The following is a 144,179-nucleotide window of genomic DNA, read 5'->3' as shown; positions in this document are numbered from 1 at the left end:
ATGGAAAGAAGACGACAATAAAAGACCAGGGATGTAATTCTGAGGTTGTAAAAGGCTCTGATCAGACCCCATTTGGACAATTGTGAGCAGTTGTGGGACCCGTATCGAAGGAAGGATGTGCCGGCCTTGGAAATTGTGCAGAGGTGAGTACAGGAGCAGAGTGACCTCGGGGTACAATTGCATAAATCTCTGAAGGTGGCCAGAAAAGTTGAGCGTGTTCGATGTGGAACGATTGAGGACTCTGGGTCTGTACTGGTTTGAGTTTGGAAAGATGAGGGGTGATCTTATTGAAACTAACAGGATACTGCGAGGTCTGGATAAAGTGGATGTGGAGAGCATGTTTCCATTTATAGGAAAGAATTGAACCAGAGGACACCATCGCAGACTAAAAGGACGATCCTTCAAATCAGCTGTGAGGAGGAATTTCTTCGGCCACAAAATGGTGAATCTGAGGAACTCATTGCCACAGAAGACTGTGGAGGCCAAATCAATGTGCGTCTTTAAGACAGAGGTAGATATGTTCTTGACTAAAAGGAAGGGAGCAGGGGTTATGGAGAGAAGGCAGGAGAATGGGGATCAGAAAATATCAGCCATCATTGAATAGTGGAACAGACTCGATGGGCCAAGTGGCAGAATTTTGCTCCTATGCGTTATGGTTTTATTTTGTCAAATTTGTTCAGCATTTTGAAAACCTCAATATTCGCCTCTAATCGTGTCTGATCCGAGGAGAACAAGCCCAATTACTCCAATCTTTTATTGTACATAAATTCCTCACATTTGTAATTTCGAAAATGCCTAAAAACCTTTATTCCTGGTATGATATCATCTGCACTGTCTCCAAGGCCTTAACATTCATACTTAAATAAGGTGCCCAGAACTCAATACAGTACTCCAAATGTGGTCTGACCAATCAATTTTTAAAAATGAATTCAGAGTGACCAATCATTGTTTTTCCAATTGAGGGGCAACCCTGAGTGGCCAATCCGCCTAACCTACACATCTTTGGGTTGTGGGGGTGAAACCTACGCAGGCACCGTGCTAATGTGCAAACTCCACACATATACTCATTCCGCGCCGGGATTCGAACCTGGGATATCAGCGCCATAGGCAACAGTGCTGACCACGGTGCTACGAGACGCCCTTTGAACAATCTTTTGCAGAGGTGCAGCATCACTTGCTTGCTTTTATACTCTATGCCTCTATTTCTTAACACAAGGATGGGCTAAGCTTCTTAAAATCTGTTTCAACTTTTCTGGCCACCTTAAGAGATTTATGCAATTGTACCCCGAGGTCCCTCGGCTCCTGTACTCACCTCAAAGTTGTGCCATTGAGCCTGTATTGATATTAAGAAGGAGGATGTGCTGTAATTTTTAAAAAAAGTTTCTGGATAGATTGGTCGCCTGGGCATGACGAGATATAACGAAGAATACTACAGAAACTAGAGTGGAGATTGCTGCACCAGTGGCGGTGATCTTTGTGTCCTGAATTTCCACTTGAGTAGTACCGGTTGATTGGAGGGAGGCGAATGTGATTCCCAGGTTCAAAAAAGGGAATGGGAACTCCCATGGAATTATAGACCAGTGTCTTACGTGTGTGGTGATTAAAGTATTGGAAAGGATCCAAAGAGGGAGAATTTATGATTATTCAGAAAAACATAGTTTTATTAAAGATAGTCATCGTGGCTTTGTGAAGGAATGTCATGCCTCATAAGCCTCCTTCAATTCTTTGAGGATGTCACGGGACACATTGATGAATATCGGGCAGTGGATGTGGTGTGTATGAATTTTAGTAAGGTTTTGATAAGGTTCCCCATGGTCGACTCATTCACAAAGTTAGGAGGCATGGGCCACAGGTCAATTTGGCTGTCTGGATACATACATAATTGGCTGGCCGAAGGAAGACAGCAAGTGATCGTGGATTGTATGTATTCCGCCTGCAGGCCGGTGACCAGTAGTGCCCACAAGGATCTGTTCCGAGGCCTCAGCTCTTTGTGGTTTTTTAAAATGACTTGGATGAGGAAGTGGCATGGTTGGTTTGTAAATTTGCCGATGGCACGCAGGTTGGTGGAGTTGTAGTGTCTCGGGCTGATGGAGGTTACAACAAGGCATTTACAGGATGCAGAGCTGGGCAGAGAAGTGGAAGGCTGCGTTCAACCTTGTTAAATGAGATGTGATTAATTTTGGAAGGTAGAATTTTAATGCTGTATACAGTGTTAAAGGCAGAATTCTTGGAAACGACGAGGAACAGATGGATCTTCGGCTCAACGTACATGTATGCCTCAAAGTTTCCACCCAGATTAATAGGGTTGTTTAGAATGCGTATGTTGTGTTGGCTTTCATTAACAGAGGTATTGAGTTTCAGAGCCGTGAGATTTGCTGCAGCTTTATAAAACCCTGATTAGACCGCACGTGGTGCATTGTGTCCAGTTCTGGTCGCCTCCTTATGGGAAGGATGTGGATGCTTTGGAGCGGGTGCAAAAGAGATTTATCACGGTGCTCCGTGGATGGCGGGTATATCTTATGAAGAAATGTTGAGAGAGCTCGGCTTTTTTCACGGGAGCGAAGAAAGTAATTGGGGACTCAATAGTCTGGGGCACAGATAGGAGATTTTGTGAGAGCGAGAGAGACTCACGTTTGGTATGTTGCCTCCCAGGTGCAAGAGTACGTGATGTCTCGGATCGTGTTTTCCGGGTCCTTAAGAGGGAGGGGGAGCAGCCCAAAGTCGTTGTCCACATTGGCACTAACAACAGAGGTAGGAAAGGGGGCAAGGATGTCAGGCAGGCCTTTAGGGATCTAGGATGGAAGGTCAGTGCAAGAAGAAACAGAGTTGTTGTCTCTGGGTTGTTGCACGCACCATGTGATAGTGAGACGAGGAATAGGGAGAGAGAGCAATTGGACACGTGGCTACAGGGGTGATTCAGGCTGGAGTGATTCAGATTTCTGGTTAACTGGGACTCTTTCTGGGGAAGGTGGGACCTTTATAGACAGGTTGGTCTTCATCTCAACCTGAGGGGCCCCAATATCGTGGGTGGGGGGGGGGGAGATTCGATAGTGCTCTTCGGGGTGGGGGGTTAAACTAAGTCAGCAGGGGTAGTTCGAGTACATTAGATGGGTCGTTTTTGTACAATGTGTGCAGGAGGGTTTCCTGACACAATATGTTGACAGACCAACAAGAAGCGAGGCCACATTGGATTTGGTTTTGGGAAATGAACCAGGTGTTAGATCTGGAGGTTGGTGAGCACTTTGGAGACAGTGACCACAATTCGGTGACCTTTACGTTAGTGATGGAAAGGGGTAAGTATACCCCGCAGGGCAAGAGTTATAGCTGGGGGAAGGGCAATTATGATGCCATCAGACATGACTTAGGATGTGTAGGTCGGATAAGTAGGCTGCAAGGGTTGGACACACTGGATATGTGGAGCTTGTTCAAGGAACAGCTATTGTGTGTTCTTGATAAGTACGTACCAGTCAGGCAGTGAGGAAGGGATCGAGTGAGGGAACCGTGGCTTACCAAAGAAGTGGAATCTCTTGTTAAGAGGAAGAAGGACGCCTATGTGAAGATGAGGCGTGAAGTTTCAGTTGGGACGCTTGATAGTTACAAGGAAGCGAGCAAGGATCTAAAGAGAGAGCTAAGACGAGCAAGGAGGGGACATGAGAATACTTTGGCAGGTAAGATCAATGAAAACCCAAAAGCTTACTATAGGTATGTCAGGAATAAAAGAATGACGAGGGTAAGAGTAGGGCAAGTCAAGGACAGTGGTGGGAAGTTGTGTGTGGAGGCTGAGGAGATAAGCGAGATACGAAATAAATACCTTTCGTCAGTATTCACTCAGGAAAAATGTAATGTTGTGGAGGAGAATGCTGAAACCCAGGCTATTAGAATCGATGGCATTGAGGTGCGTAGGGAAGAAGTATTGGCAATTCTGGACAATGTGGAAATAGATAAGTCCCCGTGGCCTGATGGGATTTAGAAGGGGAGTAAAAATACCCCCGGTAACTATAGGCCGGTGAGCCTCACGTCTGTTGTGGGTAAAGTCCTGGAGAGGATTATAAGGGATATGATTCATAATCATCGAGATAGGAATAATATGATTAGGGATAGTCGGCATGGCTTTGTGAAGCGTAGGTCACGCCTCACAAACCTTATCGAGATCTTTGAGAAGGTGACTGAACAGGTAGACGAGGGTAGAGTAGTTGATGTAGTGTACATGGATTTCAGTAAAGCGTTTGATAAGGTTCCCTACGGTCGTTCTATTGCAGAAAATACGGAGGCTGGGGATTGAGGGTGATTTAGAGACGTGGATCAGAAATTGACTAGTTGAAAGAAGACAGAGGATGGTGGTTGATTGTAAATGTTTTGAATAAAGTTCTGTTACGAGTGGCGTACCACAAGGACCTGTTCTGGGGCCGTTGCTGTTTGTCATTTTTATAAATGTCCAAGAGGATGGTGCAGAAGGCTGGGTGATTAAATTTGCAGACAACACTAAAGTCGGTGGAGTTGTAGACAGTGCGGAAGGATGTTGCAGGTTACAGAGGGACATAGATAAGCTGCAGAGTTGGGCTGACAGGTGGCAAATGGAGTTTAATGTGGAGAAGTGTGAGGTGATTCACTTTGGAAAGAATAACAGGAATGCGGAATATTTTGCTTATGGTAAAATTCTTTGTAGTGTGGATGAGCAGAGGGATCTCGGTGTCCATGTCCATAGATCCCTGAAAGTTGCCACCCAGGTTGATAGGGTTATGAAAAAGGCCTATGGTGTGTTGGCCTTTTTTCGTAGAGGGATTGAGTTCCTGAGCCATGAGGTTATGTTGCATCTGTACAAAACTTAGGTACGGCCGCATTTGCAGTATTGAGTACATTTCTGATCGCCTCATTATAGGAAGGACGTGGAAGTTTTGGAACGGGTGCAGAGGAGATTTACCAGGATGTTGCCTGGTATGGAGGGAAAATCTTATGAGGAATGTCTGATGGACTTGAGGTTGTTTTCGTTAGAGAGAAGAAGGTTAAGAGGTGACTTAATAGAGGCAGACAAAATGATCAGAGGGTTAGATAGGGTGGACAGTGAGAGCCTTCTCTCGCGGATGGAGGTGGCTAGCACGAGGGGACATAGCCTTAAATTGAGCGGTACTATATATAGGACAGAAGTCAGAGGTAGGTTTTTTACGCAAAGAGTGGTGAGGCCGTAGAATGCCCTACTTGCAACAGTCGTGATCTCGCCAACATTGAGGGCATTTAAAAGTTTATTGGATCAGCATATGGATGATAATGCCAATGTGTAGTTTAGGTGGCCTTTAGTTTTTGACCCCATGTCGGTGCAACATCGTGGGCCGAAGGGCCTGTACTGCGCTGTATCGTTTTATGTTCTATGTTCTAAAGAAGAGAGGTGACATGATAGCGGTGTACAAGCTGATCAGAAGTATAGATAGAGTAGATAGCCAGAGGCTTTTCCCAAGGTCGGGAATGGCTGTCACGAGGGGACATAATTTTAAGGTGATTGGAGGAAGACACAGGGGATATCTCAGAGGTCGGGTCTTATAAAGAGAGTGGTGGGTGTTTGGAATGCACTGTCTGCGGAGTCAGTCATTCGGGACATATAAGCGATAATTAGCCACGCACATGGAGAGCAGTAAATTGAAGGGGTGTTGGTCATGTTGATGAAAGATTTGGATAAATGGTCGGCACAACATCGTGGGCCAAAGGGCCTGTCCTGTGCTGCACTGTTCTATTTACCATATTCTATCTTCTATATTGTACACACATGTTCCTTCTACCAAAAAGCATGACCTCATATTTCGCTGCATTTATGAAAAGGTTTCATATGTGACAGAAAACCTTTCACCAGCAGTGTAACACAGGGATCTGTGCTGGGACCATTGCTGTCTTTTATATAAATCAACGATTTGGATGTGAATCCAGCAGGTATAGATAGTAAGTTTGCAGTCAACAAGTACATGGGAATGTTCCCGATAGTGAGATGGAAAGCCTTGGTCTGCAGAATGATATTGTTCAGCTCGGCGTCGGGTACAGCCATTACAGTTGTAATTTACTCAGGATCGGTGGGAGCTGATGCATTTTGCGACGGCTAATAAAGATAGGATAGAACCAAAGCATGGTAAGTAGCGAGGTAGTATTGAGGAACAAGGCGACTCTGTTTGACAAGTCGATGGCTCCCTGAAAGTGGCAGCACAGGTAGATAAATTAGTGAAGAATACACACTGAACATTCCCTGGAACATAGAATAAAGGAGCAGGGAGCTATTTGTACAAATTTAGTACATTGCTTTTCAACCGATGGAATATTGTGTGTAGTTCTGATCGCTACACCATCGGAAGGACGTGATTACACTGGAGAGAGTGCAGAGAAAATTCACAAGGATGCTGCCTTGGGTAGAAAGTTTCAGCTATGGAGACAGTCTGGATAGGCTGTGTTTGTTTTCTCTGTAACAGAGGAGGAAGGGGAAAAGATCTGACAGAGATAAACAGAGGCATAGAGAGGGAAAACCGTGATAATTATTGTCCCACGACAGACCAAAATGGGTATGCTTCAGGTGATGAATGAACTGGTGAGAGGGGAGCTGAATAAACATTATTTCACCCAAAGGGTGGTGGGAGAATGGGTAAAAGCAATTTTTCTGAATAATCTGGACAAGCACTTAAATCGCCAAGCTGTCGCTTATGAACCACGAGCTGGTTTATAGCATTGGTATCGAATTATAATTCATGCGCTGAGAACCAGCGTTCGATTCCGGCCATGGATCACTGTCCGTGCGGTGCTTGCAGATTCACTCCATGTCTACTTGGGTTTCACCAGCTCAACACAAATATGTGGAGGTTAGGTGGATTGGCCACTCTAAATTCCCCCTTAATTTGGAAACAAAATAATTGGGTACTCCATATTTAAAAAGCATCCGATTTTCGAAAGAATGTTTATCACCTTAATAAAGAGGGTTTTTGTGTTCTTATCCATAAACATTAATCGTGGTTGGACCGCCTGACCGATTACTGCCAGCAGGATGACATCGTCTACCACTTAAAACAATTGTCCCTTCATTTATTTTCAATCGTTCAGAGGATATGGGCGTCGCTGATTGGGCCAACATTCATTGCCCTCCCTCATTGCCCTTGAACTGAGTGGCTTCCCATGTCAGTAGATAGTTCGGAGTGATGCAAATTGATGTGGAACTGGATTTCCATGTATGTCAAACTTTTATTTGTAAATTTAGTGTACCCAATTCATTTTTATTCCAAATAAGGGGAATTTAGCGTGGCCAATCTACCCACCCGGCACATCTTTGGGTTGTGTGGGCGAAACACAAAAACGGGGAGATTGGGAAAACCCCACACTGACAATGACCCAGAGCCTGGATTGAACCTGGAACCTCAGAGCCGTGATATAGCAGGGATAACCCAATACGCCACCGTGCTGCCCATGTATGTCGGACCTCGTAAGGCTGTCAGATTATCTTCCCTGAATTTTATGAGCGAGATAGCTGAGGTTTTCGTGGTCATCATTCGGTGTTAATTGAATTCAAACCTTACTATCTGCTGGGTGGAATTCGAACACGTGTTCGTAGAGCATTACACTGGGGCACTAGAATACTCATCCAGCAACAATACCACTGTGAGGGCTGCTTGGCTGGACGGGAATCTTTTGGTTAATTGAAAACAAAGCATCCAAGGCATTAGTTTTTCTTTAATTAACTGGTAATTAAATATAATTCCACTGCTAATTAAAAGTAAAATTATTGATTTGATCATGTAAGTAAAAGCTGCCCGTTTTGATTGGGTGTAATTTAGTTGCGCTTCTGAATCAGGAGTCAGCAGTGCGCATCTGTGCTGAAGCGGGTTAACTACACAGCTGGCTTGGTCCAGTTATCAAAATACCTGTATTGCGGGACGAAATATGGCGGAAGGCAGCATGCGAGTTGCTGCCCTGCACTGAGTGCTATTTGGATAAACGGGAGTGTATTGTGGTGAGTAAAATCAATGTTGATTCAATCAGGGAAAAGGTTAAGCTAAAACGTTATGGATTGCACATTGGTACAGTGGTTAGCACTGCTGTCCCACAGCGCCAGGGACCCGGGTTCAATCTGTGTGGAGTTTTCACGTTCTCCCCGTGTCTGCGTGGGTTTCCTCCGGGCGCCCCGATTTCCTCCGCCAGTGCAATGATGTGCAGATTAGGTGGATTGGCGATCCGAAATTTCACTTAGGATCCAAACCTCTTGGTGGTGTTCGCGGGTGATGGTCATAAGGTGGGATCCTTTCAGAAGGCGATTCAGACTCAGTGTTCCAAAAGGGCTCCCTCTGCACTGTATGGAGTCGAAGATGAAAACTCCTGAGTGCGGAGTTCCTTCTCTGTCCGGGCATCAGAAACGCCGAGTTAGAGCTGGTCTGATCATTTTGGGTCAGGTTGGGTTGGGTACTTGTTACCAGATGCGCTGCTTCTAATTAGTAAAATCGTATTTGATAAATGACTGCAGAGTACTCCAGAACGAGAACAGCCGGTGAGCCGGGGGCAGAGGCCAATAACATGTGCCTATCCAGAAAGTGAGATGCAGCAATGCAGTTCGCTGATTGGTGACTTTCATTTCAGGTGTGAATTTCTTCCACTTACCTCTTTCCGGGATGATAGTTTTGGAGTTTCTAGTGGTTAAAGTAGAAGAAGTTCCGTTGTGTAAGTAGTACACTGAATTTAATGGAATCTAAGAATTCTTTAAAAGGATCTTGAAAGAGAAGTCAGCGTCGCCGAACGATCCTCCTGAAATATGTGGGAAATCAGGGACATTCCTAATGTTTCTGATCACCATTGTGCAGGAACTGTGTCCAACTGTAGCTCCTGATTGTCCGCTATACATGACGGGAGCTGCACATAAACTAATTATTGTGCATCCGTGAAGGCGATGCCGTTGTTGATATCACTTTTAGCAAACATGTCGAACCACAAGTAATGTTTGACCAGGCGGAGAAGCATTGACAGACCGCATTGGTAGCCGGAGGCAGGTAGTGTACATGTTACATGTGGTCATGCCCGTTTCAGATAAGTATATGGTCTTGTATAGTATTGAAAAGGTGGCCTTTCAGGCTAAATAAATAAAATATATGTTAGTGGCAGCGCGGGTGCACAGCATAGGAGAAAAATATTGGGAGATTGTCACTGCTCTCGAACTCGATTGTAAAGGAAGCCGGATTGGGTTTCTGTGGCCAGTAAAAGGCCCTATAATTTATTATTTCCTTTTTTGTGCCAAGGTAACGGCTGTCTCAGGGGGCAGAAAGGGAATTTTGATGTGGGAGTGGAGCAGCCAGTGATCGTGGTGCATGCCGTTTCCGCTAACATAGACAGACAAAGGGATGAGATCCTTTCAACAGGAATTTAGGGAGTATAGTACGGTATTACAGGTGGAATGAATCGTATTGGTTGAGGACTGATATCTGTGATGCTGGGGACCTGCAGAGTAGATGGAGATGGATCATCCACTCGGCACCTCTGGCTGCAGATTGTTGTGAATGTCTCAGCCGTGTCTTTTGCATATCTGTCCCGGGCTGCTACATCATTAACACCATGGATATTTTCTGCGTTGTGATTCAAGGGAGGAGATTTTAGGGGGCCCTGACAGAGATATTTATATATTTGCTGGCCTCAGGTGAATTGCCAGATGGAGGATAGCTTAGAGGTACCTTTATTCAAGAAGCGCGGCAGTGATAAGCCTGGTACTGACAGGGCTGTAAGAAATTGGTAGGGACATATTTTGGGGGAAAATCCTGTGGCTCAGGAGTAATGAACACTTGGACAGACAACGATTGATTACGGATAGTCATCTCGGATTGGTGATGGAACATCCTGTCGAAATAATTTAGGTTAGTTTTATATAAATGTTAATAAATGCATTGTTGAGGCTAGTTTATGTGGTTAACATGAATATAAAGGAGTGATTTGACAAGAACGCACATGGAAAGCTGCCCCAAAGTTTTACAGCCATTGGATTCAAGTTGGCAAAATGTATTCAAATTACTGTTGTTAACAGGAGGCAAGGCGCGATGGGAGAGGGTTGCTATTGTGACTGGAAGTCTGTGGCCAGCGGTGTACGACAGTGATCAGTGCTGCGACCCTTGATGAGTATATTCAAGAAATTATGTATATGCCGAAGGTATACAGTATACAGATGACACGGAATTTAGTGGTGATGATAGTAAAAATGATAGTCATTAGACACAGACTGATATTGATCATCTGGGGATTTGGCAGAGCAAAGACAAATGCAATTTAATCCTGATAAGTGTGAGGCGAAGCATTTTGGGAGTTCGAAAAAGGGTAGGATCTGCAAAACGAACGTCAGATCCCGAGGGAGTATTGCAGGAATAAAAAGCTTTGGTCTACAAGTCCATGAATCACTGGAGGTGGAAGCACAAGCAGACAGGGCGGTTAAGAAGGCATAAGGAAAGCTTGAATTCATTATCCGATTCTAAAAATATAGGAACAGGGAAGCTTTGGTACAACATTATATATCAATTGTTATGCCACAGAAGGAATGTCGTGGGCAGTTCTGATCAGTACAGTATCGGAAGGAAGTTGTTGCACTGAAGGGTGTGAAGAAGAGATTCTCCACGATGTTGCCATGTATCGAACGTTTCAGCGCTGAGGAGAGACTGTGTTTGTTTTCATCGCAGAAGCGGATGCTGAGGGGAGAATTGAGAGAGGTGCACACAATTTAGAGAGATAGATAGTGTAGATGGTCCGAATCTTTACCCCAATGAAGTGGTGTCAAAGTCAAGAGGGTAAAATATAAATGTGAGGGGTACATGGCGTAGATGGGGACTTGAGGATACTTTACTTTATTCCTAGAGTTTGATAGACATATCAAACGCGCTGGCTGAGTGGGTGGTGTGCACAGGTACACTTGCAACATCTAAGAAGCATTTGAACGAACACCTAAATCGCCGAGGCACAGTCGGCTGTGCACCAAGAGCTGTTAAATGGGATTAGTATAGATTGGTGCTTGATCGGCATAGACATGGTGGGACGGCGGGTTGTTTCTGTGCTGTGCAACTTGCTGACACTATGATAACTCTTCCACCGTCTTCCCAATTAGTTTATCAAAACAGGTAATTTATTTCATTACTTGCCATGAAATGTCGCCTGAATCGTCCTTGCACTGTGAAGGAAAATCCCAGATCTTCCATTTACTATTCCTAACTCATGTCCATCATCCCTGGAGTCAATGACTAGATTGAGTCAATGACCTCCAAAGCTCTTTCAAAGACCTGGTCATTATTTATAGAGTTTCATGCTCGGAATTGGATGCAAGATGTTGCTATTATTTTATGAATCTTTTGTATAACTTCCATTTTGTTATGAGAGACATAGAAAATAGGAGAAGGTGTGGCCATTCAGCCCTTCGAGCCTACTCCGCCACTTACAATAATCATGGTTGATTAACCAACTAAAACTACTAATTCTGCCCCCCCCCCACCATGTTCTCCTATGTCCCCCACCCTAAGTTATATGTCTAACTGGTTTTTAAATGATACAATATTTTGGCCTCAACTTGCTTCCTGTGGTAACGAATTCCACAGAATATCCACTTCTGCGGGGAAAAAGCTTCCTTATATGTGTCCCAAATTGCCCGCCAGTATCCTCAGATAGATACTCATGGTTATGGACACCCCCACCATCGGGAACCCCCACCTTCCAGCAACCACCCCGTCTGGCCTTATTAGAATTTTATATGTGTCTATGAGAACCCCCTCATTCTTCTGAACTCCAGCGAATGCAATCTTAACCGATTCAATATTTTCTCAGTCGTTATTCCCGCCGTCCCATTAATCAGTCTGGTAAGTGTTCGATTCACTCCCTCCAGAGCAACGACTCGGTTCTCAGATCAGGAGACCAAAACCGCAAACAATGTTCCAGTTGTTGCTTCACCAAGTCCCTGTATAATTGTAAAAGGATATATCTGCTCCTGTACCAGAATCTTCTTGCAAGATTACGATTCCCCTACCTTCTTAAAAAATTAATTCAGTGTACCCAATTATATTTTTCCAATTAAGGGACAATTTAGCGTGTTCAATACACCTACCCTGCACATATTTGGGTTGCGGGGGCGAAAAAACACCCAAACACGGGGAGAATGCACAAAATCCACACGGACAGTGACCCAGAGCCGGGAAAGAACCTGGTACCCAGGTGAGGAAACAGTGCTAATCCACTGAGCCGCAGTGCCGCTCTAGATTTCCCACTTCACCGCGTGCTGTATCTTGCTGCTGATCTTCAGTGAAAGGACACTCAGATTTCATTGCACATTACACTCTCCTAATTTATGAACATTTATACAATAGTATCCCCTCTTGTTTTTCCCCAACAAAAAGGATTCTCTCGCTTTTATCAAAATTATACTGCACCTACCATTCATTTGCTCACTTATTCAATTTTTCAAATCCAGCGACGTCTCTCTGCATCCTGCTCAGTTCACCATCCCACCGAACTTGGAGTCATCTGCAAAATTGGCGATATTAATTGGCCGGTTTGATTTGTCCTATTTCTATGTAATGAACATAACTTCATTGCTTGATTTATTGTCACATGTACCGAAGTACAGTGAAAACTAGTTTTCTGCGACAAAGGGAAAGTACACAGTACGTACAAAGTAGACAAAATATAATCAGCAGAGTACATCCACCTGTAGTGTATCGACAAATAGTGATTGGTAACAGTGCGGAACATGGGTCGAACAAAGTATACATGAGCAAGATCAGCATAGGGCGTCGTGAACAGAGTTCTTAGAGGGAACAGATCAGTTCGAGGGGGAGTCGTTAAGGAGTTCATTAGCCGTGGGGAAGAAGCTGTACCTATGTCTGGATGTGCTGGAAGGGTCTGGAAGAAGGCAATGCCTGGGTGGGAGGGGTCTCTTATAATGCTGTCTGCCTTCCTGAGGCAGCGAGAGGTGTATACAGAATCAATGTGAGGGTGGTGTGATGCCTTGCGCTGAGTTCACCGCCCTCTGCAGTCCCTTCTGATATTGGGTCTAACAGTTGCCACACCGGGCTGTGATGCAGCCGGATAAGATGCTCTCCATGGCGCATCTGTAGAAGTTAGTAAGGTGAGGGAGACATGCCGATTTGTTTTAGCTTCGGCGGGAAGAACAGACGTATCGGACTTTCTTGACTGTTGCGTCAAAGTGAAGGGACCTGGACAGACTGCTGGTGATGGTGGTGCCCAGGATATTGAAGCCAGCGACCGTATTCCCTTCGGTACGATTGATGTAGATGGATGGGAGGGGGTGATGTCGTGCTCCATATCCTATGGTGGTCGTGAACAGAGCGTGACAAATTGTAGTGCACTGTACTTTGGTGCACGCCTTCAGTACAAGTACAAGTCTGCAGCAATATACTCAGGTCCTCTAACCTTTACCATGTCCAATTCCTTTTCCCGTTTCTTGAGATCACGTTCGCTGTTTCGAATTAGCTGAGGACTGGCACACACCATGCGAATGCACTACCGATAACGACAATCCGACCCGACCCCTGGAACCCCACCGAACCTCTTGAATACTAAAGGCAATTTATAACGGCCATTCCAACTAACCTGCAAATCATTGTATTGTGCACCCGGGGGAACCCCATGCAGACACGGGTAGAATGTGCAAACTACACAGTGACATTCAGCCAAGCCCGAAATTGAACCTGGGTCTCGTGCTGTGAGGCACCAGTTCTAACGATTGTGGCACCGTGCCGCCCCAATCTATGCGCTGCGTCTCTGGACCACAAACCATTGACAATACCACTACTCCACGGCCTCCCTGACTGACCAGTCCTCATCACATTCTACAGCGTCCTGTTACGTCTTTCAACTTTTTATTCAGGCAAGTCGACTAAATTTCAGAATATTAATAACCTGCTTCAGTATTGAATATGTAATGACCGTCATTATTTATTTCTGCCAACTGCAGGTCTGAATAAACCACGTTTCTCAGTGGATACTCATGTTGCTGCGAACGGTGAAAGTGGCACGTTCAACTGCACCAGCCCCCAGGACAGCCCTGTGATTGTATTTTACTTCTACAGGCAAGGAGAATTGAATTATGTCAACGTCAAGTCTCCTGCTGCAGGAATGCATTCTGTCACCTTCACCATCCATAAAATCGATCACACCAAAGCAGGAAATTATACCTGTCGATATGAAGCGGATGTGAACGGAACCAGGCTATCGTCGGCGCACAGTGAGCCTGCAAACATTAGTGTCAGAAGTGAGTGATATGCACAGTCAATCTATCCACACTTTTATGGAATATGTGTACCTGTGTTAATTCAGACATTAGGTGTGTCCTGGTAAAATAACCGGCACCAATCACAATTGAAGCTGAAATGAAAATAGAAACACGGTTCTCCCTCCACTGGTGGTAAATCTTGGCACGAAGCACATTGATAATCAAATGTGTACTCAATCCAAGGTCTTTCAGCAATAAATCATCTGCCTGCTAGTTGGTATAGGGAAGTGTCTCATGGGGAATTCCATGCTTTAAAGCCAAAAATAAGGATATTTCCAAATGTAAATTGCGAGTCCTGCTGCATATTTGGTTTAGGGGCTGGTTTATCACACTGGGCTGTCGCTGGCTTTTAAAGCAGAACAAGGAAAGCCAGCAGCGCGGTTCAATTCCCGTACTGGCCTCCCCGAATAGGCGCTGGAATATGACGACTAGGGGATTCTCACAGTAACTTAATTGAAGCCTACTTGTGACAATATGCGCTTTACATTTTTTTTACATTTGTTTTCATTTTTCATAATACCAGCAGGTTCATTGTTACCATCCACATCCCAACCCGTTTTCCAACTCCATTCCTGATTGGCTCTCGTTGAAGGACAGTTTCCATGGAGCACCATTCATAGGGAGGAGGATAGATAGACTGGGGTAAATTTTCCTAATTGGAGAAAGATGGAAAAAAATTTATGAAATGTACCACAAGTTTAGAAATTTTTAAAATTCGTACATGGCGAGGGAAGCATGTTGCTCGAGACAGACCTCCTGATTTCCCTTTGCTACATTTAGTTAATGTGATTATTTTTGGTCCGTGGACCCATAATGGAAATAAGCAGGGGACGGAAGCTGAAGTAGCCGGAGCATCATGGCAGGCCAGTTTGACACAGCTTTTGTAGTTGTACAAATTAACATTTGTATTTTGTATTTAGGAGGTGGAAATGCAGATTTCTCGGCGCTGATTAAATCTATTGGTTTCAAATGAAGGACAATTTAGCGTGGCCAATCCACGCACTCTGCACATTTATGACATCTAGTGGGGAAACTCACTCAAACACGGGGAGAGTACGTGCTCCACACGGGCACTTACCCGAGGCAGCTTTAGAACCCAGGTCATTGGCGCTACCACTGCGCCACAGTGCCTAATGGGCGCCGGATGAATCTTCAGCTCTGCATTGGTGGAAGTCGGTTCGATTGGCTTGTTGGCAACCTATGGATTGGCTAGATACATTGTTGTCACTGACAAGAGTTAGTGATTATTTCATGCGGGATGTTTGTGGGAGAGCTGGATGGAAAGTGATGGAGACACGGGTTGGAACGTTTCAGTTACAATTAAATCCGTGACAAAAGAAGTAGACGCCATTTCGAAAGCGGATTGCTACTGAACCTTCATCATATTGAGATATGCTTCCGGAATGGAAATAAACACAGCCTTGTCTATAAGAACCATAATGTGCCCTGGTTTATGAAACAAGTAAAGCACAGAGTGCAAGATTGCTCCTTTGGAATTTATTGATGCTACTTTTCAACATTCCGTTTGTACATATTACTGACAATACCAGGTTATGATGCATAGATTCTCAACGGATTACAGTTGATAATTGGCAGATATTAGAATTCGGGCAACACAGGAAGAGGGAACGGAAAGACGAATAGATACGTGCGCTTTGTGTTTTGCGTCACCTTGCTTGGTTTGATTCGTCCTTCCAATAAAGTTCCATCCCTTCATGGCGGACGGTGGACGGGATGGGGGGAGTAATGTTCGATTTCCTCATTTTGAATTCCCTACGATACCATTTAATTAATTTCATTATTTTGGTCTTTGGATCCATAATTAAAATGTGCCTGAAGCAGTGACACAAGCGGAAAAGCCTGCTCACCATGCCAGTGTTCACCATGTTTCGTACATCGGAAAGACACCAAGACAATCGTAAGAACTAATTTAGGAGGAAGTAATTTCGTTTGGCTGCCCGTCAACCTGTGGGGTGGCCAGTGACATTATTCTGCCTGACAACAGTGTGGAGTGATTCTGAGAGAGCTGAGCAGAAGTGATTCGACCTTGAAAGGGGAAGGATCTCTTATTCTGTTTCTCCTAGTTGACTTAGAAAAAACTAGTTTCATGTTCAAAAACTAGTGAGCACCTGGCATTTCATTACTGCTAATTTAAAATGATCGTGATTCTGCAAAGTAGGCAACCTTCGCAGATAAGATCCACGCCAACAAGGAAGAAGTGTGTGTGAGTCTGTGTGTGTGTCAATATATTTGGGGGGGGGGTTGTGTTGTATGTTTGTATGTCTGTTTGTGTGTATGTAGAGGGGGGGGGGCTGTTGCTGTATGTCGCGCTCTGTGTCCAGTGGAGCAAGTTGGAAAGCGGCGGCTGAGTTAAGAAAAGGGGTATTCGCTAGACAGTTATATTGTTGTAATGTTACTTACTGTTAAATACAACTTTGTTGGTGTTACATTTACAATCCTGATGACTTCAATGTTTTGAGCTGAGCCAATGTCGCCACGTATTTTAAAATTACATCTAATTTCCCTTGTGTCACGTCATTGGGACGCGTGGGGCTGGATTGGTCTACGCACGCGCCCATCGGGTTTTGGGATTGTTAACCGGTGATTGAATCGAATTGCTCAGAATAATGAAGGATGTTTATTGGATAGATAGGGAGTGAATCTATTTACTTGTACAAGCGGTGGCGCAGTGACACGTTCACTAGACAAGTCATCCAGAGAACCAGGGAAATGCCCTGGAGTCACGGATTTCAGTCATGCGACGCGAACTGATGAAATTTCAGTTCAAGTAAAATCTAAAAATTAAATTCAAATGCAAAAACGCATCCAGTTCACTACTGGCCTATGACGCACTGAAATGGTCATTCATTTTCTCCTCATAATCTTTTAGGTTCCAGTTCAATCCCAATTCGTTTAATTCTCTCTGCGCTGATCTTGTCAGGGATCGTGATTATCCTGGGAACAGAGTATTTTCCGATCAAGAGAAATCCAGTTCCTACAGGTATGTTTGAAAACCTACCAGACAGATTGATAAAGTCATGATCCGTATAATAATAATATATCAATACAAACTGCGACTCATACAGTATCATGTCTTCGTTATTAGGGCAGCACGGTGGCCTAGTGCTTAGCATAGCTGCCTCACGGCGCTGAGTTCCCATGTTCGATCCCGGATCTGGGTCCTTTCCGTGTGGAGTTTGCACATTCTCCCCGTGTCTGCGTGGGTTTCGCCCCCACAACCCAAAAATGTGCAGGATAGGTGGATTGCCCACACTAATTTACGCCTTAATTGGAGAAAATAATTGCGTAATCTAAATTTATTTTTAAAAAAGTCTTCGTTATTGATTGCTGTCAATTTAAATAAGGCCTTCCAGAGCCTGAAACAAACAAACAATATGTCCTCAGTCATTGCCAAGTAAAAAGAGGTGAAATACATATATTTATTGCAGTATTATATATTCACACAGGATATATATATATATTATTACAGTAGTGTATTTACATGCATATACTTTCTTGGTATTGAGAAAACCAGTTGAAATTGCTCCTTGTAACTGAACTCTGAACATTTATACATCAGTCACATTTCCATTAAGTGGATATGTTCTTAGTTCACTCTGACATGTATCAACAATATCATCTACAATTCTACAACTGCTGGGTCTACATTTATGCAAAACACACCGCTGAACTCAGGATAAACATCTGACCCTGACCAGGAATACCAATATGGTAAGATTAACTAAATTGATCACCATGTCTCAAATACAAAGAGTAACATCAAATTCAGCCACCGACCCGTATCGATGCTAATGAACCGTGAAAGAAAACTGAATTATAAAGAGAAGGGATCGGGGGTATCAATTTTATGTACGAAAATTTCCACTTAAATTCAGCGGCAGATAAGTTGATTGTCGAAATTTCTTGCTGTGTTCTTTAATTGGTTAAATAACATATGTTGCTTCGAGAAGCAGAAAAATGACGATATTCACAGGGGTGAAATTTTAGAGTGTACTCTTAAAGGCGGCAACCAAGAAAACTGTAATCATATTATAATTAAAAAGGAAATGGTCAGGTGAGAAATTGCCACAGCTAATCGTCACACCGTGCTATTGCTGAAAGGCATTGAAGCAAACGATTGGTTTTCACAATGGAAATATTGCGCCTCGGGAAGATTGTGTAGCATTAATATGTGACTCCATAGGTGATTACGACGGGATGCTATCAGAGAGAGTACATTATTTACTTGAGATGTGTTACTCACGATTATTGACCTTTAATTTGACAGGTGACGATGCTGATGCAGTTTATTGTGAAGCAAACTACAATGAAGAGACCACAATGTGAAAACTCTCTATTTAAGATGTCACACAAGTCTGGGACTTTTAAACACAGTTAAATTTGACTTTGCGCAAAAATGAAACAAAAGATGTAATTCAGCTTAGTCAATTAGCAGTGCTGTGTCTCTGACTGTTATATCTCCGCATATGTGTGCACGTTTCAATGTGTTAGTGTGGGCTCAAGCGTGTGTATTTTTTGTGTATCTGTGTGCTACTTTATTAGAAACGTATTCATTTAAATTTAAGATAATTATAACTGAATTACATATGTGAGGTAAACAATTAATTTCAAATGGAATATTTTGAAATGAAAGAATAAACATAAAAATAAACAACATGAATCAAAAAAATCAGTTCAATGTATTTTTGCTGTAGTTCTCATGTTCTGAAACACATTTAACAACTTCAGCAAACGGCAGAAACCTTATGCCCTGAGTTATTATCCTTTACGCTACTTACGATAAGATTAGAATCATCTTCAAGATCTCCTAAAATTAGCAAAGAAATCCTAACGAGTCATCAGGTTCTATGGCAAAGTTCGGATTATTTGTGCGGGGGAATTGTTTTTTTTTATATAGAGGGTAGTTGATGCCTGGAATTCGCTGCCAGAGGACATGGTGGAAGAAGGTACAGTAGCGATGATTAAGGGGTGTCTTTACGAACACATAATTGGATGAGAATAGAGGGATGCCGACCCCGGAAGTTGAGAAGTGTTTAGGTTGCACAAGCATGGTCGGCGGACACTTGGAGACCCGATGGGCCTACTCTTGTGCTGTACCTTGCTTTGTTCTTCCTTCTTTATATAACGTTAACAACATATTTCAACAGGACATCGGAAATTGAATGAATAAAGGAACGAATAAAAAATACGAACACAGTATAATCAGGTGTATGAAATTTAAATGTTTTGCCCTTGTGTCCTGAAACACACCTTCCAGAAATAGCTGGATTGTTCTTTTGAGGACATTTTTCATTATGACATGTCAAGGAGAGACTATCTCCAAGTTAACAGCATTTCCTGACACTTCAGGAAGTTCGCAAAGAGTCATCAGAGATATCACTGCATGTTGTCAAAATTTAGTTTGACACTTCAAAAAATGAGCAGGCAGAACACGCATGATTCCTTTTTTTTTAGCTTTTAATGCCTGAATTTTATGTCCTATTTTAAATTAAAGCATTCAACAACTTTTAAAGCACGTCACAGGGCAAGTTATATAACATTACATACTCATATGGTAATGTCACAGGAAAACATCGGAAACCAATGGCACAGTCATACGGATTGAACAATAATCGTCTTCAATCATAAAAAATTAAAAGAAAATAACTGGAATGAGTCAATGACAAAATTGTATAAAGGAAAATGAATAAAAGCATAAAAATGTTTCAAAATACCTTCATAATCGGAAGGAACATTCTGAAGCTGAAATTGAAATCTCCACTTGGAAATGTTAGGTTTGATCAGGCAAAGTCACCATGGCTTTGTCAGAGAGAGGACACGCCTAAGGAATTTAATTGCATTTCTCGATGAGATAATCGGTTGTGTGGATGAGCGCAGTGAAGTACTTAATGCATCACAGGTCATAGGCAGCACGGTAGCACAGTGGATAGAATTGTGGCTTCAGAGCGCCAGGGTTAAAAGTTCGGTTCCCTGCTGGGTCATTGTCTGTGCGGAATCTTCAAGTTCTCCCGTGTCTGCGTAGGTTTCCTCCGGGTGCTCTGGTTTCCGACCACAGTCCAAGGATGTGCACGTTAGGTGGATTGCCGTTCTAAATTGTCCTTCGTGTCCAAAACGTTTAAGTGCAGTTACTGGGTACGGGGATAAAGCTTAAGTAGGATGCTATTTCCAAGGGCTGGTGATGGTTCGATGGGCCGTGTGGCCTTCTGCACTGTAAAACCTATGAAATATATATATTTACCAGAGCAATAGTTGTGTATATATTCAGATACTTTCTGAAAAATTAAGAAAGCCATTAGAAATTGCTATTTGCGAAAGAACAGTTGCACATCAGACACATTTTCACGAAATGCTGTGTGCAGTTCTGGTCGTCTCTACTATGGTGTGGCCGAGCAGTTACACCAGGATGTTGCCTGGGATGGAGAATTCTCTCTACGAAGAGAGGCTGGGTTGGATCCGATCCTTTCATTTCGAACACTGAAGTCTAACGAGCAACCAGATTGCACTGTTTACGAAAGGCACGGACAGGAAAGGTAGGAACCATCAGTTATCCTTCGTTGCATGAATAGTACCGAGCGGCAATTGTTTAATACTGGATCGGAGGACAACATCTTCACCCAGAGAGTTTGGGTCTCTGGCATGTGCTGACTGCGAGGGTAGGAGAGGCGGAGAACCTCATCCCATTTAAAAAAGAAGTGGTTGCGCTTTTGAAAGATCATAACATATAAGATTGAGGGCCAGTGGTAGGAAGCGGAATTCAATACCTGAAACATGACAAACCATTGCCCTCTCACATCAAACATCCTAGAGCTATCACGTGTTATAGTGTAAATGACAACCTGCCATTATTGATATGTATCAAAATAGATTTTTGTGAATCTCATCCATTCGCTGGCAAATCCTCGAAATCTCTCCCGAACAGCGCGGTGCAGGGTGTACCGACAGCTGATCAAGAACACAGTTTACCGCCAGAAACCTCAGGGCAATTCGGGGTGGGTCATAAATGTTGATGTGGACAGCATCTCCCTCAAAATATTAATGAAGAAAACAGACTGTTCGGAACTCGCAAAAAGTAACATCTGCATTCAGAAACAGTTAAATTCCATTATACTTCCACACATGCGTAGCTCAACCGTTTTCTAAGCTGAAACGGCTGGTCATTGAAGCAGCAAGTTTCCGATTGCATTGCGAATTGTTGATAACAGTATTGCCCGATTTTTTGGCAAGGCTTTTCACATAAAGATTAAATGTCAGGTTTCGCTCTTCACCGTGACACGTATTTATCAACACTGCAGAGTAAATGTATTTTTACCCTTTGTAAAATACATGTAGAACAGAGATGTGCCTGTGCCGGCCTGATCCAAAACATAATGTCTTCCCCAAAGATTCGGGCCAAAATTACCAATTATTCTCAATGCAATACTTAGACCCTTTTGACATTTCACCATTTCTCACCACTAAGTTTCAGTTTAATTTCCGTGTCTGGAAATGCTGAATAAATCCTCTCACAAGCGAGCACATGTTTCGCAACGGAAATGATAGCGTTGGAGACACGTCTCTGATAGTCAACGGCAACACATAAAGCAGAACAACCTCTGACTGCAAACATGTTGTCAAGAAATTGTGGGTTAAAGATGCTGCCGACCTAATTAACACGGAAAAGGTAACTATTAGTCCACCAAACCAAACACCAAGAAATTGGAAATTGATCAACTTTTTTTAAAAATGCATTGTCTGTATGGACTTCGTGACCTGTGAGTCCTGATCAACTGTGGTGAACAGGGACATTGCAAATAAATCTCATGGGCATTGATATCGCATTCACTCCCGATACTGGATGCGGAAGTGTTGGCGTGGGCACTGTGGGCAGCGCTCAAATTGATCACAAACTGTGGCCAGGTTCAGTTTCTTAGTCACAATAAACATGCCCGTGAGCATTGACAGGAACAAAGCAATGCGGGATTATGCCGAGTCTTTTTCATTGATTTATCTTGTCCTTAGGTACAATGAACAAAACGAAAGTGCAGCAGAGGAACTCGCCCTCCGGCCCTCCAAGCCTGTGCCGAAAATGCTTCCTGTCTAAACTAAAATCTTCTGCACTTCCGGAGTCCGTACCCATCTATTCCCATCCAATTCATGTATTTGTCAAGATGCCCCTTAAAAGTCACGATCGTCCCTAAATCCACCAACTCCTCCGACAGCGAGTTCCAGGCATCCACTACCCTCCGTATAAAAAAATTGCCTCGCCCAACTCCTCGAAACCTTACCCCTCCAGCTTAATCCTATGCCCCCTAATAATTGACCCTCTACCCTGGGGAAAACGCCTCTGACTATCCACTCTCTCCATGCCCCTTATAATTCCGTAGACCTCTATCAGGTCGCCATGAACCCCCTTCGTTCCAGTGAGAACAAGCCAAGTTTATTCAACCTCTCCTCCATACCCGACGACATCCAGGTAAATCTCTTCTGCACCCTCTCTAAAGCGTTCACAACCTTCTGGTGGTGCGGTGACCAGAATTGAACACAATACTCAAAGTATGGCCTAATTAAGGTTCTACGCAAATGCAATATGACTTGCCAATTATTATACTCAATTTCCCAGTCAATGAAGCCAAGCATGCCGTAAGCCTTCTTGACTACATCGACTGTCCTATTTCATCAATCATCTTTGTGACCTCCTCGAAAACCTCTATCGGCCTGATGTTCCCTCGCTGATCCTTGCTACCCTTCTTAAAAAAAGGAACAACATTGGCTATTGTCCAGTCCTGCGGGACATCACCTGAAGACAACGAGGATCCAAATATTTCTGTCAAGGCCGCAGAAATGTCCTCTCTTGCATCCTTCACTATTCTGGGGGAGATCCCATCAGGCCCTGTGGACTTATTCACCTTAATATTTTGCAAGAACCCGTCTCTTTGGATCTCAATGTGACGCAGGCTATCTACACATCCTTCTCCAGGCTCAACATCCAGTATTTCCTACTCTTTAGTGAATACTGATGCAAAGTATTCATTTAGTATCTCGCCCATTTCCTGAGGCTCTGCACATAGATTCACTCCCCTGTCCTTCAGTGGGTCAACCCTTTCCCTGGCTGCCCTCTTGTTTTTTATGTACGTGTAAAAAGCCTTCGGATTGTCCTTAACCCTTTTTGTCAATGACTTTTCTTTGCCCCTTTTAGCTCTCCTGACTCCACGCTTAGGTTCCTTCCTGCTTTCCTTCTATTCCACAAAGTCTTCTTCTGTTCCCAGCATTGTAGCCCTGACAAATGCCCCCATTCTCTTTTTGACGAGTCCTACAATACCTCTCGTTATCCAAGGTTCCTGAAATATGCCATATTTATCCTTCTTCCTCACAGGAGCATGCCGGTCCTGAATTCCTTTCAACTGACATTGCAAAGCCTCCCACATGTCAGATGTTGATTTACCCTCAAACATCCGCCCCCAATCTCGGTTCTTCTGTTCCCGCCTAATATTGTTTTAATGAGCCTTCCCCCAATTTAGCACATTCACCCGAGGACCACTCTTACCCTTCTCTACCAGCTCTTTAAAACTTACTGAACTGTGGTCACTTTTCCCGAAATGTCCCCTACTTAAACTTCTACCAGGTGCCGGGCTCATTCCCCAATACCATGTCCAGTACAGACCCTTCGCTAGTTGGACTATCTACATAATGTTTTAAGAAGCCCTCCTGGATGCTCCTTGCAAACTGTGCCCCGTCAATGCCCCTAGCCCTAAGTGAGTGCCAGTCAATATTGGGGAAGTTGAAGTCTCCCATCACAACAACCCTGTTCCTTTTACTCCTTTCCAAAATCTGTCCACCTATCTGCTCCTCTATCTTCAGCTGGCTGTTGGGAGGCCTATAGTAAACTCCGAACATTGTGACTGCACCCTTCTTATTTCTGATCTCTAACCATATAGCCTCGCTGCCCTCTGAGGTGAGATTTAATAATGGGAGATGAGGAAATGGTGGAGGAACTGAACAGATTTTCTGGGTCGGTCTTCACAGTGGAAGACTCAAATAACATGCCAGTGACTGACGGAAATGAGTCTATGACAGGTGAAGACCTTGAGATGATTATTGTCACTAAGGAGGTAGTGATGTGTAAGCTAATGGGGCTAAAAGTAGACAAATCTCCTGGCCCTGATGGAATGTACCCCAGACTGCTCAAAGAGATGGCTAGGGAAATTGCAACTGCACTAGTGATAATTTACCAGCTATCACTAGTTTCAGGGGTGGTCCCGGCGGATTGGAAATGAGCAAACGTGACACCACTGTTTAAAAAAGGATGTCGACAGAAAGCCGGAAATTATAGGCCAGTTAGCTTATCTTCGGTACTAGGGAAGATGCTGCAATATATCATCAAGGAAGAAATAGCGAGGCATCTGGATGGAAATTATCCCATTGGGCAGCCGCAGCGTGGCTTCATAAAGGGCAGGTCGTGCCTAACTAATTTATTGTAATTTTTACAGGACATTCCCAGTGCGGTAGATAACGGGGAACCAATGGACGTGGTATACCTGGATTTCCACAAATGTTTTGACAAGTTGCCACACAAAAGATTGCAGCATAAGATAAAGATGCATGGAATTAAGGGTAAAGGAGTAGCATGAATAGAGGATTTGTTAACTAATAGAAAACAAAGGTAGGGGATTCATGGGTGTTTCTATGGTTGGCAATCAGTAGCGAGTGGTGTCCCTCAGGGATCTGTGTTGCGCAAACAATTGTTCAGAATTTACATAGATAATTTGGATCTGAGGAGCAAGTCTAATGTGTCCAAGATATGCGACAACGCAGAATTGCTGAGGAAAAACTTTTAGCTAAGTTCCGCATCATGAGTGCGGCATCAACCAGGATCATGAATTAATGTCTCATTACATTCACCCCTCAACATCTGGCCTGGACTTTCAAAATTCTACCAACTGTTCTGGCTTGAGACAATTCACACCTCTTTAACCTGGGATCATCCCCTATTTCTGGATCTGTAATGATTTGATAACCCGCAACTGCTCGCATTCCAAGCATTGTCTGGCATCTCTGCCTATGTCTTTTTAAATGTTTCTGGACCATACCTCTCCATTCACCTGAAGATGGAGAAGTACTCCGAAAGCTCATGTTTGAAACATACCTGATGGACTTTAACATGGTGTTGTTGTTAATTCCTTGTTAATTCGCAGTCAGTCTAGATTCAATTAAATCGAGATGGATTTGCAGGTATAATATCATTTAATCGACTCACTTGCAAGGCTGCATTAATCCATAGAGCTGCAGGACCCACATGCTGTCTCCTGCAGCACTCCGGACCAAAGAGACAGAATACAAAAGAGCTTTAGCTGATATATTCAAAAATCACAGTAAGATTCACATATAAGCTTCCCATTGGTCATTCTATACACCTCCTGACCTGGCTCTATATCTTAATTGGTCGCTTTGCCTTTGTAATCCCATCATCCTTTGCCCCCTGCTTACCACGAGGCAAAAGCTCCCCTTCCCCCGATGGTTTCAAACAGGCTTTTGGCTGAATCCTTTTGTCCTGTCTGTGAACACTCAATCCGCATGGTCCTAAAGTACACCTTGTTCGTTTGTTCACTTCCTCATTCCCTCCTTTTATCATTTCATGATAACCCATCATTCCTACCTGCAGTTATGGCCCCTCAACTAAGAAAACGTGTTGCTGCACTTCTAAATCCTACTGCAGCACCTCATCGGCCGCTGCATGCTCGTAGATCCTAACAGTCAAGACTCTAGGGGCGGCTATCTGTTCCACGGCACCCTGCATTTTACCCATCATGCATTTAAGGATGATCATGCCCACAAAGATGCAGGCGAGATAGTCAAGAACATAACGGTTCTGCATGACAACCAACCTGAGTTAAGATAATTCCCTGTTTAGTGCCCCAAGGGCCCCTAAGGTCTCGTTTCCCAGGATGGTAAGGCCACAAATAAAATACTTTCTATCGTTGACCGCCAAGGAACCCCCAGTAGCCCATTTCATCCAGCTTTGGAAAGCCCATTCGGGCCTCATAGCAATGCAGAACGCCCTAGACTCAACAGTGATATGAGAGACATTCAAAGGAGCTGGATGCCTAGCGTCAACGGAACACAAGTGGCATTGCAACAGGCACATTGACCTGATGTCAGGGTTATGCAACACTTTGGATCAGTACAAGTGGAGGACAGACATGTTATATTCATTTTCATCTCTACCAGCAAATAGCCGTACCTCTCACTGCTGAAACAATTCTCATATGACCGGGAATCTCTATTGGGAGTGAAGGGGCTAGATATATATGCCCTCCACCGTTGAAGCTTATCCTAGTGAGAGTGGGAATTATCCCCAGGAAGGGGAAGGCGAATAGCCGGTGGGCCGAACCTGGATCGGAAGGAAGAGTAACTTGCGCGGACGGTGGCTCGGAACTCTGACAATGAACCACAGTTGGGGGAGTGCCCCAAAGCGGTGAAACAGAACATAACCTAGACACCGATGTGGGGTTTGGGTAGCAGACAACCCTCCCCTGGCCATACAAGCGGTGGTAAATCTAGAAGAGATTCATACCGTCCAGGTTTCCCTCATTCCGGATCCTAAATAAATTAAGTACATCTCCTGATAATCTACGTCTGGTTGTACCTCCCCTCTTACACAGCTCTTCCTCTGTCTAGTCCCTCTTTTTCTCTCACAACCTCTTCCTACCCCCTCCTCATAGTCTGATTTTACCTGTAAGGCATCAAGGTTAACACATCCAAAATCAAATTTACATATGCTCCAAAAACAAGGCAATGTCCATGCAGTCTTCCCTTCCCATCGTTGGGACCGGTGCCATTGCGTCATAAGTCCTGCATAGTCCGTTAACCGGATGACCTTCCATGTGTCGATACCACGTCCTCGTATATGGGGGCAGCGAAGAACGTCACCTTTGCAGAGGTGGAATGTCCTTGTAGTTTGGTTGGTGTTGCAGATGTAGATGATATTCCCCTGTTCCATGTCCGCCGCCAATGTCACTCCAAGCAAGGCGTTGCCGAAGATCACACAGGCGGTGTGTAGCCACCCCATCATGCTTCACACCTGTAAAATAGCGCTGGGGAAGGGAGGCAGGTTAGTGACCGACCTTTTACAGTAGTGGAGGTGGACACAAACACTCCGCCCCTCCACTTTAACTGCAGTGGGGGTGGTAAGGAGAACTTGGAAAGGCCCCTCCCATCGTGGCTCTGACCCTTTCCGAGTCCAATGTTTTTGACCATGACATAACGACCAGGCTGCACTGAGAGCGAGCTGTGTAATAGGGATGGTGACGAGTGAGCTGCACGGACCTGGCCATGGAGCTCCTTGAGGGCGTTAGTGAGGGCTAGAACATAGTTAGTCCTTTCTTTAGTCAGATGGTGAAACTGGACCAATCTGGGAACAGGCAGGTTCCCGGGAGTTCTAATGGGCCTGCCGGAAAAGACTCGGCAGGAGAGAGCCAGGCCGATCCTGCAGGTGTGACCTACAGCTGAATGAGGGCAACGGGGAGCAACTTAAGCCATGTCGGCCCCGTGTCCGTTCTTAATTTAGCCAATTTAGTTTTGAGGGTCTGATCGTGTCTCTCAAACAACCCGGCTGCCTGCGGTCTGTACGCACAGTCTAGCTGCTGGCGTCTGCCCCAACTGGGAGCAGAACTCCTTGTTAATCTGTCCAATAAAATATGAGGCCCGTTAACAGAACTTAACTGAGCCGGTATTCCGTACATAAACACCTCATCACATTTTTACAGCCTTTGGCTCTCCGTCCTCTTCCGTCTGGTGTGATGGTCACCAGTGACGAGATGTCATCTTTGGTGAATAATGATGGGCCAAGCCTATCGGCAGCATCCAATGATTGTGCAGTCTACAATTATAATAACAAGTATTATCAATCCATGCAGCAGGTAAATCCCCTTGACCAAGCTATGAGAGATTACCCCGAACTGAATCTGACTAGATAGATAGCCATCCTCAATACTACTGTGTTTCCCTTAGGATTTATATCCTTCTTATAGTTATACTGACTAGCAACTATCCCTCAGCCTTGTCATTCGTGTTTACATGTCATAATTTGTAAACTGTGCAGGAAAATCAATGGTAAATGCATCCATCTCGCAGACCAGTGTCAATAGACCCTTTGTGAGGTGCTTTCCTCAAGTCCAATCACCGTGAACCGTAGCTGGCACCACTCAGGAAGGTAACACAATAGCCATTCCGGTGTCCCACTACCTCCAAGGCATCTGACTACCTCGGGGCAGTAGCACCATAAAAGCGTCCTCATGTCCCTTAGAAGCAGCCCACAGCTCAGTCCATCAGCGACCAAAAGGTCCTTATCCCTCACTGGGATTTTTTTTGTAGGAAGTGCTTTCCGTTTCCCATAGGAATGGTAATTGCTGATATTTTATATCATGCACTGATTATCTTGCTTTATTAATTGCAGGAGCGTCAACCAATCATGTTTCTCTCCTTCTGACTTCCTGACTCTGACGTCAAACATTGTACTGAATCATGTAGCCCGCCAGCCCTGGCTTACTTGAGACAATAGCTCCGTTTTCTTCAACCCCCTGTTGTCTATTCTCATTTTCCTTACCGCATGGAGTGTATACTTGCCATTATTTGTTTTTTCTTAAACACCACTCACGCACTTAGTACAGGTAACTTCTTGTGGTTACAGCCCATTTGAATTTATACATAACAGTCCCTAACAACTTACAGGACATTTAGTCTGTAACAACTGTTATACTCTCCAATGCTATATTGGTTACAAATTTCCCCTCGCGGCAGCAAGCTGCTAATATTCTAGACCAGTGCCTCTCAAAGTGTGGTACGTGTACGCACCGGTACGTGGAGTGTTTACAGAAAAGAAAGAGACAGTAATCCTGGATTGGCTTGTTTCGCTCACCGGTCCCTGGCACATTGGAAAAACTGCCGGTACGCCACATCAGATAGTTTGAGATGCACTGTTCCAGACTACTGTCATTTAAAATATGGGGGTTCCTCGTCAGTCACTGCTGTCTGCCGAGACCCTTAATAACTCCTCCGCGTAATACGTCCCTCCTGGAGACCACAGATCACCCATCAGCTAACGTCCCGTTAGAGATATCTGACCGGAGGTTTCAGTATTCAGTAATAATTTGATATTTTGATTTGTTGCTAACCCGTAAGATTTTTCTTCCGGGCTCTATCATTCAATTCCCTCAAACATGTAGCCAATTGTATCATTAGTTTTTTCCCATACTGTCTGAAACATTCTTCTGCAGAGTGTTGTTCAGGTTCTTCATCGGTATGATCGTTGCTTCATCTGAAACTAAAACGAACAGGTCAAAGGCGGAGAGGGTCCTATTTCTTAATTTGTATCTTCCTATCCGTGCTTGGATATCCCAGAAGTACCATCTAGCATAGCCCATGTACTGCCTCACAAATCGATACCATAAGTCTGTCACTTGTCTACAAGATTGCACAGCCTTTTAAAGTCACATTGTTGTCGGCCAAATTATCCTTGCAGTAATTGCACGTTGTCATTAATCTATCCCACTTACACTGACACTTATGTAGCATGGTGGTTAGCCCAAATACTCCACAGCTCCAGGATCCCAGGCTCGACTCCCGGCTGGGTCACCGCCCGTGCGGAGTCCGCACGTTCCCCCTTCCCGGTGTGCGTGGGTTTCCTCCCACAGTCCAAAGATGTGCAGGGTTATGTGGATTGGCCATGCTAAATTGCCCTTGGGTGTCCAAAAAGGTTAAGAGGGATTATTGGGTTACGGGGATAGGGTGGAGGTGAGGGCTTAAGTGGGTCAGTGCAGACTCGATGGTCCAAATGGCCTTCTTCTGCACTGTATGTTCTATACCAGGGGTGGGCAAACTACGGCCCGCGGGCCATTTCTGCGGCCCACCAAGTCATTAAAAAAAATTTCTTTTTAAATTTTGTTTTAAGGTTAGTGGGGGGGCTGTTGGGTTACTTACTGGTATAGGGTGGATACGTTGACTTGAGTAGGGTGCTCATTGCTCGGCACAACGTCGAGGGCCGAAGGGCCTGTTCTGTGCTGTACTGTTCTATGTTCTATATGAGGCGCCCAGAATCATAACCGGGTGAAGTAATTATTTTACTTAATATACTATGCGGCCCTTTGTGAATTGTGAATTTCTGAATCTGGCCCTTGCACGGAAAAGTTTGCCCACTCCTGTTCTATACAGTACTTTTAACCCAATTCACACTGATCCTACAGCTCAGAAATGCTCTATTCTCAGGGGCCACATCCTCCTTGACCATAGCATTTTTAAACCAGCTCACATTTTAATTCAATTGTTCACTGGATGGGGGTGTCACTGATAAGGCCAGCATTTATTGTCCATCCTTTATTGTCCTTGAGCAAATCATTGTGAGCCATTTTCTTGAACACCACCATGATATTTCAGTTAGGAATCAACCATAATGTCATGGGTCTGGTGTCCTATATAGGGGAAGGTCAACAGATTTCCTTCCTTCAAGGACATTAGTGAACCAGATCAGGTAGTTTCATGGTAATCATTACTTTAATTGAATTCAAATCCCCGGCTGCTGTGATCGGATTTGCATGTGTGGGGATCATTTGTCCACTCCTCTGGATTTCTAGTCCAGCAACATAGCCACTATTACAACATACACCATTAGGTGTGTGCTGATAGTAAATCAGCATACCAGCGCCAAACTCCAGAAAGGTGTCAAATAAATCAATCTTCAATTAATCAGAAATGTTGTAATATAATTACTGGAACTGTTAATTCCTCTGTATTTGATCAATATGACCAGATTTTTAAATTCTGACATAACTTCTTTTTGAACCTTTTTTATTTAAATTCTGACATAACTTCTTTTTGAACCTTTTTATTTCCTTACCCTTGATGTACATCATACAATTAAGGCCTGTTAAGCCTCCTCCTTCTGTTATTGCACCCCTGAGTGAGATGCGAAGAATCTCAAACTCCTCCCCTTTTGCTCACCTAGTGATCCCGTCTGGTCAAAACCTTCCCTTGATACATTCCTGATAGTGTTACTGCATTTACTTTAATTACTTTATGTTGATGACGACCGGATTTGTATGAAAGTAAGATCCAAACATGACATTTGAACTTTATCAGCTGTCCAATCAATGCTGCTAACAGGTTTTAATTCACTGTCTTCTCCCCCATTGGATCATTTGTTTTAAATGTGATACAATTTCATTTGCTCCAGACACCATGCTGCCCTAATTCAACTGTATGTGTACCCAGAATCTGAACTAATCTTGTCTTCACATCTTACAGCTTCAGGATGATGTTCCCTGCAGTCTTTGTTGGTATGGTCACTCAAACTTCCTCTAAATTAGCAATTGTTTTAATATCTAAATTTTTCTGCATCCATTTTTTTTTTTTTTTTTTAAATCTTTCCCTGCAATCAGATTCTCATTTCCTGATACTGCAATTAATTCTTTTAATCTAACTTCTGGTCCAATATCTTTATTCTCCAAATCTCCTTCTTCAATGTCTATAACATGCTAAACATCATTCTTTCTGCAAGAAACTTTTCTTTCTCGTCGGGCACTGGGACCCTGCGGAGCCATGCAGTACAGCTTGCACAAAGCTGTCTGCTTGAAATCTTTGTCCCAAGCACATTGCTGTGCCGGCCATTTATTTTACTTCTAATTGATTTGAAACTTTTGTATTTATTTCCCTCATTTTATTTATTATTTTTTTTTTTAGCCAAGACTATGCCGAGTTGCAACTAATCATTTACAAATCCCAATTTATACAGTTTGATTTCAATTTTTGTTTTTTTTCTTGAGAATTATGTTTAATTAACATCATTATTGCTAAGGTTCTGAAGAAATTTCAAATACTTACTCCGTTTTAACTCTCACTTTAATACCTCCTAAAACACAACATTTCACAAAACTAGGAACAGAGGTTATCACATTCTTATCAAACAGACTCATTCATTCATTGGAGATCTCCATTCAGACAAAGGAATTCACATCCGTACACATGCATTCATCAACACACAAGTCATTTATAACCCAATTCTGTTTCATTCAAACAACCCATATCTTCGCGAAGCTATAGTTGAACGGCATTGAACTGTCCGCAAACATCCCATCAGCGGTCCTTCACTGAACTGTTTCGCGACATCACATCAACCCGGTACAGACCTTAACCAATTTTTTAATCAAATTAGAATAGAACGGAATTGAACTGTGCGCCAACATCCCATCAGCGGTCTTTTACTGAACTGTTGCGCGACATCACATCAATCCGTTAAAGACCTTAACCGAATTAAAGTATAATTTAATAGAGCCAATTTTTAATTTGCTACTCACATGCAACGGAGTAACCAGGCAACATCCCATCAGACACCAACTGAACTGTTCGCCTCATGCAACTGAGTAACCAGGCAACATCCCATCAGACACCAACTGAACTGTTCGCCTCATTCCAAAACTTAACCAAACCTGCAATGACTGAAATAAAATCTTTAAATCCATCAGACTGACCTTTGATTTCGTCGAGACAGTCACTCCGTGTCAGCCGCGATTGACCAGGCCAATCAGTCCATGGGAAAGGGGAGATCAACGTGGCAATTTTAAGCTACTCACGTTGTGGGCCCATTTCCACCCTCCCAGTCCAGACCGGCCTAATTCTGAGTTCGCAGCTGGCCGGTATGTCCGTCTTGAGAAATCCCGGGTTTCGTGCACCAAATGTTAATTCCTTGTTAATTCGCAGTCAGTCTAGATTCAATTAAATCGAGATGGATTTGCAGGTATAATATCATTTAATCGACTCACTTGCAAGGCTGCATTAATCCATAGAGCTGCAGGACCCACATGCTGTCTCCTGCAGCACTCCGGACCAAAGAGACAGAATACAAAAGAGCTTTAGCTGATATATTCAAAAATCACAGTAAGATTCACATATAAGCTTCCCATTGGTCATTCTATACACCTCCTGACCTGGCTCTATATCTTAATTGGTCGCTTTGCCTTTGTAATCCCATCATCCTTTGCCCCCTGCTTACCACGAGGCAAAAGCTCCCCTTCCCCCGATGGTTTCAAACAGGCTTTTGGCTGAATCCTTTTGTCCTGTCTGTGAACACTCAATCCGCATGGTCCTAAAGTACACCTTGTTCGTTTGTTCACTTCCTCATTGTAAGACTTCTTACGACAATAAGATCAGTGGTAACGCAAAAAGAGCAGAGGGTACCGGAAGTCTGCAGAGGGATTTCGATAGGTTAAGTTAATGGTCTAGGGTGTGGCAGATGGAATACAAAGTTGAAAAATGTGAGGATATCCATTTTGGAAGGAATAACAGCAAAGGGGATTATTATATAAATAATAAAATATGAAAACATGCAGTTGTGCACAGAGACCTATGTGTGGTATTGCATGAGTCGCAAAAAGTTGGTTCACAGGTGCAACGGGTGATTAAGAAGGCAAATGTAGTTTTGTCCTCCATTGCTAGAGAGATGGAGTTTAAGACTTGGGAGGTTATGCTGCAATTGTACAAAATTTTAGTGAGGCCACAACTGGAGCATTGTGTTCAGTATTGGCCTCGTGACCCGAGGCAGGACGTACTGGCGCTGGAGGGTGTGCAGAAGATGTGCAGAAGGGTTAGGTGGATTGGCCATGCTAAATTGTCCATAGTGTCCTAAATAGTAAGGTTAAGGGGGGCGGTTGTTGGGTTACGGGTATAGGGTGGATACGTGGGTTTGAGTGGGGTGATCATTGCTCGGCACAACATCGAGGGCCGAAGGGCCTGTTCTGTGCTGTACTGTTTTATGTTCTAGAAGAGATACACTAGGTTAATCCCAGAGCTGAAGGGGTTGCTTTCCGAGGAGAGGATGAGTAGACTGGGACTGCACCGGTTGGTATTTTATAAAATATTAATTACCCAATTATTTTATATATATATATTTTTTACAATTAAGGGGCAATTTAGCGTGGCAAATGCACCTAACCTGCACATCTTTTGGGTTGTGGGGGCGAAACCCACGCAGACACGGGGAGAACGTGCAATCTCCACACAGAGTGATCCAGGGCCGGGATTCGAACCCGGGTCCGTTGGCCGTAGGCCGCAATGCTAACCACTGTGCCACCGTGCTGCCCAGCTCGTTGGTATTTTGATGGATGCAGGAGGGGGGGGGGATCTTATAGAAACATGTATACTTATGAAGGGAATTAATAGGACGGATGCAGGCAGGCTGTTTCCACTGGCAGGTGAAAGCAGAACTATGGGGCATAGCCTCAAAATAAGAAGTAGATTTAGGACTGAGATTAGGAGGAACTTCTTCACCTAAAGGGTTGTGAATCTATGGAATTCCTTGCGCGGTGATGGAGCAGACTCGATGAGCAGAATGGCCGAATGATAAAGCTCTGTCTCATGGACACAAATATTGGCCGAGTTTTGGTTAGTGTGCAAAATATCCATACCTTCCACAATTATAGTTGGATTGGTGGAGTGGGTGATCAAGTGTCAGATGTAATTTAACACAGAGAACAGTGAGGTCAGTATTTATTGAGGACGAACAGTTATCTTGAGCACGCAATACATAGCAATGTACTGAGAGGGTTAATAATTTGAGAGATCTTGGTGTACATGTACACATATTGCTAAATGTATCAGTTCAATTGTACAAGTTTGGATAACAAATACATGTAACGTTCTCCTTCATTGGTGGAAGTCTGAATTATAAAGTAAAGTTCTAATCGTGAAATCAATCAAAAACTGGTAAGGCTACAACTGGAGTATTGTGTGCAGTCCTGGTCGCCACATTACTGGAAGGGCACAATTAATCTGGAGAGCGTGCAGAGGAGGTTTGTAAGAATGCAGCCAGTGCTGGACAGGTGTAGCTGCGATGAGAGATTGGATTGGTTGGCGTTATTTTCCTTCATGCAAAGAACGCTGAGGGGTGACTTAATTGAGTGTACAAAATTATGAATGGAAGAGATAGTGTGGACAGAATAAAGTGGGTTCATTGGTCGAGAATCGAGAGCCTGTGGACATTGCCAGAAAATAACTGGCAGGTGGTGTAGAGGAGGCTTAAGGAGAAACATTCTCACGCAGAGAATAGTGGGCGTCTCGAATTCTCTGCCCGGGTTTTGAGTCAGAGTCCCGAAACCCTTTTGAAAAGTACGTTATCTGCACATGAAGTGTTTGGAATCGACAGGATTGTGAATCGCTGGAAGACGGCGGGATTCGAATTGGCACCTGGTGCTCCCCGGGTAGGCATAGACAAGATTCGCTGAATTGCCTCTGACAATGCTGTAGCATATACATGGTACTAACAGACAACACCTGGTCGTATTTTTCACAGCTGGTGGAGAAATGTCCATTTCTCACTGCTTTACAAATGGAAAATTGTTTGAAAATTGCGGTCTACTTAAGTATCCCAACAAAGATTGACTTGAAGAGAGGTCCTTCACAGAACCAGAATGTCTGACTATGACGAAGGTCAATCATCATCCAAACAAAAATGTGTAAAGTTGTTACTTATGTTTCATTTATTCACGTTGGCCAATCAACACAGGACCGTTGTGTAATTTACACATGTTAACATCTTCGAACATGAAATTATCTTATCAACGCTTCAATAGATGTTGTGCAAAATTTAGCGCTGTTGCTTTATCTCTGACGTTAACTGTCATGTTTTCTAGTACATGTAACCTCTCTAATTTAACATTTCCTGGTTTGAATTTCTGAGAATTGGAGGTGGGACTCAGACGACGTCCTTCCATCTCACATGTCCTCAAGTCACTCAGAATGAACATGGAGAGTGGTGTACTCGTACTGCTCTTTGGTGAGTAGTACAGCATTCACTTATTGATCCAAGTGGGTTTTTTGTGTTCTGCTTACAGTGTGTGCTTGAACTCTGGCAGCCTATAGGGTTAAAACAATACTTGTGGTGGAGATCATAGTTTGAAGTATCGGACCAGGAACTTAACTGTGTTTAATTATGTGTGAGCTGCAATGAAGGAGCGAAGCTGACCTTAGTTTTGGGGAACGTTGAGTGATATGGCTGACAGCATCAAGCCAAAAGAGTCTGCTGCTTCGACTGATCTTCAGGCCCTGTTACAATGCCTTGATCAGTGGATGTACGCAGAGGATATTATCAGCTGCATTAGACGGTGGTTAAATAGTATGTTTCACCGCCAGGAACTGCTGAGCTCAAACACTTTGGAGGTCCTTACAATCAATTTTGAGGCAGAGAAGCACTTGCCCTAGAATCGTGTTCAAGGCCAAGTCTTGTTAAAGAGTTCAGTTAAAGAGAGGGGAATTAATTGATAAAGCAAACATTAACGTTCTGTATGTGACTGATTGTATCTACTTGTTGAATTAATATCGCAGCACGGTAGCACAGTGGTTAGCACTGTTGCTTCACAGTACCTGAGTCCTCGGTTCGCTTCCTGACTTGGGTCACTGTCTGGTTGGAGTCTGCACGTTCTCCCCGTGTCTGCGTGGTTCCCTCCGGGTGCTCTGCTTTCCTCCCACAGTCCAAAGATGTGCTGGTTAAGTGTATTGGCCATGATAAATTGCCCTTAGTGACCAAGAAGTTTAGCTGCGGTTGATACGCTACTGGGATAAGTGAACGGATGGGCTTAATGCGTGTGCTCTTTCCAAGAGCCGGTACAGAGTCGATGGGCCAACTGGCCTCATTCTGCACTGTAAATTCTATAAAATTAAACTGGCCTGCATGCAGGGTTTTCTGAGGCCTTAAGTTGAATTAAACCCTCTTCCATCAGTCGTTGGACAAACTGAAATTTTATCAGAGGTGGAACACTTGAATGGTGATTGGAGAATGTAGTAATTTTCTTGTCTTGCCATGGTCAAGAACAGAGTCTCTCACGGATACATGATCCATTAATTCACAATTGCCTTGATATTTCACAGTAAAGGCGTAGATATTCTGTCATCTGACAAATGCGTTTGGAACCATTTATAGAATGATAAAGGAAATAGTCAGGGTCAACGTTGTTAAAACCTTCAAGAACCTTCAATTGCTTATTTAGAATTACACGTTGCCATTATGAGGATTATAATCGCAGCAGGGCATGTCTAGTTGAACGAGATCGTACCTTACATGAAGGTAGAATATGGAATTCGGCTATAATTTCATAACAATTTAAGCAGAAACAGAAATTAGATTCAGATTGAGTTGACTTCTCAGAATTTGAATTTTATCCACTTCCCTGTCCCTATTGCTGGAGCTGAGCATATAACTGATATGATCTCAAACGTGAACACACACTGATGCCCTTCAATCCATGTTTCAGCTAACTCTTGTGCTCAACATGTATCTCTCAAACTCCTCACACCCTGCACTTACTTTTATCCTCCAATGTCCTTGAACTATTTGTGGAATTGTTCTTCCCTCTTTGCCTGTTAGGGGTCATTAGTGGAATATTAAGACCTTCATGCTATTGAATGATTAGCTTTCATATTTTCTTGAGCAAATAGCAAATAATCGCGGTCCTTATCCTGTAACAGGTACGGTGTACAAAGCATTATTCGTTTTGAGCTCAGATTGGAATCAAGAAAGGCAGATTATTATGTAATAATTTAATTGGATTTTGATTCTCCGACACTGCGTCTCCGAATTCCCCAATTTGTGTTGATTGAATTTCTGGCGCAACCAATCAGCCCAGAGCTTCGGCAGCTTTGAAGGAATCATACACAAAAAGCATTGACAGAGCCACTTCATTTGTGCGGCACTCTGGGGAAGAAACATGCGCGGTAGGACGGTGTAGTTGCCAGTGTTTCCACTGACCACAGGTCAACCAGCCCACTCAGTGTCTGCAGAAACAGGGACATATTGAGCAGAAGGGTGTTGCATTTGTGAATACACATCCTGGCAAGATATTCACAAAGCTGGTGAGAATGTTTTTATTCACGGTATTGCGACATTTTCTACTACATAGATTATAGCTGGTCCTTTATCTTTGAGTCAATTTCCTTTCTCACAGTTGCTAAGTTCCTCTTTCTTTGTAGTGAATCTATTTTGAGCTGAGACCACAGTCCTGCACTCTGATGCTCAGTGCTCTTTCTCCCATTTGTAACAATGGCAATTGTCAGCATGTTTGTTGTGCTCTCTGGGTCTTTTCCACCCCCTTCTAATTTCAGGCGCTGTGTGCGAATTTTCCGCGTATGTGTTGCTGTCTGCATACCTGAATTGACCGCACTGATACTTCAGTCAGTGATCAGCTCTTTAAACTTGTCTTGAAACCTTTTCCCCATTCTCCATTCTGCAAATGAGCAAACAACAGAGCTTTGTGTCTGCAGAGGGGGCGGAGTCAAATGCCCTTCATTAAAACAGCTATCACCCCTCCTCAGAATTTGTCTCCCCATCTACATCTTTCAGAATATACATGATCACTTTTCACAGATACATCCATTCCATAATGGAACTCCGCCAGTTGTACTGCACAGTCTGTTTGGTAGTTTGTGAAGAAATCCCCTATCCCGACAGTGTACATTCCTGCTCTCATCTATTTTTCGGTCAGTCCCATTATTATTTATCCCTGAACTGTTGGAGCATGGGACCTCATTAACTAATATTTAATATTTGGGTTCATTTGAGACAGCACGGTAGCATGGTGGCAGAAATGCTTCACAGCACCAGAGTCCCAGGTTCGGTTCCCGGCTGGGTCACTGTCTGTGCGGAGTCTGCACGTCCTCCCCGTGTGTGCGTGGGTTTCCTCCGGGTGCTCCGGCTTCCTCCCACAGTCCAAAGATGTGCGGGTTAGGTGGATTGGCCATGCTAAATTACCCGTAGTGTCCTAAGATGTAAGGTTGGGGGGGGGGGGGTTGTTGGCTTACGGGTATAGGGTGGATACGTGGGTTTGAGTAGGGTGATCATTGCTCGGCACAACATCGAGGGCCGATGGGCCGGTTCTGTGCTGTACTGTTCCATGTTCTATGTTCTATATGTCAAAGTCCCAGTGTGGAGATGCAGTCCATTGGAATACAGGAACATGACATTCAACGCCTGGTTACTGCTCCGTCACTCAACAGGATCGTAGCTGATCGTTCGTTCACTATCTAGTTATCGGTTGATGTATTTTATCACTCGAAATTTATCGAAATATGTCTTCAACATGCCATAGATGTAGCCCAGATTTCTCTATCGGAGCAAATGCTGAAGGGTCAGGAGAGTTTGAGTGACGAATGTCCTCCTCATCTATGTCTAATATGGTCTCCTTGTAATTTAGATACAGTCTCCCCAGGCTGCTGGGAAACATGCATTCTCCATCCAACAGTCGAGTCTTAGAGAATAATGCTTGGTTGAATTGGATAATGTGCCATTATTCGCGACACTACTCTAGAGAACACAAACACATTTTTATCAATGTCTCCTAAGGGGACACCTACGCAATCCCTGGGAAGGGTGGCGAAAAGCGACTCCCTTACTTATGTCGCAGGTATATTTGTTCTTAGGCCAGGACGCCACAATTATAGGGAAAGCTGCGGATTTTACTTCACCATGGTTCTCTCTAAATGCAATAAAACATTTATAATCCTGTTCTGAAAACCTCTTGCAATTAAGGACAATGTATATTTTACCATCCGAGTTGTTTGCTGAAATTCCATGCCAGCTTTTCGTGAGGTATGGACAGTGATATCCATGTTCCTGAGAATGAAATAACTGAGCATTTGGAAAGTGGGGACAGTATCGGTCCAAATCGGCATGAATCATGCTTGACAAATCTTCCGGTATTATTGAGTTTGTAACCAGTAGAGTGGACAATAGTGAATCAGTGGATGTTTTTTATCTGAACTTTCAAAAGGCTTGGGACAAAATCCCACACAAGACATTGCTGAACAATATTGTAGCCCATGATGTTGTGTGTAATAGTTTGAAGTGGATAGAGAGCTTGTTGGCAAACAGGAAGCAGAGAGTGGGCATAGACCGGTCATTTCAGAGAGACAGGAAGCAGAGGGTGGGAATAGACTGGTCATTTTTGAGCGGCAGGCAGTGACTAATATGATTCAGGGTACAGCAATTCACATTATTCATCCGTGTTTTGAAAGAAGCAATTGCTTGCAGTATTTGCAAATTTACAAACGGCACTAAGCTAGCTGGCAATGTGTGCTATGAGGAGGATGCAAAGAGGCGGCAGGGTGATATGGACAATCTGGCAGAATGGGTACATACTTGTCAATTGCAACACGATGTGGATAAATGTGAGGTATCCACTTTAGTGGCAAAACAAGAAGGATGATTAACATCTTAACAGTGGCAGTTTAGGAAAAGTGGAAGTGCAACGAGACAGGGCTGAATGTTGCCATGCAGGTACAGCAGGTGGTGACGCAAACGAATGGCAGTCTGGCCTTCATAACGAGAAGATTTGAGGATAAAAGTAAGGATGTCTTGCTGCAGTTATACAGGGCCTTGGTGAGGCCACGCCTTGAGTACTGCGTGAAGATTTGGTCTCCATGTTGGAGGAGAAATATTCTTGCTATTGAGGGTGTCGAGCAAAGGTTCAGCAGACTGATTCCCGGGATGGCAGGACTGACATATGTAGAACAACTGGATAAACTAGGCTTGTATTCAGTTGGAGTTTAGATGAATTGGAGGTGATTTCAGAGACGCTTATAAAACCCTGATGGGAGTGGACAGGCTGGATGAGGGAAGAATGTTCCCGATTTTGGAGACATCCAGAAGTAGGGATCACAGCCTAAGGATCAGGGGCAAGCCAATTAGGACTGACATGATGAAGAACCTTTTCTCTCAGAGAGTCGTGAACTTGTGGAATTCTCTACCACAGAAAGCAGTTGGGGCCAGTTCGTTGGATATATTCAAGAGGGATCTGGACTTGGCCCTTGCGGCTAAAGGGATCTAGTGGTGCTGAGAGCAATAGGGAGTGGGTTACTGAATTTGCATGATCAGCCATGATCATATTGAATGGTAGTGCAGGCTCGATGGCCCGAATGGCCTAATCATGTACCTATTTTCTTCGTTTCCATGTTAATATCATGTCTTCGCAATCTCTGACTATTTCGTAAATAGTCTGACTTTCTGCTTTTCCATCCAAAGATGAAAATGTAACATATTTCCACGTTACGATCCATCCACCGGGTTCATCTCCACTCACCTGTCCTCTCTGACTTCCATGACGCCTTCTTCCACCGTCCATCACTCAACTGACTTCTCCACCGGGCTGCGTATTGACAGCATATTTAACCTCTGAACAGCAGAGTGGCCGGATTAGCATAGGGCAAAGGAGCTGGCCTTTAAAGCAGACCAAGGCGGTCCAGCAGCGCGGGTTAAATTCCCGCACCACCCTCCCCGAACAGACGCCGCAATGTGGCGACTAGTAACTCCACAGTAACTCCATTTGAAGCTTACTTGTGACAATAATCGATTTTCATTTCATTTTTCATTTCTCATTTCTCATTTGCCTTTGCCCCGTCACCAACTTTCTTGATAGAAATTGTGAATAGCTGGATCCCAGTCACTGATCCTTGTCGTTCCCCTATTTAAATCTTGCAGGGGAGCATGAAATTATCTTCTTTATAGCTATAATCCTTCCGTAATGAAAACACTTTTGAGTTCATGGACGAAAATCATTGCTATTCACATCCTACTTTTGCCCACTAATTTTGTGTATCAGACATTCCTGATTACCGTCTATAAATTCAAACGCGTCACGCCCACTTCTCACACAGGAATGTCCTTCGTGGGATTAGATTTTCAGGTATACCCATTACCCACTTCTTGACCCTAATCTCTTTCTCAGTGCTTGAAGTAGTCGAAGTTGAAACATGTTACTCTGTTCAGGTACAGACAAATATTGCACCGTGTCTGATAACATGCTTCGACCTAACCCATTTAGTATGTGTGATGCCCGCAAATGCATCCATCCATGTTTAGAGGAGAAGGTTTTACATAGAATTTACAGTGCAGAAGGAGGCCATTTGGCCCATCGAGTCTGCAGCGGCTCCTGGAAAGAGCACCCTACCCTACCTCCAACCTATCCCCATACCCTGTAGCCCCACCCAGCACTAAGGGCAATTTTGGACACGAAGGGCAATTTATCATGGCCTATCCACCTAACCTGCATACCTTTGGACTGTGGGAGGAAACCGGAGCACCCGGAGTTAACCCACGCACACACGTGGAGGATGTGAGACTCCGCACAGACAGTGACCCAAGCCGTAATCGAACCTGGGATCCTGGAGCTGTGAAGCAATTGTGCTATCCACAATGCTACCGTGCTGCCCAGGTAGTGGTAGTGCAAGGAAGTGGTGCAATTTTAAATGTATTTATTTATTTGTCTGGAGTTCAGATTATCTTTAATAAATAAAAACCTGTGAACCTACCTGCTGCTGCTCTAATAGGTGTGATACACTTTGGAAGAACAATATTATTCAAAACTGAAGTAGTGCCAACAATATATCCAAGAAAGGTTATAATTCTCTTGCCCTTAATCAAACTTCCCACTCGGATGAGACAGTGTTGTACCAACCGTTCAATTACATTTGATCATATGTGAAGGGTTGTTAAACTGCAGACAGGATTGTCCCTTCATGCATTCTCTATCAATTCACGACTCAATACAATTGAAATTATTTGCATTTATAGTAGAGAAAGAGGTAGAACATAGAACATAGAACGGTACAGCGCAGTACAGGCCCTTCGGCCCACGATGTTGCACCGACATGGGAAGCCAAAAACTAAAGGCCATCTAACCTACACTATGCCATTATCATCCATATGCTTATCCAATAAACTTTTAAATGGCTTCAATGTTGGCGAGGTCACTACTGTTGCAGGTAGGGCATTCCACGGCCTCACCACTCTTTGCGTAAAAAACCTACCTCTGACGTCTGTCCAATATCTATTACCCCTCAATTTAAGGCTATGTCCCCTCGTGCTAGCCACCTCCATCCGCGGGAGAAGGATCTCACTGTCCAACCTATCTAACCCTCTGATCATTTTGTATGCCTCTATTAAGTCAAATCTTAACCTTCATCTCTCTAACGAGAACAACCTCAAGGCCATCAGCCTTTCCTCATAAGATTTTCCCTACATACCATGCAACATCCTGGTAATCTGTGCCCGTTCCAAAGATTCCACGTCCTTCCTATAATGAGGCGACCAGAACTGTACGCAATACTCCAAATGCGGCCGTACCAGAGTTTTGTACAGCTGCAACATGACCTCATGGCTCCGGAACTCAATCCCTCTACCAATAAAGGCCAACACACCATAGGCCTTCTTCACAACCCTATCAGCCTGGGTGGCAACTTTCAGGGATCTATGTACATGGACACCGAGATCCCTCTGCTCATCCACACTGCCAAGAATTTATCCATTAGCCAAATATTCCGCATTCCTGTTTTTCTTTCCAAAGTGAATCACCTCACACTTCTCTACATTAAACGCCATTTGCCACCTCTCAGCCCAGCTCTGCAGCTTATCTATGTCCCGCTGTAACCTGCAACATCCTTCCACACTGTCTACAACTCCACCGACTTTAGTGTCGTCTGCAAATTTACTCACCCAACCTTCTGTGCCCTCCTCTAGGTCATTTATAAAAATGACAAACAGCAACGGCCCCTGAACAGATCCTTGTGGTACGCCACTCATAACTGTACTCCATTCTGAACATTTGCCATCAACCACCACCCTCTCTCTTCTTTCAACTAACTCTCTACATCTCCACATCTCTAAATCACCCTCAATCCCCAGCCTCCGTATTTTCTGCAATAGCCGACCGTGTGGAACCTTATCAAACGCTTTACTGAAATCCATATACGCCACATGAACTGCTCTACCCTCGTCTACCTGTTCAGTCACCTTCTCAAAGAACTCGATAAGGTTTGTGAGGCATGACCTACCCTTCATAAAACCATGCTGACTATCCCTAATCATATTATTCCTATCTAGATGATTATAAATCGTATCTTTTATAATCCTCTCCAAGACCTTCCCCACAACAGACGTGAGGCTCACCGGCCTATAGTAACCGGGGTTATCTCTACTCCCCTTCTTGAACAAAGGGACCACATTTGCTACACTCCAATCCTCTGGCACTATTCCTGTAGCCAATGATGACATAAAAATCAAAGCCAAAGGCTCAGCAATCTCTTCCCTGGCTTCCCAGAGAATCCTAGGACAAATCCCATCATGCCCCGGCGACTTATCTATTTTCACCTTGTCCAGAATTGCCAACACTTCTTCCCTGCGCACCTCAATGCCATCTATTCTAATAGCCTGGGTCTCAGCATTCTCCTCCACAACATTATCTTTTTCCTGAGTGAATACTGACGAAACGTATTCATTTAGTATCTCGCTTATCTCCTCAGCCTCCACACATAACTTCCCACCACTGTCCTTGACTGGCCCTACTCTTACACTAGTCATTCTTTTAATCCTGACATACCTATAGAAAGCTTTTGTGTTTTCCTTGATCCTACCTGCCAAAGACTTCTCATGTCCCCTCCTTGCTCGTCTTAGCTCTCTCTTTAGATCCTTCCTCGCTTCATTGTAACTATCAAGTGCCCCAACTGAAACTTCACGCATCATCTTCACATAGGCCTCATTCTTCCTCTTAACAAGAGATTCCACTTCTTTGGAAAACCACGGTGCCCTGGCTCTACCCATTCCTCCCTGCCTGACTGGTACGTACTCATCAAGAACACGCAATAGCTGTTCCTTGAACAAGCTCCACATATCCAGTGTGCCCAACCCTTGCAGCCTACTTCTCCAACCTACACATCCTAAGTCATGTCTAATGGCATCATAATTGCCCTTCCCCCAGCTATAACTATTGCCCTGCGGGGTATACTTATCCATTTCCATCACTAATGTAAAGGTTACCGAATTATGGTCACTGTTTCCAAACTGCTCACCTACCTCCAGATCTAACACCTGGCCTGGTTCATTACCCAAAACCAAATCCAATGTGGCCTCGCCTCTTGTTGGCCTGTCAACATATTGTGTCAGGAAACCCTCCTGCACACATTGCACAAAGAACGACCCATCTAAAGTACTCGAACTATATCTTTTCCAGTCAATATTTGGAAAGTTAAAGTTTCCCATAACAACTACCCTGTTACTTTCGCTCTTTTCCAGAATCATGTTCGCCATCCTTTCCTCTACATCCCTCGAACTATTAGGTGGCCTATAGAAAACTCCCAACAGGGTGACCTCTCCTTTCCTGTTTCTAACCTCAGCCCATACTACCTCGGAAGAAGAGTCGCCATCTAGCATCCTTTCCGCCACTGTAATACTATCCTTGACTAGCAGCGCCACACCTCCCCCTCTTTTGCCCCCTTCTCTGAGCTTACTAAAACACCTGAACCCCGCAACCTGCAACAACCATTCCTGTCCCTGCTCTATCCATATCTCTGAAATGGCCACAACATCGAAGTCCCAGGTACCAACCCATGCTGCCAGTTCCCCTACCTTATTTCGTATACTCCTGGCATTGAAGTAGACACACTTCAAACCACCTACTTGAACACTGGCACCCTCCTGCAAAGTCAAATCTGTGCTCCTGACCTCTATACTCTCAATCTCCCGTACCCCACAACTACAATCCAGGTTCCCATGCCCCTGCTGAATTAGTTTAACCACCCCCCCCCAAAGAGCACTAACAAGTCTTCCCCCCCCCCCAGGATATTGGTGCCCCTCAGGTTCAGATGTAGACCATCCTGTCTATAGAGGTCCCACCTTCCCCAGAAAGAGCCCCAGTTATCCTGAAATCTGAATCCCTCCCGCCTGCACCATCCCTGTAGTGTTTAATTGCTCTCTCTCCCTATTCCTCGTCTCACTATCACGTGGCACGGGCAACAACCCAGAGATAACAACTCTGTTTGTTCTCGCTCTGAGCTTCCATCCTAGCTCCCTAAAGGCCTGCCTGGCATCTTTGTCCCCTTTCCTACCTATGTCGTTCGTGCCAATGTGGACTACGACTTGGGGCTGCTCTCGCTCCCCCTTAAGGACCCGAAAAACACGATCCGAGACATCACGTACCCTTGCACCTGGGAGCCAACATACCAGGTCATTCGGACGAAGAGCTCAGGTGCTGTAATTGGCACTCCACACCATCCTCCTCTTATACTGGTTCATACAACCTTATCCGCACTTCCTCTAACTCATTTGGAGCAGCCAAATGTTTAGAAATAAAATTCCCCTGAATGGCATGAATGTTCCCACCATCAGCTAATCTGAAAATTATCAATTTATGTATCCCGTGCACTCCCTATGCGGGAAAACATCTCCTCAATTGCACATTTCATACATTGATATAAAGGACGACCTCCCAGTTTTATAGCTGGATGCTGACCCGATCACAAGATTATAAAGACAGTGATAAACAGGTTCAGCACGTCCAGCAGCATCTGTTGTGAGTAGCAGTTAACAGTTCAGATCAAAATGATGATTCCACAGACTATGAGACTAGTTTGAGCGTAGGGAAGCCATCAATTGGAAATAAGACTCTGGGTTTCATGTGTCGTGGCCTGGACAGAGCAGAGAGTCTTGTTATCCATGGATGTCCTGTGTGATGGCCAGTCAGCTCAGTGTCCCAATGCTGTATAAATGAAGCACTGGCGAAGTGTGGCGAAAACACTGCTGAATCATTATCCAATGCAGCGAAGTGTGAGCATGCGTGGAATGGGCGGGGAATTCGTAAAGATAGAAACAGAGCTACGGCAGCACGGTAGCATTGTGGATAGCACAATCGGTTCACAGCTCCAGGGTCCCAGGTTCGATTCCGGCTTGGGTCACTGTCTGTGTGGAGTCTGCACATTTTCCCCGTGTGTGCGTAGGTTTCCACCGGGTACTCCGGGTTCCTCCCACAGTACAAAGATGTGCAGGTTAGGTGGATTGGCCATGATAAATTGCTTACTTGGGTTACTCGGTTATGGGGATAGGGCGGAGGTGTTGACCTTCGGTAGAATGCTCTTTCCAAGAGCCGGTCCAGACTCGATGGTCCGAATGGCCTCCTTCTGCACTGAAAATTCTATGTAAAAAAAAAAAGGCCTTTTGTTTAGTATTACAACCGATCAAGTTCATTCCAACTTTCATGATTTATATGGCTGTGCGTTCGAACGTTGACCAATTACATGATTCAGTCATGAAGGAGGGTCTTCAAGAGACATGGGAAGTTCAGTAAAACGGCACCCCCAGTGATGGACTGTTCTGGAATGTCTAATTTGCTTCTTCTGTTAGTTATGAGTCATGGTCCTTCCTGGAAACAGCTAAGCTCCTCTTTTCTCAATTGAAGTCTCTGCGAGGTGAAAAATTATCATTCCACTCTGACACTTAAGTGCTATTCCTGTTATCTTAATTACTGACCACATTCAAAACGGTGGCTTAGTTTTTCTGTCCTTGCTGTAGGAGTTAGTTCCTGGAAGACTCTGTGTCTGTTCGGAGCTGCTGCCTTTTTTAGTTCGACAGTCAAAGGCTCCTCTTTAGAATACCAGGCGGCATTTTACATCTGACAACCTGTATTAACTCCACTTCGTCATTCAGTCTGCTGGATTTAAGCACATCATTGATTCAGAGATCTGTAGAGTGGGAGGAGACTATTGGGGGGACAATGCTCTTTGTGCACAGAATGTCCTTCTAATTTCACATATACATACTGAGAAACGTAGAAGTTGGGGGCAGGAGGAGGCCTTTTGGCCCTTCGAGCCTATTCCACCATTCATCACGATTATGGCTCATCGTCCAACTCAATACACTAATCCTGCTTTGTCCCCATAACCTTTGATCCCATTCTCCCCAACTGGTATATCTAGCCGCCTCTTGAATATGTTCAGTATTTTAGCATCAATTACATCCTGTGTTAATGAATTCCGCAGGCTCACCTCTCCTTGTGTGAACAAATGTCTCTTTATATCTGTCCGAAATGGTTCAGCCTGAATCCACAGACTGTGAGCTTTGGTTCTGGACACACACTTCATTGGTGTCATCTTCCTTTCATCTACCCTGTCCAGTCCTGTGAGAATTTGATGAGTCTCTATGAGATCCCCGCTCATTTTTCTGAACACCAGCGAGATCAATTCCAACCTAGTCAACCTCTCCTCATATGACAGTGCAAACATCCCTGAAATAGAACATAGAACAGTACAGCACAGAACAGGCCCTTCGGCCCTCAATGTTGTGCCGAGCCATGATCACCCTACTCAAACCCACGTCTGCACCCTATACCCGTAACCCAAAAAAAACCCCTAACCTTACTTTTTTTAGGACACTACGGGCAATTTAGCATGGCCAATCCACCTAACCCGCACATCTTTGGACTGTGGGAGGAAACCGGAGCACCCGGAGGAAACCCACGCACACAGGGGGAGGACGTGCAGACTCCACACAGACAGTGAAGCAGCCGGGAATCGAACCTGGGACCCTGGAGCTGTGAAGCATTTATGCTAACCACCATGCTACCCTGCTGCCAAATCGATCTGGTAAAACTTCGCTGCACTCCCTCGAGATCAAGGACATCTTTCCTCAAAGAAGGAGACCAAAACAGCACACAGTACTCCAGGTGTGGCCTCACCAAGCCTTTGTATAATTGCAACAACACATCCATTCTTCTGTAATCGAAATCTCTCGCAATGAAGGCCAACATACCATGAGCCTCATTTACCACCTGCTGCACTTGCATGCTTACCTTTAGCGAATGGTGCACAAGGACACCCAGGTCCCTCTGCACACCCCCTCTGCCCATTTACAACCATGCATGTAGTAATCTGCCTTCCCATTTTTGCTTCCAAAGTGAATAACCTCACACTTCTCCAAATTATACTCCATCTTCAATTGATTTGCCTGCTCGCCCAATCTGTCCAGATCTTGCTGGAGGATCCCTGATTCCGCGTCACAGTTCACCCTCCCACTCAAATTGGTATCTTCTGCAAACGTTGAGATGTTACATTTTGTTACCTCATCCAAATCATTAATAAATATTGTGAATAGCTGGGGTCCCAGCACCCATCCCAGTGGCACCCCACTAGTTGCTGCCTGCCAATTTGAAAAGGACCCATTTATCACTACACTTTGTTTCCTCTCTGCCAACCAGTTTTCTATCCACCTCAATACATTTCCCCCAATGCCATGTGCTTTAAATTTGCACAAAACCTCTTATGCGGGACTTTATCAAACGCCTTCTGAAGTTCCAAAGATATCACATCGTCTGACTGCCCCTTGTCGACTGTACTGGTTACGTGTTTCAAGAATTCCAACAGTTTTGTCAAGCATGATGTTTCCTTCATAAATCCATGCTGACTCTGATTGATCCTACCACTGCTTTCTAAATGTTCTGCTTTCAATTCCATGATAATGAATTCAAGCAGTTCCCCCACTACCGATGTTAGCCTTACTGGTCTATAATTTCCTGCTTTCTCGCTACCTCCGTTTTTCAATTTTGGAGTGACGTGGTTAACCTCCAATCTGCAGGGACAGTTCCAGAGTCTATAGAATCCCGGAAGATGACCACTAATACATCCATTATTTCTAGAGCCACCTCCTTATGCTCTCTGCGATGCAGATTCGCAGGCCCTCGGGAATTATCCACCTTCAATCCCACCAATTTCCTAGCACCATTTTTCTATTAATGTTGACCTACCTCAGTTCTTCCCTCCCACTAAACCTTTCATTCTCCAACTTTTCAGGTATCTGATTTGTGTCCTCATTTGTGAAGACAGAACCAGCAAGCGTAATCAGTTGCTCAGACATTTCTTTGTCCCTTTTTATGCATCCCCTGTTTTGTCTGTCGGCATATACTGTGGCAATGGAGACTGTTTCTCACAGTCTCAGTTGCCACAGTCCATACCTCCGCCTTTTCCACATTGTATCCAGGGCAATGACATTCATACGATTTGTCTTTTCCTGGACACGATTGAATCCGTAAACATCTGTACCGTTTACACTTACACACTCCACGCAGCTACACAACTTCGTCTTTATGAAGATAACACTCAGTCAGCAAATCGAGCTTATGTGTTACTTAAAACTGATTTAATGCGAGGCCTTCCCTGTAGATAAAATGATGTTATTGATCCTTGCAATGGAATATTAGTAGCTTGCACAAATGGAGTACCCAGGATAACAAATATATTTATATTCAGGGGTGTGTGTAACCAAACGTTATCTTGCCCTGCTGCCCTCTGAGGAGAATAATCTTCAATTATCCTTTCACAGCAAATAAACTAAGTGTTATCATCCCTGATACAATTGGATCATAGATCATAGAATTTACAGTGCAGAAGGAGGCCATCGGCGCATCGAGTCTGCACCAGCTCTTGGAAAGAGCACCCCACCAAAGTTCAACACCTCCACCCTATCCCAATAATCCCACCCAACACTAAGGGAAATTTTGGACACTAAGGGCAATTTATCATGGCCAATCCACCTAACCTGCACATCTTTGGACTGTGGGAGGAAACCGGAGCACCCGGAGGAAACCCACGCACACACGGGGAGGATGTGCAGACTACGCACAGACAGTGACCCAAGCCGGAATCGAATCTGGGACCCTGGAGCTGTGAAGCCATTGTGCTATCCACAATGCTACCGTGCTGCCCTAAGGATCAATCGCCTTTCAGCCCTATCAAGTTGTTGGTTACCCTCCCGAAAGTGGCGTGTTGAAAATTGGAAATGGTGACATGTTCAGGCCTGACCGGTGACTTATTTCAGAATCATTTATTTCATAAAACCATAGAGGGAAGGAATACTGCCTGAGGCATATCATGTCGAATTGGAAATGCAATGAAATGATATCCAATCTGTTCTGATAATCAATATCTCCCACTTTTCTGGCTTATCCCCATAACCATCGGTTGCCTCATTGATTGAAAGTCTGTCTATATCAACCTCGCAACGGCCAACATCTATAGCCATCTGAAATAAGGAATTCCACAGATTAACTGCCCCGATAGAGAATAAATCCCTCCTCACGTATCTCTGAAATGAGCGATCCTGGATCTGGGATTTCTCCCTCTTGTCGTAGACCCTCCCACAAGGAGAAACAACCGCTCTCCATTTAGCCAGCGCTTTCTTGGCAATTCTGTCTTTCTCAGTAACGTTCTCATCTGATCTTTGTATGCTTGGAGAACCTGTCATCTTTGCTATTTCACAGACCTTCCGCATTACCAGTAGATTGAGTATTTTGTGTTTGTGGACTCACTTCTCGATGTCAGATATTGGGTAATCAATCAGAAGGGCAATGCTTAATGTCTCCCTCCTTCCTGGAATATCGGTATAATATAAGTAAGATTTCAAGCGGCTGCATTCATTCAGGTTCGCGGGAATTTGAGAATATTACACCGAATGCATTTGTTATCGCTGCTGTTCACTTTCACTGAGACCGGAGATTCAACGCCTTGATTTGCCGGAACCTTGTCAGTATTCCCTTCTACAAATGTGTCCCGTATCTGTTGTACACTGACTTTCTTGGTTTTAGCTCCCTCCCACTGTTGACCACCAATCCCTGGGTGGTTGCTCACTTATTTACTTTAAACACAATGTTTGTCTCCGTATTATTCCCTCTGGCCCTCTCTCTGTCTGTCTGCGTCTCTCTGTTTTTCCATGTGAGGGCCTCTGTATCTGTCACCGTTAGACTGTGCGCATTTCTCCCTGACGGTAACTCTCTCTCTTTCTTTCGCATTCCTCTCTATCTCTCTCCATTTCATTCTATCTCTGTGTCTTACATTTTTGTCTGTATGGTTCCTGTCTGTCGGCCTCTATGCCTGCTAATATGTCTCTCTTTCGGACTGTCAGTCAGTTGGTCCATCTCGCTGTCACCCATTCATTCTTTATCTCTCTCACTCTCTCTCTCTCTTTCTCTCTTTCTCGCTCTCTCTCACTCACTCTCTCTTACTTTATTTCACTATGTGGCAGCCTCTGTCTGTCCGCCATTATGCCTCTGTCTCCCACTGCCTGTCTGTCTCTCTCTTTCTATTTCCCTGTCCCTCAATCATTCTCTCTCTATCTCTCTCTCTTTCTCTATCTCCCTCTCTCTCTCGTTCTTTCTCTGTGTGGCTGTATCTATCTGTCTGCCTATATGTCGGTCTGTGTGTCTCTCTCGTTCTGTCTGTCACTATCTATCTCTCCCTCATTCATACTCTTTCTCTCTCTCTCCCGCTCTCTCTCTCTTTCTCTCGCTCTCTCTCTCTCTTTGTTTCTTTGTCTGTGCGTCTGTATCTGCCTGTCTGCCTCTCTGTCTGTCTGACTGCCTATGTCTATCTCTCTATCACTCATTTATATTATCTCTCTCTCTCTCTCTCTGCCCCCTCTCTCTCTTTCTTTCTTTCTTCGTCTATTGCTGCATCTGTCTGTCTGCCTCTATGTCTGTGTGTGCGTCTCTCTCTGTCTGTCTGTTTCTCTCGGTCTCTCTCTCTCTTCCTCATTCATGCTCTCTATATTTTCTCTCTCTTTCTTTGTCCGTCACTATATCTCCCTGTCTCTGTCGCAGTCTCTGTCCGTCTCTTCCGCTCTCGCTCTCTCTCCCCTCTCTCTCGCTCTCTGTCTCTTTCTTTGTCTGTGTGGCTGTATCTGCCTGTCTACCTCTATGTCTGTATGTGTGTATTTCTCTGTCTGTCTTTCTATCTCTCTGTCCCTCATTCTTCCTCCCTCCCTCTCTCCCCCTCTCTCTCACTCTCTTTCCCCCTCTCTCTCTCTCCCTCCCTCGCTCTATCTCTATATGTCTGGCTGTCTCTCTCTCTCTCTTTCTCTCACTGACACATTCTCTCTCTCTCTCTCTTTCTGTCTCTATGTGGCTGTATCTGGCTCTACGGCTCTATGTCTGCCTCTGTGCCTCTCGCTGTCTGTCTCTCTGTCTATCTTTCTGTCCCTCATTCGTTCTCGCTCTGTCCCTTTGTTTCTTTGTCTGTGTGGCTGTATCTGTCTGCCTGCCTGTCTGTTTTGTTATGGGCCAGGGTTTAGAGAACCCTAAACTGTATCATGGAGTTCACCTGACCCACAACTGTTAATAGATTGTGGTATGGGGAGCACACGATCCACTCCACAGTAGTGGTACAGCGGACATGGGAAAGTATTTTAAAGGAAAACAATGTTTATTCAATGAACTCAAGATAACCTTTTTAAAACATGGAAGAAACACCTTAGCAACCATTAATTCAAACACAACCCAAATGCTAAAACACTAAATAATCATTTAATCTTTCCTTTTCACATGCAAAAGACTTAAAAACAGCTTTTTTCAGAAAGACATCAGGCTTAACCTCACTACTGAGAACAGTTCCCACGTTGAAAACTGCAAATGGACATCCTGCTGTGATTGCAGCTTCTCCAAAACTAAAATGTAATGAAACCCACCGTGCAGCAAAAAATCCTAAAGCTAAAGTAAAAAGCAGACAAACAGCCGACCTCCAACCACTAACTGACAACACTGCAGTAACAAACACCCAATTGTTAAAGATACACCCACGGCAGTTACAGTATAAAACACCGATTTATCTAAGGGACTCTCACATGACAGTCTCTGTCTTTCTGTTTCTGTCAATCTCTCCGTCCGTCAATCATTATCTCTCTCTTTCTCCCTCTTTCTCTCTCTTTCTCTTTCTTTCTTTGTCTATGTAGCTTTATCTGTCTGTCTCCCTATCTGTCTGCTTGTGTGTGTGTCTCTGTCTGTCGGTCTCTCTGTCTCTCTCTTTCTGTATCTCCCTGCTCTCTCTCTCTCTCTTTGTTTGTCTATGTGACTGTATCTGTCTGTCTGCCTCTATCCCAGTCTCTCTGTCTATCTCAGTCCGTCATTCAGTATGTCTCTCTCTCTCCGTCTCCCCCCTCTGTCTCTCTTTGTCGGTGCAGTTGTATCTGTTTGCCTGCCTCTATGTCTGTTTGCGTGTCTCTCTCTGTCTGTCTACCTCTCTTTGTCTATTTCTCTGTCCCTCATCATTATCTCTCTATCACCCTCTCTCTATCTCTCTCTCTCTCTCTCTCTCTCTCTCTCTCTCTCTCTCTCTCTCTCTCTCTCTCTCTCTATCTTTGTCTCTTTCTTTCTCTCTTTCTCATTCTTTCTCGGTGTGGCTGCATCTGTCTGTCTGCCTCCATGTCTGTTTGTGTATCTCTGCCTTTCTGTATGTCGCTCGGTCCCTCATTCATTCCTCATATCTCTCCCTCACTATCGCTCGCTCTCTCTCTCTCTCTCTCTCTCGCTCTCACTCTATCTGTCACGCTTTAACTTTGTCTGTCTCTGTCTGCCTCTCTGTCCCTCATTCAATTAATCTCTCTCTATCTCGCTCGCTCTCTCTCTCTCTCACACACTCTCAATCCCTGTCTCTTACCCTCTCGCTCACTCTCATTCTCTCTCCCTCCCTGCCTTCAAGTAACGATTCGTCACTCCAGCTGAACGATTCCTTTTTTATTTAGTTACTGAATGATAATCAGTTTTTACAGTGTTAACAGTTATTTTTGCAGGTTGAATCCTCGCCACTTTGGTATAATGTAGTGTGTTTGGTTGTGAACATATGAGATTTGTGTGGAACATTTTGTAACCAAATTGTCTTTAAAGTAGCTTAAAGTAACTGTGTGGAAAAGTGAGTGCAAGCGGATTCAATCTGACAGTTTGCCACTCTTGGTGATGCTCTGTCCAGTAATTAAATACTTAATTTATTCGAAGTATTTCATCAAGATTCTCAGAATGTATCTTCTACCGGCTTATATAGAACATCTCACCCTGACCCATTGTTTTCCAGTAAAGTGTTAATATGATGTTTATTTGTGTCTGAGAAGAAGTATTTCTTATCTGAGACCACAGATTTCCGCTTTAACACTTTAACTGTAAAGTTTAGCCAGATACATTTCCAAATGTTTAAGCTTTTGTTAATCATCATCGAGGGGCATTTATGTTAATGCACCAAGTTTGAAATTTTGACAGTTCGAAAACTATAGTTGTAAAATGAATTGAAACACTAAACAGCTCTAATAATATAAACTGCACTTCCCCATTTATTCTGCGAAATCTGGTAACAGTATTGAGATAGAGATCTGTACATAGGGTGGAAACAAATTCCTTTCGTATACACTGTGCAGCGGCTGCTGTTTGTGGTCACCATTTATCAGGCAACCATCACAAGTTTAATTTAAAAAACGATATGGTGAATGTAGCCAGCCGTTTAACGATGGTGGACACAGATACAGGCAGACAGAAACTGACACACAGACAGAGACACAGACTGGGACAGACAGACCCAGAGAGCGGCAGACAGAAGCCCAGATTAATACAGACAAACAGACACAGACAGTAAAACAGAATGTGACAAATGCATGGAGAAACACGGACAAACAGAATGAGACAGAGATATAGATTAGTTCAGATGTACAGGCACATAGATCTAAACAGAACGAGACAAATGCATACAGACAACCGGACAAACAGGGACAGACAAACAGATAGTGACAGATACACAGAAAGGCACCGACAAACAGTGGTAAGCAGACAGAGACAGGCACACAGATGCTGACAGACACACAGAAAGGCAGAGACAAACAGAGCTAAGTACACAGGGACAGACATATAGAAAGAGACTGTCTCATACACAGAGAATGACAGACAAGTGACGCAGACAAAGACACGGCGAACACAGAGAAACATTCACCAAGAAAGGCATAGAGACAAAGATAAACACAGACGGACAAATGGAGGTGGACAAACACAATGGCAGAAACTAAAACACAGACTCAAACATACACATCTATGAGCATACAAAATAAACACAGACACATACTGTCACTAAGACTCAATTATAAGAACACATCAGCGCACACATAGACTGATACACAGAAAGACGTATAACAAAGAAAAAATAACCAATAAAGTGTAGCACAGGAACGGGCCCTTCTGCCCTCCAAGCCTATGCCGACCATGCTGCCCGTCTAAACTGAAATCATCTACACTTCCAGCGTCCGTATTCCTCTAATTCCATCCTATTCATGTATTTGTCAATATGCCCCTTACACATCACTATCGCACCTGTTTCCACCACCTCATCCAACAGTGAGTTCCAGGCACACATAACCCTTTTCTAAAAAAACTTGCCTCGTACAATTCGTCTAAACATTACCCATCGAACCTTAAACCTATACCCCCTCGTCATTGACCCATCCACCCTTGGAAAATGTCTCTGACCCTCCACTCTGTCTGTGCCCCTCATTATTTTGTAGACATCTATCAGGTCTCCCCTCAACCTCCTTCGGTCCAGTGAGAACAACCCGAGTTTATTCAACCGCTCCTCAAAGCTAATGCCCTCCATACCAGGACAAAGCCTGGTAAATCGTCTCTGCACCATCTCCAAAGCCTCAACATCCTTCTGTAGTGTGGCGATCAGAATTGAACGCTATACTCCAAGTACGGCATAACCAAGGTTCCACACAACTGCAACATGATCCCCAATCTTTACACTCAATTCCTCGGCTAATGATGGCATGCATGCCGCATGCTTTCTTGACTACCTGTTTCATCTGTGTTTCCCCTTTCAGTGACCTGTGGACACGTACACCAAGATCTCTCTGACTGGCAAAACTCGAGGGTTCTACCATTCACTTTATACGCTGTTAGAACTTCCAAAATGCATTACCTCACATCTGTTATGACTAAACTGCAGATGCCTTCTCTCCACCCAAGTAGGCAAACGATCTAAATCCTACTGTATCGTCTGACTGTCCTTATCGCTATCCGCAATTCCACAAATCTTTGTGTCATCCGCAAACTTACTGATTAGACCAGTTACAATTTCCTCCAAATCTTTATACTATGAACAGCAAAGGTCCCAGCACTGATACCTGCGGAACACCACTGATCACAATCCTCCAATCAGAAAAGCACCCTTCCATTGCTACCCTCTGCCTTCGATGACCCAGCTAGATCTGTATCCAACCCTCTTGGTTTTTCTGAACTCATAGAGCTATATGCACAGAACAAGAGCGAGACAACAACCTCATCTTCACAAAACCTTGCTGCCGATCGCTAATACGACCCCTTGCTTCCAAATGGGAGTAGATCCTGTCTCGAAGAATTCTCTCCAGTAATTTCCCTACCACTCACGTTAGGTTGACCGGCCTGTAATTCCCTGGATTATCAGTGCTACCCTTCTTAAACAAAGGAACAACATTGGCTATTCTCCATTCCTCCACGATATAACCGGAAGATAGTGAGGAGCCAAAGATTTCTGTTATGGGCTCAGCATTGTCCTTTCTTGCCTCGTTCGGTATTCTTGGGTAGTTACAATCAGACCATTGGAACGTATCCACATTAATATTGTTCAAGACGCCCAACACCTCGTCTTTTTTGACCTCAATATGACCCAGGCTATCTACTCATCCTTCTCCAGACTGGATAACCGCTAATTCCTTCTCTTATGATGCAAAGTATTAATTTTGCACCGCGCCCGTTTCCTCTGTCTCCACAAATGGCTTCCCTCCCCTGCCCTTCAATGGGCCAACCCATTCCCTGGCTAGCCTCTTGTGTTTCTGAACTAATAGAGCTATATGCACAGAACGAGAGCGAGACAACAACAGTCACACAGACCAGCAGAGAAGGACAGATACGCAGAAAGAGATAAACGCACAAAAACGCACAGACAGATCTGAAGCTGGAACCATTTCTCCAGAAAAAATTGTGCTCGAAGGTTGGACCAGGTAGCTGAACATTGGAAGTGTTCCACGATTAATTATTAATTCGAAATCTCACATTGTGAGACGCACAGACACAAACACACAAAGACAGTCTCATACTCAGAGACTGCGACAAAGGCAGAGACAGAGAGACGTTACAGAAAATGACCAAGCCCAACATTATTAGCGACATGGAGAGAGTATACAGAAAGGAACTTTCCCCACGGTTAGTGGGACACATATAAGAACATAAGAACTAGGAGCAGAGGTCGGCCATCTGGCCCCTCGATCCTGCTCCGCCATTCAATGAGATCATGGCTGATCTTTTGTGGACTCAGCTCCACTTTCCAACCCGAACACCTGCACCCATATTCCCTTTATTTTTCAAAAATCTAGCTATATTTATCTTAAAAACATTTAATAAAGGAGCTTCTACTGCTTCACTGGGCAAGGAATTCCATAGAATCACAACGCTTTGGGTGAAGACGTTCCACATAAACACAGTCCTAAATCTTCTTCCCCTTATTTTGAGGTTATGCCCCCGAGTTCTGCTTTTAGCTGCCAATGGAAACAACCTGCCCGCATTTATCCTATCTATTCGCTTCATACTTTTCTATTTTTCCATAAGATCCCCCCCCCCCCCTCCCCCCGCCATCCTTCCAAATTTCAACGAGCACAGTCCAAGACTACTGAACCTCTCCTCTTAATCCAACATCTTCAGTTCTGGGATTAACCTAGTGAATATCCTCTGCGCACCCTCCCGTGCCAGTACGCCCTTTCTCAAGTAAGGAGACCAAAAGTAAACAGAATATTCTACGTGTCACCTCACGAACACTTTGTGCATTTGCTGCGTAACCTCCCTCGTCTTAAACTCCATCACTCTAGCAATGAAGGACAACAATCCATTTGCCTTCTTAATCACCTGTTGCACCTGTGAACCACCTTTGTGCGACTCATGCACTAGTACGCCCATGTCTCTATGGACGGCAGCATGTTTTAATATTTTATAATTTAAATAATAATCCCGTATGCTGTTAATCCTACCAAAATGGATAACCTCACATTTGTCAACATTGTATTCCATCTGCCAGACCTTAGCCCATTCACTTAATTTATCCAAATCCCTCTGCTGCCTTCCAGTTTCCTATGCACTTTTTGATTTACCGCTCATCTTGGTGTCGCCTGAAAACTTGTACACATTGCCCATGGTCCCTAACCCCAAATCATCCATGTAAATTGTGAACAATTGTGGGTCCAATACTTCTTCCAGAGGGACACTAGTGGCTACTTATTGCCAACCAGAGAAACAGCAATTAAACCCCACTCTTTGCTTTCTATTAATTAACCAATCCTCAATCCATGCTACGACTTTATCCTGAATGCCATGCATCTTTATCTCATGCAGCATCGTTTTGTGTGGCACCTTGTCAAAGGCTTTCTGGAAATCCAGATATACCACATTCATTTGTTCCCCTTTATCTACTGCATTGGTTATGTCCTCAAATAATTCCACTAAATTAGTGAGGCACAACCTGCCTTTTATGAACCCATGCTGCGTCTGCCCAATGGGACAATTTCTATCCGGATGCCTCGGTTTTTCTTCCTTAATGATAGATTCCAGCATCTTCCCTTCTACCTAAGTCATGCTGACTGGCCTATAATTACCCGCTTTCTTTTTACCTTCTTTTTTAAACAGCGGTGTGACGCTTGCTAATTTCCAATCCGCCGGCACCACCCCAGATTCTAGTGCATTTTGGTAAATTATCACTAGTGCATTTGCAATTTCCCTAGACATCTCTTTTTGCACACTGGGATGCATTCCACAAGTTCCTGGAGACTTGTCTACCTTTACCCCCATGAGCTCATACATCACTACCTGCTTAGTGATAACAATCCTCTCAAGGCCATCACCTGTCATAGCTTAATTTCTATCAGTCGCTGCCATGTTATTTGTGACTTCCACAATGTAGACCGACCTAAAAATCCTGTTCAGTTGCTCAGCCATGTCCTCATCTCCCATTATTAAAACTCCCTTCACATCGTCTGAAGGACCAATATTTACATTACAATTGTTTTTTGTTTTTATCTATTTGTGGAAACTTTTACTATCTGTTTTTATATTCTGAGCAAGTTTATTCTCATAATCTATTTTAGTCTCCTTTACCGAATGTTGGTAGCTTTCTGTTGCCCACTAAATATTTCCCAGACCTCTGTTCTCCCAATTAATGGTTGCCACTTTGTTTGCTCTTTCCTTCAATTTAACACTCTCCCTTATTTCTTTAGATATCCACTGTCGATTTTCTCTCTTTCTACCGTCCTCCGTTTTTGTTGGTATAAACCTTTGCTGAGCACTGTGGAAAGTCGCTTGGGAGGTTCTCCACTGTTGCTCAACTGCTCGACCATAAGGTCTTTGCTCCCAGTCTACTTTCGCTAGTTCTTCTCCCATCCCACTCTAATCTCCTTTGTTTAAGCAAAAACACGAGTAGATTATTTTACCTTCTCACTCTCCATCTGTATTAGAAATTCCCACATATTGTGATCGCTCCTTCCGAGAGGATCCCCAACTATGAGATCATGAATCAATCCAGACTCATTACACAGGACAATATATAGGACCACCGGTTCCCTCGTAGGCTTAATTACATACTGGTCTAGGAAACTATTGCGGATACATTCTATAAACTCCTCCTCAAGGCTGCCTTGACCGACCTGGTTAAACCAATCGACCTGTAGGTTAAAATCCCCCATGATAACTGCTGTACCATTGCTACATGCATCCGTTATTTCTTTGTGTATTGCCTGCCCCACCATCATGTTACTATTTGGTGGTCAATAGACTACTCCTATCAGTGACTTTGTCGCATTATTATTCCTGATTTCCACCCAGATGGATTCAACCTTATCCTCCATGCAAGCGATGTCATGCCTTACTGTTTCCCGGATGTTATCCTTAAATAACAGAGTTACACCACCTCCCTTACCATCCATTCTTTCCTTCTGACTAGTTTGATACCCTCGGATGTTTAACTCCCAGTCGTTACCATTCTTTAAACATGTTTCAGTGATGGCCACTAAATCCTAATCATTCGCGATGATTTGCGCCATCAACTCATTTACTTCATTCCGAACACTACGAGCATTCTGGTAAAGTACACTTATGTTGTTTTTTTTCACATCTGTTTTAAATCTTAACACCTCGATCAGTAACCTCGCCTAAGTTATATTTCCGCTTAACCTTTCTCCTAATTTTCCTTCTCGTTGCACACATATCTTCATGTAACAACCTGCCAAGTCACTTGCCATTAACGTTTTTAATTCCCGTTTTATTCCTTTAGTGTTACTGGGCCTATTCACTGAGCTCCCCTCAGTCACTGTACATTGTATTGTCGCCCTTCATGATTTTTGACTGTGGCTTCTCTGCCTTAAACTTTCCCCCATTACTTCCTTTTGCTACTGTCACTGTTGTACGACCTTCCAACTTCCTGCATAGGTACACAACCCCCTGCCACATTAGTTTAAACCTTCCCCAAGAGCTCCAGAATACACCCCCAAGGAGATCGGTATCAGTCTTGCCCAGGGGCAGACCGTCCGGTTTGTAGAGGACCAATACCGTTTTCAATGCATCAGGAATTTGAATCCCTCTCTCTAGCACCCTCTCTCTCGAGCCACGCACTCATCCTATATATCCTGAAATTCCTACTCTGACTAGCTCGTAGCACTGGTAGCAATCCTGAGATTACTATTTTGAGGTCCTACTTTTTAGTTCAACTAACTCCGTAAATTCAGCTTGTTGGACCTTGTCCCGTTTTTACCCGAAATCTTTGGTCCCTATGTGCACCACGGCAGCTGGCTATTCACCCTCCCCCCCCCCCCCCCCCCAGAATGTTCTGCAGCCGCTCCGAGACATCCTTGACCCTTGAACCAGGGAGGCAACATACCATCCTGGAGTCTCTATTTCGTCCGCAGAACAGCCTGTCTATTCTCCTTACGATTGAGACCCCTATCAGTATAGCCCTGCGATTCCTCTTCCTGCCCTGCTGCCCAGCAGAGCCAGCCACGGTGCCATGAACCTTGATCCAGGAGACAATGCCATTTCGAGGCGATTTGAGGGAATACCATATTAACACAGAGGAAGGTGGGAATCTGGAAGGATGGAAGAGGCGGGAAACCTCATGCCATTGAATAAATATTTAGGTGAGCACTTGATACTTCGTAACATACACGTCGATGGACCAATTGATGAAACTGAAATAAGAATAGTTATGTGCCAGGTGGCTGCCACAAAACCTCTGGGCCGAATGGGCTCTCTGTATCCTGTAAAACTCTATGACAACTCTGTCCCCTCAGCGACTTGCCTTCTTATATATATGAAATGAAAAAAATGAAAATCGCTTATTGTCACGAGTAGGCTTCAATTAAGTTACTGTGAAAAGCCCCTAGTCTCCACATTACGGCGCCTGTCCGGGAAGGCTGGTACGGGAATCGAACCGTGCTGCTAGGCTGCTTTAAAAGCCAGCGATTTAGCCTGGTGAGCTAAACCAGCCCCTGGTTGACATGAAAATACATTTAATTTAGAAATAAACCCCTTAACTGTGATTTAAAATTAGTATTTGACGGTGGCTCGATTGCAAATTGTCGGGGAAAGTTCCAATCTGAGAGCACCGTTTCCTCGGGAAACATTATCCCGATCTTTACGACCGAAGGCCATGGCAGTAGAGTATGTTTTGTTCCGCAATCTCCCCACTGCAGTGTTGGAGCCTCTGGGCTTGTTTTCCCCCGAGCAGTTAACATCAAGATGAGCCTTAACTTAAGTTTCCAAAAACATAATCGACATCAATTGATTGCATGAGGATAAATCATCTTTATATGCAGAATAGTACGTCGCCAGTGGACACTCAATATAACCTGATTGGCACAAGAAGCAAACGGGCATATGAGGGTCTTTTTTTCTCCAGAGCGAGCTGCTTGACTGGAATGAACGTCCTGAAATGTCAACAGCGGCAACAGCAAAACTGAAAATAAAATCGGATGTTTCCCTGCCGACAAAAAAGGAATACCTGGATATCAGGAGATTCTGGAAGTGTGTTTAGTAATAAAGCTCCTCAAACGGGCACTTTGGCGCCGCATTGTAACAGGCTTTCATTCTAGAATTCTAGGAATGATTTTGATGCTCCTTTTACTCATTCTTATTTTCTCAATTTCAGTGGTTTTCCTGATTGAAAAGAGCGTTTCACAAAGTAAGTGGCGACATATCTCCCTAATTTCATAAACTGCCTTGAACTATTAATTTTTGTGCTGTTTAATCAATCCTTTTTTCATGGTAATTGATCTGAATGTTGTCACCCATCGAGCGATAACACTGACAATGGGAATGCAGGACCAGATTCTCAATGAGACCGGAAATGCCGTATTTTCTGTAGACACGTTACCCATTCACACACATCGGGAGAGAATGACGAAGGAGGCATGTAGTGTTCAACTTGGCAATAGCTGAAGTTATGTAAAATATGAGTATTCATTTTATTTTTGCAGTTAAAATTCCAAATATATGTACAGCACATCCAAAGCTGTCGTTGTAAGCCTTCAAACTGCTCTACTCTCCAATTGAGGCATGTCATCAGATTACAGAATAAACTGCAAAACCGATCACCCTCATGTCTGAAATTAACAACTAACTCAGATGCTCTAGCAGATTTAAAACACTCACCTAGTGAGTAATCGCTTGTTAGAATCGCCCATGAAATGGGCTTCTTCTCCTTCGGAGATTTTTCTCATTTGCCATCTGAGCAGAAATGAAGGGAAATAGTCTCACTGTCTCGTGCATGAAAAAAGGTCAGAATTAGTTAGATAGAGAAATACAGCACAGAACAGGCCCTTCGGCCCTCGATGTTCTGCCGAACTTTTGTCCAAGGTTAATCATAGAATTTGGGTCACTAAGGGTAATTTATCATGGCCAATCCATCCAAACTGCACATCTTTGGACTGTGGGTGGAAACCGGAGTACTGGGAGGAAACCCACGAACACTCGGGGAGGATGTGCAGACTCCAATTGTCCTCGAATACCACTCCCATCCAATGGCCTCACCAAACATTACTTGATTTATACAGTGCAATAATGCAGTAACACATCCTAAACGCTACAAGGGAGCAAATATGCATTGAACAGCGAGCATGGAGATATCATTGGAGATGAGCAAAAACTGTCACTAGAAGGAGGTCTTCAAGGGGGAGTGACACAGCGGAGAGTTTTAGAGGGCGAAAACCAGAGCTCAGGGTCCCAAAGCAGCTGCAGGAGCTCATTATATGGCAATCGAAAGTCTGAGTGAGCTCTCGGGCCACAATTAAATTGGTGTGGAGATATCAGCGGGTCTCAGGAGTTCGAGAACTGAACACAGATTGGGAAGAAATGATGGACATCGAGAGTTCCTGAAAATAACATTTTTCCTCTTTAAACCAGGCCGTTTTCAATTAATTGTCTTTCGTTTCGGTGAGCAAAATGTTGTTCTTCGAGAATGGAGCTCCGACATCAATGGGCCTCAGTTTGCATTGGGACACAGGGTGCCAAGGGAGGACTGGTGTTTGGGATGAGGTTATTGACATGAACACTGAAAGCAGATTCATAGGGAGGTCATCAAAATACGCGTTTCCTCCATTTCCAATACAATTCCGAACTCGGTTTTTGTCAATGGTCCTTAACTAAAAGCTCGCTCCAACTGCTGCCTTCCTTTTGATTTTAGATTAATATCACACCATGGAATGCATCACTTCGCAGAGTACCACCAGCAGATTCTCTTGAAATCATAGAATTTACAGTGCAGAAGGTCATTCGGCCCATCGACTCTGCACCGGCTCTTGGAAAGAGCACCCTATCCACGGTCAACACCTCCACCCTATCCCCATAACCCAGTAACCCCACCCAACACTAAGGGCAATTTTGGACACTAGGGGCAATTTATCATGGCCAATCCACCTTACCTGCACATCTTTGGGCTCTGGGAGGAAACCGGAGCACACTGAGGAAACCCACGCAAACACGGGGAGGACGTGCAGACTCCGCACAGACAGTGACCCAAGCCGAAATAGAACCTGGGACCCTGGAGCTGTGAAGCAATTGTGCTATCTACAATGCTACCGTGCTGACCCCAATTCTGAAAGTCCTATTCGTGAGGGCAGTAATTTGAACAGACAAATAACAAATAACTTCACAACACAGGAACAGTCCCTTTGGCCTACCAAGCCTGCGCCAATCTAGATTCCAGATTTTGACAGTACTTATTGTCCAAGCGATCTATATCCCTCCATTCTCAGTCCGTTCACGTATCTAGCAAGATATGTCTTGAACGTTGCTATCGGCATGACACCACTACATCCACTTGCAACGCTTTCTCGGCGCCCAACACCATCTGCCGTGACAAACAACTCCCGTGAACTTTCTCATTCTCACGTTGAACCTCTCGGCCTTGAAATTGAGTCTTCCACCCTGTGAATATGTTCTGACAATTCACCCTGTCTATACCTCTCTTAGATTCGTTGACTTCAATCAGGTCACCCTGCAGTCACCGTCTTTCCAACGGAAACAATCCGAGTTGATGCAACCTCTCCTCAGAGTTAACTCCCTCCAGACCGTCAATACACCAGTAAATTTTGTTTGCAATCTGTCCAAACTAACCACGCCCATCTGGTACAGTGGCGAACAGAACATCACATAATATTCCAAATGTGACCGAAATAAGGTTTTCTATGACTGTAACATGATATGCCATCCATTGTACCCTTGTGGATGAAGGCAAGATTACTGTTTGCAATTTTCATAGAAATCTGGACCTGAACGTTCATATCTCAGTGTATGTCAATGCTTTTAAGGGCTCTGCCATTTAGTCAATAATTCAGACCTTCCAAAGTGCATCCCCTCGCATTTGTACGGATTAAACTCCACTTGCCATTTCTCTGCCAAACTCGCCTATCTTTCAATATTCTGCAATATTATCTTTTTTAAAATAAATTTAGAGCACCCAATTCATTTTTATCCAATTAAGGGGCAATTTAGCGTGGCCAATTCGCCTACCCTGCACATCTTTGGGTTGTGGGGGTGAAACCCACGCAAACACGGGGAGAATGTGCAAACTCCACACGGACAGTCCCAGAGCCGGGATCGAACCTGGTTTCAAATTCGCCGTGAGGCAATAGGTCTAACGTTCTGCGGCACAGTGCTTCCCCGAATATTCGGCTATATTTTCTGACATACCCCGTCACGATATGCAACCCATTCTATAGCGTAGTGTTGCCAGAAAACATGCTAAATAGGGCACCGAAGTTTTGTTCCACATCACTTACAAATATTAAAAACAAATATAGTGCAAGCACTGATCGCTGCGGAACACCACGAGTGACATAACTCTATCCTCAAACACTCCCTTGCACAGCTACTCGCTGTCTCCTGTTGCCAAGCCTTTAACAATCTAGCTAACAGACCCCGACTCCCACGCGACTTTATATTTTGTAGCAGTCTGTCATGAGGGATCTTTTCAACGCCATACTAAAGTCCATGTAGACGACATCACCACCCTATCCCTCATGAATTAATTTTGGCACCTCTTCAAAAAAAATCAATGAAGTTGGGAAGACAATGCTGCCTCCGGACAAAACTGACAAGCCTGTCACTAACAAGTCCATTCGTTTCAAAATGCTAATAACCCCTTTACCTCAGGCGTTCTCCTATGTCTTCCTCGCCAATGACGTCAGGCTCACCAGCTCATAGTTACCTCGTTTATCATTGCTTATCGTCTTAAACAAAGGGGATTTAGCTATTCTCCGGAACCACGACTGTGGTCAAAGATGATGCAATGTTTTCTGTGAAAGCCATCGATTTTTCCTCTTTTGACTCCCACGACCCTGGAATACATTCCAACACTCAGAGGGCACAGGTCTAACTGAATGCATTGATAGATATACAGCACTTGCTCCTTCATTTTTCTGATGCGTCCTCCAGCATTCACACACCCTTAGAATCATATAATTTGCAGTTCACAAGGAGGCCATTCGGCCCATCGAGCCCATGGTCCTTTGGACACCGCATCCTACTCAAGGCCACACTTAGATCTTGTTCCCATAACCCAGGAACCCGTCCTACCTTTTTGGGGAATAAGGGGCAATGTATCATGGCCAATCCTCGAAACTGCACATCTGTTGCTGGTGGGAGGTATACAGAGCACCAGGATGGAAACCCATGCAGACAAATGGAGAACGTGCAGACTGCTCACGAACGGTTACCCAAGCGACAATGTAACCTGGGACCCTGTAGCTGTGAAGCAACAGTGCTGGCCTCTGTGCACACTTGCCACCCAAACATTGTACTCCTGTGCCACCCATCCCTACCTCAACACCCGTCATGCTCCTGTCCTTGGTGAATACCGATGCAAAGTACTCTCTGATGACCTCAGCCACTTCCTCTGACAACGGATGCCCTCTCTCCTTCGTCCTGGAGTGGGACTACTAGTTCCGTTGGTACCCTCTTGCTCCTTGCATATGTATAAAATGCATTGGGATTTTAACAAACAAAGCTTGTCATTTACATTGCATGGCCAATTTTACCTCACATAAGTCCCCGTTTGACTTTTTCAGTCTTGACAGAGTCACTCGCCTCTGTAATAATTGTATATTCTTATTTCAACGAAGAGAGTCCATTGTTTCAAATTACACAGATTAAATAGATGTTCACACTTTTAAATCGCATTGTCAAATCAGTTGTACTTAACATAAATATTGACGTCAAATTAAACCTTCACTTCCAGGCAATGTTTTCTGATCAAACATCTCACTTTGGAAAGGGTATTCCAATGATTCATTATATTTATTGTTATTGTATTTACTACTTTCAGAACTAGTTATATTTAATATCTGTATCACTGGCTGAGCTGAGCTACTGAAGTGTATTCTGCAATTTCAAATATCTGTTTCTTTGCAATCAAACACTCTTAAAGTCATATTGGTCAACATGAGATGCCGGAGCCAACATTTCCCTCCAGCAGAGTTCAGCAGTTACCGGCTTGTAAAATTCCCACTTTCAACGAAGTCCTCATGATCCATGTAACAGACATTTCTGTTTCTTCCAACACAGGTCACCTGGCAATCGCAAAAATATCACTTGATCAACCGACTGGAGTGTATTTAGAAACAGAGAATGTCACCATGACATGCACCTACCAGACATCTTATTCTGATAAAACCTTCTACGTATACAAAGATGGTCAATATTTTAATGGTTATAGAATTACCACACCGGACATCTCGGCAACCTTCTCGTTTGCTGCAAACGGCAATGGAGGATATTTTGTGTGTTATTGCGAAGGTGTACATGATCAGATAACATCCACAGTGAGCGAATCTGTGAGGGTGACAATAGCAGGTGAGGAACTAAAAACAGTATGTATTTTAAGATAATTTCTTATGATCATTGTTATTTAACATAGCCTGTTTTATCTCGTGGAAGAAAAAGTAAGGTCAGATACTGGGGGGGGGGGGAGTACTTTAACTGAATATAATCACTGACATAATGCATGAATCTTTGGGGTCTGGATAGTTGATCTAGAAGTTTTAGCCAGTGGAGACCAGAAGACCAATCAGGAGGAGGTGTGATGTATCCAGTCCACAGATGATGGGGTCTGTAACTGAGCTGCAGACTGTGATCATTGCCACATGATGGCGCAGTCACTCCCACGCTGCGTGAGTAATTAGAGAGTGCTGCGCTGTCAGGAGTTCGATCTAAAGAATTTAGGTTTGAGGTCGATAATCCAGAGCAGAATTCCTCCTACAGCCCGTCCGTTTCCGCTACTGCGGAGGTACTGCACTTGAAGGTAGATGTCTATAATCCAGGAACTGAGCTCCATTAAACAGGCTGACAAGAACCTCGGTGCCGGTGCTGAAGAGGGCTGCACTGGACGAGGTAGACGTATGTGCTTTCAGACCTGAGCTTCATAATCCAGGCCGACACTAGCCCCCAACCCAAACCCGTGGAAAGACTCAGGGAGGGCTGCACTGTCGGAGGTAATAAGTGCATGAGCAGAATTAAGCAGATTTGATAGCACTCTCATGAGGCAGGGAAAGCAGAGTTAACTCCCACTCCATGCAATCCCTTTTTAAATTCATGTTTCCCAGATGTTGGTTTCGCTGGCTAGGCCACAATCTATTTCAAACCCCGAACATCACTTCAGAATGTGTTGGTGAGTTGCCTTCTTGAAGCGCAGTCCCTGGTGCTGTACACAGTGTTGGAGAGGAAATACCCCGATCTTCACACTGGGACACTAAAGGAACGGCGATATATTTCCAGCCACTGAGTTATTTGCCACAGGATGCCTAGCCACTGACCTGCCCTTCTCGCCACGGTATTTGTAAAGCTAGTCCAGTTCCGTTTCTGGGTTTCGTACTCGACTCAGAGGAACATCTGCAGTCATGTCCAGACAATGATATGAGTCACCTTCAACAACGGCAACCTTCATACACTGCGCTTGGCATGACTCAAAAGAGAGGACAGTTTCAGAACTGATTCCCATTGACTCCAGTTTTGCGAAGGCTCCTTGATTCCATATTCGATCCAATGCACCTTCGATATCAATGAAAGTGTTAGCTTCGTTTGGGGTCCAGCTCTCCTTTCCTTGTTTAGCCCAAGGCTGTAATGATATGAGCAGGTGAGTAACCGTGATAGAACCGAATCCGAGTGGCAAGTTATTGATGGGGAAGTTCCGCTTGATAGCACTGTTGATGGCCAGATCGACCACTTAACAATGATCGGGAATAGCCTGATCTGGCGGCAATTGACCGGGCTGGATTTCGCATACTTTTTGTGCACAGAACATAACTGGGCAACGTCGATAATTTCAGTGTTGTAGATGTACCCTGGTTCGGTGTGCGATATGTTCTGCAGCACAAGTTTTCAGTGCAATCGAGCACCATAATTTAGGACCGAATCCAGCCTCTGACTTGTAGACAAAATACAGCAGGGTGCAAAAATCTACAATTATCCGTGAGCAATTCGTGTGGATTATCTGGAAGCAGTATTGATCCCTGAATCAGTAAAACTGAAACATGAGACTCGGCGTCCTGAAATGAAAATGAAAATCGCTTATTGTCACGAGTAGGCTTCAATGAAGTTACTGTGAAAAGCCCCTAGTCGCCACATTCCGGCGCCTGTCCGTGGATGCTGGTACGGGAAAGGGAGAGGCTGGCAAGAAGAAGCTAGGGGAAGGATTACACCACATGGCCTGTCCATACTTTCCCACAGCTCAATCAGATAATGTTCACTCATGTACATCACCGTTCCAATTGTTAACACGGATAAGCTTGGCGGTGGGCAAAGTCAACCCACTCTGTTTGCGTATCTCTGCATCACAAACATATGGAACTGCGATTCTGCACAGGAAGACTTTGGGGAAATGAGGAATGAGCACTGCTCAGAAAGCTAGTGATGGAACAAACCTGATCGACTTTAACCTGGTGTTGTGAGATTTCTTACTGTTCTCACCCCAGTCCAACGTTGGCATCTCCACATCATGGCCACCATCGACACTGCAAACTGCCGGCGTAAAGTGATGAGAATCTCCAGGAAGATCACGCATATAGACACTGACATTACGTTGATTAAAAAAACACCTGAGGAAGGAGCAGTGGTCCGAAAGCTAGTGATTGGAAAAAAACTTGTTGGACTTTAACCTGGTGTTGTAAGACATTTAACAGTGTTCTAACAATTTTTAACCGTAGATCCGCTAACAAAGCCAAATGCAGTCCTTGATCACGGACAGGTGTGCATCTAAGAGGAGAGACTTTCGCCATTACCTGCAAAGATGATCGGAAACAAAACTTCATTTTGCACAAAGATTGGGCAGCATGGTAGCATTGTGGATAGCACAAATGCTTCAAAGCTCCAGTGTCCCAGGTTCGATACCGGCTTGGGTCACTGTCTGTGTGGAGTCTGCACATCCTCCCGTCTGACGTGGGTTTCTTCCGGGCGCTCCGATTTCCTCCCACAGTCCAAAGATGAGCGGATTAGGTGGATTAGCCATGATAAATTGCCCTTAGTGTCCAAAATTGACCGTAGTGTTGGGTGGAGAACTGGGTTATGGGGATAGGGTGGGGTCTTGGCTTGGGTAGGGTGCTCTTTCCAAGAGTCGGTGCAGACTCAATGGGCCGAATGGCCTCCTTCTGCACTGTAAATTCTATTTAAATAAACAAAGCCTCTCCTCCAGGCAAATTGACACAAACGTCAATATTGGAACAACCCATGTTACCGGTCGAAGAAGTGAAGGGTGATATGCCTGTCAATATGACATTGTCGACGGTGGCCGGCAGCTAATATCCCCAATGAGCGAGACTGTGAAGGTGACTATATCAGGTAAATGACATACAACAAACAATACATGTTATCGTGTTAATTCCATGGGATTTAAATATGTTTCATTTCAACTCTGAATCAAGGCAACCAATTTTAATTTGCATTTGTGGTGGCTCCATGACACAGCGGTGGTCCAGTAGAAGTGGGCTGCATTTCCATATCAGTGTCCATTTTATTCCTTAATAATTAATTTTATACATGACAGAATGTGGCATTAATTCACCAACCGTGCATCCACTGTGCTCGTGAGGGCTGAGGGAGCCGGTATGGGGAGTCGGTGGCGGTGAAATTAGTGGCAGGGTGTGAGGGGTCTGCCAGTAGGGATTGATTCATTCATGAGTGGAAGATATTGAGCATCCTCCAGTGAAATCAGTGTCTTATACATTATAGGGCTTGTTATATAATAAAAGTCTCGAATTTCCGAATCTGCTATTGATTTTCTATATCGATAAATGGCCTATTCCATTCCTACATCTCCGAAGGAGTGGTATATAATGCTTCTTCAAAAACCACCCTACACAAATCACTCGTGATTAATTCTCCGTGTTGGCATGACCAATATTTCGAAATCTGTTCGGATAGTTTTCATATAGGTTTTCCGGACTGATAATCGCAGCTTTGTCTCGATGATCAGCAGGTTGTGCTATGGACTCCAATTCCAATGATTCTGGTTCCATAAAGTCAGCTAACATTTCACACAGTTCCAGGGCTGAGCGAGTGTTCCACTTCGGATGGAGATCTGCATAATTATAAAATTATAGAATTTACAGTGCAGAAGGAGGCCATTCAGCCCATCGAGTCTGCACCAGCTCTTGGAAAGAGTACCCTACCCAAGGTCAACAACTCCACCCTGTCCCCATAACCCAGGAACCCCACACAACAGTAAGGGCAATTTTGGACACTAAGGGCAATTTATCATGGCCAATCCACCCAACCTGAACATCTTTGGACTGTGAGAGGAAATCGGAGCACCCGGAGGAAACCCAGGCACACACGGGGGAGGATGTGCAGACTCCGCACAGACAATGACCCAAGCCGGAATAGAACCTGGAACCCTGGAGCTGTGAAGCGAATGTGCTGTCCAATTTGGAGATCCAAACTCCAGTCAGGCAAAGTCCCTGTGCCAGTATTGATGAAGTGCTGAAATGTCAACACTTATATATATATATATATATATCTATATATATATATATAATATATGTATAGATATATATATATATATGCTCGTGAGTAATCGAGACAGACACCCCAGCCTGTATACTGAGGGTGTGTTACGCTGTTGGGGGCATATATATTTATATGCATAGGCTCGCACTTCAACTGCATAATACAGTGTATCGCGTCCGCCAGTGCCAGGATTGTGGGTGCACTTCGCTGTTGGAGGTGGATGTGTCCCCCTGAGGACTTGAGCTTCATTATTCAGGCTGACATTACCGGCCGCACAAACACTGTAGCGATAGTGAGGGGGTAGCTCACATGTTTGGAAGGTCGGGGAAATGGCTGGTTTAATCCCAGAAATCATCTATCTCTCAAAAGGAAAAGTGTGGCCTGTGTTGCACGGAGACTAAGGGTGCTTCCAGGGAGATCAATGGAGATGTTTGGCCCTAATATATATATTTTTTTCTGATACAAGTATAACTCTTCTATCGACTGTTTATGTACTGTAGATACGCTAACAAAGCCAAATGCAGTCCTTGATCAATCGACCAGTGTGTATGTGAGAGGAGAGACTCTCACCATTACCTGCACAGTGACTGGAGATAATCGAGAAAAATACTTCAATTTTTACAAAGATGAACATTTTTTGTACCGCCGTCAAATTGACATAAATGGCAATATTGGGATATTCTGTGTCATGGATACACGAAATGAAGGTCGATACGCTTGTCGTTATGTAATTGTCGTCGGTGGTAGGCAGCTAATATCCCCAATGAGCGAGACTGTGGAGGTGATGATATCAGGTAAAACACATACAAGATAAAATTCTATGTTTATTCTGTGGGGTTTACATATTGAATATTTCGGCTCCGGTTCACGGCAGTAACAACTTAACATTCAATTGGGGTGGCTCTGTATCAAGGGGTTACACGGTAGAAGCGGCAGTATTTCTTAATGAGTGTCCATTTCATTCCTAAACAATTGATTCTCTAAATGAAAGAATGTGGCATGAATTCATCGATGTTACATCGGCTGTGTCCTGGGGACTCAGAGAGCCGGTATGGGTAGTGGGTGGTAGTGTAATTGGGGACAGGGTGTGAGGATATGTTAGGAGAGAAAGGTTCATTCACTCGGGGGCGGGGGGGCGGGGGGGGGGGGCTATTTACTAGCTCCTGTGATTTCGGAGTTGATGACATAATATTGCCTGAAAGGAGCGGCCTCTGCCATTTATTTTCTGTACCAACGAATGATCAATTCCGTTCCTACAGCCCCCATGGAGAGTTAAATGTTGCTTCGTTAAACACCACTGCCATGTGAGAGTACATTTAAGAAATGGGTGTGGATATAAATGTCTGTAATGAGAGTACCTTTAAGAAATGGATGTTTATTACTGCAGTGATGCCTGGGTGGAGCTGGACTCTGGCAGATTTTAACATTTGCTTTCGGCTTTTTGATGCAGGGTGGGTTTGGTTTCATTTTAGTTTTGGAGAAGCTGAAATCACAGCAGGGTGTGTATGAATCTCTGCAAGCATATGAATGTTCATTTGGGGTTTTCAGACTTCTTACTGCTCTCAGTAGAGAACTTAAACATGATGTGCTTCTGTTAAAATATTTTGTTTTAAGTCTTATGGAAGTTAAAATGAAAGTAAGGATCACTTAGTGTTGCATTCTTTGGGGCTTGTATTTGAATTAATCGTTGCCAAGATGTTCACTGTTTGTTTTGAAAAGGTGAGCTTAAGTTCATAGATTAAACATCGTTTTGCTTTAAAAAATAACATTCCATATCTGCTCTACCACACCTGTAGAGTGGGCCGTGTGCTCCCCATTCCACAATCCATTCGATGTTGTGGGTCAAGTGAACTCCACGATATACTTTGTGGTTCTCTACTACTGGCCCATAACACCAGTCTCCAACCACCAGCCACCCAACTCGTCATTCACTCTATTTATTGGTATGACCAATAGTTCAACTTCTTTTGCCTGGTCTCCATGCAAATTCTCGGTGCATATAATTCCTGTTTTGTCTCGAATATATATATTTACGTTCAACAGGTTAATCCAGACGGACACCCACGTATATTATCAAGGTTAATCTGACTGTCACTCTCGTCGGAACCTGTAATGCGTGCTACACTATTGGAGCGAGATACATATAATCTTGGACCTGAGCTCGATAATCTAGTCTGACACATCTCCTGGTGGAGATACCGGCGTTGGACTGGTGTTAGCACAGTAAGAAGACTTACAACACCAGGTTAAAGTCCAACATGTTTCTTTCAAACACGAGCTTTCGGAGCACCGAGGAAGGAACAGTGCTCCGAAAGCTCGTGTTTGAAACAAACCTGTTGGACTTAAACCTGGTGTTGTAAGAAGTCTTACTCTACATCTCCGGGTGCCAGTATTGAGGGTGCAGTTCACTATTAGAGGTTGCTATGTACACACGGGGACGTGTGCTTCATAATTCAGGCTGCCAATACCGCCTGTAAGAGCCCAGTGGCTTTAGTGAGGGAGAAGCTCAGTTGGATGTCAGGCCAATTTGTTTTCCGGAGAGAAGACAACAGTGGGATTTATCTCACGGGCAGCCAGCGGTATCCATGTGACAGCATCGTGTCAGCCGTTCCCCTTGCCTGCGGTGTGTGAACGGAAGGTTCAACAATTCAACAATAAATCCAAACAATTGGCTCTCTCCATAAAATGGGGAGGATGACTAAGGATGCTTTCAGACAGATCAATGGAGATGTTTGTACTAACAATGGTGCTAATATGTATTCTTCTGATACATTTATAACTATTCTGTCCACTTTATCTTTACCATAGATCCTCTAGCAAAGCCAAGGGCAGTCCTTGATCAATCGACCGGAGTATATGTCAGAGGAGAGACTCTCAGTATTACCTGCAGTGTGACTGGAGATAATCGAGACAAATACTTCAAATTTTACAAAGATAAACAATATTTGTACTTCCCTCAAATTGACAGAAACGGCAATATTGCAAGATTCTGGGTCACTGATAGAAGAAGTGAAGGTCGATACGCCTGTCAATATGACATTTCCGTCGGTGGTCGGCGGCTAATATCACCAATGAGCGAGACTGTGGAGGTGACGATATCAGGTAAATAACATGGAAGAAAAATGTCTATGTTTATTCTGTAGGGTTTAAGTACTGAATATTTCAGCTCCGGTTCACGGCAGTAACAACTTAACTTCCATTTGTGGTGGCTCCGTATCACCGGCATGGCGCGGTAGAAGGGCCAGTATTTCCAAATGAGTGTCTATTTCATTTCTCAACAATTGATTCTCTAAATGACAGAATGTGGCATGAATTCATCGATGTTGCATCGGCCCTGGTCTTGGGGACTCAGAGAGCCGGTATGCGTAGTGGGTGGTAGTGAGATTGCGGGAACGGTGTGTGGGCTATGTCGGTAGGGAAAGGTTCATTGAATAGTGTGGGGTATTTTCTAGCTCCAGTGAAATCACAGTCCTGTGATTTCGGAGTTTATTACATAATATTTCTTCATAGGCCTGGACTCTGCCATTGATTTTCTGCAGCATCGAATGACCTATTCCGTTGCTACAGCCCCCATTTCGCTTCGGTAAACACCACTGTCATGTGAGAGTACCTTTAAGAAATGGGTGTGGATATAAATATCTGTACTGAGAGTACCTTTAAGAAATGGATGTGTATTACTGCAGTGATGCCCGAAAGTGGGTGGAGCTGGACTCTCTGGCAGCTTTTTACATTCGCTTTCGGCTTTTTGCTGCAGGGTGGGTTTGGTTTCATTTTAGTTTTGGAGAAGCTGAAATCACAGCAGAGTGTGAATGAATCTCTGCAAGCTTATGAATGTTCATCTTGGGTTTTCAGACTTGTTACTGCTCTCATCAGTGAAATTAAACATGATGTGCTTCTGTTAAAATGTTTTGTTTTAAGTCTTGTGAAAGTTAAAAGGAGGGCAGCACGGTGGCCTAGTGCTTAGCACAACCGCCTCACGGCGCTGAGGTCCCAGGTTCGATCACGGCTCTGGGTCACTGTCCGTCTGGAGTTTGCACATTCTTACGGTGTCTGCGTGGGTTTCGCCACCACCACCCAAAAATGTGCAGAGTATGTGGATTGGCCACGCTAAATTGCCCTTAATTGGAAAAAATAATTGGGTAATCTAAATTTTTTTTTAAAAATGAAAGTTAAAGAAAAATAAGCATCACTCACTGTTGCATTCTGTGGGGCTTGTATTTGAATTAACGATGCTAAGATGTTCATTGTTCGTTTTAAAAAGTTTTACATGAGTTCATAGATTAAACATTGTTTTGCTATAAAAATAGTTTTCAATATCTTCTGTACCACACTTGTAGAGTGGGCCGTGTTCTCCCCATACCACAACCCATTCGATGTTGTGGGTCAGGTGAACTCCATGATACACTTTGGAGTTTTCGACTCCTGGCCCACAAGACCACTCTCCAAACTCCAGCCATACTAGTCGTCATTTACTCTCTTCGTTGGTATGACCAATAGTTCAACTTCTTTTGGCTTGTCTCCATGCAAATTCTCGTTACATATAATTCTTGTTTTGTCTCGGATATATATATTTACATTCACCGGGTTAATCCAGACGGACACCCATATGTATATTATCAGGGTTAGTCCAGACTGTCACTCTAGACGGAGCCTTTAATGAGTACTACACTATTGGAGCGAGGCACATATAGTCCTGGATCTGATCTGGGGCAGCACGGTAGCATGGTGGTTAGCATAAATGCTTCACAGCTCCAGGGTCCCAGGTTCGGTTCCTGGCTGGGTCACTGTCTGTGCGGAGTCTGCACGTCCTCCCCGTGTGTGCGTGGGTTTCCTCCGGGTGCACCGGTTTCCTCCCACAGTCCAAAGATGTGTGGGTTAGGTGGATTGGCCATGCTAAATTGCCCGTAGTGTCCTAAAAAAGTAAGGTTAAGGGGTTGGGGTTGTTGGGTTACGGTAATAGGGTGGATACATGGGTTTGAGTAGGGTGATCATTGCTCGGCACAACATCGAGGGCCGAAGGGCCTGTTCTGTGCTGTACTGTTCTATGTTCTATGATCTCTATAGTCTCGTCTGACAAATCACCCGATGCTAGTATTGAGGGTGCATGTCACTACTGCAGGTACTTATGTACGCACTGGGACGTGTGATTCATAATTCAGGGTGTAAAAACCCCGTATCTGGAGTGAGGGAGCAGCTCAATTGACTATGGCCTGTTAGTTATACAGAGAGACGCCAACAGTGGGTTTTACCTCACGGGCAGCCTGCGGTATCCATTTGACAGCACCTTGTCAGCCGGTCACCTTGCCTGCGGTGTGGTGAACGGCAGGTTAAATCCCAACACATGCTCTCTCTGAAAAAAAGGAGAGGGTGGCTTGTGTTCCTCAGAGACTAAGGGTACTTTCAAACAGATCAATGGAGATGTTTGTATAACAATTGCCACAATATATATCTTTCTGTTACAGTTCTAACTATGTTATCCACTTTATTCTTTACCGTAGATCCGCTAGCAAAGCCAATGGCAGTCCTTGATCAATGGACCGGAGTATATATAAGAGGAGAAACTCTCACCATTACCTGCACAGTGACTGGAGATAATAGAGAAAAATACTTCAATGTTTACAAAGATAAACAACGTTTGTCCTCCAGTCAAATTGACAGAACCGACAATATTGGAAAATTCCAGCACATCGTTGGAAGACGTGAAGGGCAATATGCCTGTCAATATGAAATTTCCGTGCTGGGAAGGCAGCTAATATCCCCATTGAGCGACACTGTGAGGGTGACTATATCAGGTATATGACAAAAAATAGATAATATTATCGTGTTTATTTTATGGGCTTTACCTGTTGATTGTTGCTGCTCCGATCCACGGCAATCAAAAGTTGGCTTTCATTTGTGGTGTCATCGTGACACATGTTTGGCACGATGGAAGTCAGCAGTATTTACGAGTGAGTTTCCATTTCATTCGTCAACGACATTCTCTAAATGACAGAATATTGCATGATTTCACCGACAGTGCATCGACTGTGGTCGTGGAGACTCGGGGAGCCGGTATCGGGAGTGGGACGTGGTGATATTGGTGGCAGGGTCAGAGGGCTATGTTAGTAGGGAAAGGTTCATTCATTAGCGGGCGAAATTGAGATTCGAAGGTGAAATCATAGTCCTGTGGCTTTGGGGGTTTATTACAGGCTGAAAGCATCGGACACTGCTATTGATTTTCTATATCAACGAATACCCAATTCCGTACCTCCTTCCCCCTGGAGTGGTATGTACTGCACGTCAAATAACACTCTGCACCCACCTCGTCATTCATTGTCCTTGTTGGAATGACCGACATTTCAACTTTATTTGGATTATCTCCATTTAACATCTCCATATCTATAATTGTAGTTTTGTCTTGGAGATAGACAGGTGGTGATAAGGACTTCAATTACAATGATTTGGGTTCCATAACACGAGCCGAGACAACTCGCGAATCAAATAGTGAGCGACTGTGTCACTGTCAAAATATCTGCATCCGTTCGGGTTGGAGATCGAAAGTCCAGGTCGGCACACCCTCGGTGGCAGTATATAGATTGTCCAGAAATATCCCGACCGACACCCTGACTGGCGCCAGTAGAAGGATTCCAGCGTGATCGGAGCTAGATTCATGTAGTCTCTGGCCTGCGCTCCTTAATCCACGGTTCCAGTATTGAGGAAGAACTTCACTGTTGGAGGTGGATGTATACAAACAGGTCCTGAGCTTCAGAATAGCGGCTGACATTTCCTCCAGCACCAACTTCATGCTTTATGTGAGGGCTAGGTCGACCAGACTATGTTTATTGAAGTCTAGAGGTGCTTCCACACAGTTCAATTGAGAAGTTTGTACCAACAATGGCTGTACAATATATTATTTGGATACATTTACAATTATTGTATCCACATTATCTTCACCGTAGATCCGCTGTGAAAGCCAAGTGAGTCCTTGAACAATCGAACTGTGTACATAGAACATAGAACAGTACAGAACAGGCCCTTCAGCCCTCGATGTTGTGCCGAGCAATGATCACCCTACTTAAACCCACATAACCCGTATTCCCGTAACCCAACAATCCCCCCATTAACCTTACACTACGGGCAATTTAGCATGGCCAATCCACCTAACCCGCACATCTTTGGACTGTGGGAGGAAACCGGAGCACCCGGAGGAAACCCACGCACACACGGGGAGGACGTGCAGACTCCACACAGACAGTGACCCAGCCGGGAATCGAACCTGGGACCCTGGAGCTGTGAAGCATTGATGCTAACCACCATGCTACCGTGAGGCCTTATTGAGAGGACATGTAAGAGGAGAGACACTCACCTTCATCTGCACAGTGACTGGAAGTTAGCGGGGGGCGGGGAGCGGGGGGGGGGATTTTTACATTTTTCCAAACATGACCAGCATCTGTACTTCAGTCAAATAGACACAATGAACAAAAGTGGCTCATTCCAAGTCACTGGTAGAATCAGTCATGGGCGATATACATGTCACTATGGGACATCTATCTGGGAAAGGCAGATATTAACCATAATGAGCAATATTGTGATGTTGACAAGAGCAGTAAGTGACTGGGAATAGAAGTAGCCACTTTTTTCATTTTATGTGGTTGGCATATTCAGAAAATCACCTTAAATTCCCTGTAACAAAAGAAAGTATCTTTCCTGATAGGAATAATTGTTCGGAATGAACATCCATTTCATGGCTCAACAATTGACTGTCTCTCTGACAAGATGTATGAAGGCTTAAGCCACTGCGCACCGACTGTGTTTGACACGACTGTACCGGGAGGGATGCCGGGAATCAGGAGGACGGTGTGAGTCGTTTGTCAGCAGGTGAATGATGATTTCACTGGGGGAGTGAGTGCGCATTCTCGGGTTAAATGTCAATATTTGGGACCTGCAATAGAACAATAACATCATTTCCAGATCTTTGCTCCGCGCAAAAGCTGCTTTCGGATAGCCCTTGTCACGAGAATGCTGTGGAATGCAGCGGTCCATCTTCCCTTGTCTAGCGTCCAATCCACAATGGATTTGTGGTGTCTCGTTCCCTGTGAAAACAATTGCCTCTCTACAGATTAATGGTTATTGTATCACGAATCTCCTGCTCCATTCAACGGTCACCTGTCCCGTTTCGTTTTGTTCTCTATTTATATTCCACCATAGCTCCTCTGGAACATCCAGTGATCATATTTTTACTCAGAGGGCGCTGGAAATTTGGAATTCGTTGCCGATAAGCGTGTTGGAGGTAGACAAACGCATAACATTTAAGAACTTTTTTAGATTTGTACTTGCGATCCCAGGCACGCAAGGCGAAGGGCCAAGTGCTGGAACATGGGCTCAGAATGGTTATGTGGTTGTTTTTGACCAGCTGAGATGCCAAGGGGCGATAGGGCCATTTCTTTGCTCAATGACACGATGACTCGATGGCGCTATGACTGGGGTGTATGTATCCGGGTAAAAGGGCCACATTAACTGAACTGTGACTGTAGATACATGCGAGAAGATATTCAGATTTTCTGTTGTACGCAATGGTTACCCATAAATGCAATTGCCATACAGGAGAATTCTGACAGAGTTTCCATTAACATTAATTATACAATATTGTAAAAATGCCGATATGAAGTTTTAATCAACAGTACTCGCCGAATTCCCTATTGAGCGAGTTTATGACGGTAACTGACATTTTTTTAACACATCTAGTACTCGCTTACACTACTTTCACAGATTGAGCTGCTGTTCAACAGAAAAACAGTCTGACATTTACCGAATGGCCAGACATGGTAACTGTCGTCTGCAATTTTTCCCAAGTTGCCTCTGAGAGAGTGTAAGAGTGGGAGATAATTCTATTCAGCAGAAATTGTTTCGAACAGGAACCCTCGTCATTGCAGTCTAGCGCCCTTTCCAGGAACGGAAAGCTACAGGAAACTGACACAGGCATGGGTTTAGTCAGCATCGTGGGTCCTTAGGTTTGACAAATCTTCCAAGTTTAAATGTAACGGAACCTCCTCCTCTCATACTGATCATCTCTTGGCCGAACCCCTGTGGGTCTCCTGGTGTAGGGACTGAGGTAAACAAGGGGGATGTATAGTAGCGGCATGATTATAACATAGAACATAGAACAGTACAGCACAGAACAGGCCCTTCGGCCCTCAATGTTGTGCCGAGCCATGATCACCCTACTCAAACCCACGTATCCACCCTATACCCGTAACCCAACAACCCACCCCCACCAACCTTAACCTTACTTTTATTAGGACATTACGGGAAATTTAGCATGGCCAATCCACCTAACCCGCACATCTTTGGACTGTGGGAGGAAACCGGAGCACCCGGAGGAAACCCACGCACACAGGGGCAGGACGTGCAGACTCCACACAGACAGTGATGCAGCCGGGAATCGAACCTGGGACACTGGAGCTGTGAAGCATTTATGCTAACCACCATGCTACCCTGCTAACATTGGAGGAACTGCGGTCAATTGACGGCTGAGGTCAGGCTAACTTGTGATTGGGTGTGAACTTCTGTGACGTCGCAGCGATCAGCCCACTGATGTTATCCCATCCCCGACATTCCCGAGATCCATGGTTCAGACGGCAGAATTGTCCAGTGACACGTTGCCAATGTCAGTAAAAATGAACAAGATTGTTGGCAGTATCGCCCTTTGTTAAATATAGGTGCATAGAAGATAGCAGGAGGCGGCCTTTTGGCCCTTCCAGCCTGCTCCGCCACTCATCACGATCATGGCTGATCATCCAACTCAATAGCCTACTCCTGCTTTCTCCCTAGAGCCTTTGATCCAATTCTCCCCAAGTGCTTCATCCAGCCGCCTGTTGAATATATTTAAAGTTTTTGCATCAACTACTTCCTGAGGGAATGAATTCCACAGGTTCAACACTCTTTGTGTGAAGAAATGTCTCATTATCTGTGTCCGACATGATTTACCCTGAATCCTCAGACTGGGAACTCTGGTTCTTTACACACACCATATTGGAAACATCCACCTTGCATTTACCCTGTCTAGTCCTGTTCGAATTATATGTGTACCTATGAGATCCCCCTCATTCTTCTGAACTCCAGCGAGAAGAATCCCAACCTAGTCAATCTCTCCACATATGACGGTCCCGCCATCCCTGAAATCTGTCCGGAAAACCGTTGCTGCATTCCCTCGAGAGCAAGAACATCCTTCCTCAGAGAAGGAGACCAAAACTGCACACAATCCTGCAGATTTAGCCTCACCAAGGACAGGTACAATTGTAGCAATGAAATCCCTGCCTCTTTACTCCAAACCTCTTGCAACATACCATTAATCTTCTTTCCTGCCTGCTGCACCTGCATGCTTAACTTCAGCGAATGGTGCACAAGTCCAGCCAGGTCCAGCTGCACAATCCACTTTCCCAATTTACAATAAATAAGGTAGTAATCTGCCTTCCTGTTTTTGCTTCCAAAATGAATAACCTCATACTTATCCAAATTAAACTGCATCTGCCATTGGTTGCCCACTCGCCCAACCTGTCCAGATTTTGCTGCAGGATCCCTGCATCCTCGTCACAATTCACATTCCCACCGAATTTGGTACCATTTGCAAACTTTGAGGTGTTACATTTTGTTCCCTCATTCAAATCATTAATATATATTGTGAATAGCTGGGATCTAAGGACCTATCCATGTGGTACCACAGTGGTTACTGCCTGACAATTTGAAAATGACTCATGAATCCCTTCTCTTTGTTTCCTCTCGGACAACCAATTTTCTATCCACTTCTATACATTTCACCCTATCCCATGCGTTTTAATTTTGCACAATAATCACTTCTGCGCGACTTTGTCAAAAGCCTTCTGAAAGGCCAAATATCGCACATCAACTCCCCCCCCCGCCCCCCCCCCCCTCCCCCGCCCCTTGTCCACTGTACTGGTTACCTCTTCAAATAATTCAAACAGATTTGTCAAGTATGATTTTCCCTTCATTAATCCATGCTGACTCTGACTGATCCTGCCACTGCTTTTAAATGTTCCGCTATAAAATCTTTGTTAATGGATCCAAGCATTTTCCCCACTACAGGTGTTAGGCTTACTGGTCTATAATTCACTGCTTTCTCTCTACCTCTCTTTTCGAATATCGGAATTACGTCAGCTACACTCCAATCTGCAGGGACAGTTCCAGAGTCTATAGAATCCACCAATTACCAACAATGCATCGATTATTTCCGCAGCCAGCTTAAGCACTATGGGATGCAGATTTTCAGGCCCTGGGGATTCATCCGCCTTCAATCCCATTAGTTTTCCCAGCACTATTTCTCTACCAATGTTGATGTCCCTCAATTCTTCCCTCTCACTAAACCTTTCATTCTCCAACATTTCTGGGATCTGATTTGTGTTCTCATTTGTGAAGACAGAGCCAAATCATGTATTGAATTGCTCAGCCATTTATTCGGCCCTTAATATGAATTCTCCTCTTTATGTCTGTAGGGGCCTACATTTCCTTTACCAAACTCTTTCTCTTCACATATCTGTAGAAACTCTTAGTGTCAGTCATTATGTTCCCTGCAAGCTTCCTTTCGGACTGTACTTTCCCCTTCTTAATCAATCCCTTCGTCCTTCTTTGCTGAATTCTAAACTGCGCCTAATCCTCAGACCTATTGTTTGTCTTTGCCAATCTCTATGATTCTTCCTTGTATCGGATACTATTACTAATTTCCTTTGTAAGCCATGGATTGACCATCTTACCGCATGTGCTTCAGTGCCAGGCAGTAATGAACAGTTGCTATACTTCCTCCATGTGCTCATTGAATGTTTGCTTTTATCTATCCATTGTCATCCGTTTCAGTAACTCTCCTTAATATATCACGACAAACTCACCCCTCATATCTTCATAGTTCCCTTGATTAAGATTCAGTACCCAAGTCTCCGAATCAACTACTTCACTCTCCATCTTGATCAAATAATTGGTCATGTTATTGTCGTTGATCCTCAAGGGGTCTCGTAGAGCCAGATAGGCAATGACTCCCTTCTCATTACACAGTACCCAGTCTAAGATGGTCTGTTCTCTATCTGATTCCTCCACATATTGTTCAAGAACAAAATCCCGTATCCACTCCAGGGATTCCTCCTCTACGGCATTGTGACTAATTTTATTTGCCCACTCCATGTGAAGATTAAAATTACCCATGATCACCGATATTCCCTTATCACATGCATCTCTAATTTCTTGATGAATGCCATTTCCAACCTCACCAGTCCAATTTGTGGTTCTACATATCACACCCACTAATGTTTTGGGGTTCATGTTTTCCGTGATTGACCTTTCTCACCTGCTTGTCCGGCATACGGGCCGGATTCGGAACGATGCAGATTGACACATTCCAGCAAAATTGTCTCGGCAATCCCGCCTCTCTGGTATCATATGTACACCCCACGCAGAGAACGTGACAGTGCCCCGGTCCCTTGAACCATTGCAATTAATCGTTTGCAAGCTCAATCAATGCTCTTAATAAATTATGTCGCAAATCTTGTCCCACCATTATAGCGAAAGGTATATGGGCACCGACGTCCGGAGTCCTAACTGAACATAACATATCCAGCTCCAAAATTTAGAATAACGTCAATGAACAATCAATACGGAGACCTTCTCGCCAAATATTCATCCTGCAGCCAATAACACAGAGGAAAACTCATTCATTTCTGTTTGTGAATACTTGCTGCATACTAATTTGTCCATGAATTTGCCGACATGCAGGAATGAATTCACTTCTTTGACTCATTGGGCCGTAGTCAGTTTCTGAAATGTACCTCAAAACCAGTTACAACTGTTCTGTCCATTTTTTTTCCCGCTGGCACAAATGTATCTGAATTTGCATAGTTTAATTGGAATGCTCCTGCTAAGTACCTCATTTGTGTCCGAGATATTCAGGCTCTGTGGATTAACGACATTCCACAAATAGGGCGACGGATTGGGCATATGCGGAACCCTCTTTCAGATGGTGGGTGCGGGGGCTGTGTGGGTCGAATGGCCTACTTCTGCACTGTAGGGACTCTCTGGACACGAGGTTCAGACAAGAAAGCCACGGTTTCCCAGAAAGAACCCATCTGGCTGTTTGTAGCAGGAGAGACGCTTACCGTTACCAACAATGCGGTTGGAGATTATTGTTATTTTTTTACCAAAGGTAATGATTGATGCAGGTAGGGCAGTGTATTCTTTCTGCATTATCTTCAGTAAGACCGTTGATAAGGTCCCAAAGGAGAAATAACTTTACAGAAGCTTATGTCACAAAGGATCAGATGCGGTTTGGCAATATGTATATAGAACTTGCTCGGCCACAGAAGACCGCGTGTTCCAGGGGAAGGTTGCTTTTCTGAATGGAGGTTTTGTCTAGAGGTGTTCCGCAGGGATGAATACTGGTACCATTGCTGTTTGTGGTATACAGAAATGATGTCGAGAAGTATGTAACTGGTCTGATTAGTAATTTTGCGGATGACACAATGATTTGTGGAATTCGAGATTGCGATGGGTATTCAGAGGATACTGCAGGATATAGATCGGTTGGATACCTCCGTAGAGAGATGCCAGATGGAGACTGATATGGAGAAATGTGAGGTAATGCATTTTGAAACGCCTAATACGGGTGGGAATTATACAGTAAATATCAGAACTTCAGAGGTAGTGAGAGGCAGATGGACCTGGGTGTACAGGTCTACAGGTAACTAAAAGTGAAAACGCAGGTGGAGAATGTCGTCAAGAAGGTATGTGGCATGTTCTCCTTCATCCACGGCATTATGTATACCAGAAGGGTATGGAGGGTTTTACAGTTTGTTTACAATGATGTTACTTGATATTTAGGAAATCAGCTATGAGTGGAAATGAAAAATGAAATGAAAATCGCTTATTGTCACGAGTAGGCTTCAAATAAGTTACTGTGAAAAGCACCTAGTCACCACATTCCGGCGCCTGTCCGGGGAGGCTGGTACGGGAGATTGGCTGGACTCGGATTGTTCTCACTGGAACGACTGCTGTTGAGGGGCGACCTGATAGATGTCTGAAAAATTGTGAGGGGCATAGCCAGAGTCGAGAGTCAGAACCATTGCTTCGGAGGGTAGAAGAGTCAGTTACTAGGGGGCATAGGATTAAAGTGCGAGGGGAAAGGTTTAGAGGAGGTTTCCGAGGGAAGTGTTTTGCACAGAGGGGATTGGGCGCCTGGAACTCGCTGCCACGGGAGGTGGTAGCAGCAGGTAGGATAGCGACGCTCAAGGAGAGTCTTGCTGAATCCATCACTAAATGGGAACAGTGGGATCCGTAGTCCGAAGAGTAAACGGTTTTCGGTTCGATGGGCAGCATGGTTGGCACATGCTGCCCATCTAACCGAAGGGCCTGTTCATTTGCGGAAATTTCCTTTGTTTTTTGATTTCCAACATCTGTTCTCCTGGAATGGCTATATTTAGGACGATACTGGAACCGTCCACATCACTTGGAAAAGCAGTGGAGGGCGATACAAATATCAAGATGAAATTTGGGTCAGGTATGGACAGCTAATATCCCCAATGTGCGCGACGTTGAGGGTGATGAAAGCAGGGGACGGAGACAGTTAATATGTGTATAGTATGGCCAGGGAAAACAAAAAGCTATTTTTAATTTTCTTCTGTAATATTAATCGTTCAGTGATCCAAGCCAGCATTATATACGAATGAGCATTCATTTAATCGGTCAGGAGATGGATTCACCTAAAGTGCACTGACTGCGGGGTTCTAGGCTCAGGAAGCCACTGTGGGGAAGGTGGCAGCTAATCCAGGAGGAGGGTGCTCGAGGCCTATCAGCCTTGAAGTATTCCTGCACTCTGGGGAGTTATCCAGCATCTTCCGTTCACACCGCAGTCTTGTGCGATAGGGTGTTGATGACGTATTACTATTCTGAAGTTGTCTACTGCGGCCATTGATTCTCTATTTCACAAAACATCCAAATTCTAGACTACGAGCCCATGAACTAGTATATGCCGCATCATCCAGTAAAACCCCACCCCCCGGCATCTCCACTCTTACCTTCCATTTTCCAGGTGCGTTCGGCTCACGTGGATTCGTTTATCTCTATTTAAACTCTCCTTGCATAAAATTGTGGCTTTCTCTCGGCAATCAGGATGTGGTGACTTAAATCCATTAATTTGAGCTTTACAACCCATGTCGACCCTCCCCAACTCTCCCTCCCCTCCCCTTCTCCACCGGTCTCGGTGCAAGAACTGAGCGAATGCTGCTCTGTCGGAAATAGATGAGTGTACGCTCCATAATTCAGTCTGAAGCTTCTCTCGCTGCCATTACTGAGGGACGACAACTGTGTTGTAGGTAGGTATCTGTGCTCTAAGATTTGAGCTCCATTGTCCACATCGACATTCCCCCTGTGGCATAACGAATTGGCGTTTTGCATTGTCGGATGCAGATATATATATTTGGAACTTGACCAGCACAGTGCAGACATCTCCTCCCTGCTCAATTCCTATGTTGGTTCCCTCGGTGTTCTCTGAGTAAATATATAATCCCCAATCGACATCAGGCTTTGAGGTAATATATTATCAGTCATTGACTCATTCGTGTGATGGGAGCTTGTTGTGCATATCACCAAGTGGCCGATTATATTCCAATCTTACCTCATCAGCTGCTAAGTTTATTTTTTGCGGATGAGCAGAATTTGCCAAAGTTACACTCAGTGCAACGTTGTATTTCTTCATTCGGAAGCAAATCCCAAGTGCTGACGAACTGGAATCTCGAATCTGGATCAAATTACTTTCCTTTGGCACAGAACGCTGGGTATCTGGTGACAAACTTTCTAAACTGCTGCTGTCCTTCAGATGTATTCCTTACATTTACAATAGTTGATCCCATTTGCTATTCACCAGTTCGTTTCACTGTACTTCGGTGCATGTGACAATAAATCAATCATCAATCAATTGATCAGTCACATATACATATCCGCTCACAACGCCAGTGGCGTCTGATGATCTGCAGGGTGCGGTGTACATTTTCGGCGAGAAGGTCACCATCACCTGTACCTTGGCTGGAGATTATCGCTATCGGACCTTCGACCTTTTAAAGATAATTCTCCACTGAACTCTGGGCATATGCCAACAAAGAAAAACAGTGTAACGTATACAGTGGCCGGCGAAACCACCCACGGGGCTTACAAATGCAGTTATTTAAGTTTAATCAAAGAAACATCGCTAGAATCTATATTCAGTAATGTGGTAACTGTCACAAACGTCGGAAAGTAACAAGTGAAAATATTTGGGCGGCACGGTAGCACAAGTAGATCGCAGTGTGGCTTCACAGCGCCAGGGTCCCTGGTCCGATTCCCCGTTGGGTCACTGTCAGTGCAGAGTCTGCATGTTCCCCCCCGTGTCTACGTTGGTTTCCTCCGTGTGCTCGGGTTTCCTCCCACAGTTCAAAGACGTGCAGGTTAGGTGGCCATGATAAATTGCTCTGAGTATCGAAAAAGTTGAGGAGGGTTTATTGGGTCAGGGGATAGGGTGGAAGTGAGGGTTTCAGTGTGTCGCTGCGGACTCGATGGGCCGAATAGCCTCTTCCTGTACTGTATGTTCTACGTTCTATTATTTAGTCGCCTTTTTCACTGAAACCTTTGCTGCCGTGATAGTGACACAATAGATTTGTGTACTATTTTGGCAGAGTAATCAAACTGATCCGACTTTTACATGAACGCTGAAGGTTTGGGCAGAATCTTTCCCACATTGGTCTCGGAATTTACATTCTGTGAATCTTAACCTGTTAGGAGCGTTACTAAAATCACCATAGTCACAGAAACACAGTTGTCACAATATGGAATGAATTGTAAATTAGGGAGTTGGTTGAACCCCAGGCCATTATTCATTAAAGTGTAAGCAGAATAAAATTGTCTCGCTTCAGATAAAACCGAGAAATACGGAACTCTGGGTCGAGGGATACAAATACAGACTTTGTCTGGAGTTGGCCTTGTCACTAATGTACCTTGATATCAAAAGAAAATGTGATGATGACGCTTCATCGTCGATGGAAAAGGCAGGTGTATATCTGCTGGGCTCAATTTAGTTCGGTTGATACATAATCTAATTCATTGAACTCTGCCTGTAATATTCTCCAAATCTCTCATAATGTAATGGAATTCCTAAAGGTCAGACTTGCTCCATGCAAAAGGACTTTCTTATTTTTGTAATTCACCGTTTGTAGAAGCATTACAGCCGTAACTCCTTTGAGTTTAAATTCCACTGGGGACACCACACTACAGAGAACAGATTACAGACGGTTATCACGTTTTTGTTCAGTGAATTAATGCTGAAATGTCGTTTTAATTGTGATCAATTTATGGCGATGAATATTGTTCTACAACGTCCGATATGCATGATAATCTCGAGTTCTAACTAATTATTCACTACTTTTATTTTATCACAGATCCACCAGCAACTCCAGAGGTATCCCTTGATCAAAGGACTGGGGTGTATGTGCCTGGTGAGCAGGTCACTATAACCTGTACAGCGACTGTCGATCACCAAAGTACCAAATTCTTCATTCACAAAGAGACTCGCCAAATCTATTATCAGAATGTCGTCACAGTCGGGAATTCTGGAACATTCAGGGTGACCGGTAAAGAGCAAGGAGGGCGGTACAAATGCAAATATAGAACTGCTGTGAAGCAAAGGGAGATATGGTCCAAATTCAGCAAGGCTGTCTCTGTTACAATAACAGGTTAGTAATAGGGATAACATATGGTTCATATACAAATCCACATTCCTCGTTTTTGCGAAAGGGTTTATATCATTTTCGGGAGTAAAAAAAAACAACTGGGGTGTAAATCTATCCCGTCCACACACTGCTCGACTTTGTCCTGTGCGACTGTCCACAGGAAACATGCCCAATGTTCTTTTACGCGGTCGTTGAGCTGTCGCCGGTTTCAAACAGCAGTCCAAGACGAATTGCAACGAAACGCAACTCCCTTCTTCTACTGATATTTTAGAATCCAAGATTAGCGCGAAAAACGGATTTTCGATACAAATTAGATCTGTGTCTCACCGGGAATTGGTAAATAATATACGATTAATTGCACCGTGTCGAAACTCAAAGCTCCCTCCAAACATTTTATATTGAAACATTTTATTATTTGTGTTTGAATTTTAATTTCCTTTCCATTTCTTTCACCAAAGACAAACTCACACCTCCCAGAATTCTATTTAGTCAATCGTCCGGGGTGTATATGGAGGGAGAAACTGTCACCATGACCTGCTCAGTGGGCGTAGAGAACCCTCGTCTAATCTACTTCTACAAAGATGGACTTAAACTGCCGTCAGAAGTCGTCACAAAGAACAACTCCAGAACATTCATAATGAGCAGTAAAGACCAAGAAGGGCGATATCAATGCAGTTACAAGACCAATGTGAACGGCAGATCGTTTCAATCCCAGTCCAGTCTATCGTTGACTGTGATTATTTCAGGTGAGTGCATATCTCAGTAAATGGCTCTAATTAACAAGACTATTTTTCTCATGAATGTTTCTTACATGAAAAAACGCGTATTTGTGCTGTAGTCTCTAACTATTAATCGTGAGAGGACTGGCTGACCCATTACGGGCAGCACGGTACCACAATTGGATAGCACTGTGGCTTCACAGCGCCAGAGTCCCAAGTTCGTTTCCCCGCTGGTCCACTGTCTGTGGGGAGACGGCATGTTCTGCCCGCGTCTGCGTCGGTTTCCTACGGGTGCTCCGGTTTCCACCACAGTCCAAAGGCGTGCAGGTTAGATGTTTTGGACATTATAAATTGCCCTTAGTGACCAAAAATTTTAGGACGGGTATTGGGTTACGGGAATAGGGTGTCAGTGAGGGCTTCAGTGGGTCGGTGCAGACTCGATGGGACAAATGACCTCCTTCTGCACTGTCTGTTCTTTGTTCGATAGTACTGTCAGCTTTCCAATATAATCTATCAACTGAGCACGTGCTCCATAATGCATTTCTTGATCGGGCATAGGACGTGGATGTCGCTGACTGCGGTGCCATTTATTCCCCTCCCAAATTGCTCTTGAACTGAGTGGCTGGCTGATCAATTTCAGAGGTTAATCGTCAGCCACATTGCTGTGGATATTGAGCGAAGTGTAGGCAAGATCAGTCAAGGACAGTTTTGACTTTGCTCAAGGACGTTAGTGCACGAGGCGGGTAATTAAGGCAATCAACAATTCTTTCGTGGTCATCATTAGATTTTTCTTGTATTAAATGTCACCATCTTCGGAGGTTGGATTCGGAAACTGGTCCCGAATGGGACTGTAGTTTACTATTCCAGTGACGATGAGTGCTGCATTGCGAAACTATGGTGCTTTAGAGTTTGGTGTAAACAGAGCGTTCAGAGGATAAGTTGTAACGTGTTAATAGCAACTAAACTTAACTACGGCGGTACTTTCAAGATGCATTCGTAATTTAATGTAGTAACGAAAATCATATCTGAATCAGGAGTGAGCTATGACGCTCTTAACTGAATAACTGGCTTAACCGGTTATAACATCATTGATTTGGGGTGGGGGCGATAAAAAGCAGGCAGTCTCAGAGCTGTTTCACTGCACTCTGAACGTTTCTTGTTTACTAGATGTTACTAGATGCTTGTTTCTTATCGGTGAGGTGGTATTTGGGAAATCATCTGTGACGAAGCACTGAGGCGGAGTTAAATCTCTCCAGAAAGTAAACCATCCGGGAGATACGACGCTGGTGCTGGAAGTGACGTCAAACGTGGGAGAGATTTTCTTTCCCGCAGCGGAGGCAGCTGATTGGTGACTGACAATCAGATGGGCGTTTCTTCCCTTTAACACTTCCAGGGACCTTAGTTTAGGAGGTACTCGTATTTACAATAGAGGAATGTCCCCTTCCGCAGTCTAAATATAATTGAATCTAATATAGAGAGAAATACAGCACAGAACAAGCCCTTCGGCCCACGATGTTGTGCCGAACTTTTGTCCTAGGTTAATCATAGAATTTTGGACACTAAGGGCAATTTTTCATGGCCAATCCACCCAACCTGAACATCTCTGGACTGTGGGAGGAAACCGGAGTACACGGAGGAAACTCACGCACACACGGGGAGGATGTGCAGACTCCACACAGACAGTGACCCAAGTCGAAATCGAACTTGGGACCCTGGAGCTGTGAAGCAATTGTGCTATCCACAATGCTACTGTGCTTCTCTTAAGAAGAATACACTCCATTATTCTACCCTAATCCATGTACGTATCCAATAGCCGCTTGAACGTCCCTAACTTTTCCGACTCAACTACGTCAACAGGCAGTGCATTCCATGCCCCCACTACTCTCTGGGTAAAGAACCTACCTCTGACATCTCCTCTTCCACCATTTATCTTAAATTTATGTCCCCTTGTAATGGTGTGTTCCACCCTGGGGAAAAGTATCTGACTGTCTACACTATCTATTCCCCTGATCATCTTATAAATGTCTATCAAGTCGCCCCTCATCCTTCTCCGTTCTAATGTGAAAAGGCCTAGCATCTTCAAACTTTCCTCAAATGACCTGCTCTCCATTCCAGGCAACATCCTGGTAAATCTACTTTCCAAAGATTCCACATCCTTCCTAAAATGAGGCGACCAGAACTGCACACAGTACTCGAAATGTGGCCTGACCAAGGTTCTGTACAGCTGCAACATCACCTCACGGCTCTTAAACTCAACCCCTCTATTAATGAACGCTAGCACACCATAGGCCTTCTTCACCACTCTATCCACTTGAGTGGCACCTTTGAAAGATCTATGAACATATACCCCAAGATCTCTCTGCTCCTCCACATTGCCAAGAACCCTACCGTTAATCCTTATTCTGCAGTCATATTTGTCCTTCCAAAATGGACATCCCCACACTTGTCAGGGTTAAACTCCATCTGCCACTACTCAGCCCAGCTCTGCATCCTATCTATGTCTCTTTGAAGACGACAACAGCCCTTTTCACTATCCACAACTCCACCAATCTTTGCATCATCTGCACATTTACTCACCCACCATTCAACTCCCTCATCCACGTCGTTAATGAAAATCACAAACAGGAGAGGACCCAGAACTGATCCCTGTGGTACGCCACTGTTAACTGGGTTCCAGGCTGAATATTTGCATTCCACCACCACTCTCTGTCTTCTATCGGTTAGCCAGTTTGTTATCCAACTGGCCAAATTTCCCACTATCCCATGTCTCCTTATTTTCTGTGCAAGCCTATAATGGTGAACCTTAACAAATGCCTTACTACAATCCATGAACACTACATCCACTGCTTTACCTTCATCCACATGCTTGGTCATCTCCTCAAAGAAGTCAGTAAGACTTGTAAGGCAAGACCTACTCCTCACAAATCCGTGCTGATTATCCCTAACCAAGCAGTCTTTTTCCAGATGCTCAGAAATCCTATCACTCAGTACCCTTTCCAATACTTTGCCTACCACTGAAGTAAGACTAACTGGCCTGTAATTCCCAGGGTTATCCCTATTCCCTTTTTTGAACAGGGGCACGACATTCGCCACTCTCCAATCCTCTGGTACCACCCCTGTTGACAGCGAGGACGAAAAGATCATTGCCAACGGCTCTGTAATTTCATTTCTTGCTTCCCATAGAATCCTTGGATATATCCCGTCAGGCCCGGGGGACTTGTCTATCCTCCAGTTTTTCAAAACGCTCTACACATCTTCCTTCCTGACAAGTATATCCTCGAGCTTATCAGTCTGCTTGACACTGTCCTCTCCAACAATATGGCCCCTCTCGTTTGTAAATACTGAAGAAAAATACTTGTTCAAGACCTCTCTTATCTCGTCAGACTCAATACACAATCTCCCACTACTGTCCTTGATCGAAACTACCCTCGCTCTAGTCATTCTCATATTTCTCACATATGTGTAAAAGGCCTTGGGGTTTTCCTTGATCCTATCTGCGAAGAGTTTTCATGCCCTCTCTTCGCTCTCCAAATCCCTTTCTTCAGATCCCTCCTGGCTATCTTGTATCCCTCCAGTGCCGTGTCTGAACCTTGTTTCTTCAGCCTCACATAAATCTCCTTCCTCTTAACAATACCTCAGACGTATATTCGAGGGGGTTCTTCCTACTGAGGTAATATGGGTTGATGTCAGAAATAGGAAAGGACCAGTCAGCTTGCTGGGTTTTCTATAGGCCCCCAATAGAGGCAGAGATGTGGAGGAAAAGATTGGGGAACAGATGTTGGAAAGGTGCAGAAGTCACTGTGTAGCAGACTTGGATGACTTCAACTTTGCAAATATTGCGTGGAAACTCTTTACATCAAATAGTTTGGATGGGGTGGTGTTTGGGCAGTCTGTCCAGGAAACGTTTCGAACACAGTATGTAGATTATCCGACCAGAGGGAAGGCCATATTCGATTTGGTACTTGGTAATGAACCCGGACAAGTTATAGATTTGTTCGTGGGGATCTACTTTGGTGGTAGTGACCACAATTCTGTGACTTCCATGTTAGTAATGGAGAGGGATAGGTGCGTGAAACAGGGCAAGGTTTACAATTGGGGGAAGGGGGAAATACGATGTTGTCAGACAAGTACTGAAGTGGGGCTGGTTTAGCTCACTGAGCTAAATCGTCGGCTTTTGAAGCAGACCAAGCAGGCCAGCAGCACGGTTCGATTCCCGTACCAGACTCCCCGGACAGGCGCCTTAATATGGCGACTAGGAGCTTTTCACAGTAACTTCATTGAAGCTCTTGACAATAAGCGATGTTCATTTTCAAGTGCATGGGCTGGGAACATAGGCTGCCAGGGAAGGACACAATTGAAATGTGGAACAACTTCAAGGAGCATGCACTACGTGTCCTTGATATGTATGTCCCTGTCAGGCAGGGAAGAGATGGTCGACTGAGGGAACCATGCTTGACAAGAGAGGTTGAATGGCTGGTTAAGAGGAAGGATACTTCTTGCTCTTATATCGGAATAAAGTTCCGATATAAGGCGGAGAAAAAAAGTTTCAGACAGGCCGCTGGATGAATACAAGATAGCCAGGAGGGAACTGAAGATAGGGATTAGGAGAGCAAAGAGAGTGCATGAAAAATCATTGGCGGGTAGGATCAAGGAAAATCTTGAGGAAAATCGCGTATTGTCACGAGTAGGCTTTCAATTAAGTTACTGCGAAAATTCCCTCGTCGCCACATTCCGGCAAATGTCCGAGGAGGCTGGTACGGGAATCGAACCGTGCTGCTGAACTGCTTGGTCTTATTTAAAAGCCGCGGTTTTGCCAAGTGAGCTAAACCAGCCGCTTATGTGAGAAATGCGAGAATGACTGGAGCGAGGGTAGGTCCGATCAAGGACCGTAGCGGGAGATTACGTATTGAGTCTGAAGAATTAGGAGAGGTCTTGAACGAGTATTTAAGAATGAGAAGGGCCATATTGTTGGAGAGGACAGTGTTAAACAGTCTGGTAAGCTTGAAGAGATACTTGTTATGAAGGAAGATGTGTTGGGCATTTTGAAAAACTTGAGGGCAGACCCCCCCGGTCCTGACGGGATATATCGAAGGATTAAATAGGAAGCAAGAGATGAACTTGCAGAGCCGTTGTCAATGATCTTTTCGTCCTCACTGACAACCGGGGTGGCACCAGGGGATTGGAAAGTGTCTATTAACGTACACCTGTTCAACAAATGGAATAGGGATAACCCTGGGGATTACAGGGTTATCCCGTCTTACTTCGGTAGTAGGCAAAGTAAAGGAAAGGGTCCTGAGGGATTGGCTTTCTGAGCATCTGGAAAGACACTGCTTGATTAGGGATAGTCAGCACGGATTTGAGAGGGTTAGGTTTTGCCTTACAAGTCTTATTGACTTATTTGAGGAGAGAACCAACCATGTGGATGAAGGAAAAGCAGTGGATGTAGTGTAGATGCGTTTTAGTAAGGCATTTAATAAGGTTCCCCATGGTAGGCTTATGCAGAAAGTAAGGAACATGGGATAGTGGGAAATGTGGCCATTTGGAAAACGAATTGGCTAACCGATAGAAGACAGAGAGTGGTGGTCGTTGGTAAATATTCAGCCTGGAGCCCAGTTACCAGTGGTGTACCGCAGAGATCAGTTCTGAGTCGTGTGCTGTTTGTGAGTTTCATACATGACTTGGATGAAAGAGTTGAAGGGTCAGTAAACTTGCAGACGATACGAAGATTTGTGGAGTTGTAGATAGTGAGGATGGCTGTTGTTGGCTACAAAGAGAAATAGATTGGATGCATAGCTGGGCTGAGAAGCGGCAGATGGTGTTTATCCCTTAACAGTGTGAGGTTGTCCATTTTGGAAGGACACATATGAATGCTGAATACAGGGTTAGCGGTAGGGTTCTTGGCAATGTGGAGGAGCAGGGAGATCTTGGGGTCTATGTTCATAGATCTTCCAAAGTTGCCACTCAAGTGAATAGAACTGTGAAGAATATCATGGTGTGCTTGTGTTTATTAGGAGAGAGATTGCATTTAGGAGCCGTGAGGTGATGATGCAGCTGTGAAAAACCTTGCTCGGGCAACATTTTGAGTACTGAGCGCAGTTCTGGTCGCCTTATGTTAGGCCGGATGTGGATGCGTTGGAAAAGGTTCAAAGGAGATTTACCACGATGTTGCCTGGAACGGAGAGCAGGTCTTACGACGAAAGGTTGAGGGTGCTATAACTTTTCTCATTAGAACGGAGAAGGATGAGGGGCGACTAGATAGAGGTTCACAACATAATCAGGGGAATAGATAGAGTAGACAGTCAGAGACGTTTTCCCCGGGTGGAACAAACCATTACAAGGGGACAGAGATAGGGGGGTCTCAGAGGTGGGTTCATTACTCAGAGAATAGTGGAGGCATGAAATTCACTGTCTGTGGAAGTAGTTGAGTCGGAAACATTAGGGAACTTCAAGCATCTATTGGATAGGTACATGGATTACTGTAGAATGATGGGGTGCAGATTAATTTGTTCTTAATATGGGACAAAAGTTCGGTACTACATCGTGGGCCGAAGGGCCTGTTCTGTGCTGTATTCTTCTATATTCTATGTTCTAAGCACATTTTAAGAGTGCGGCAGGAGTATTCGGCCAGGTGGAATGATCTGCCTGCAATATGAGGGAAATCAAGGAAACTTTCTCTGCCCTACCGCAGCTCCTGAATTCCGCACAGTGCCAGTGGAGAAACGGGTGGTTAAACTATGGAGCATCTGTAATGCTGAGGACATCGCAAATAGCACATTTAGAGAGTTGGTTACACCGCAAGCAATGGCTGCAAATAAGAAAAGCATTTCCTGACCACCAGGAAGCGAAGTAGGCAGGTAGTGGGGACGTCCCTGAGGTCACTCCCGCTCAAACATGTGTGCCGTGTTGGATACTGTTAGGAAGGTTTACCGCTCAGTGGACAGAACCAGCAGCCATGAGTGTGGCACCACGATTGGTTCTGCTGCACAGCAGAAAAGGCAAAGTATCGGGAGCGCTGTGGTGACATGGTACATAGGTAAGTACAGTCCAGAAATAAAGGCTCTGAATTGGGGGAGGGCCGATTTCAATAACATGAGCCAGGTTGTGGCAAACGCAGACTGCGAGCAGCTCCTTACAGGTAAACCGACATTTGGATAGCGCGAGTCTTGTAAAAGTGAAAGAGTGAGAGTTCAGTGCCAAATATTCCCTCTGAGTGAAGAGAAAAAGACGCAGGTCAAGGCAACACTGGGTTTCCAGGCGAATCTAGAGATTGGTGTAGAAATATTAGGACGTATATGGTAGGTGTAAAACAAATTAAGTCGGCGAGGCCCTTCAGTATTGTGAGAGTGTCAGGGAGTACTTGAATAATAAATTAGGGGGATAAAAGGGACACAAAATACCATTGTTGGTTTGGATTAAGGAAAGCCCCAAGGCTTTTAACAAGACTTTTCGGGGCAGTCGGTTGATCAGGGAGAGATTGGGGCCAATTAGGGAGCATAGGAACTATCTGTGCGTTGAGACAATGGACGTGGGCGAGGCCTCAAGTGAATATTTTTCGTTTTCATTCGCTAACGAGAACGTCATGGGTTGCTAAGGATATACATTTGGACGGTAACCGTCACGTAAACACGCTAAGATTAATAGTGATGAGGTATTGGAAGATTTTGCTGGAATAAAGGTACACACATCTCGCGAAACAGATGAGATGCATCCGAAGCGGATACGGGAGGCAATGGACGAGTTTGCTTGGGCCCTGACACACACATGTAAATCTTCGCTGACCACAGGTGATGTTCCAGATGACTGGAAGACAGCAGATATGATGCTTTGCTTCATGAAGCGAGCGGAGTTAGACAGGCCACTAATTCAAAATGTCACAGGTCGGGACATTCCTGGTAAAACAAATTGTGCAGAACTGGGATAATGAATATTTGAAAAGGCAGGTATTAATCATAGACGTCAACATGGAGTTGTTTTGGAAGATCCTGTCTGACTAATTCAATTCAGTTTTTTTGAAAAAGTAACTAAACACATTGATGAGGGTTTTACAGTTCATGTTAACATGGAGTTCAATTTGACCGTTTTCAGGATCCCACATGAATGATTGTGCTAAAAATGTTAGGGCCATAGGATCCAAGTAAGGTTAGCCAATGTGTTTCACAATTGTCATGCCAACAACAAGCAAAGGGTGATTTCTTTGGGTTTTTTTTTGTTTGTTATTTACATCACAGCCGGACCTGCTAGGGCTCCCAAAGGGGATTCCGAGTTAGTCTTATTCCCCAACCCGTTCTCTACAGTCCGTTGGCAGGCCGGTAGCACAAGTGGATAACACTGTGGCTTCTTAGCGCCAGTGTCCAGGATTCGATTCCCTGCTTGTTCACAGTCTGTGCGGAGTCTGCACGTTCTCCCCCTGTCTGCGTGGGTTTCCTCCGGGTGCAGCGCTTTCTTGCCACTGTCCAAAGACGTGCAGGTTAGCTGGATTGGTCATGGTAAATTGCCCTTAATGTCCAAAAAGGTTAGAAGGGGTAATTGGGTTACGGGGATATGGTGGAACCGAGGGTTTAAGTGGGTCGGTGCAGACAAAATGGCCCAATGGCCTCCTTCTGCACTGCATGTTCTATGTTTACGTTCATCACTTTCACATATATATCCAGCTCTCATCGGCAAAGTCCTATGGATCCACCATCAACACTCCCTAGGCAGCGCATTCAAAATCCCAATAAACCATTCATTCACAGTTCTCTTGATTGCCATCTTGTGTTTGTGACCGCTAGTCACTGACATATCAACTAGTGGAAATAGAATATCCTCTTTTCCCTGTCAAAATGTTCAGAATATTCGCTGCTTAATGTTCTCTGATCCAAGGAGAACTGTAGAAGAAGGATGGGCCAAATCTAACCAGCAGTGGCACTAATATCTTATCTGGTACGGTTGCTAGAATCACTCGGAATAGTCTGTCAGGGCTCTGAAATCCCTCAGCGTTAGCGTAGAAAAAGTAATAACCTAAGGGGAAATATAGAACAAAATAAGAGAACGACAGCACCCGCAGGCAGAGAAAAAAGGTGAAAAGTGTGAGACGGGCGTAGTCAATGCAGGACTAAGGGTGTTTTATGTTAATGCAAACAGTCTATGGGGCAAGGTAAATGACCTTTTACGCATTCAAATTGGCCGTTGCGATGATGTGGGCATCACAAAGATGTGATTGCATGGGGATCAAGGGCTGGGATCTATATATCCAAGGATATGTGTCCTATCGAAAGGACAGACAGGTGGTCGAAGGAGGCGGGGTTGCATTGTTGGTAAGAATGAAGGTAAATCGATAGCAAGGATCTGTATTGGATCAGGAGGCATTGAATCTCCAGGTAGGGTGAGGAATCGCAAAGGTAAATGTACCTGATGCGAGTTATAAACAGGCCCCCGGCAGTAGTCAGGATGTGTGCCAGATAACAAATCAGGAGATAGAAAAGGGAAGCCAATAAGTCAATATTGCAATAATCATGGGGATCACAAAATGCAGGTGTGCTGGGGAAATTAGTTTCGCAATGGGTCACAAGGAAATTAATTTGTGGAATGCCAAACAGATGTGTTTTAAAAGCAGCTTGTGACAGAGCCTACAAGGAAAGAAGCAATTCTGGATTTCGTAATGTGTAATGAGGCAACTTGATTCGGGACCTTAAGATGAAGGAAGCCTGAGGGATAGTGACCACAATGTGATTGAATTTACCCTGCAGTGTGACAGGGAGAAGCTGGAATCTGATGTAAACGTATTAAAATTAAATAAGGGAAACCACAAAGACACGAGGGAGGAGCTGTACAGAGTTCATTGGAAAAGAAAACTGGCATGAAAGACAGTGGAACAGCAATGGCAGGAGCTTTTGGGAGTTATTCGGGAGGCACAACAGAAATTCATCCCAATGAGGAGGATACATGCTAGGGGGAGGACACGGAATCTGGCTGACGAGGGAAATCGAAGACCAGATAAAAGCAAAAGAAAAAAAGATGCAAAGTGGCGAGGATTAGTGGGAAGCCATAGGATTAGGAAGCCTTTAAAAGAGAGAAGAGGACGATTAAAAAAGCAGAAACGGGGAGAACATGACATATGAGGACAAGTTTGCTAAACATATATAATATATAAAAAAGGTAAGAGAGGTAAAAATAGATATTGGGCCATTGGAAAATGTAGCTGGAGAAGTAATAATAAGAAACAGAGAAATAGCAAACGAACTGAATAATTACATTTATTATGGGCCAGGGTTCAGAAAACTCCAAAGTATATCATGGTGTTCAGCTGACCCACTTTTAATAGATGTTCCTTATGGGGAGAACAAGGGTCCAATCTACAGGAGTTATGCAACAGAAATCATAAATATTTAAAAAAACAAAACAATGTTTATTCTATGAACCCAGTTAACATTTTAAGAAACACACAGGAAACATCTTATCAACTACGAACATACATAACACCAGAGATACAATACTCTATAGCTAGCCGGTCATACCTTTCCCACCAACATTCTTCAGTTAAACACTTTTAACAACGGTTGCAGGTTTAAATTCTCTACAGAAAGAGGTATTACTTTGAAATCATCAAGTGAGCTGAAGACATTCCTCAGCTTGTAGTGAGAGGTCATTACAGATTTGCTTGCTTTAAAGATAGTTCTCCAAGACTGAAAACTAAATCAAAAACAACCACAAAGCAGCTCTTCAGGTCAAAACTAAGTGAAAATGAAATGAAATGAAAATCGCTTATTGTCACAAGTAGGCTTCAATGAAGTTACTGTGAAAAGCCCCTAGTCGCCACATTCCGGCGCCTGTCCGGGGAGGCTGGTACGGGAATGTGCTGCTGGCCTGCTTGGTTTGCTTTAAATGCCAGCGATTTAGCCGAGTGAGCTAAACCAGCCCCTAGTGAGCTAAACCAGCCCCTGTGAGTTAAACCAATACTGAAAGACAGCACAGCTCAATACACACTGTCATTACTACAGCTTTGGCTGAACACCTGTTTCCTAAAGGTACATCCACCTGTCCCCTCACTCCAAGAGAAAAAAAATAAACCATCAACTTGAAGATGGTTTCATTTTTCATCTTTTCATTTTCCTCTAAGAAATACTGACGGTAACATATCTTTCCGTTTCACAAAACAAAAGATGCAAACAGGTATAACAACATAGTCCATTTTAGTTCTTCTTCCTCAACCAAACCTGCATCTCTTCATCACATTCGTGACAAAGCATCTGCTATCACGTTTCATCGTCCTACCACATGTATTATTTTTCAATGAAATTACTGTCACAATAACTCCATCGAAACAGCCTGGTATTGTTATTCCCGAATCGCTCCAAAAACCTCAATGGATTATGATCAGTGTACATAATTGTTTCAGATGGATTACTGGTCACATGAATGTGAAAACGGCTCAAAACCAAGCTCAAAGTCTCCTTCTCAATCGTAGAATACTTCTTCTGATGTGGATTTAATTTCTTTGACAAATAAGCAATAGGCCGCTCTAGTCCTTCGTCATGGTTTTGTGGAAGCACTGCATCTAACCCCACATCGCTCGTATCAACAGCCGTTTTCAATGGCTTTGTATAATTTGGGATGGCTGACACAGGAGCAGTGGTCAACACAGCCTTCAGCCGTCAAATACCAGTTGACACTCCGCTGACCACTGACATTTGCTGCGTTCCTTTAGCAAGTCCGTCAGTGGAGTGACCACACTGCTCAAATTAGGCATAATTTTCAGTAAATTCCACTCATTCCAAGAAATATCATCATTTCCCTTCGTGTCGAGGGTATTGGAAACTCCCCAATAACGTTTGTTTTCACACACTGTGGCACCATTCGACCCTCTCCGACTGTATGGCCAAGGAAAATGACTTGGGTTTTCCAAATGTACTTTTGGCTAGTTTAACAACCTAACCCGGCTCCTGACGTCGATCGAATAACTCCATGAGATGCTTCAAATGTTCTTTGCATGTCTGGCAGAAAATACCATTTCGTCGATGTATACCGCATAATTCGGGAATCCTGAAGCAATTTTGTTAGGTATTCGTTGAAATGTGGCTGGGGCGTTTTTCATGCCACATGGCATAACTTTTAATTGGTACATACCATCTGGAGTCATAAAATCTGAAATCTCCTTCCCCCTTTCGGATACAGGTACCTGCCAGTAGCCTTTAAAAATATAATTTGGGGAAAAAAGCCTATTGTCCCTCTTTCGCAATCCTCTAAGCGTGGGACAGGATGGGTCCGTTCTTGAAACTGCATTCACCTTTCTCTCGTCCACACACTACTGTTGAGTACCGTCCGGTTTCGGTAATATCACTGTGGGTGAGCTACATTGGCTGCAACCCACTTCAATTATGCCACTTTTAAGCATACTTTCAATCTATTTGTCAAGATGTGCCAATTTTAAAGAGTTAAGTCGATAGGGATGTTGTTTGTTTTGAAAGGCATTTCCCACATCAGCATCATGTATTGCCAATTTAGTACTTGCCAACCTATCTCCACAAACTTGCCCATGTGATATTGATCACTCTTTCAGGTCAGTTAGTTTTTTTCTCTGGAACATAACTCAAAAATTTATATGAACATCCTCGTTTTTCAATTTAATTTGAGGAATGTCAAATTCAATGTAATCTGGATTCAGTTCTTCAATTTGAGTTTGAATAGTTAAAACCTCCTCTATTTGCTCTCCTTCCATTTGAAAGTACATTTTAAGCATATCCACATGACACAATTGGTGAATATCTCTTCTACCTGGCGTTTCTACCACATAATTCAGCTCACTTAATTTCCTTTCAATCAGATACGGTCCATAAAACATTGCTTTTAAAGGTGCACCTTCCACTGGCAATAACACTAAATCGTTGTCTCGACTGGCAAAACTACGAATTTTTGCTTTCTTGTCCGCTTCCCGTTTCATCACATGTTGTGCAACCTTTAAATGTTGTCTCGTCAATTCCACTGCTTTATTTAATAATTCAGTAAAAGTTGACACGTAATCCAATAAGGTATGTTCCGACGGCTTCCTCACCAATTTCTCCGTAATCAATTATAAGTGGTCTTCTTACCTCATGACCAAACATTGGTTCAAAAGGACTAAATTTGGTTTCCGCATTAGGTGCATCCCTAATTACAAACAGTATTAATGGCATTCCATTATCCCAATCCTCTGTATAAACTTGACAATAATCCCTCAACATTGTCTTTAATGTCTGACACCACCTTCCTTACACTCCTTGAGCTTCTGGATGGTACGCAGCTGATTTAAATTGTTTTATCCATAAGCTATACATATCTTTGAATAACGTAAGGGTAAAATTCGATCCTTGATCGAATTGTTTTTCTGTCAGTAGTCCATATTTCGTTAATAATTAAAGTAACTCCTTCACAATCGTTCTAGCTGTAATATTGAGTACTGTGGAATAGACTATGAAAACCTAGTATATACATCCATTGTAGTCAAAATATATTGATTTAGAAAGCCGTCCGTCGCAATTAATTGAGACCCTTGTAAAAGATTCTTCAAATGCTATTAAAAGCGCTGGTGTTATGGCTGCTTGAGGTTTCCCTATCACTTGACATGTGTGACATGACTGTCAAAATTTAACTGCATTTTTATGTAGTACAGGCCAATAAAAATGTTTTTGTATTTTAGCTTGAGGTTTCCTTACTGCCATTCAGAGAGTGAAGATAAAGTTGAAGTGCAATTATCAGAAACAATTTTTGATCAGATGGTTGGATAACAACAGGTGGAGGATGCGTCGGATGTTTCTAGTTCAGGAAAATTGGCGGAGTTACAACAGAAAGATAAATAAATCAAACGGATATATCAGAAAGCATACATGGAAGAGGAATCTGAGTGTATATCCGAATGTTATTACCATCCCATTGGTACCTCATGTGTTCCTCGCAGAATCTCCTTTCTATACCCTGCCGTCAATGCCACTTGATGTACATCTGCCAAATTTTCATCCGCCTGAAAATACAAAAGTCTTAATTTTCTCATCAAGACATCATTTATGTGGAAAATAACATGCTGATATACACTCAGATTCCTCTTCCGTGTATACTTTCTGTAACATCCGTTTGATTTATTCATCTTTCTGTTGTAACTACGCCAATTTTCCTGAACTATAAATATCCGCCTCATCCTCCACCTGTTGTTATCCAACCATCAGATGAAAAATCGTTTCTGATAATTGCACTTCAACTTAATCTTCACTCTCAGAATTCACCTCTTGTCTTAACCTGTGACTTTTCTAACTTGTTTCTACACAACCCGGCAAATATCATAGTATTCGTCCTTCCACACTTCATTTGTCTGATTTTCCACTGGTTTATCGATCACAGTAGGCATCACTCCCACCTGCGATCCAGCTTTATCATTACCCAGGATTAACTCTATTCCTGGACACGATCGTTTGTCAGTTGCTCCAATTACCAATTCACCCCTCTTTCCTGGACATTCCAATCTTACCTTATATAATGGAACACTACTCTTCGAACCCCGAATTCCACATATTGTCACCTTTTCTTGCAATATTCTTCCAAACTACATTACTCTTCATCTCTTACCATTAAAGCTTTAATGGCTCCAGTGCCCTTAAAATTGTGACATTTACCTGCTTCTCCTGATACATATAAGTGAACTTTGTCCACACAAGTAAATTCTTTAAAGTGACCTAACGCCTTCTTATCAACAACCTCTTGATCATGCAGTGCAATATTTTGCACATCCTTCGCTTCACTTGGGCTGTTCTTTACCACTTTAACACTCATCACTATCTTATCCTGTTTTACCACACCAGCCGTCCCAGTGCTTTTGTTCAACAATCAACAACGTGACTTTATATGGCCTACCTTATTAGTGAAAACATTTGAAACGTTTCATGCCTCTTCCATCCTCCTGGATTTTCTTCATAATCTGAGGTACATTCTCCTTATTATCTCCCGTCCGATTACCTTCACCACTTGAGTATTTCTCTTTTCCCCAGTTTCTATCCCTCACAGCCTGAAACTAATGTTGGAAACCAAACGTTGGTTTCTGCTGCTAAACTCACAATTGTAACTCTCTCCTTTACCACATGAGTTCTCAGTACATCAGGAATTGTATTTAAACTCCTCTGAGAGCGTCATACGCTTGAGCTATTTTCAAAGCCGTTATCCACCTATCAAAATTACTGTGTTTGATAATTTCAAACTCCATATATGTTTGACCACGTTAATTCCCTACATTGCTAAACCTTTTACTTCAGGTACAAGTTCATATGCACCTTAGATGTATATTATCACCTCCTCATACGACCCAGATACCTCCACCGATAGTGATGCAAACACTTTACTCTCCCTACCTACCAACTTCGTTTGAATCAGTTGGTTAGCTGCCTTCTGAAATGAAATGAAAACGGCTTCTCCCGCCTTGTCATCAAACCGTAGCAATGCGTGGACATATTTAAATAGATCCACAACAAGCCTTCGACTATGACTTTCAAGCTCATTATTCTCATCTATCCTCAAAATGTACGTGTCACTTTATATCTGCCAATTTTAACTGACTTATGTTTCGTGGCCATTTTCCGTAGTTCAAACTCTCTCTCTTATTACCTTTCCTCTCTCTTTCTCTCACGTTTACTTTTTCCTCTCTATCTCTGTCTCTGTCATTTTCTTTTTCCTCTCTATCTCTTTCACTTTCCTCTCTCTCGCTTCCTCTGTCCTTTTTATTTTTCCGCTCTATCTCTTTCTCCCCATTCTTGTTTTCCCCTCATTGTGTATTCAAGCTGCATTACTTTTTTCTCATGTTCCAGTTGTTTAATTTGGCACTGAATATTTGCCAGCTCTCATGCGTCCGACTGTAACTCAGGCTATTTTAAATGTTACGCTGTCAAGTAACATTAACCGCAATGTCTCTGCCAATCTAAAACACTTTCTTTGGTCTCTGTGCGTCAGATTATGCGTGTGACGTTCTCCACCCACCAAAACATCCGAGCCTCTGAATGAGCCATTGTCTAAGACACTGCCCCTCCTTAAAATGGAACACCACACCTGAAAAGCAAACACCAATATTGTCACCCATCACTCTCTTTAAGTTTACGAACCAACCCAATCACGAAAGGTTGATCGGACGAGCCCCCAATGTATTATGGCACAGGGTTTAGGGGACTTCAAATTATATGATGGAGTTCACCTGAGCCACGACTTTTAATAGATCTTGGATATGAGGAGCACAAGTATCCATTCTCCAGTTGTTATGCAACAGAAACCATAAGTAGTTTTTAAAACAAAACCATGTTTATTCTATGAACCCAGTTAAAAATCATCAAGTGAGCTGGACATTTTTTAACGTGTAGGGAGATACATCATTACACATCTGCTTGCTTCTACTACGGCCGTCCAACTCAAAGCCAAACTAAACAGCTAAAAAGCAGTTTTACAGCTCAAAACAAAGGTGAAAGACAGAGACAGCCCAGCTCGACCCACGCACTGACATCACTGCAGCTATTTGAAAAACACGCATTTCTTAAAGGTACATCTACCTGACACTTTGCGTCAGTCTTGACGGTGGTAGGTGCCAGTGGGATGACAGAGCTCCAGGAGAACCAGGGGGCAGGGGTGAGTGCAGTGGTAATTACTAAAGAGAATGTTCTGGGGGAACTGAAAGGTCTGAAAGTGGATACGTCACCTGTACCGGATGGATTACACGCAACGGTCCTAAAAGACACAGCTGAGGATATTGTAAGGGTATTGGTGGTGATCTTTCAGGCAACACTGGAGTCAGGTACGTTCCCAGAGGACTGTCAAGTGTCTGACGTGACATCACTGTGTAAGAAGGGAGGGAGGCAAAGAAGGGAAACTATAGGACGCTTAGCCTCACTTCGGTAATTGGTCACATTTAATAGTCCATTACTTAAAGTGAGATCGCGGAGTACTTGGAAGTACATGATAAAATAGGACTGAGTCAGTCCGGCTTCATCAGGTGGAGATCATGTCTGACAAATCTGTTACAGTTCTTTTAGGATGTAAAAAGGAAGTTAGACAAAGGAGAACCAGTGGACGTGATTTATTTAGATTAATAGAACGCCTTTGACAAGGTGCCGCATAGCAGACTGTTCAATAAGTTAATAGTTCATGTTGTTAAGGATTAGATCCCGGCATGTATAGAGGTTTGGCAGACTGGCAGAAGGCTGAGGGTCAGGATAAAGGGATATTTCTTCGGTATAGCTTCCGGTCACTGGTGTGCCTCGGGGATCTGTGCTGGGAGCGCAGCTTTTCACAATACTTGGTAACAATCTGGAACAATGAATTGAAGGCACTGTTTCTAAATTTGCAGATGATACAAAGATCTGTAAATGGACAGGTAGTATTGAGGAAGAAGGGGGCTGCTTCAGGACGGAGACAGGCTTGCACAATGGGGTGGCAGACGGAATACAATGTGGAAAAGTGTTAAAGTATGCAATTTGGAAGGAGGACTGGAGGGTGGACTATTGTCTAATAGTCACAAAACAGAAGCACAAAGGGAGTTGGAATGCTTTTATCATGATTTTCTTACGGTTCAGTCGGCAGTTAGGAACGCAAATGCAATTTAAGCATTCATATGGTGAGGGCAAAGATTCAAGCCCAGTGACGTACCTCTGAGGTAGTAAAAGGCTCTGGTGAGGCACAATTTGGAGTATTGCGAGCAGTTTTGGGCCCCATATCGAAGGAAGGATGTTGGTCTTGGGAATGGTCCAGTGGAGGTTCACAATCATGATCTCTGGAATGAGGAGCTTGTCGCATGAGGAAAGGTTTAGAATTATGCGTATGAACTCGTTGGAGTGTCAAAGGGTTAGGGTGGATCTTATTGAAACTTACAGGATCCTGCACGCCTGGATAGAGTGGATGTCTCCACTTGTAGGAAAAACAATATCCAGAGGACACAATTTCAGACTAAAGACATGGACAGCACGGCAGCACAGTGGATAGCAGTGTTTCTTCACAGCTCCAGGGTCCCAGGTTCGGTTTGGGTCACTGTCCGTGGATGGTCTGCATATTTTCCCTTGGTCTGCGTTGGTTTCCTCCGGGTGCTCCGGTTTGCTCCCACAAGTCTCGAAAGGTGTGCTGTTAGGTAAATTGTCCATTCTAAGTTCAACCTCTGTGTACAAGAACAGAAAGTGGCAACTATGGGATTTTCACGGTAATTTCATTTGCAGTGTTAACCTAAGCCTACTTGTGGCAATAAAGAATAGTAGTATTAAAACAGAGATTAGGATAATTTTCTTCAGCTAGAGGGTGGTGAGGCTGCGAAGACCAAGTCATTGACTGTCTTTAAAACAGAGATTGTTATGGTGTTGGTTAATAACGGGATTAGGGGTTATGGGGGAAGGCAGCAGAATTGGGATGAGAAAATTGTCAGCCATTATTGAATGGCGCAGCAGATTCCATGGGCCGAGTGGCCTACTTCTGCTCTTGTTCTTAGTCTTATGGAGACGAAGCCCAGTTTCTCCGATCTTTCACTGTATCTAAAATCCTTTATTGTTGGTATAATTGTAGAAAATGCTCTCCGCACGCTTTCCATGGCTTCAAATCCTTCCTTAAATAAGGTGCCCAGAACTGAACACAATACACCAAATGGGGTCTGACCAATGATTTGTCGAGGTGTAGCATGACTACTTTCCTGTTATACTCTATGCCTCTATTTATGAACCCGACGATGTTATCAGTCTTCTTCACATAGTTTCAATGCAGTCGACCTTTCGAGAATTATGCACTTGAGCCCCGAGGACCGTCTGCTCCTGTATCTCTGAAAAGTTGTATCGTTCATTCTATGTTGTCTTCCCATCTTCCTTCTACCAAATATCCTCACAATTGGCGACATTGGTGGGATCGTTGTTTTTCTGATAAGAAGCCTTTGGCCAGCAATGTACCACAGGGATGTATGTTATTTGCATACATCAATGACTCGCATGTTAATGTCGGAGTTATAATTGGCAGGTTTGCAGGGTACAGGAACATTTGGGATGTTTCTTAAAGTGAGGAGGATAGCATTGTACTACAGTCTGATACGGATCAGCTCGTTGTTGGGCACAACAGCAGATGGAACTCACTCCGGATAATCTGCAGTGATGCGTTTTGCGAGGTCTAATAATGATCGGATAGACAGAATTTACGGTAGGTTCCTGGGAGTATTGAGGAGCAAGTGAACTTTGGTTGACACCTCGCCGGGTCCCTAAATGTGGTAGCACAGATATTTAGGGCAGTGTAGAATGCAACCTGAACGATTTCCTTCATTACCCGGCGTATAGATAAAGGAGCAAGGATGTCTTGTCCAAATTTGTATAACATTGCTTTGGCCACAGATGCAATACCGTGTGCAGTTCCGGTTGCCACACGATTGGAAGGACGCTATTGCACTGGCGATGGTGCAGAGAAAATTTAGAAAGATGCCGCCTGGGGTGGAACGTTTCAGCTTGTCTTACCTGTAGAAAGAGGCTCGGGGAAGGATCTGATTGAAATATACAGAGGCATAGATAGGCAATATCGTGATAACATTTTCCCAGGGAAGATCAGAGGGAATGTGTTTGTTTGGAATTAATTGTTCAGAAGGGAGCTGAAGAAACATTATTTCACCGAAAGGGTGGTGGAAATATACAACACACTGTCTGAGTGGGGTAGACGCGGATAACCTCGGAACTTTTCGGAATTATCTGGACAAGCACTTAACTTGCCAAGGCATTGTAGACCATGGACCATGTGCTGCTCAATAGCATTAGTACAGAATGGTATTTCACGCACTGAGGACGCGGATTCGATCCCGGCCCTGGATCACTGTATGTGTGGAGTTTGTGCATTCTCCCCGTGTCTCTGTCGGTTTTACCCCTTTAACCCAAATATGTGCAAGTAGGTAGGTGGACTGCCCACACCAAATTACACATTAAATGGAGAAAATAAAATAAAGACTAAGAGATTTAAACTTGGTAATTTGGTGCAGTGAGGTAAATCAGCAAAGGTAAGTGGAAAATCTAATTCTGCTGTTTTTCAGTTAAAAGTGCAGTGTGGAGCTTAGTGTCTGATTGGTTGAAGCTGCCCCCACCCTAATTGCTGAGAGGCAGTTATCTGTCAATCACCTGAGGCCTGTTGAGGCCTGTTTAGGGGCACATTGCATTATTCTCTTTGAAGGTAAGGTTTTTTTTTGAGTCATCGGTTAGCTGAGGTCTGTATAAAAGACAGACAGAGAGCGCACACAGTAAGCGAGCACTTTTCCAGGAGACACATCCGGAGTGAGACTCATACAGAGTGAGAGATTTAAACTTGGTAATTTGGTGCAGTGAGGTAATTGGGTGCAGAGTGTGAGGAGGTGCTTTTTAACCCTGGTAAGTGACTGGTAAGTAGTCTCTCTTTTTCTTTTCATTGTCTAATTTATTTATTTTTATTTTGAAATTCTAGTTGTTTAAGTTTACCAAGGGTTTAAGACATGGCAGGAGATCCCAGACCCGTGTCATGCTCCTCGTGTGCGATGTGGGAGCTCAGGGACACGTCCACTGTCCCTGGCTCCTTCACGTGCAAGAAGTGTGTTCAGTTGCAGCTCTTGTTAGACCGCTTGACGGCTCTGGAGCTGCGGATGGACTCACTTTGGAGCATCCGCGATGCTGAGGAGGTCGTGGATAGCACGTTTAGCGAGTTGGTCACACCGCAGGTGAAGGTTACTGAGGGAGATAGAAAATGGGTGACCAAAAGAAAGAGCAAGAGTAGGAAGGCAGTGCAGGTGTCCCCTGCGGTCATCTCCCTGCAAAAAAGATATACCGCTTTGGATACTGTTGAGGGAGATGGCTCACCAGGGGAAGGCAGCAGCAGCCAGGTTCATGGCACCGTGGCTGGCTCTGCTGCACAGCAGGGCAGAAAGAAAAATGGCAGGGCTATAGTGATAGGGGACTCGATCGTAAGGGGAATAGACAGGCGGTTCTGTGGACGCAATCGAGACTCCAGGATGGTATGTTGCCTCCCTGGTGCAAGGGTCAAGGATGTCTCGGAGCGGCTGCAGGACATTCTGGGGGGGGGGGGGAGGGTGAACAGCCAGCTGTCGTGGTGCACATAGGCACCAACGATATAGGTAAAAAACGGGATGAGGTCCTACAAGCGGAATTCAGGGAGTTAGGAGTTAAACTAAAAAGTAGGACCTCAAAGGTAGTAATCTCAGGATTGCTACCAGTGCCACGAGCTAGTCAGAGTAGGAATGTCAGGATAGATAGGATGAATGCGTGGCTCGAGAGATGGTGCAAGAGGGAGGGATTCAAATTCCTGGGGCATTGGGACCGGTTCTGGGGGAGGTGGGACCAGTACAAATCGTAAGGTCTGCACTTGGGCAGGACTGGAACCGATGTCCTAGGGGGGGTGTTTGCTAGAGCTGTTGGGGAGGGTTTAAACTAATGTGGCAGGGGGATGGGAACCAATGCTGGAAGTTGGAAGGTAGTAAAACATGGACAGAAACAAAAGGAAGTAAGGGGAAAAGTGCAAGGCAGAGAAGACATAGTCAGAAATCCATAAGGGCGACAGTACAAGGTATAGTGACTGAGGGGAGCACAGTGAATAGTCCCAGTAATAACAAAAGGAATAAAACTGGAGATGTTAAGTTTCAAAACAGAGGTAAAAAAACCAACATAAGTGTACTTTACCTGAATGCTCGTAGTATTCGGAATAAAGTAAATGAGTTGGTGGCACAAATCATCGTAAATGACTATGATTTAGTGGCCATTACTGAAACATGGTTAAAGGATGGTCACGACTGGGAATTAAATATCCGAGGGTATCAAACTATTCGGAAGGACAGAGTGGATGGGAAGGGAGGTGGTGTTGCTCTGTTATTTAAGGATGACATCCGGGCAATAGTAAGGGATGACATCGGTGCTATGGAGGATAAGGTTGAATCCATTTGGGTGGAAATCAGGAATAGTAAGGCGAAAAAGTCACTGATAGGAGTAGTCTATCGGCCACCAAATAGTAACGATATGGTGGGGCAGGCAATAAACAAAGAAATAACTGATGCATGTAGAAATGGTACAGCAGTTATCATGGGGGATTTTAATCTACATGTCGATTGGTTTAACCAGGTCGGTCAAGGCAACCGTGAGGAGGAGTTTATAGAATGTATCCGCGATAGTTTCCTAGAACAGTATGTAATGGAACCTATGAGGGAACAAGTGGTCCTAGATCTTGTCCTGTGTAATGAGACAGGATTGATTCATGATCTCATAGTTAGGGATCCTCTCGGAAGGAGCGATCACAATATGGTGGAATTTAAAATACAGATGGAGGGTGAGGAAGTAAAATCAAATACTAGTGTTTTGTGTTTAAACAAAGGAGATTACAAAGGGATGAGAGAAGAACTAGCTAAGGTAGACTGGGAGCTAAGACTTTATGGTGGAACAGTTGAGGAACAGTGGAGAACCTTCCAAGCGTTTTTTTCACAGTGCTCAGCAAAGGTTTATACCAACAAAAAGGAAGGACGGAAGAAAGAGGGAAAATCGACCGTGGATATCTAAGGAAATAAGGGAGAGTATCAAATTGAAGGAAAAAGCATATAAAGTGGCAAAGATTGCTGGGAGATTAGAGGACTGGGAAATCTTTAGGGGGCAACAGAAAGCTACTAAAAAGCTATAAAGAAGAGTAAGATAGAGTATGAGAGTAAACTTGCTCAGAATATAAAAACAGACAGTAAAAGTTTTTACAAATATATAAGACAAAAAAGAGTGGCTAAGGTAAATATTGGTCCTTTAGAGGATGAGAAGGGAGTTTTAATAATGGGAAATGAGGAAATGGCTGAGGAACTGAACAGGTTTTTTGGGTCGGTATTCACAGTGGAAGACACAAATAACATGCCAGCGACTGATAGAAGTGAGGCTATGACAGGTGAGGACCTTGAGAGGATTGTTATCACTAAGGAGGGAGTGATGGGCAAGCTAATGGGGCTAAAGGTAGACAAGTCTCCTGGCCCTGATGGAATGCATCCCAGAGTGCTAAAAGAGATGGCTAGGGAAATTGCAGATGCCCTAGTGATAATTTACCGAAATTCACTAGACTCTGGGGTGGTCCCGGTGGATTGGAAATTAGCAAACGTGACGCTACTGTTTAAAAAAGGAGGTAGGCAGAAAGCAGGAAATTATAGGCCAGTGAGTTTAACTTCGGTAATAGGGAAGATGCTGGAATCTATCATCAAGGAACAAATTGCGAGGCATCTGGATAGAAATTGTCCCATTGGGCAGACGCAGCATGGGTTCGTTAAAGGCAGGTCATGCCTAACTAATTTAGTGGAATTTTTTGAGGACATTACCAGTGCAGTAGATAACGGGGAGCCGATGGATGTGGTATATCTGGATTTCCAGAAAGCCTTTGACAAGGTGCCACACAAAAGGTTGCTGCATAAGATAAAGATGCATGGCATTAAGGGTAAAGTAGTAGCATGGATAGAGGATTGGTTAATTAATAGAAAGCAATGAGTTGGGATAAATGGGTGTTTCTCTGGTTGGCAATCAGTAGCTAGTGGTGTCCCTCAGGGATCCGTGTTGGGCCCACAATTGTTCACAATTTACATAGATGATTTGGAGTTGGGGACCAAGGGCAATGTGTCCAAGTTTGCAGATGACACTAAGATGAGTGGTAAAGCGAAAAGTGCAGAGGATACTGGAAGTCTGCAGAGGGATTTGGATAGGTTAAGTAAATGGGCTCGGGTCCGGCAGATGAAATACAATGTTGACAAATGTGAGGTTATCCATTTTGGTAGGAATAACAGCAAACGGGATTATTATTTAAACAATAAAATATTAAAGCATTCCGCTGTTCAGAGAGACTTGGGTGTGCTAGTGCATGAGTCACAGAAGGTTGGTTTACAAGTACAACAGGTGATTAAGAAGGCAAATGGAATTTTGTCCTTCATTGCTAGAGGGATGGAGTTTAAGACTAGGGAGGTTATGTTGCAATTGTATAAGGTGTTAGTGCGGCCACACCTGGAGTATTGTGTTCAGTTTTGGTCTCCTTACTTGAGAAAGGACGTACTGGCGCTGGAGGGTGTGCAGAGGAGATTCACTAGGTTAATCCCAGAGCTGAAGGGGTTGGATTATGAGGAGAGGTTGAGTAGACTGGGACTGTACTCGTTGGAATTTAGAAGGATGAGGGGGGATCTTATAGAAACATTTAAAATTATGAAGGGAATAGATAGGATAGATGCGGGCAGGTTGTTTCCACTGGCGGGTGACAGCAGAACTAGGGGGCATAGCCTCAAAATAAGGGGAAGTAGATTTAGGAATGAGTTTAGGAGGAACTTCTTCAGCCAAATGGTTGTGAATCTATGGAATTCCTTGCCCAGTGAAGCAGTTGAGGCTCCTTCATTACATGTTTTTAAGGTAAAGATAGATAGTTTTTTGAAGAATAAAGGGATTAAGGGTTATGGTGTTCGGGCCGGAAAGTGGAGCTGAGTCCACAAAAGATCAGCCATGATCTAATTGAATGGCGGAGCAGGCTCGAGGGGCCAGATGGCCTACTCCTGCTCCTAGTTCTTATGTTCTTATGTTCTTATGTACTCGAAATGTATTTTTAAATAATAATAATATTTAGTGGCAGCACGGTGGCACAGTGGTTATCACTGCTGCCTCACCCCGCCGTGGTCCCAGGCTCTGGGTCACTGTCGGTATGGAGAATGCACATTATCCCGTGTTCGCGTGCGTTTCGCCCCCACAATCAAAAGATGTGCAGGTTAGGTGGATTGACCACGCTAAATTGCCAATTAATTGAAACAAATCAATTGGGTGCACTAGATTTTTTTTTTTAATTAAAAGAAAGATATGTCATGGTCGACATGGACGTATTTGAAGGAAGGGTCTGTTTGTGGGCTCTGTGATTGTATCGTCACCAACTCCCCAATTACTTCATCAAAACATATAATTGGTATACTATTTTTCCTGTAAATGTTGCCCTAACCTTTCTTGCACTGTCCAGAAAAATCCCAGATTCTCCAGTGTCTATATATAACACATATCCCTCATCACTGCAACCGTTCCATTGATGTGCTCCAATGCTATTTCCAAGGCCTGGCCTTCCTTAATAGTCTGGTGCTCAGCATTCGACAGAAGTTAGAACTATTGGCGCAGAAAGATTCTGCAGAACTTTTTTGTAACTCCATGTACTTATTACCAGGACACTTATCAGCTACCTGCTGCTTTCAAGGATGTCATGCCAAATTCAGGGCCACCTCCTTCTGCGCCTTATTTTTCCACCCCATTTACTTTACATTCAAAACACTGTAAACCAGTAAGTCTGCCAGTTCCCTGTCCAGTTAAACAGATGAGGATACCTTATTGAATGTTGTTAAGGACAAGATATATAGATTTTTGAACAGTCGATGAACTAAGGGTTATGTTGAGCCCGCGGCTAAGTGGAAATGAGTCCACAATAAGATTATTCGTTATCATGTTGAATTGCGGAGCAGGCTCGAGCGGCCAGATGGCCTATTCAGCTCACGACCATCCTGTCAGGGGTTAATTAGGACTGGTAATGAGCCTAGCCAGCGCCACCCACAACCCATGAATGAATGAAAAAATATCTTGTTCTCCTCATTTTCGAACATAAACATCTCACTTCATGTTTACTTGCATTAAAATTAATCAGTTTTGTTTCCTTCGCATTATACATTTCTATGTCGTTTGTAAGTGCATTCCGCCTCGCTCCTCATTACACTCTCATGCTTCCTCGCATGTGTTATTGTTTTCATTTTAATGTGCCGTGTGCCATTTTACCGAAGTTCAGATTACAATCCACTCCCGTAAGTGAGCGTTGCATTTGCAATCAGTCGTCACTATTCCTTTATTTCTAATTGCAGATTTGCATAAACCACATCTCACAGTTAATTTTGATGGTGTTGCTGAGGGTGGAGATATCACTTTCAACTGTACAAGCCCTCTGGAGCGCCCTGGCATTGCATTTTACTTATACAGGCACGAAAAACCTACTTTAGTCAGTGTTAAACCTCCTGATGAAGACAGACATGCTGTCACCTTCCCCATCAAGAATATCGATCACTCTAAAATTGGAAACTATACCTGTCAGTATATAGCAAACATCAGTGGAAGAAACCTATCCTCACCTCATAGTGACCCTGTCAGCATCACAGTTATAGGTAAGTGAGATTGGCTGTCAACATATTCATCCGATTTTACTGAATGTTTTCCCCTGTATAAATTTCACTCTGCGATCCTTGTGACAGTAACTACTGTACTTAATAATTCAAACTTATGTGGGCATGGGAACAGCTTTTTTCCTGCATAGATGTCCAGTATTGACCCAATGGATTGTGAGGATATCAGGCGTACTCATACACAGAAGCTGGGAATAATGAAACATCTGTTTGATAGTTGGCATACGGTGTTATCTCATGAGGTTTCTCATGACTAACAGCCAAAATGAGGAATCGGTCTGACGTAAATTAAACGTAAGACTGTTTAAAAATAAAAGATTGATTTGAACCCCTTTGCTGATCAGCAGTTTTCACTGTGGACCACTTTTCAAAAGTAGGAAAAGCGGACTGATAATATAAAATTATCCAAATAATGTTAAACCAAAATAAAAACATTTATAAAATACATCGCAAGGTCGGAAAATGCTGCATCATGTTACATGCAGAATTGAAACGGCCAAATGTGCGTTTTAACTGTAAGTTTTAGAACATAGAACATAGAACAGTACAGCACAGAACAGGCCCTTCGGCCCTCGATGTTGTGCCGAACAATGATCACCCTACTGAAGCCAACGTATCCACCCTATACCAGTAACCCAACACCCCCCCCCCCCCATTAACCTTATTCTTTAGGACACTAAGGGCAATTTAGCATAGCCAATCCACCTAACCCGCACATCTTTGGACTGTGGGAGGAAACCGGAGCACCCGGAGGAAACCCACGCGCACACGGGGAGGACGTGCAGACTCCGCACAGACAGTGACCCAGCCGGGAATCGAACCTGGGACTCTGGAGCTGTGAAGCATTTATGCTAACCACCAAACAGGAGATGTTGATTGAACATCATTGACGAAACAAGCGGAGCAGAGATTAATATGGTTTCTTCTCTGGAGCCATGTTTTGTGACGTGGCGAATGCACCTAGAAATCTTGGTGGAAGCATATTCAGTAACTTTCAAATGGGAACTGGAATATATACTGAATTAAACGTTAATGAAGGATGAAGAACGAGAAGGTCTGGTGGAAGATTGAGACTAATTGAATATGGTATTAAAGGTGGCAGCACAGATGTTCTCGACCGAAGGATCTCCTCCTCGTTTGGATAATTGTATGTTTTGCATCTGGTTTTCAACTTCTGTTTATTTTCTCTCTCTCTGGCCTGGATTAAATGTTTGTGTCTGCAGTATTCCCGTCTCAATTAGTGTCCCAACACCACGACCACATTGTTCACCTTGAGTACAAGCAGCTCATTCACAATGTTCTGTTCTTTCTCCCATTATCTCACTCAGAAAGTAAGTCTATTGCTCCCATAGCGGCTGGTGTTGGTTCTGCTGCGGGTCTAATTCTCATCCTGGCTCTACTAGGCGCCTGTCTCTGCAGGAAAGGTAGGTCATACTCGGTATAACAACAGGTCGTCGTACATGCACCGACCAAAGTGAATGCCGCCACTTCTTGATCACTATGACCCAATTCGCTGAACAATCCAGCCAATTTGGCAACACGGCAGCACCAGTGGATAGCACTGTGGCTTCACAGCGCGAGGGTCCCAGATTCAATTCCCCCGCTGGGTCACTGTCTGTGCAGTCTGCACGTTCTCCCAGTGGCTGCGTGGATTTCCTCCGGGTGCTCCGATTTCCTCCCACAGTCCAAAGACGTGCAGATTAGGCAGATTGGCCATGGTAAATTGCCCTTAGTGTCCAATAATGGGGTTATTGAAGTACGAGGATAGGGTGCCAGTGAGGTCTTAAATGGGTCGGCGCAGACTCGATGGGCCGAATGGCCTCCTTCTGCAATGTATGTTCTATGTTCGATGTAACTGTCTCTGGACGTGCATTTCGAACTTCATATAAAGGATTAGATAGCCAGTGACAAAGCTTGAAGAATCATCGGCAGAAAATAACCTTGCGCGGACGAGGAAGGCAACAGTAAATATCAAAAGTACCACATGTCAGATTGTTATTCAAATATTCAGTGGCACCGTCTTCACAAGAGTTAAACTAGTGGCTGGGCTTGTTACTCACAATCATGCAGCTGATTTTGGGCAGGTATTACTTTGCTATCACTTGCGACATAACGAGCAGTATCGCTTTGGAGCAGTGCCGGCCCTAGGGTTGCTGGCGCCCCGGGCAAGCTGAACTTCGGCGCCCTTACAAGTATAATTTTTAAAAATTTTCACAAGGAGAAAAACTGAAAATGTAGAATAAAGAGTTTATTACAATATTACAAAATCGAGGCATTCAAATCTGCACAGAATCTGAACAAACTGAGAAGCATACTATATTCCGTAAGTTCACGATGATAAAAACTGTAGCTGTAACGAATTTGCTCCTAATAAAAAGTATGAACAAATGAACAGATAGAACATAGAACATAGAACAGTACAGCACAGAACAGGCCCTTCGGCCCTCGATGTTGTGCCGAGCAATGATCACCCCACTCAAACCCACGCATCCACCCCATACCCGTAACCCAACAACCCCCCCCCCCCCCCAACCTTACTTTTTAGGACAAAACGGGCAATTTAGCATGGCCAAACCACCTAACCCGCACATCTTTGGACTGTGGGAGGAAACCGGAGAACCGGGAGGAAACCCACGCACACACGGGGAGGACGTGCAGACTCCGCACAGACAGTGACGCTGGAAAACATTTATTATCCTACCTAAAACATTTTTTTTCTAGCCTTTAGATCTGCAAATCTTTTCATGGCACTTTCTATATCTATCTTCTTTACAAGATCATTTTCTATTGACAAAATTGCCAAAGAATTTAATCTGTCTTGAGTCATGGACGACCGTAAGTATGTCTTTGTAAGCTTCAGTTTACTAAAGCTTCTCTCTCTGGTGGCCACAGTAATAGGTATTGTAAGCATTATTCTTAATGCAACCCACAGATTTGGCATGACAGCCTGTAACTTATTAATGTTTATGAACCTAACGGCTTCTATTGGAAGCTTTACATCTTCAGGAAATAATTATTTTACAATATCCAGTTCAGTCAAGAGATCACATCCATTAATATCACTATTTTCTTGGTACTTTAACTTATCCTCCAAACCTTGACATGCTACTTTGAGTTTACTTTTATCTGGCAGATCTTTTAGGTTATTTAAAAATCCCCATGTGTTATTGAAACTTTGTAACTGTTCAAATCTCTCTGATAAAGAATTAATAGCTCTGTCGAGTATTACATTGAACACATGATTATGAAATCTTTTTTCTGGGTCATCTGCATTTGGAACCTCGTCAATGCACTCATATTCAAACAGCTTCCTTTTTCTGCTTATTCTTTTACTTCTGAAAATGGGCTCTACATCTAATTCTGTAGCTAATTCTTTTGCTGACTCTAGTGCTTTTTCATATCCATTTGCACGATAATCAATTAAGTAATCAGTGACATTATTCATTAATGAAACTGCGGTAGACATTTCCACAGAGGTGTTCTGCATAGTTTTACTGACAACATTTACTCTGCCTAAGACATCATACGAGACATTCAGCATCACTAGAAAACTGTAATCTTCTATTTGTGTTACAAGAGTCTCTGCTTCATGTCGCATTGCAGGATCAGAAGCAGGCATTTCTGAAAGTTCATAAAGAGCTTCTCGGATTCCTATAATTTCATATTTAATGGCTTTGACACATTCTAATCTGCACTCCCATCTAGTCTCGCATAAAGGTTTTGCAGTGAGGCATTTAACATGTTTTTTCAGTGCATGCCATCGGCAAGGAGAGGCAGAAAACAAAACATATATGCGCTGGACAGTACCATAAAATGAAGTGGATTCCCGGCAACTTGTTGCACTGTCACCAACCACTAAGTTTAGGCTATGACATCCACATGGCATATAAAACGCCTGTCGATTTTCTTTCATAAATCCGTGCCTGAACCCCTTTATTCTTTCCTTTCATATTTGAACCATTATCAGAGCCCTGACCTCTGCAGTTATGTAAGTCTAGCTCGCTCGCTCTCAGAAAATCAAGTATACTTTCATATAATCCTTTGCCTGTAGTATCTATAACTGGTTTATAGTTAACAAAATGTTCCTTTATTGAAATGTCTTCTACATCTAAAAATCGTATTGTAAATGAAAGCTGCTCCACATGACTTATATCTGGCGTACAGTCTAAGATAAGACTAAAGTATTTGGCTTCTTTAGCTCGGTTTAATATATTTTCCTGAACTGCATTTCCCAACAAATTGATTATTTCATTCTGAACATTTTTTCCGCAATAGTGAATGTGAGTTTCTTTAGACACAACCCGACGTAAATGTTCACTCATTGTCAGAACATATTTTCCAAGTAGCTCGACAAGACCTAAAAAATTCCCATTGTGCGGTGTAAATAATGTGTCTGAAGTTCCTCTGAAAGCCAAATTATGTTCAGCTAAATACAGAGTGATGCTCATTAAACGTTCCAAAACTTTACACCAATGCTCTCGTTCTTTTTCCACTCGTGACTGCATCCCCTTATCAATAGATTTATTAGTCTGCAATCGCAGTGATGTTTCAAACCACTTCTTAAGACATTCCAGATGATGTACTGCATTTTCATGTGACTGCAAATATTCATGAGCATGCTTTCAGTCATTAATTCCAGATTTTCCTAACAATGACTTATTTGAGAAGCCAAAAATTTTGCAACAAAAGCAATAAATATTATTGGTGCTCTCTGAATAAATAAGCCACCTTCTAAGAAAATTCTCACCGTTGTTTATTTTCCTATACATCATTGTCACAGATAAACTACGTTTATTTGCATCTTTTGGAAAATTGTACTGTTTATTAATAGGATGCAGCCCATTCATAATGATGTGATCACTTTCAGCCATTGGTAATTCATCTGGCCAGTGTGCTGGATCATTGTAGTTGATATTTCTTTTGGGGGAGTTTTCAAATTTACTTTCAACATTCTCAGTATTACCTGCTGTGACATTATTGCCTAAGTCGTCAACAGCATTACAATTGTGATCTTGATGTTTTAATTCATGCATGCAATTGTTCTTTCCTTCAGAAAGTACAGTATCTTCAGTTGGTTTGACTTCACAACCATTAGATGACAAATCTGGAGAGATAGATGTAGCTGAAGAAGTTGAGCCTGCATTGTCCCCACTGTTAGACTTAGGACTGAAAAAACTTGATAGCTTTGGGTGTTTCCTGGCTGCTTCTTCTTGTTGAAGACGTCTTTTTCTGTTTTCATAGCCGGATAACTTTTTTGGAGGCATTTGCTATCTAGGAAAATAATAAAACAAATCTAAAATGGAATATAATATATATGTATAGTATATATATATATATATATATTGTTGGTGAGTGTAAGATACTGGTCTTTTTGTTCCAGTCTGATGAGGAAATGTTCAGAATAAATCTGTTTACCACCAGTGTGGGTTTTCTTCATATAATGCTCTTCACGTTATTGTGATTTGTCCGTGTGTCAATGTCATTGTGTCAACATCAGGGGCAGCACGGTAGCCTTGTGGATAGCACAATCGCTTCATCGCTCCAGGGTCCCAGGTTCGATTCCGGCTTGGGTCACTGTCTGTGCGGAGTCTGCACATCCTCCCCGTGTGTGCGTGGGTTTCCTCCGGGTGCTCCGGTTTCCTCCCACAGTCCAAAGATGTGCGGGTTAGGTGGATTGGCCATGATAAATTGCCCTTAGTATCCAAAATTGCCCTTAGTGTTGGGTGGGGTTACTGGGTAATGGGGATAGGGTGGAGGTGTTGACCTTGGATAGGGGGTAGGGTGCTCTTTCCAAGAGCCGGTGCAGACTCGATGGGCCGAATGGCCTCCTTCTGCACTGTAAATTCGATGTAAGTCTATGTAAATCAGATTCAGATAATATAAAATATAGTCAGGGTCAGTCAGTTGCTTAAATGTATTGTAACTGATTAATTTTGAAAACCTAGTGTGTCTGGGCGAACTCTGAATCACGCAATAAGCATCGACGCTTAGGTTTCAAAATTCAGCCTTGCAAATAAACTTAACAGATAAGGTTAACTCGGCAAGGAATACCCAGAAACTCCCTCCAAATGCTATTTACGGCGGCAAAGTCTGCCTCGTGTGTGTGATTTTTTAAACAACACTTCGAGAGAGCACCAGAAGTATAATGAAATTTCGGGAAGGTAATTAGACCCAGTTAGTTAATCTACAATACCTGACTCTATTATAAGAGTTATAAAACTCTATATTTTATAATAGAGTCAGGTATTGTAGATTAACTAACTGGGTCTAATTAGCTTCCCGAAATTTCACTATACTTCTGGTGCTCTCTCGAAGTGTTGTTTAAAAAAACACACACACGAGGCAGATTTTGCCGCCGTAAATAGCATTTGGAGGGAGTTTCTGGGTACTCCTTGCCAAGTTAACCTTATCTGTTAAGTTTATTTGCAAGGCTGAATTTTGAAACCTAAGCGTCGATGCTTATTGCGTGATTCAGAGTTCGCCCAGACACACTAGGTTTTCAAAATTCATCAGTTACAATACACTACAGTCAGTTGCTTAAGTGTATTGTAACTGATGAATTTTGAAAACCTAGTGTGTCTGGGCGAACTCTGAATCACGCAATAAGCACGACGCTTAGGTTTCAAAATTCAGCCTTGCAAATAAACTTAACAGATAAGGTTAACTCGGCAAGGAGTACCCAGAAACAAGAAACTCCCTCCAAATGCTATTTACGGCGGCAAAATCTGCCTTGTGTGTGTGTTTTTTTAAACAACACTTCGAGAGAGCACCAGAAGTATAATGACATTTCGGGAAGCTAATTAGACCCAGTTAATCTACAATACCTGACTCTCGCTGACCTAAGGTGCGCATTCCAATTTCCACCAAGAGGGCTAAATAGGCATAGCAGCTCAGAAACTGCAGCGCTCCGAGGAGGAAAATTTCCGAGCCAGTCTCAGAGTCTGAGGCATTATTCTCCTAAAGTTTGCTTTCAGCCCACTTGTGGCTGTTCAGCTTATTGTTGCCCAAACTAAGATTGTGAGGGTTTAACTCACAGTTTGTTTAGTCTCTCTCTCTCTGACTCTCTCTCTCTCTCATTCCTTCGTCTGGTTCCTTTTCTCTCCTTCAAACAAGTTAGTTTTTTTTTGTCTCGTGATGGGATTTTGTCTCGTGATGGGATTGGCGCCCCCGAGCACATGGCGCCCCGGGCGACTGCCCGAGTTGCCGGTACCTTAAGCCGGCCCTGCTTTGGAGGATCAAAAAAACAAAAACAAATGTCTACCCCAGCACTGTCAGATTATGAAGAAAGCAACGAGACTCAGAGAGGTGATTTCAAACACGGTGTTCAAAGAAGAAATGATACGGAATCTGTAACATGACAGAAAAGAAAAAGGAAGACAGCAACAAGTTGGTAAAATATAATCTTGTACACATATATGGAAATTGTTCAATCAGTGTTGCGACTAAGTTATGACTGCCAAGGAATATACTGGTGACGAATGGCTTGGCATCATTCACCCAATATCTGGATGTTGCAATGAACTCAGGGCACCGCAGCAACAATCTGGGGGATGTGAGAAATTGTGTGAAATGTACTTCCTTGTCTGGAAGCATTTGGCTGTCGAAGAAGTACAACTTCTCCACACGCTTATTTAATCCATCCTGATTCCTTGGCCACTGCCATCAGCCCTTGTGTAACACATCAATTGAAATTGACCTTGAGTTTGTTATCACCACACACCTCACGTTTGGACTCATCCACTACATTAGCCGCACCTACTGCTCAATGGACCCTTGCCCTTAGAAACCCCCACCATACTGGAATTTTCCAGGTCAATCCACTGAGGCACACACTGGTTTCAGTTCACACAGTGGACGCTCATGTCAACACCTCTGTCGGGAGGAAATGCTCTCACTTTGCAGACTTCCCCATGTAAAGACAATATTATTTTGCAAGTGTTTAATTAATGGTCGTCTCCTTGAAAGTTTTCTATTGCTCATAAATCTTACCGTTCAAAGTCTCTTAAACAATCTACCGTCCCAACAAATATACTAGTGTTCTTCTCTAAATGCTAGTCGGGATGTTATCATTTTTTAAAACTCTACATCTCTCAATTCCATTAATTCTTTATTAATTCCACATACCGCTGAACTAAATGGACTTCCTGAAATGAACTATTCTTTCTTATCCCCACTTTCAGTTGCACCCTGGTCATAGATTTGAATCCAATGACTTACTCTCCCTTGTCTGCATAACCACCACTGCCAAGTTCTGAATTCAGTCCGTCAACACATTCATATTCATTACCCTCACCCAAACTCCAAACCAAACTGTTTAGTGGTGTAAATTGAACTTACAGCGTCGTAATAATCACACACAGTGCCATCCATTAACACGACAGTGGGAACCACTCTGGATGGTACGTTAACGAATCCATCAGGGCATTTTGTATAGAATCCCTGCAGTGCAGAAAGGAACCATTGGGCCCATCCAATCTCCTTCGGGACTTAGGAAGAGTACTTAAGGCCACTCTGCCACCTTACTCTGTAACCCATTCACCCGATCAAACATTTTGGATAGTAAGGGGCAATGTAGCATGGCCAATCCAACTGACCTGCACAGGTTTGGTTTAGAAGGAAAAGCGGAACATCCGGAACAGCCCACGCAAAACGGGGAGAAAATAGAAACTCCACAGCGACAGTCCTCGAAGCAGGGATTGAAACTGGGTCCCGAGAGCTGAGATGCAGCTGTTATAACCACTGTGCTACAGTGCTGCTAAGATTCAGCATCAGCATTCAAACAATCTGAAAGTCTCCATTCATATGTAGATTGGCACTGGCGTCTCATAGAGCCTCACTGCTCTTTGAAATTCTATGAAACATCCATTCCTGCAGACTCAGAATTGGTTCGTGGTTTCTAACCCGTGTGTTTCCTTCACAGGGAAAAGAAAAGAGAACAGAGATACCAGGTGAGACCATTCCCGCTACGACTCAATCACATGGGTCAGCCGAATGGTCAGAACGATTCGATAATTAGAAGAATGTGTTCTCTCTGGGTGCAGTGTGAATTGGGTCTTTAAGCTACGAGATTTATCAGTTTACACTGAAACTTACAAATTCCTCCAATGTAATGTATAATCAAATAAGCATCTACCAGACACACGCACGCTGGAAAATACAATGGCACACAGATACACATGCAGAAACACAGAGAGACACGGTACACAAATCATAGATGCACACACACGCGTGCAAACATTCGAAATGATGCACTTACCTTCACACACATTCACTGTCGCGTACATTAATATGCTGCAACTCATACAAGCACACAGTCACAGGCACACAAAAGATAAAGCACGCATGCATTCACACACGCGCACACCCTCACACATTCTCATGCACAGTCACATCCACCCACACGTACTGACATGACACACACGCTTACAGCATCTCAAATTCACTCACACACATTTACACACGCAGTCACAAATCCAGATGATCGCACTCATAGATGCAGAATCTTGAAACTATCCACACTCACACATACACACTCACACCAATCTCACACGTGCACCATCACACACAGATATTCTCTAACGCACACATTCACATTTGCAGATTCAAAACCATCAAATGCACCACATGCTCACTCACACAGGCATCCATTGACAGACAGACTAATTCACAGTATAGGAGGGAAGTGAATGAACTGAAAAGGGTGTGGAGGAGATTTACCATGACAAAAGCAAACTACTGCCCATTCTGGGACTGGAATAATAAACAGAAAATACTGGACAATCTCAGCAGGTCTGACACCTTCTGCTGAGAGAGAAGGGAGTTAATTTTTTGAGTCTGGATGACTTTGCCAAAGCTGTGCAGAACTGGGAATAGGTTGAGTTTGATACTCATAATAGTGGAGAGGCGGGGGACGGGCGCGTGGGGCATTTCAGCTGGATAGAGCCCCAGCGATAGGGGGAGATTGAGAGCTATGTCATGGGAAGTATTACCAAAGCATGCAAAATGGTTGACCAAGGCCAATAATGGTGCTGATAGTGACACGTTGAGAGATTAGAATACATTAATGGTAGAACAAAGGAATGTAGCGTGTGAAAGGGCAACTAGGAAAAAGTTGCATCGGCCCAAGTGGAGAAGGCGGGGGGGGGGGGGGGGGGGGGGGAGGGCAATGGTGAAGGAAAAGCATGTCGCTATAAGAAACTAAAATACGTTCATATCAATTTATTAAAAAGTAGTTGAAGGTGCAGGGGAGATGTCGGAGTCTTAAGATGTTAAACTCGGTGCTGAGTCCGAAGGCTGTCACGTTAGGGTCAGAAGATGATGTTGTTCCTCCTGTTGGCGCAGGGCTTCACTGGAACACAGCAGCAGGCCAAGGACGGACATGTGGACGTGAGCGCCGGACGATGAGTTCAAATAGCGGCGGCAGGAAGGTATTGGTCCTACTTGCTGACGGAACGATGGTGATCTGCAAAGCGGTCATTCAGCCTGCGTTTAGTCTCTGCAATGTCGGATAGGTTGCATTGGGGCAGCAAAAACAATAGACCAGATTGAAGGAGGTACAAGTGAGCGCTGCATCCCTTGAAAATAGCGTTTAGCAATTTGTGTGCATGCAGAGGTGAAGTGGGAAGTAAATTACATATTTGCGGGTTGGAGGATTAGACTACGGTGTCCCGGAAGGATCGGGCCCTTCGAAATGCAGTAATGGGAAGTAACTGAAGATGTGTTTGGCGTTGGCATCATGCCGGAGTTGGCATAATTGGCTGAATATGGTCCTTTGCATGTGGAGGGTAGCGGAGAGGGGGCGAAGAGTGAGTACAAGGTGAAATCTATCATTCTTCTGGGAGGAAGGGGATTTACCAGGTTGTTGCTTGGGCTGCAGAGATTTAGTTATGAAGAGCGAGAGACGTGGGTCGTATTTTATGGAACTGAGGGACTGAGGGGAAAATAAATGTAAATACGTTGACATAAATCAAAACAACGTGAGCGAAGTTGCAAGAAAGAGCTCACCGTCAGAAGATGTTAAGTCTGGAAGGCTGAAGAGTGCCAATCGGAAGATGGTATTGTTCCTCCAGTTTGGGGTGGGCTTCAGTGGACATTGCAGCAGGCTAAGAATAGGCATGCGGATGTGTAGAATTATGAGGGATGCATATAGTGTAGAAAGGAATAAACGTTTCCCCTTGGTTAAGACCAATTGCGATGGGTATATTTTTAGGTAAGGGGCAGGCCTCTCTGTGTAGTATAACGTTATGATTCTATGGCTATGAATACTCATACACTACTCACACACCACAAATCACTCTCACACACATACAGACACGCACATGCACACTCACACACCGCTCCCACCTCCGCACAGCACCCAAACGCACATACCACTGACATAGCGACACGCACACCACACTCAAGCACACACTCTCTTTCTCACATACATTCACACACTCACACCTATGCACACATAAACAGACCGTCAAAATAATCGGTGGCAGAGCTTCAGAAACGCACAAAACGTTCACATAAACAGCCGCACTTAAATACTGACACAGGGACACACACACGGAAACACACACATGCCGACATGGTTGCACTCAGACTCGCCACAAGACCGACAAACCCGCAAGTACGCGTGCGCGTTCAACCATGCAATTAAATGTAACCTCAAGCTCTCACTCACACTGAAACTCTTGTATGCACACAACAACATGCACAACCTCAAGCACCGACACATATGCACATTCAAAAATGTTTTCGCGCATACATGTAGAAACACAACCCTTCAACAGATGTATTTAAATTTCAGTAGTAAATATGGGCTGAATCCGTGAAACAGAAACATTTCTTGGCCATTCCAATTGAAAAGTATTTGCACAATACACCGCAATATTACCTGCAGTCCATTCAGTAACAGAGAATCTATCACCTGGGATCATACCAGATGAAGTGGACTGAATGTATTTTATTTTCTGTTACTTGAAGGTACACAGTGTCTCCTGACGACCAAAGCAATGAACCTGTTACATGTGAGTTAAGATTTGCATTTTTGCAGCAAGAATTGCCATTTGTGTTCAGAGATCTGTTATCACCTCATGAATAATTGAGTGCCGGGAAACCCGATTCAATTGTAGAACCGTTTTCAGGTATCAGCCAATGGATCAGCCGTACTGCTATAATGGATATTGGCCATCTTTCTCTATGCTCAAGGTTATGTAGGTGACCCAGAATGGCCGAACTGTTATAATTGACATTGCCCATCTTTATCTTTGCCCCAGGTAGTGTAGGTGACCCAGAATGGCCGAACTGTTATAATTGACATTGGCCATCTTTCTTTATGCTCCAGTTAGTGTAGGCGACCCAGAATGGGCGGACTGAATTCAGAAAGTCGAATTTTCCTAACAAACACGTCTTGCGGGACTTGTGGGAGAAAACCGCAGCACCCGGAGGAGATACACGGACACACGGGGAGAATGTGCAGACTCCACACAGACAGTGACCCAGCGGAGAATCGAAATTGGGGCGCTGACAGGGAGTAGGGCCTCCTATACGTTCACAAAAGATGGTAGATGGAGTTTAATCCGAACAAATGTGAGCTTATGCATATTTGGAAGGTATAATTCCGGTAGGGAATATACAGTGAATAGTAGAACCCTCAGAAGTAGTTAAAGTTAGAGAGATCTAGGTGTACAGATCCAGAGATCACTGAAAGGGGCAACACAGGTGGAGAAGGCAGTCAATAAGACATACGCCATGCTTGCCTTCATTGGCCGGGGCATTGAGTATAAAAATTGGCAAGTTATGTTGCAGGTGCATAGAACTTTAGTTAGGCAACACTTGGAGTATAGTGTTCAATTCTGGTAGCCACACTACCAGAAGGATGCGGAGGCTTCACAGAGGGTACAGAAGAGATTTACCAGGATGTTGCCTGGTATGGAGGGCATTAGCTATGTGGAGTGATTAAATAAACTTGGTTTGTTCTCAGTGGAACGATGGAGGTTGAGGGCGACCTGATAGAGGTCTACAAAATAATGAGGGGCAGAGACAAAGTTCATCGTCACAGATTTTCCCAGGGTAGAGGGGTGAATTGCTAAGGGGTATAGATTTAAGGTGCGATGGACAAGGTTTAGGGTAGATGTACGTGGCATGTTCTTTTACACAGAGAGTAGTGGGTGCCTAGAACTTGCTGCCGGAGGAGGTGGTGGAAGGATGGACGAGAGTGACATTTAAGTGGGACCTTGACAAATGCATGAATACGATGGGAATTGAGGGATGCGGACCAGGAAGTGTTGAAGATTGTAGTTTAGTTGGGCTGCATGTACGGCACGGGCTTGGAGGGCCGAAGGGCCTATCCCTGTGCTGTACTTTTCTTTGTTTTTTTTTTGTTCTTTAGAAAACATAGAATGTGAAGCTAAATGAGCAACCAGCCTTGGTCAGGAACGGAGTTTTGAGTTGAATGTTCGTCAACAGATGGCAAAATGGTCAAACTAAATATATCGGTTAGGTTTGAGTAGGGTGATCATTGTTCGGCACAACATCGAGGGCCGAAGGGCCTGTTCTGTGCTGTACTGTTCTATGTGCAGGCTAGGTGAATTGGTCACGCTAAATTGTCCCTTAATTGGAACAAATGATTGGTACTCTAAATTTATTTTAAAAACGTATCGGCACAATTGAGTTAGTCTAAACTATGTGCATGGATGGTCATGGCAGGTTCGCATTGCTGCATAATTCTATTAGTGATAATGGAAGGCTGCGGTTTAACGACCACAGTTCTTCAACGTTTTGAGAGTTTTTTCATGGAGAAATCATAGAAGGATGTGGGTGAATGAGGATTAGAGCAAAACCAGAGAACATTAAAATTAATGTAACAAATAACCAAATGTGAATTAAAAATGAGATTATTTAAAAGAAAACAAGAATGAATTTCATGTATTTATCATTTCGAAAGCTAATTAGTCCCAAATCGTTGTAGTTAATATTTTTTGAAAAAAAAGTCACAAAACAGACCTCATTAATGAATGGTCAAATATTCTAAGTTGAATGTCAATGTGTTGTTTTCAAATTGTTTTGTTTCGTTTAGATGCTGTTCTTAACCTACAATCTCAGCCGAAGAGTAATAGGGTAAGTATAATTGGCTCTGAGAGTGTGTGTAAGAGGAAGGCATTGAACTTGTGTGTGTGTGAGAGTATGTGCGCGTGAGATTGTGCATCTGTGTGGGGGTGTATGTGCTGGTATATGTTTGCCTGAGTGTGTGCGTGAGGGATAGTGTAGTATGTTTCAGTTGTGTGTGTGTAGGAGGGAGTGTGCATGTTTGTTCGAGTGTGTGAATGACAGAGTCTGAGTTTGCATATAGGCGTGTCAGTGAGAGTGGGTTTGAGTTTGTGTGCGAGTGAGAGTATGTGTTTTAGAGTGTAAAGGTCTGTCTGTGCCTGATGTGCGTGTTAGGGACAGTGTGTGTGTGCTTGCGTGTGTGTTTGCGAGGGAGAGTTTGCGTGTGCATGAGTGTGTGTGTTTGAGTTTGTATGCGATGGATATTGTGCGTAGTCGAGTGTGTGACAGGGAGAATGTGTGTATGTGTCAGTGTGTCGACGTGGGTGTGTCTGAGTGTTCGTGAGGATGAGTGTGTGTTTGACCTGTGTAACAGAGAGTGTGTGTAGTTTACCTGTGTGTCTAAGGAAAAGAGCGTGTGGTGTAGAGTGTATTTGTGGGAGAATACTTGTGTGCGATAGTGGAAGAGTGAGTGTGTGTGAGATATGGTGTGTACATGCCTGTGTGTGCATTTAGGGAGCAAGGCCAACAGCGTTCGCTGCATTCCAGTTCAGACTGACGCCATTCATGAAGGCATCACATTCTCCACTCGCACTACGCCAGAGGCGTGGTGAATTCAGGTTACATCACCACCAGCCTGCTCCCCCCCTCAAAGGGGCCAGCTGCCTGAGGTCAACTGGGACAATGGCAACATTATTTATTTTCAACTTCATATGAAGTTGAATGTGCGTGTCTTTGTGTGCACCTGCTGGAGAATGTGTTTGTTCTTTCGTGTGTAACTTAGAGTGCGTCTGTCTCTGTAAGAGAGCCATGATGTGGAGATGCCGGCGTTGGACTGGGGTGAGCACAGTAAGAAGTCTTACAACACCAGGTTAAAGTCCAACAGGTTTGTTTCAAACACGAGCTTTCGGAGCACGGCTCCTTATTCAGGTGAATGGAAAGGCTTGTTCCAGAAATGTTTATATAGACACAGTCAGAGATGCCCCGGAATGCGAGCACCTGCAGGCAATCAAATCATCAAAGATGCAGAGAGAGAGGTAACTCCAGGTTAAAGAGGTGTGAATTGTCCCAAGCCAGTTCAGTCGGTAGGCCTCTGCAAGTCCAGGCTTGTTGGTGGGGGCCGAATGTAATGCGACATGAATCCCAGATCCCGGTTGAGTCCGCATTCATGCGTGCGGAACTTAGCTATAAGTTTTCGCTCAGCAATTTTGCGTTGTCGCGTCTCCTGAAGGCCTCCTTGTAGAATGCTGACCCGGAGATCAGAGGCTGAATGTCCTTGACTGCTGAAGTGTTCCCCAACTGGAAGGGAACAGTCCTGCCTGTTGATAGTCGCACGATGCCCGTTTATTCGTTGTCGCAGTGTCTGCATGGTCTCGCCAATGTACCACGCTTCGGGACATCCTTTCCTGCAGCGTATGAGGTAGACTACATTGGTCGAGTCGCTCGAGTATGCGCCGCGTACCTGGTGGGTGGTGTTTCCACGTGTAATGGTGGTGTCCATGTCGATGATCTGGCATGTCTTGCAGAGATTACCCTGGCAGGGTTTTGTGGTGTTGTGGTTGCTGTTCTGAAGGCTGGGTAATTTGGCTCCGGGAATTCTTCCACAGACCCCAAGAGGCCGACAGCGAACCCAGGGACACGACCAATGAACCGGAACAGCACACCGCGAGATCTGCAGTGCAGCAACCGAAAAGGAAAGAGTCAAATTGGACCCCTCCGGAAGGCCGCTGCCCTAGACTCGACATGTATGTTCAAGCCGTCAGAAGTCGTGTCAATGCCAGATTCATCACTCGCAATCACAAGGCAGCCTCAAACGTCACCCAAGCACAACGCAACGCCATCCGCACTCTCAAGACCAACCGCAACATCGTCATCAAACCAGCAGACAAAGGAGGGGCCACCGTCATACTGAACAGAACAGACTACTGCAAAGAAGTATACCGACAACTCGACAACCAGGAACACTACAGGCAGTTACCCGCAGATCCAACCAAGGAACACATCCGCCAACTCAGCAGACTGATCAAGACCTTAGATCCAGACCTTCAGAACACCCTACGTGCTCTCATCCCACGTAATCCCGCATTGGAGATCTCTACTGCCTCCCGAAAATACACAAGGCCAACACACCAGGCCGTCCTATCGTTTCAGGCAATGGGACCCTGTGTGAGAACCTCTCTGGCCACATCGAGGGCATCTTGAAACCCATCGTACAAAGTACACCCAGCTTCTGTCGCGACACGACGGACTTCCTACAGAAACTCAGCACCCATGGACCAGTTGAACCAGGAACATTCCTCGTCACAATGGATGTCTCGGCACTCTACACCAGCATCCCCCATGACGACGGCATTGCTGCAACAGCCTCAGTCCTCAACACCGACAACTGCCAATCTCCAGACGCAATTCTGCAACTCATCCGTTTCATTCTAGACCACAACGTCTTCACCTTCGACAACAAATTCTTCATCCAGACGCACGGAACAGCCATGGGGACCAAATTTGCACCTCAATATGCCAACATCTTCATGCACAAGTTTGAACAGGACTTCCTCACCACACAGGACTTTCAACCGATGCTATACACCAGATACATCGATGACATTTTTTTCCTTTGGACCCACGGCGAGACATCACTGAAACGACTACACGATGACATCAATAAGTTCCATCCCACCATCAAACTCACCATGGACTATTCTCCAAATTCAGTTCCATTCTTGGACACACTCGTCTCCATCAAGGACGGTCACCTCAGCACCTCGCTTTACCGCAAGCCCACAGATAATCTCACGATGCTCCACTTCTCCAGCTTTCACCCGAAACACATTAAAGAAGCCATCCCCTATGGACAAGCCCTCCGTATACACAGGATCTGCTCAGACAAGGAGGAGCGCAACAGACACCTACAGATGCTGAAAATTGCCCTCGTACGAACGGGATATGGCGCTCGACTCATTGACCGACAGTTCCACCGCGCCACAGCAAAAAACCGCACCGACCTCCTCAGAAGACAAACACGGGACACCACTGACAGAGTACCCTTCGTCGTCCAGTACTTTCCTGGGGCGGAGAAACTACGACATCTTCTTCGCAGCCTCCAACACATCATCAGCGAGGATGGACATCTTGCCAAGGTCATCCCCACACCCCCACTACTGGCCTTCAAACAACCGCGCAACCTCAAACAAACCATTGTTTGCAGCAAATTACCCAGCCTTCAGAACAGCAACCACAACACCACAAAACCCTGCCAGGGTAATCTCTGCAAGACATGCCAGATCATCGACATGGACACCACCATTACACGTGGAAACACCACCCACCAGGTACGCGGCGCATACTCGTGCGACTCGACCAATGTAGTCTACCTCATACGCTGCAGGAAAGGATGTCCCGAAGCGTGGTACATTGGCGAGACCATGCAGACACTGCGACAACCAATAAACGGGCATCGTGCGACTATCAACAGGCAGGACTGTTCCCTTCCAGTTGGGGAACACTTCAGCAGTCAAGGACATTCAGCCTCTGATCTCCGGGTCAGCATTCTACAAGGAGGCCTTCAGGAGACGCGACAACGCAAAATTGCTGAGCAAAAACTTATAGCTAAGTTCCGCACGCATGAATGCGGACTCAACCGGGATCTGGGATTCATGTCGCATTACATTCGGCCCCCACCAACAAGCCTGGACTTGCAGAGGCCTACCGACTGAACTGGCTTGGGACAATTCACACCTCTTTAACCTGGAGTTACCTCTCTCTCTGCATCTTTGATGATTTGATTGCCTGCAGGTGCTCGCATTCCGGGGCATCTCTGACTGTGTCTATATAAACATTTCTGGAACAAGCCTTTCCATTCACCTGAAGAAGGAGCCGTGCTCCGAAAGCTCGTGTTTGAAACAAACCTGTTGGACTTTAACCTGGTGTTGTAAGACTTCTTACTCTGTAAGAGAGAATATGTGAGTGTTTGGATAGTGTATTATTTGATGCTCTTTTTATTTCGTTCATCCTTTCATTACTGAACCTTTTCCTGCTTTTCAATACCATAACTCTCTTCCCCTCAAGAGTTATTCATTACAATACATGCTGTGTCGATCATCTTTTGAGTTGTCTTCAACATGCCACCGAACTTTATGGAGCTGAGAGAATTTGACTAAATATGTTAGACAGCTGATCATCTGTAAATAGAGGTCAATTGAGCAGTGGTGTAAGCTTCCCTTTACAGGGCATGGAATGGATTGAACGTTTATATCTCATTATTGCAGCTGTCTGTGGAGAACAGAAAAAATATTATCTGGACATGCATGTTTCTATTTGTTTTTCATTGAGCAGGCGTGACCACCTAATATCCTGCACCAACAATCATTGAGGCCACCTTCAATGCTAAATTCTCCCGATCATTGACCTTGAACAGATTTGTAACTGTACTGTGCATTGGCAATATAATACTCTTCATTCTTACAAGTAGGCTTACATTAACACTGAAATAAAGTTCCTCTGAAAAGCCCCATGTCGCCACATTCCGGCGCCTATTCGGTAAATAGAGGGAGAATTCAGAATGTCGAATTTTCCTAACAAACACGTCTTTCGGGACTTGTGGGAGAAAACCGCAGCACCGGGAGGAATCCCATCCAGACACGGGGAGAATTTGCAGACTCCGCACAGACAGTGACACAGCGTGGAATCGAAATTGTGGCGCTGGCACTGTGAAGCAAGATGCTAACCACTATGATACCATGCCGCCCAAGACCACAGCTGTCCAGTTTCGTGTACCTAACTTCAGGATGGACATAATTGTATTACAGGCAGTTCAGGGAATGTTCACGAAGCACAACTCTGGGGTAAAGGGTAATAGGCTGATATGGAACTTTTAGCAAAATCGGGCCTGAACCCATGCGTTTACACAACTCAGCGATGTATTTAACATACAACCTTCTGGGGCAACACATTGGCGCAGTGGGTTATCCCTTCTGTCTCACGGCGACAAGGTCCTAGGGTCACAGTCTGTGTTGAGTTTGCACATTCGGGTTTTTGCGTGGGCTTCGCCCCACAGCCCGCATATTTGCGGGATAGTTCGAATTGCCACGCTAAGTTACCCCTTAATTTTTTTAAAACATAGACCTTTCTGCGTGCAGGGGTGCTCTATGTTGGGATGAGGTGCAGCGTGTTAGGGTAGCTGCGAAGACAGTGATTCAACTAATGTGGTATGTAGAATTCAAGGGGTTGGAGGTTGGTTGCATAGACTATAATTAGGGGTCAACCATTGTATACGGAGATCAGGAGGAATGCTATATCTCACATGGTCATTAGAAAATGGATTTTTCACCTCCAGAGAACAGTATACATTTGGTTGTTGAATATATTCGTGGCTGAGTTAGACACATTTCTGAAAGAAAACAGAGTCGCGGGTTGGCGGGGAGGGGTGGTGGGGCTTGGCCGGGGGGCAGTCAGGAAGTGGGGGTCAGGGGACAGTCAGATGACACCGCTCCTATCGAATGGAGGAGCAGGCGAGAGGAACCGAATGGCCTATTCCTGATCCTATTCCGTTCGTTGTCATAAGATCATAAGACATAGGAGCAGAATTAGGGCACGCCCATCGAGACTGCTCGCCATTCAATCATGACTGATATTTTTCTCATCGTCATTATCCTGCCTTGTCCCCATAACCCCTGATCCCCTTATTAATCAAGAACCTATCTCTCTCTGCCTTAATGACACTCGGTGATTTGGCCTCCACTTCCTTCTGCAGCACAGAGATCCAAAGATTCACCTACCTCGGGCTGAAGAAATTCCTCCTCACCTCTGTTTTAAAGGATCGTCCCTTTAATCTGAGATGGTGTCCTCTGGTTCTAGCTTTTACGACAAGTGGAAACATCATCTCCACGTTCACTCTATCCAGGCCCCGCAGTATATTTTACGTTTCAATAAGATCACCTCTCATCCTTCTAAACTCCAGCGAGTACAGACCCAGGGTGCTCAAATGTTTTTTACAGGACAAGTTCTTGATTCCAGGGATCATTCTTTTGAACCTCTTCTGGACCCTTTCCAAGGCCACCACATACATCCTTAGATAAGGGGCCCAAAACTGCTAGCAATATTCCAAATGGGGTCTGACAGGAGCCTTATACAGCCTCAGAAATATATCCCTGTCTTGTATTCTAGCCCCCATGACATGGATGTGAACATTGCATTTGCCTTCTTACCTGCCGACAGAACCTGCACATTAACATGAAGGGAATCGTGACTAAGGACCCGTCCCTCTGTGCTGCTGCTTTCCGAAGCATTTCCCCATTTTGAAAATAGTCTATGACTAGAATCCTCCTTCTAACGTGCATAACCTCACACGTTTCCACATTGTATTTCATTTGTCACGTCATTCCCCACTCCCCTAGCTTGTCCAAGTCCTTCTGTAGCCCCATGATTCCTCAAACTACCTGCCCCTCTACAGATCATTGTATCATCTGCAAACGTAGCAACAGTGCCTTCAGTACCTTCTGCCAGATCATTAATGTATATTGTAAAAGGTTTTGGTCTCAGCACAGACCCCCGAGGCACACCATTGGTCACCGTCTGCCATCCTGAAAAAGACCCCTTTATCCTCATTCTTTGCCTTCTGCCGTTCAGCCAATCATCTTTCCATGCCAGCGCCTTACCCTTAACACAATGGGCTTTTAGCGTATTTTACAGTTTCCTGTGAGGCACCTTATCAAAGGCTTTCTTGAAATCTAAATAAATCACGTCCACTGATTCTCCTTTCTCTATCTTGCTTGTTACTTCCTCAAAGAACTCTAACAGATTTGTCAGTCACGAACTCCCTTTGACTAAGCCGTGCTGACTCAGTCCAACTTTGCCATGCACTTCCAAGTGCTTCGCGATCTCATCCTTAATAACAGACTCTAAAATCTTCTAAATGACCGGTCCGGCTAACCAACCTATAATTTCCCGTCTTCTGCCTCTATCTCTTCTTAAACAGTGGCGTTATATGAGCCTCCTTACAGTCCTCTGTGACACTTCCTGCCTCCTGTGATTCCTGATAGATCATCACTAATGCCTCTACAATTTCCTCACCTATCTCTTTTTGTACCCTGGGGTGCAGTGAATCCGGTCCAGGTGACTTATCCACCTTCAGACATTTCAGTTCCCCAGAACCGCTCATTAGTAACGGGCACTGCACTCAGCTCTGCCGCCTGGACACCTGGAGCTCTGGCATCCTACTGGTGTCTACCACAGTCATGACCTTGTGACGATTGGTTCTCGAGCCCCGTGTCCCACTGTCAGTATTTGCCCCTTTAAGGACTGGAAGGCGGGATGTGGCGTCTTACCAACACTTATCACATCGAGTAATGTTCTTTCTCTGTCGATTCAGCACGGCAGCACAAGTGGATAGCACTTGAGCTTCACAGCGCCAGTGTCCCAAGTTCAATTCCCTGCTGGGCCACTGTCTGTGCAGAGTATACACGTTCACTTCATGTGTTTCCTCCGGGTGCTCATGTTTCCTCCCACAGTCCAAAGACGTGCAGGTAAGGTGGACTGGCCATGACAAATTGCCCTTCGTGACTAAAAAGTTTTGGAGCGTTTATTGGGTTCCGGGGATAGGGTGGAAGGGAGCACTTAAGTGGGTTGGTGCAGACTCGATGGGCCGAATGGCCTCCTTTTGCACTGTATGTTCTATGAGTCCCTTTTTCGGCACAACATCGAGGGCCGAAGGGCCTGTTCTGTGCTGTACTGTTCTATGTTCTATGTTCTTTTCGTATGATATTCAGCATCGCTCCTGATCTAATTCCTTCAGCGAAAAAAGTAAAGTTCACAGACCGTCAGTCATAACAAAAACATAAAATGCTGATAACACTCAGCTGATCTGGACGCATCTATGGTGAGACAAACAGAGTTAATGTTTCGAGTTCCAATGACTCTTCAGATAAATTGAGATGGTGGGGTCAGTGATGGATTATGCATTGTTTCAGAAGAACTCGATCCCTTGGATCAGATTGGAAGAGCAGACGTGCGTGGAATGTAGTAGGAATTTGTCCAATATGTATTGGGAAAAGGCAAAGGCCGTTATGGGCCGTGTTGAAGCCAAAAGAGGTGGTAATGGCGATAGAGAAGTAATTGAGATTGGACTGTTAATAGGATAACAAGGATCCACGTTTTGTGAATGAAACACTCAAGAGCATGGGACAGAGGGCTTCGTGAGCTGGAGGTGGTTCTTTGGGACAAGAGGAAGGGATTTAAAATGTCAAGATGGATACGTAGATTTATACAGCACAGAAGAGGGTCCAGTGCCCCTCATGTTTGTGCTGGCAATCAAGCACTTATTTACTCAAGTCCGATAATTCAGTATCTTAACTGTAATCCTGTATGCTATGGCGATTCAAGTGTCATACAAATGCTTCGTAAATGTTTTGAGGGCCACCGCCATTACCGTACTTTCAGACTCACTTATCGTTGGGCAAAAAACGGCTTCCCTCAAATCCGCAGTAAATCTCCTGTTTCTGAACTAACATCTCCTGCTCCGGGGTTCTTGACCCCTCTACTAGGTGTAATTGTTATTCCTACCTACTCTATCTCTGACCTCATAATTATATACGCGTGAATCACTCCCCTCCTCCCAGCATGCTCTGCTCTAAGGAGAACAGCCCAAGGCTAAACAATATCGCTCCAAAACTCAAACGTTCCGGCCGAGGAAAGATCCTGCTGTTCTGGTCTGCACCCTCTCGAGTGCAATCACGGCCTTCCTATCGTGCGACAAACAAAACTACACGCAGTACTGCAGCTGTGACCCAATCAGCATTTTGTACAGGTCCATCAGAATTTCCCTGTTCTTATATTTTCTGCCTCTGCGAATAAAGACAAGTATCCAAAGTCTACTCTTAACCACCTCACCAAACTGTTATGTTGCCTTCAGCAATACATATACCTGCACATGAAGGCTTTTCTGGCCCTTTGTAATTCCTAGTGATATCCATTGTGCATTCCCATTCCGTGTTATTCCTCCCAGAATGCAGCATCTCACACTTTTCATGGTTGAAATCCAAGATGGAGGGCGAAAGTTCCTGGTATGAAGTCGTTGAACTCAGTGTTGAGTCCAGATTTTTCTAATTGGCTAGTCGGAAGATATGGTGTTGTTTCTCCAGTTCTGAATATTTAGAACTGAGCCAAGTCCCCTAGTAACAACAGTTCCACGTTGCTGTTGAATGTTTTACACGCTTGTGCCCCGTTGGTATCCTAACAGAATTTTGCGGAACTTACCTAAGAGTTTCAAACAATTGACATAACTTCTGACCCTTTTCAAACTTTATTTCAGGCCCAGCGTCAGCGAGACATCGCCCAAGCTCAGAGCGACGAGTCAACACTCTACGCAACGGTGAAACTGTAGAATCTTGGAAGGGATCCTGGACCCTCCGCAAAAAATCCAAGACTTGCTACCCAATGATAACTAACGTGTAACCCAATTCAATATTGTCAAAGGAAACTCGTTGTTTACCGGGAGGTATTCAAAGAGATCAAACTGAGACGTTGTTCTCCACTCCTTTTATTGCATCTATTCCAGGCTTGGGGACATTCTGCTTCTATGTATTGCTGATATTGCATTCAATCTGTTCTGTGTAAATTCCACTGCTCCATAAATATTAATGGCAGTAGCTAAGAATATTGAAACAACCAAAACTGTCTCCAATTGTCATCCCCAATCTAGAGTCATTTGAGTGAACGCGTTCACAATGTTCAGTTTCTGAGTTTAATTCCTGAACTGCCTATCGTTAGAGTTATGTCTTCTGCTGTATAGATTCCCCAATCAAAGCTAACGGCGTATTTGCTACTATCTAATGAAATAGATTTAACATTGTAACCACCACAAACTGATCACCCATTAATTATCTCTCCTCAATTGAATCACAGCTATTCTCATTATTTTACATTCACAGCAAAGCAGCAGCTGTGCTCCTCCAACTGGAGAGTAATGTGTCTCTGCTGAGGTGCATTGACCAGAAATCAACACGTGCATCACAGGTTGGATCTTACTATACATGTGTGGACCTGGAGCTGGAGCGCTTTCCACTTTACAACTTGAGGGCATTGGGACTGTGTCACTGCCTCCATGTCGCACCACGCTACCTTCTATTGTCTGCACGATTGACAGAGTCTGCACGGAGCCCATCATGAGAATGTGACCTCTCTGCCCATCAGCATATTATTGTCTGCACAATTGACAGAGTCTGCACGGAGCCCATCATGCACACATGTAGTAAAAGCGGATATTGTGGTAAACGGACGCTTGTTATCAAGGAGCATAACTCTCATTGTGTTGTGGAAATTAAGTCACAGGAACATTGATGTCCCACTTTAGCTGACAGTTGTATCTCCAGAACAAAGTGGATGATTTTTAAAATTCATTTATGTCATGTGGGCTTTGCTGGTTAGAACAGCGTTTATTGTCCATCCCTGGTTGCTCTTCGGTAGGTGGTAGTGTGTTGCATTCTTGAACCGCTGTAGTCCCTGAGGTGTAGGTACACCTATTTTCCGGTTAGGGTTGGGGTTAGTATGAAAGCAAACATAATTGAATCTGTGCCCATGGCTGCCGAGGCACACCTGAGCTGAATGGCAGAAGGAACATCTGGAGAGTGTAATCAGAATACACATACGGAGTGGGAATTAATCCTTTCCACTGATTGCAATGAGCTTTTGTCCTTTCAGAATTATGGGATTGCTCCCTTCCTCCTCCAAATAGTCCTTTCTATTGAAAGACCAGGCTGTTCGAAACACATTGTAGTTCAAGAGCCAATATCCATTACAAGTGCATGAATTGTTTATTTTTCGGGAAGCCTATGTTCTTCAGTTATAGTTATAAACATGTGCTTTGATAGATTCATTCTTTTTGAGTAGGCATTTGCTCATGTCTATTGCTACGGAAGATTTTTTTACAGTTATACTTATTTGAGGTGATTTGAAGATTTGTAATTTGCTGCGGCTATGCTTTGAATCTACACTTACCTTTGAGGTTCTCAATAAATGCCCCAAGCTTTCACAATGTCATGGTCAGGTGTGGCTCTGTTTACCAGAACACGTTCAAAGTATCTCATCAGGATAAGTCCTCGCACCATTAAACTAATATACGCAGTGTGTGCAGAATCTATTCATTGAAGCGGGGCATGACATTCGGAGGTACAGTCAGCATTGATTCGGACAGGAACAAATAATCTAATATATCAATACACTTGCCTTTTTACTGGAAAATAACTGAGAACAGAGATACAGGCGCGACATCACAGTTTGCTCTGCCCCGCGCAGCCGACCACCCTCCAATTAATAAAATCAAACCTCCCCACGTAATGAACCCCATCATTCCTGAAAGCCTCCCTTTAATGTTTACTGCCGACTCGTTAAAATATTCATCTCCGTCCTAAAGACCAGCATCTTGAATTAGCTCCGGTGGTGGGAAAGGGGTCGAGATGGGAGTGGGGGGGGGGGGGGGGGGCGGGCTGCATTACTTCTCTGCCGGCTTCCGAACTAGTTTACAGCTGTGGCCAGAATAAATACTTTTGAGACATACAGGTACAATCTACATACAGATCAGTATCCATGAAAATGTTTGGAAAATTAAAGGATAGAAATCCAAGACTGTTTAGATATAGATTATTGCTGCAATAATTTAACTGGCAAATTATATTTTGACACTTGAAAAGGGCAGCAAGGTAGCCACGTGGCTAGCACTGAGGCTTCACAGCGCCAGGGTGCCAGGTTCGATTCACCGCTGTGTCAATGTCTGTGCGGAGTCTGCACGTTCTCCCCGTGTCTGCGTGGGTTTCCTCCGGGTGCTCCGGTTTCCCCCTACACTCAAATGACGTGCAGGTTTGGTGGATTGGCCATGATACATTGACCATAGTGACCAAAACGATAAGGAGGGTTTATTGGCTTCCGGGGATAGGGTTGAAGTGAGGGCTTGAGTGGGTCCCTGCAGACTCTATGGGCCGAATGGCCTCCTTCTGCATTGTATGTTCTATACATTAATCAGGAAGCGAAAAAGGGATTGCAGATGCTTCATCACGAATTTGATATGGAGAAGATTAGAATATTCGAAAGTGGAGAAAAAAGACTGAAATTGATTATACTCATGTTTCACTCGACTGCTTAAATGTAATATATAAACCTGAAAGAGGATTAGTTGTGTTAATGGGAAATATATACAGTTGAAAGACTTAAAAAAATGAAGTGAACGTTTTATATTGCGAAATCGTTTTTAAGGGGAGGTGTGATGAACGTTAGAATTTCACCCACATTGCATTATAGGCAATTGGCACAGTAAGGGGTGAATGTCTGGATTAGTCTTTGCTTGATTACTGCAGTGGTGTTTTAAACATCCTGGCTGCATGGCAGCTAGGCGTGTTGATCCGGAAGTCTAATTAAAACATTGTATACGTTTGGGCTAATGAGATTTATTTAATTTAAAAGGGTTCCCTGTGAAGCTGTAAATTAAAGACAAGGTTTCACTTTGATAATATTATATAGTTCAACCCGAGAGTTGAAGCAGTCAGTTGTTACCGGGTTCAAGAGAATTACTTTTAGCTGGAAGATGAGCTGGTAAGGTTTCTGAATATTTGAACATCCAGATATTCTGAATTATTCTGGCAGGGTGTCAAATCATTTCTTTCCACAGTCTCAAACGATCTCTTCAAACTGGAGTGCTCGATATATCTCAACGCAACAATAATCCTGAACGCTAACTGCCGTTAAATGTCGTTTGGAATCTCAGATGCTCTTCCTGCTTGAGTGAAAATAAAGATCACAGTTCAGGGTTATTGTGTCACTGCATTAATTAGGAATGTTTAAACAGGAATTGTACTTTATTTTCTTGTGTTATATGAAATAAATTGTGTTAGAAATACATTTTATTCTTTGTTAATTCATTCATGG

The 144,179-nt window shown here is 44.0% G+C and overlaps 1 protein-coding gene and 1 long non-coding RNA gene across 6 annotated transcripts; one reads left to right on the top strand and one right to left on the bottom strand.

Moving 5' to 3' along the window:
• Window positions 1–30,413: 30,413 nt before the first annotated feature.
• Window positions 30,414–33,429, bottom strand: LOC119960741. The gene is made up of 2 exons (XR_005459508.1): window positions 31,133–33,429; window positions 30,414–31,094 (listed from the first exon to the last, which is right to left on the bottom strand). It is a non-coding gene; the product is annotated as an uncharacterized LOC119960741 (long non-coding RNA).
• A 2,606-nt stretch (window positions 33,430–36,035) lies between these two features.
• LOC119960746 lies at window positions 36,036–140,821 on the top strand. 5 transcript variants are annotated; one of them, XM_038788355.1, is made up of 14 exons: window positions 36,040–36,077; window positions 63,065–63,097; window positions 67,978–68,265; window positions 72,912–73,205; window positions 75,220–75,513; window positions 77,910–78,203; window positions 89,853–90,146; window positions 90,602–90,889; window positions 116,703–116,999; window positions 118,346–118,441; window positions 125,938–125,965; window positions 128,988–129,031; window positions 131,083–131,123; window positions 140,575–140,821. In XM_038788355.1, the coding sequence occupies exons 1-14, from the start codon at window positions 36,041–36,043 to the stop codon at window positions 140,644–140,646; spliced, it is 2,400 nt and encodes a 799-aa protein (XP_038644283.1). In that variant the 5' UTR covers window position 36,040; the 3' UTR covers window positions 140,647–140,821. The 5 variants fall into 5 exon arrangements, with proteins under 5 accessions (XP_038644284.1, XP_038644283.1, XP_038644285.1 ...); XM_038788358.1 differs by lacking the exon at window positions 36,040–36,077 and adding an exon at window positions 60,236–60,266; XM_038788356.1 differs by lacking the exon at window positions 63,065–63,097 and having other exon boundaries at window positions 36,036–36,077.
• The last annotated feature ends 3,358 nt before the right edge of the window (window positions 140,822–144,179 follow it).

Source organism: Scyliorhinus canicula, unplaced genomic scaffold, assembly GCF_902713615.1.
Source record: "Scyliorhinus canicula unplaced genomic scaffold, sScyCan1.1, whole genome shotgun sequence".
Classification (NCBI taxonomy): Eukaryota; Metazoa; Chordata; class Chondrichthyes; order Carcharhiniformes; family Scyliorhinidae; genus Scyliorhinus; species Scyliorhinus canicula.
Note: the sequence above shows the minus strand (reverse complement) of the source record. Positions and strands in the feature narration are given on the sequence as shown.

What these genes read in the sequence shown, in the direction of transcription:
- LOC119960746 (XM_038788355.1), top strand. Translation starts at nt 36,041, where the DNA reads ATGAACATGGAGAGTGGTGTACTCGTACTGCTCTTTG. An exon ending in AAAGAGAACAGAGATACCAG is followed by an intron (nt 125,966 to 128,987) that starts GTGAGACCATTC and finishes TGTTACTTGAAG; the next exon opens with GTACACAGTGTCTCCTGACG. An exon ending in CTCAGCCGAAGAGTAATAGG is followed by an intron (nt 131,124 to 140,574) that starts GTAAGTATAATT and finishes ACTTTATTTCAG; the next exon opens with GCCCAGCGTCAGCGAGACAT.